The sequence below is a fragment of the Dromiciops gliroides genome, chromosome 2 (assembly GCF_019393635.1).
Source record: "Dromiciops gliroides isolate mDroGli1 chromosome 2, mDroGli1.pri, whole genome shotgun sequence".
Taxonomy (NCBI): domain Eukaryota; kingdom Metazoa; phylum Chordata; class Mammalia; order Microbiotheria; family Microbiotheriidae; genus Dromiciops; species Dromiciops gliroides.
Window position 1 is genome coordinate 384043992 of NC_057862.1, and position 121896 is coordinate 384165887.

Below are 121896 nucleotides of genomic sequence, written 5' to 3' on the forward strand. Positions count from 1 at the left end.
GAACTCACATACTCCTGAATCCAGGGCTGGTGCTTTATCCACTGCACCACCTAGCTGCCCCAAATTTTAACTATTTTTTTTTTTTTGGTGAGGCAATTGGGGTTAAGTGAGTTGTCCAGGGTCTCACAGCTAGGAAGTATCATGTGTCTGAGGCCAGATTTGAACTCAGGTTCTCCTGAATCCAGGGTCGGTGCTCTATCCACTGTGCTACCTAGCTGCCCCTGCCCAGGTTAAGGCTTGAGAGGACATAAAGGAATCTGAAAGGAGGAATTAAGAAGGGGAGTATTCCTAAAATGGGAGGATGATTCCTCTGAATGCATGGAGGCAAGAGATGGCAGTCCAGGTTGGCTGGAATGTAGAGGGCGTGGCAGAGAATAAAATTAAATAAAGTTTCAAAGGTAGCTTGGAGCCACACTATGGAAGATTTTATATTCTAAGCTAAGGAGTTTATCATAGGAACCATAAGGATTGACTGAAACATTTTGAACTGTGGAGCTGCATGGACAGACCTAGATAGGAAGAGGATTTTGGCAGCTGCTTAGAGCAATGGTGTCAAACTCAAATAGAGATGGGGGTATATTGACTCCTTACATAAGGATCCCTGTGGGCCACATAGTGACTTAGAAAACCACACATTTATTTATTTTTAATACATGAAAAACAGATACAAACTATATTTTAATCCAGTTTCTGCCACACTCAGGAGTGTTGTGGGTCCTGTGTGGCCACGGGGACATGCTTTTGACATCTCTGGTATATAGAGAATGGATTGGAAAGAAGAGAGACTAAAAAAACCTGGGAAAATAACTGTAATAACAGCAGATGATGTTTAGCTGATGATGAGTTCAAATCTGCCCTCAGACAGTTACTAGCTGTGTGTGACCCTGGGCTTGTCACTTATCCCAATTGCCTTCAAAAGAAATTGTTTTTCTTTTTTTTTTCTCTTTACCTATAAAATAAAAAGATTGAATTAGGTGAATTCTAAGCCCTTTTCCAGCTATAACATCCTATGAGTAATCCAATTTTCTTCCCTAGACACAGAAAAATTTCGGATGCCATTGAAATGGCCTATTTAAAAGCAGTCATATATTAAGTGAATTTATAAATGAATCATCCATTTCTAATATTTATTGCTCCATTCTGTGCTTCCCTATAGCCCCATTATTAAGCTATTTTAGGGAATGAACCCCATGTAATTGCTTTATAGGTAGGATTACTCATCAGCATCTCTCTTTCAGAATTCCTAATAACATTCATTTCAACAAGGCTGATAAAGACTGAAAGTCTGCCCTGTGCCTTAGCATTTTCTTGTAGAAATGGCCCAAGGTGATCTCTGAGTTTGTCTAGGCTGGACACTGCTTCTTTCTCCCATCTCTAAAAGGTGAGATTTTTGTCCTCAGCAACATTCTTTGCCAGGGAATATTTTTATAAAAGACTATGTTATCAAAGAACACCTTTACTCTCCTGTCACCTTGCTCAAGGCCAAACAACAATAATGGCAGTTCACATTTGTAGAGGGATTTGATGTTTACAAAGTATGTTCTCACACACACACAAAAATCTGTCAGAAAGGTAATAAATGCAAAGGAAAAAAAAAGAATTGGATTTTACACCATGATATTTGCTGTCCTTCATGGTTGAAATTCAGGATCCTAGACATTCTATTTGGGAAGAAGACATTAATGAAGCACTCACCATTGTAACTGTACACACATCAGGCCCCCAGGACGGCTTTGTTATGGGGTCATAGATTATATCTCAGGCAATAAGGATTAGGTAATTAATTAGTCATTAGTCCAGATGAATACTTTTCCATAAACCTCTTTACTCCAAAACAATTCAGTCCCAGTTCCCTAAACTCATAGGCATTGTCTAGATGAACTTCCAAATGTTTAAGTGCACTAGAAATTTCTTTCCAGGACAGGTTTTGAGTAGAATTGTAAGTAGCAAGATTTTCACTTGGGTCAAACAAGGTTTGACTAGAGAGAGGCTCATCTGCACTGGAGTTTTAGGAGAATAAGTAGCATTACCACTACCATCACAACTACAACGATGACGACCACCACCACTTCTCCCAAGCAGGGCAAGCAGCAAAAAATTAATATCTTTAAATGGCCTCTGAGGTCCTTTTGAGCTCTAGATTTGTGTTCCTATGGCTAAATCAACTGGATAATTCATGATTTGAAAATAATACAAGAAATAAGTAAAAACAAGTTCAGCTGAAAGAGAATTCTTTACTGTAGTGGCCCATGGGTTGATTTTATCAATTTATATAATATGTTGGCTTCCCATTTTAACTAATTATTAATTTCTAACTATTGCTAAGCTCAGTTGTTTCTATGCTACTGAAAGAGTAGAGTACATGAATTAAATTTCGGGGCCCTCTGTATTGTGATGCTCTAGGGAAAGCCCCAGCTGTTCAACCCTTGTTAAGGCTCCATTGTCCCCCATACAAAGAATTGACTTCCTCCTCACTGCTGCTTCTTAGAATCCTTGTTTCTTCAGAAGTAGCACAAGTCTCCCCTCCTCTGTGAAGTCTTTTCTGATTCACTGAGATGTTAGTTCTCTCTCTCTCTCTCTCTCTCCCCTAAAATAGCCTAATATTTACTTAACAGCATGTAGGTCTTCCAGTGGAATGTAAACTCATTAAGGAAGGGGCTTTTTTTTTGTTTTTCTCATTGTCTCTCCAGCACCTAGCCCAACACCTTGCAACATACCACAGACCAAGCACTTGATACTTTTTATCGAATCAAAGGATCCCAGTCTGGGAAATGGGGCCATGGAAAAATTAGCTTAGCTCTCTCTGGAGGTCTATGAAATTTCTCTTACTGTTCCCAGTTTGCCCAATAAAGCCTGTGAAGAATGAACAGGATCATTGATTCTGAGAAAGGCAGATAATCTTGGGTAGAATATAGAAAACTTAAACCATTCAAACCATTTCTTCTGAATAAGGAGGCACCTTCAAGCTAAGCAAACTCTCCAACTGATTTAGATTCCCAATCTTGATAGAAACTTAGGGGCCATCTGATAAAACTCATACCTGAACAGGAATCTCCTCTATGCTATTTCTGGCAAGTGTTCTCCAGTCTTTGCCTAAAAACCTCTTTTAGATAGTTCTGTTATTTTTCTTTCTATCAAGATGAAATGTTTCCTCTACCAATTGATCTAATGTCTATTCTCTAGACCCAAACAGAGAAGGACAATGTTTCTTATGCATCAAAGCCCTTCAAATAATGAGAAAATAATGACCCTCCCATCTCTCTTCTCCCAGTCTTCTCTTCCCTAGGTCCTACATCCTATCTTTGCATGTCATGGTATCTCACTAGTCCTCTCACTAAATCCTCTAGAAAACTCTTTTTTTTTTCATTTAAAAAGGACTATTCTCTGTATTTATGTACACATATGGAGATAAGCAGTATTTGTGTGGTGGGTAGAAACCAGGACTCGGGATCAGGATGATCTGGTTCAGGTTGTACCTCTGACACATACTAGTCTTGTGACCCTGGGCAAGCCACTTAAACTCTAAATCTTTACCTGCCCCGTGCACCTCCCCATTAACTCTTTAAGACCATAAGTTGCAGAACAGTGGCTGGTCTGCATCAGTAAATGAAATTTCCTTAAAATCATAAGTCACGGGGCAGCTAGGTGGCACAGTGGATAGAGCACCAGCCCTGGATTCAGGAGGTCCCGAGTTCAAATCTGGCTTCAGACACTTAACATGTACTAGCTGTGTGACCCTGGGCAAGTCACTTAACCCCAATTGCCTCACCAAAAAAAAAAAATCATAAGTCATAAATATCCCAGGATCATGGACTTTAGAGTTGATAGAGACCTCAGCATCCATCTAGTCACAATAATTTGGAAGGGATTTCTTTACTATCATACTTTTTTTGTAATTATGTAAAACATTTTCCTATTAGTCATTTTTATAAGACTTTAATTAAAAAAAGAAAGTGAAAAATAACATGCCTCAGTCTGTATTCAATCAATATCAGTTCTTTCTCTGGAGGTGGATAGTATGATTCATCATTAGTCCTTTAGGATTGTCTTGGATTATTGTATTGCTGAGAAAAGCTGTCATTCACAGTTCTTCATAAAAAATATTTCTGTAACTGTAGTATCACACTTTTAACAAGTGGTCAGCCAGTTTCTTGTTGAAGGCACCCAAAGGGAGAAAACCTAATATATTCTGAAGCAGCTAATTCCAATTTTGGACAGCTCCGATTCTTAGGAAATTTTTCTTGGCATCAAAGCTAAATTTGTCTTTTTTGTAACTTCCACACACAGCTTTTGGTTCTGCCCTCTGGGACCAAACAAAACTAACTTAATCCTTCTTCCACAAGACAACCAGTCAACTACTTGTGAAAGGAGAGGGATGGCCCTTGGAAACTGACAATTTTGATGACTGAAAGGGGTTACAACAAAAAATAGATGTGAGAAAGCAGTTACAGAGCTCACGTACTCACTCATATACTGGGTTCTGCGTTTCAGTGGCTCATTTGCATATGACAAGTTGGAAAATCTTGATGTCAGGACGGGGCAAAGCCTGAGTCAGTGTTCTGTGTCAGTTGTTCATCTGTATATTCAAGAAAGAAGAACTGTGGAGTTGATAATCGAGGAACTTTGAATCCCAGAATTGATTTATTAGTACTGGGTAAATTTTTTTCATGTTTATGATTCAGCAGAGATGAGATTTTGGTTCCTTCTCCTGAGCTGTAGTGATGCTATTCAAGGTAAAGATGCTTCTTTGAACCAGTCAGAGTACAGAGGGTCAGAGGAAATTGTCACTTATTGTTGAGGAAGTAGAGAAGAACCTGAATCCATCTGAGGGGGCTTAGCTGGAGAGGGTTATGACAAACCTAAGCTAAGGGTCTCTCTGCCCTTTCTAAAAGACCATATCAACATTGCAGCTGAGGCTATCAGTTAAGTCTGAACCTGGTAATGTTGAAGACAATAGCCATCATCCAGGAGTATGATTAAACTCAGAGGAACCAACAAAAAGCCTATCGTAGCAGAAGAGTAGCAAACAAGAGTGCAGTCCAATGGACCAACCTCATTCAGCTGAGATGCATCCCCCTGCCTAGTGCTGAACTAATTTCACATAGCTATGGAGCTGTCCAGTTTAGTAGTGGGTCCATTTGCCCAACACAACTTCTGTGCCCATCAGTGAACTTTGAAAGGACAGTTTCTGAGACAAAGCAAGGGTGTCAGGGGTCACCATTCCTGACTTGTGAGTTGTCTTGGCCATATGTGTTCCCCACATGTGTGCTTCATTACCCTATTAATATAAGTTGGCACCCACTATCCCTCATAGACACTGTGCACATTGATAGGAGAGGGTGTCCCATATATATGGATAAAATGTTATGTAGTTATTTCTGCTTTGCTTCCTGTTTAGTAAATGTTTTGATTAAGAGTTAATGGAGGGGGCAGCTAGATGGCGTAGTGGATAAAGCACTGGCCCTGGATTCAGGAGGACCTGAGTTCAAATTTGACCTCAGGCACTTGACACTTACTAGCTGGGTGACCCTGGGCAAGTCACTTAACCCTCATTGCCCTGCAAAAAAAAAAAAAAGAGTTAATGGAGGGGCAGCTCAGTGGCACAGTGGTTAGAGCACCAGCCCTGGATTCAGGAGTACCTGAGTTTAAATCCGGCCTCAGACACTTAACACTTACTAGCTGTGTGACCCTGGGCAAGTCACTTAACCCTAATTGCACTGCAAAAAAAAAGAAAAAAGAAAGAAAGAAGAAGAAAGAGTTAATGGAGAGGGAAGCTAGGTGGCATAGTGGATAAAGCACTGGCCCTGGATTCAGGAGGACCTGAGTTCAAATCCGGCCTCAGACACTTGACACTTATTAGCTGGGTAACTCTGGGCAAGTCACTTAACCCTTATTGCCTTGCCAAAAAAAAATTAATGGAGTCATCTTGGCTGGTTTGGTTATGAGAAATACATTGGTGAGGGCCCATGAGCTATATATAGCATTAGTATGAAAGTCACCATCAGAGTTAACTCCTACAATCCTAAGAGTAATGAGTTTATCCTCCCTTCTTCTTTGGAACCCCAACCTGTAAGAGTACATGCAATCTGGGGCAGCTAGGTGGTGCAGTGGATAGAGCACCGGCCCTGGATTCAGGAGGACCTGAGTTCAAATCCAGCCTCAGACACTTAACACTAGCTGTGTGACCCTGGGCAAGTCACTTAACCTCAACTGCCTCACACACACAAAAAAAAGAGTAGATGCAATCTGAGGGGAAATTTAACTTCAACAGGGGAATTCTGGCCAGGAATGATGGGAAATTCTCAAGAATGGAATTTCAAAGACACAAAAGGAAATAATTCCAGTCATGAGGAAAAATAGAAGTTGTCTAAGTAGACTGATATGGATGAATAGAAAACCCAAACAAAAATAGCATACAGTAAGGGAAGGAGTTCAGTCCACACCCAAACTTGAGATGCTATAAAAGCATCTATCATTCCCTTCCCTCTACATTCAGTATTTTCTTCTCCAGGACAAACATTTCCAGTTCCTTTCATTGTTCCTTCAATGGCATGGACTCAAGGACCATTACTATCCTGGGTACCTTGCTCTCTCCATTTTATTAATGTCCTTTTAAAACTGTGGCACCTCAAACTGAACACAATATTCCAGATGTGATCTGACCAGGGCAAAGTACAGAGGGACTATTATTTCCTTATTCCTGGAAATGACGCTTCTCAATGCAGCCCAAGATCACATTAAATTTTTTTGGCTGCCACACCACACTGATGACTCATATTGAGTTTGTAGTCCATTAAAACCTGTAGATATTTTTCAGAACAAGCCGTTCTCTAACCAGACCTTCCCCATCCTGTATTTGGAAGCTGAGTGTTTTGAACCCAAGAAGACTTCACATTTGTTTCTATTGAATTTCATTGCAGTAGATTCAACCCAATGCTTTGGCCCTTCAGGCTCATCTAGAATTCCATCTGTCTTCTTTTGACCAATAGGTCATCCCTCTCCACTCTACATCATCTGTCTATCTGATGAACAAAAAAAGGTTAAACAGCAAAGGCCCAAGCACGGATTCTTGGGGCACTCTACTGAAGATATCCTGCCAAGTTGCCATTGACTTATTACTGGCTACTTTTTAATGTGACTATTAGAATAATTCTGAATTCATTTCATTGTATTATTGCCTGACCCACATCTCTTTATCTTCTTCTAAAGAATAGTATGAGATCATGTATAATTGATATCCTATTTCTTGTCTTCTCAGTAGGTGGGGGAGGGGCTGGAGAGAGGGTGAGAATTTGGAACTCAAAATATTAAAAAATGAATGTTAAAAGCTAGGTGACTCAGTGGATTGAGTGGTGAATTCAAATCTGGCCTCAGACACTTACTAGCTGTGCGACCCTGGATGAGTCACTCAACCCTGTTTACCTCCGTTTCCTCATCTGTAAAATGAGCTAGAGAAACAAATGACAAATTAGTCCAGTATCTTTGCCAATAAAAACCCAAATAGGGTCACAAAGAGCCAGACATGATTGAAAAACAACAATAAAAAATTTTTTAAAAAAGAACGGTGGGGGCAGCTAGGTGGCACAGTGAATAAAGCACTAGTCCTGAATTGAGGAGGACCTGAGTTCAAATCCAACCTCAGACACTTGATAGTTACTAGCTGTGTGACCCTGGGCAAGTCACTTAACCCTCATTGCCCTGTCCCCCCCGCCCCCCCCCCCCCCCCAAAAAAACTGTGATTTACTTTAACACATACTTTGCTAAAGTCTAGGTCCACTATAATATAGCATTCTTATGATCTACTAATTTAATAAGCATATGAAAGAGGAAATAAGGTTAATCAGACATAATTTGTTCCTGATAAAGCCATGTTGGCTCTTTGAAATCAGTGCTTCACTTTTATAGTAATATATTAGTAACTTAGGACAAACTCCAAAAGACCTTTCAAAGCAAGCAGAAGATAAAAAAGTCTGTAATGTTTCTGTTTATAAGAGTTAGCATTTATATTTCACTTTAAAGTACGCAAAGCACTTTATGTATGTTAACTCACGGATCCTCACAGTAACCTTGGGAGGAAGGTGTTATTATTATGTCCATTTTATCGATGTGAAAATTTAGATAGTAGGTGACTTGCCCAGACTCACACAATTAGTAAACATCTGAGACAGGATTTGAACTCTAGTTTTGCTGACTCTGAGTTGCTCGCTCTATCCACTAGGTCAACTACCTGTTTAATCATTCCTAAAACAGTTGAACTTTTACCCTGAATCTTAATTTAGTGTCAGCACTCCTTTTAATATCCCTATGGCTTGTTGCCAAGGGCAAACATGCCATTTCCCACCTTAATGTGAGAACTCATTTCCTTAGCTATCTTTCCATAAGTCTTTGGCTGATAGGACCCAATGAAATAATGTATCGGAAAAGCCTTGCAAATCTGAAAATTCAATATAAATGCTAGCTGTTATTGTTGTTGTTATTCCAGAGTCCTCCCACTCCCTATCTCAAAAAACGTCATATTATATGGAGCTTACCTTTCAAATCCAGAAAATCCCATCTTTCTACAGAATTTCTCTGTTCTGTCTCTGCTCTATAGTCAAATTTGGTTAGTTCATTTTTCTGGTTCATAGGTTTTGGGGATGTCATTATGACAGGACATTTTGTACCCAATAAATATACTTTCCCTGAATTTTCATTACTTTTACAGCACCTTTCACCTTTTTCCAGATAATCAACTCTCTTATTTATTCACTCATTTATTTGGCAAGTATTTATCTGCATAGAATGTATAAAACCTTGTACTAGATGATTTGGGAAATACAAAGATGGATATAAGGTCCCTACACTCCAGAAGCCTACAGTCTTCCAAAGGGGAATGAGATACATATCCAAATAACTGTTTTTACAAGAGAAAAAGATATTTCCTTAAGAAAAATATAAATAAAACACTCTGGGGATTAGCTAAGGGAAAGACCATATCCAGTTGGCAGGATCAGCAAAGATTTTGTGGAGGAGGGAACATTGGAACTGGCCCTTGAAGGGTGGGTAGGGCTTGGACTGGTAGAGATGATTGGAATGTAGGAGGAGGAGAAAGAGAAGGAAGGGAAGGAGGAGTGAAGGAAGGAGGGGGAGAGGAAGAGGGAAGGAGGGGAGGAGTGAAGAAAGGGAAGAGGAGAGAGGAGAAGGAGAAGGGGGATGAGGAGAGAAGGGAAAGGAAGAAACATTCATGGTGGGGGAAACGAATGAGCAAAGGTGTGGAAGCAGAAAAGGACATCGTTGGGAAACAGCTTAAAACCAAAGGACCATTTTCACTGTTTTAAAAATAAAAAGCCGAAGCACTAGTTTGTCTAAGTCCTCCTAGAAGTGAATACACTAGCCCAGATATAGTCTGAGAAGCATGAGAGCAGAGGGACTATTGCCTCTTTTGTTCTGAGCACTAGGCCAAAGATCCCATTAGCATTTTTGTTAGTCTTGCTGCTGCCTCATTTTGAGCCTGGAGTCATTTGATACCCTCTGGCTTTTTTTCTCTAATGATCATCTGTTAAGCTCAGCTTCCTCCATCCTTACATATGCCTGGTTGTTGTTGTTGTTTTTTTAATAGGGACACATTTATAATGGGAAATAAGTTCTCATAAATGTCAACCAGGATCACAGAATTAACCACTATTTCCCCCTCACTTCAGTAAGTCTGCAATGTGGTCTAGACCAGAGGTGTCAAACATGCAGTCTAAGGAAGCATATGGCCCACAACACTCTTGAATATGGCTTGAACTAGAATAAAATGTAATTGGGAAACATTTAAGGAAATAAATAAAAATATAATAGAACATAAATAATATTAATATGTGGCTTTCTATGTCCATAACCTTCCCGCAGGGATCCCTTTCCATTTTAGTTTGATGCCACTGGTCCAGACCACACCCTCCTCCCCCTTGACTCCTAACTATCCCAAAATATTAAAGTTTATTCTTTCACTCCTCTCCTATGTTGGACCATGCAAGAATCAGCTGAGTGACCTGCCAAGTCCAATTGTGGCACTTGGTTTGCTGAGTGCATGCACAGTAAAACATTTTACCATGCAGCTCTTAGATAAACAGGAAACATCTCTGTAGTTGGAAGAATTTTGTAAGGCAATTCGTTCTGAAAGGGCCTTATCTGGTACCTGACTGATCCACACTCATTACCTGAGGATATTTCTATTACCTGGTCCAAAATGGACCTCCTATAGATTCTATACCCTTTCAGAAAAGGCAGCTGGTTGGCCTAGAATTCAATGATTTCATAGAGTCTGGCTAGAAAAAAAACAAGGCAATGAATCAGAAACGTAAAAGATGCTAAGAGGTTAACATATGAAGGTGATGTAGATGTAAGGGGCTAAAATTCTTGATAGTCTGTCTAAAAAATCTAATGAGTGGTCACCAATAAATTAGAAGCTTTAGCAAGAGTTTAGACTTTTAAGCATTTATTAAGGAGAATAAGAATTTGGTGAAGAGAGAGAGAAAGAGACCTAGATTCATCTATCTATCAAAGGGAGAGCTCATTTTAGCTCCACTCTCCACGAGAGTCCAAATGAAAGAGCACGAACCACACCTTCCTCAATCCCACAAGCCTCCTGTGAAAACTGGAAATGTCCTGTCCCCACACACACAGCTCCAAGCTAATTGGCTGATAGCTTTGATCGACAGTACCCATGAGCAAACGTCACTTCCTGATGCCAAGGACCTGACCACATGGCTTGCCCTCAGATGCCTTCTCCTCATGGTGGAACTTTCCTACAGTAGCTCTCCAGCAGGTGGCATCATTGCAATCGTTACATAGAGCATGTTCAAATCCCAGATATGCCACTTATTACATTCTTCTTTGAATTATAATTATCTGTGCACATGCTTTTTCTCCCATACTAGACCATAACCTTAGATAGGCAATGTGGTATAGTAGAGTCAGAGGAGCTGGAATAAAAGCTGGTTCTACCAACTAACTAATTAACTAATTAATTGACAGATATTTCTTGTTTATCCAAGAGCTAAAACATAAAGTATTTTACTGTGGACACACTCAGCAAACCAACTACCACAATTGGACTTGTCAGCTCACCCAGCCCATCTCATGGTCCAGCATGGGAGATGAGGGGAAGAATCCACTTTAATATTTTGGCAGACTTAAGAGTCAAGGGGTTAGGGATCTAGATCAGTAGTGCAACCTTGGGCAAGTTTCTCAGTCTCTCTTCTGGGCCTGTTTCCTCAATTTATGAAATAGGGCAGAGGCACTAAATTAGATGGCTTCTGACTTCACTTCAATTCCTGATGCTGTGATTACAGATATTTTGTTGGGTCATTCATGAGTATATCCAGAGAGTAAAAAGGATTTTCTTTGGAGAATTAAAAATATATATGTATTATTAGATAGTTCATAGTTGCTAAGTGTTACTTTCCTTATCAATCAGGACGTCAGCTCAAGGTTCAGATCTAAGCTAAGGAGAGAAGATAGTAACAAAGAAAGTTGGACTATCATTTGGAGTGAATAGGATCATGATAACTGATAATAGAGAGAAAGTAAAGCTACTCAATTCTTATTTTGCTTCTGTTTTTTTTCCCCTAAGGAGAATTATTTTGGGACTGGAGAGAACAGAATAAAATTGACTAATCTGGAATCACATGGATAAATAAGGTCCCCAGTTTCAAGTCCAAAACCTTGTATGGGCTCAGGTCCCAAGAACCCCAGCTTCTCAGGCTTGTCTGCTGGGCTGGAAGGCTGCAACATCCCACTTAGAATTCTGCCTGGTAGGGATTACCACCTGCATCAAAAGTGAGGACAGATGAAACAGAATAAGCAGAGACCTCATGCCCATTTCTCAGAGCCATGGGGTAAAAAGAGAAATCAGTAGTATATCCCATATTTCCTGTTCAGTTCATGGTTCCTTTGCTGTGGGTGGTATCATTCTCACCCTCTAGACACAACAGAAAAGAGCACACAGGAAAAAGAGAGTGAAATTGTCCTACTCTGGCAGTTTTAAAGATATGGCTTGTTCGTATTAGTCAATTGGGGGCTGCTAAGTGGTGCAATGGATGGAACACTGGCCCTGTTGTCAGGAGGACCTGAGTTCAAATTCAGCCCCAGATACTTGATAGCTGTGTGATCCTGGTCAAGTCACTTAATCCTGTTTGCCTCAGTTCCTCATATGTAAAATGAGCTGAAGAGGAAGTGACAAACCACTCCAATATCTTTTTTTTTTTGGTAAATAGTATTTTGTTTTTTCCAATTACATGTAAAGATAGTTTTCAACATTTATTTTTCATAAGATTTTAAGTTTCAAATTTGTTTTCTCCCTTCCTCCTTTCCAACCCCCCTCTTCAAGATGGTAAGAAATCTGATATAAGTTATGCATGTGCAATCATGGAAACAGATTTCCACATTAGTCATGTTGTGAAAGAAGAAACAGAACAAAAGGGAAAAGCCCCCCAAAACAAAAAAAGTTAAAGTAGTATGCCTCAATCTGCATTCGAACTCCATAGTTCTTTCTCTGGATGTGGAGAGCATTTTCCATCATGAGTCTTTTGTAATTGTCTTGAATCATTGTAATGCTGAGAAGAGCTAAATCTATCAAAGTGGTAGAGGAATGCAAGGATACAGGGTACCTCTATGTTAGGTTATCTGGATATGCTCCATGCAAGTCCTTCTCACAAAAGAGACAAAAGAAGCAATTAAGCAACATATTATACAGGGCAGCTAGGTGGCACAGTGGATAGAGCTCTGGGCCTCAAGTCAGGAACCCTCATCTTCCTGAATTCAAATATGGCCTCAGACACCTACTAGCTGTGTGACCCTGGGCAAGTCACTTAACCATGTTTGCCTCAGTTTCCTCATCTATAAAATGAGCTGGAGAAAGAAATGACAAACCAGTCCAGTATCTTTGCCAAGAAAACCCCAAATGGGGTCACAAAGTCACATAAGACTGAACAAAACCATCAACCAACATATTGACAGTCTGGCCATATATGCAATGTTCCATACCCACAGTCTCCTGCCTCTACAAAGAGATATATTTTCTAATCTCTTCTTTGCGACCTAACTTAGTCATTATAATTATTCAGTGTTTATTTTATTTTATATATATTTTTTGTGGTTGTCCTTTGTGAATTATAACTATCATCTATCTTTTAACCGTGAGAGCTGATAATGGTAATAAACTTTGGCTTATGCATGATCTGAATTCCTTTCAGATGGCTTGTGTGAAGGCATCCAATGCTGGGGCCTAGAGAGAAGAGACAAGAATGAAGAATAATCCCAGAAATCCAGTGTAACTAGTACTTGTGTTCAGTTCAGCAGCTCTCAGACTGGACTGTCCTCCCATTGAGAGAACCATGAATGAGAGCTATTGATTGAGCTAGTTCCAACATATTGTGACAAAATGGGACAGCCTAAATGGGTCTTTTTAGGGAGACTTTTCCTCAGCCTGGCTGTTTTCAGCTGCATGAAGCAATTTCCTATTGCTAGTATCCAGGGCTTCAAAAAGTAGCAGGGTTGGCTAAGACCAAATTCCAGAAATCTATAGCCTCTTCTGCTTTCTGCTGGATGTTGAGCTCCTTGAGGGGATGAGACCAGAGCTTATTACTTGTCTTTGTACATAGTGGGCCACAGGTTGCAGTACAACATACCCAGAGTTTGTTCATATACACAACTATTTCTACTATGATATGGTAGAAGCTTAACGTGCAGCTGATTTGGGGGCAGCTAGGTGGTGCAGTGGCTAGAATGTATGGCCTGACGTGAGAAAGACTCCTCTTTATGAGTTCAAATCTGGCCTTAGACACTTACTAGCTATGAGACTCTGGGTGAATCTCTTAACTCCATTTGCCTCAGTTTCCTCATCTGTAAAATGAGCTGGAGAAGGAAATGGTAAATCACTCCTGTACCTTTGCCAAGAAAACCCCAAATGAAGTCACAGAATCAGACATGATTTTTAAAAATCACTGTATAATGATTGCACCTATATAGCCTATATAAGATTGCTTACCATTTCAGGGAGGCGGGAACTGAGGGAGGCAGAAAATTTGGACTCAAAATTTTCAATCAAGCAAGCATTTTTTTTTTGGTGAAGCAATTGGGGTTAAGTGACTTGCCCAGGGTCACACAGCTAGTAAGTATCAAGTGTCTGAGACTGGATTTGAACTCAGGTCCTCTTGAATCCAGGGCCAGTGCTCTATCCACTGTGCCACCTAGCTGCCCCTTGGACTCAAAATTTTTAAGAATGAATGTTAAAAACTGTCCTTACATATAATTGGAAAAAATAAAATACTGTCTTAAAAAGGGAGAAAATTGCATATATGAGTATGTATGTGGGTACATACATGCACATGTGTTTTAGACACATGTAGTACATATGCAGGTACACATGCATGTTCGAGCATATAACATGAACATAAAATGTACAATGTACAAATGTGTACACATATACACAAGTACACACACAGATATATGAAATTGCTGCAGATTATATAGAAATCAATCTGCTCTCCAGGAGGTTAGACTTATGCTGGAAAGATAAGACACACTTCACCTTGATTTAAAAAAAAAAAAAAAGCTGTGATTTCAATGATGTGGGCACTCTTGTCTCTAAATCAGATTGTAATCCCTCGACAAGTAGTTCCTGAAGCCTGAGCTAATCCTTAAAAGACAATTATCATTCTTTCAGGGAGGCCCGAGGTGTGGCAGAGCTGACTAGTACTGTCTGGAGATGGATAAATTTTCAGGAATTTTGTGAGCCTGTTATTAAATACAGCTAGTAAGCAGCCCCATCAGCTTCTGCACCAGTAATGTTAGTGGTTGCTTTAAAAGAATTGCCATCAACAAGAGCAGAGTATTGTCAATACTTTATTGTCTACTTTAAATGATTGTGGCTTTAATAATGAACATTTTAAAGTGAATTTAATTGCACTTTCTTTTGAGGGTTTTAGTATAATTCTGGGAAGGAAGTCTGGAGTAGCTATGAGATTGTTAGAACATTTTCCTAAAAATCATCATTTGGCACTGTTAAATCATTGATTAAAATTATCACTTGACAATTCAATATATGAAATAAAATGTTAATCATTTAAAAGTATTTCTGGATAAAATTTATTCTATTTTGCACTAATCTAATAAAAATCTAATAAAATAATTTAACAAAAACTAAACAGCTAGAAAATATTGCTAAAGAACTTGAGATTATTAAAATTAAAAACCATATTAAAAACTTGAAAAATTAAAATTGGGATGGTGAAGGGTCACATATAGTTTACAAACTGCTATGGATATATGGCATATACATTCACATTACTATCTAAGTATTTTTCATTTCTTTCCTACTCTGGTGTGGCAAAGAGGTTAGCTGAAATTAATTTCTTGAAAGACATTGCTTTAGTGATTGATATTCTTGAAGAATTTTCTTTGCTTTCTTTCTTAACTTCACTGTAGTCAAGATCAAGTAACTTTCAGAAAGTACAAAAATTAATCAATCAAACATACCCTAAGAGCTTTGGAAAATGGAAAGATTTGTCCTGGAAAATATGAATCTCAAGTTGAAGATCTAAGTTAGACAAGCTTAATTTTAATTTCATTTAATAAAAATAATAATTTTTTCATTTAATAAAAATAATAATTTTGATGCTCTTTTTAGGAATGTTATTAGAAAATCTAATTCCACAATGAACTCATGTCTTTTATCAGACAGAAACAATGATGAAAAAAAATTATATTATTTTGATTTGTTAGAACCATCTATTCAGTGTTATGAAGCATCAGCTTTATCATGGATAGCTTTTAAAATTATATTATTTAAATAAAATTTCAAAACATGAAATTGATTTGAATAATTTTCAGCATTTGGTAGATAAAAATGTAGAATCCAGCAATGTTTTCTGCAAATATACAAAAATCTAAAAACACAGGCCTATTATCAGTAGTGCTGAAGTTGAAAGTGGTTTCAGTTTAATGAATATAATTTTTATGAAGGTCAAAATTACTTTAACAGTAAGTCACCTAACAGATTTAATGACAATGAATTTATTGGGAGAAGAGTTAGGAGATTGGGAGGTAACTTCATTTGTGAATCATGATTGGCTATAGGTACAAGAGTTTGGTAAAAATCAACTAAAGTATTCTGTATCATTTGCTTATACAGTATTTACAATGAAGCAGATTTAAATTATATTATTATTTTTAAATTGTGGGGTACATGTCCTTTATATAAGTAAAATTTACTATAAATATGTGTATAAAGATATAGATATAAAAGCAACTAGGCAGGGTGGTGAATAGAATGCTGGCTTGGAGTAGGGATGACTCATCTTTGTGAGTTCAAATCTGGCTTCAGATACTTATTAGCTGTGTGACCTTGGACAAGTCACCTAACCCTGTTTGCCTCAGTCCTCTCGTCTGTAAAATGAGCTGGAGAAGGAAATGGCAAATCACTCAATATCTTTGCTAAGAAAAACCCAAATGGGGTCATGAAAAGTTGGACACTACTCAAACAACTAATAACAACATTCACAGGGTTTCTGTGAGTATAAAATTAGTGTGTATGAGTACATTGTGAAAACTCTAAAGTACTCTACAAGTAGTTTTGTCATTAGACATCAGGTATTTTGCTTTCTGAAGAAAAAGACCAAACAACATTCTACTGTGGCTAGGTAAAACTCCAGGGCAATTTCTATGACCCTCATGTTAGCTGCCAGGGACTTGATAGAACCTGAAAGGAATTTACTCATACAGACCAAATTATGCAGTAGAACTAGGCAAGTTACTGCTATGAGGAGATAAAACCGTCAAAAAGAAAGACTTCTGAGGGACTCTGCTGTGCTGGCTGAGTGTAGCTGTAGGCCTGGTTAACAAAAGAACCAAAAGAGCTCCTAGGTATATGCAGTCTTGCAAAAGAGCAGACAAGACTACCTTTGAGGCAGAAGAGCCAAAAACAGCTTTTGAAGATGGCATGAGTTCAATCAAATCCAGCAGCAAATGGCAATAGCTGCTCATCAGAGAAGCAGCCCAGCAGCAAGGTGTCAAATCTTCTCAAATTATTCATGATCTTAATTTAGCAATATAGAGGGGGAGAATGGAGCTAGTGATCTTTGACTTCCACTCCTATAGCTATTCTCACATTGCTGACTTCCTTATGGATGGGAAAGATTACACATAGATTTAAAAATCTTTGATCTAAAATTTTAAAATATTTTTAAAATCTAAGAGCTAGAGGGGACCTCACAAGTGGACTTCCTAGACATTATCTAGTTACAAAAGAATCCCTTATTTAATAATGCCACTAAGTGATTGTCTACAAGTGACCACCCACTGCCCCCAGAGGCAGCTCTTTCCACTTTTGGTTAACTCTAATTGTTAGTGAATTTTCCTCTATTGAGGCTTAATTTGACTCTGCTTTCTGGGGTCCAGAATAGCAAGTTAAACCTCTCTTCCACATCCATGAGGACTACTACACGTACCCTTTAAATCTTCTCTTCTTCAGACTAAATACAAGCTCCTTCCATCTAAACAGGGGTGAGAATATGACTATTAGGTTACTTTAGATGTGTTCTTTATTCATCATTTTTCAAATCACAAGTTTTAAGATCACAAAAGGACAGAATTTGATCTTTGGGGAAGTCATGGTTTGTTTTTGTTTTTTTGTTTTTTGTTTTTTTTTTTTTAGTGAGGCAATTAGGGTTAAGTGACTTGCCTAGGGTCACACAGCTAGTAAGTGTTAAGTGTCTGAGGCCGAATTTGAACCCAGGTACTCCTGACTCCAGGGCCGGTGCTCTATCCACTGCGCCATCTAGCTGCCCCCAAGTCATGGTTTTTTAATAGTATTTTTCCCCTATAAAATGTTATCAGTTTTTGAAAGAACTATTTCCCTTGGCTATTAGTTAAAATAAAAGTCTCTTCAAGTTAGCAATTTAAGGATTCCATCTACCCTCTAAGAGCCTTCATAAAAATTAGAGATTACTTCTAAGCCGTTGGTATCACTTTTTTTGCCATTCTTTTGTAAACTAAAGCAAATGATTTCTTGAGGGAACTTAGATCTCTCTTTCCCCATAGGGGAAGACTAGAAAACCCAAAGGTCAGTTCTCCAGAGAATGCAAAGGACAGTTCTTGAGAAAATCCCCTTTTTCCTAAAAGGGAAGGAAACCAAAGAAAGACAATGCCTGTGGAATTAGAGGAAGGTTTTATTAAGAAGGGAAAAAAATAAAAATTTAGCATGCTGCATGGGTACTATTCAGTCTCTGCTAAATAGGACACCAAGTAATAGATTGTGTGGGTTTATGTATATTTGAAATAAAGGCAGGTAAGGAATTTTGGAGGGAAAAGTGGGCTTAGAAAGGAATGAGTCCCTGGGTCCCATTCCCACAGTGAGGGGGAGTGAGGAATTTCAGGGGTCAGTGATGTGGCCTTTCATACACAAATCAGAAGGCATCCTTGGTGATAAGCACTTCACAGTTCAGTGCTTAATTAGAAGATGTCTTGATAAGCAGATCTCTCAAAAAACAGGATAATTTTGAGAGCTCCATAACCAAAGTTAGGAGGGTCACTGAATATAAGGTTGTCTCCAAAAAAAGACCATAAACTGGGTATGTTCTTAGTCTCATAACCTGTAGTCTGGTGAGTCTTTGAAGATAAGAATGTCTCTTGAAGGTCCATAAACCACCACCACCAAAAGGCTCAGGATCTGCTTCAAAGCTGATATGAGCTTAATTGACTTCAGAATTACTAATTTTCTGCATGTCCACCTAGGTTTACTCTCAGTCACTGCAAAGGATTGTCAAGCAATTATGCTCCTTAGTCAATACAGTCAGTTCTCATACAGCTCTTCTTGTTTACCTGAATAATTAGGGAACTCAAGCAAGTCATGGTAGCCAGTGTACTCATTTACAAATGCACTATTTTGACAATCTAAATATCAGAAGAGTTTTTAACATTAATCCCAATAGGATTCTGGGGATAAGATTTTAGTATGTTCGATGAGCAGGAAATGCTTGTTTAAGTGGCTTTCTTCATGCCTCACAGCTTCAAATGTCACCGCCCTTGTCCTGAAGAATTCCTAGAAAGCACTCCGTTATGAGTTTCAAAACTTCAAGGGACATCCCACCAAAAATGGCTGCATGGTAATAGAAACCTCCCACATCTGTATGCTGCAAAGAGAAGCCACCTTTCATAAGTGAAATTATTCATATTCCTCTTATAATGCCATGAGTAGAGCAGAGTTATAGAGTCACTTACTGTTTCTGCCCCAAATTCATTCCGAAAGACTTGGTCTACATCCATACGGAAAAGAAAGTCATCTTTATACTGAATGTGATTCACAATATATTCCCAATAATCTTCATGCATATCATACTAATGTCTTGTCATCTCTTTCCATGAATTCCAAATACTTTGAACATAGGACAAGGACCTAGTTTTATCCAAGGCATCCTAGAAGAGTTATCTACCATGATATAAAATATAAAATTGTGGTTAACCAGGAAATACTGCTCTGAAGAGAAAATAAAGGGCTCCAAGTAGATGTCTAGATATCTGGATAACAGAAAACACATTTATTCTTTTTTTTTTTTTTTTTGCGGGGCAATGGGGGTTAAGTGACTTGCCCAGGGTCACACAGCCAGCAACTGTCAAGTGTCTGAGGCCGGATCTGAACTCAGGTACTCCTGAATCCAGGGCTGGCACTCTATCCACTGTGCCATCTAGCCGCCCCCCACATTTATTCTTATAGAAGCTAGGAGTTAGGGTGAAAATGATGCTATTGTATTTAACCATTTTATAGTATATTTCCATGGTAAATTTTCTTGGTGATACTATAAGAGTGGGAATCATGGAATACTATGCTCTCAGAGGGATTGTAACCTCCGGTGACCAAAAGGGCAATGGAAAGCTGTAATGTGAATGCAAGCAGGGTGTGTGGCTTATTATCAATGATGACTTGTACCTAAGACCGTTTATAAAAGATTTAAAGGATATGTTTGTCTAGAAAAAAAAAAGAAGTGGCCCAGGTGTGGAATGAAGAATAACAGATGGCACCTTGATTGTTGTGCCTTGGCACTAAAGATAGAAAGCTTAGGATGTATCCTCTATGGAGGATTCCTTTGGAATTTAAAGCTCTTCATAACCTAACTGCTTCCTACCTTTCCAGTTTTCTTATACTTTACACCCCCTTAGCTCATTCGATGATCAAGCTCCATTGGACTACTTGCAGTTCCTAGCCCACAGACCCTGGGCCCTTGAACTAGCTGTTCCTAATGCCTAGAACGCTCTCTCTTTGCATTTCTGCCTCTGAGAATCCCCAGCTTCCTTCATGATTTAACTCCAATACCACCTTCAGTGGGTGACCTTTTCCAGCTCCCTCTTGACCAGATACTAGAGATGCTAGAGCTCTGCTCTCTACTCCGAGGTTACTTTCCAATTACTCTGTGTGCATCATGTATGTTCCTAATTTTTTATATGTTGTGCAAGCTCCTTGAGGGCAGGGTCTGTTTTTCTTGTCTTTATATTTCTATTACTTAGTATAGTGCCAGGCACGTGGTTGAGTGCTTAATCACCAATAAACATTTATTAAAAACTTACCATGTGTTAAGCATGGGGATACAAATAAGAAAAAGAAAAGCCAGTTCCTACCCTGAAGGAAGACAATACAGAAAAGGGATCTGAAAAGTGGGGAGAGGGTGGCACCTGTGGATGGGCTGAGGGGGATGGCAATGGGGGTGCATGATGTTTCTGGAGCTGAAACTAAGCAAAGCAGCTGATGGTAAATGAAGTGAACTGGAGAAGTCTGAACCCTCTATAAAGGGAGGCCAGGGAGGATTTCATTGCTCTCCTCTCCAGTCTTCCAATCGGAGAATTATAATAAATAAGAAACAATAAATTCTTATTAATTGACTGATTAATGAAAGGACAAGAATCCCACAGGTAATGGGATTGGATGGGTTGCAATTAGTCTTGGTGCCCTTAGTAGTGTGGTTAATGATAATGAATCCACTGAATTATCTAAGTACCTACTATGTGAAGGGTTGTGTGCTAGATGAATTATGAGCAGCTGGGTGAGTTTTAGTAAATAGAGGTGCACTCTCCTTGATTTTTCTAAAATACCTGCAATGGATTCTGTCTTTATCTCTGCTCTTCTGAACACTTATCTTCCTCTGAGGCTCAGTTGAAGTACTGTCTCTTCCATGGGGCTTTCCCTCAGATTGTGTGAGGACCAGTTTTTCTGTGCCTCCACAAGAGGTATTAGTTTTCCCTAAAACACAACAAAGATGCTTGATTGATCCCTGTCTGTGGTGGGCCTGGAGTCAGGAAGACCTGAGTTCAGGTTTGGCCTCAGACACTTACTGGCTATGTGACCCCGTACAATTCACTTAACCTCTGTTTGCCTCAGTTTCCCCAACTATAAAATGGGGATAATCACAGTACCCACCTCTCAGTGTTATTTTAAGGATCAAATGGGATAATATATAATAATATTATGCCTTAAAATGGCCTATATATAAATGTGCTTATTTATAATTTAAAATACTTAGCACATTTCCTGCCACATAGTAGGCACTATATAAAAATTTATTCTTTTCCCACCCCCTTCCAGGGCATTTAAGAACATAAGAAGTCTCACCTAGGAACTTGGGGTGCCTCCTGCTGGCCACACAAGTCACCATATCCTTCCTCATTGATCACATAGAGATGAGGGAGGCTGCCTATGGAAACCAATGACATTGTATACTTTTGTGTGTCCTTACTGTGTTAAGACACAGTAGACCTCTGCCACTTATAAGGGAATGTAATATTGGGCAAATTCCATTTCTCTAGGCTTCCAGTTTTTTTTTTCATCTATAAAATTATAGCATCATATATTTAGAGCTGGAAGGGACCTTAACGGTTATTTAGTCCTACTTCCTCATTTTATAGATGAGGAAACTGAGGGACAGAGAAGTTAAGCTAGTAAGTGTCTGATGTGGGATACAAAATCAGTTCTTCCTGATTCCCAGTCCAGTGCTCTATGCACTGGGCCAACTCACTGCCTCAAAATGAGGGGATTGAACTAAATATTTTCTAAAGTCCTTTCAGCTCTAAATCTAGATGATTTCCCCACAATCCTTTGAGGCACATGGCAAAAATAAATGTATTCAACATCATCTGGAATGTGGTACTCACAATGAAAAGCAAAGATTCTCTACCCAAATGAAGAGTTTGTGGACAGAAAAACTTTTGAGTAGAGCCATGAGGCAGATTCTCAAAGGAGATATACCTCTCTACCTCTACCTCAATATAGGAGCTTTTCCCAGCCACATAAATATGTTACCCCAAAAAATGGGAAAGAGAAGTAGATACAAGGAGAAGGGGGAAACTTTTTTCTTTTACAATTGCCACTTAGTTTTCAACTCATGTATACTGTTATGGAATATTACTTTGAGTTCTGTTCAAGTTAGGGACAAAAATGGGACTGGGGTACAAGCAAGACGTAATTCTTCATTTTATCATCATGAGAAGCAGAGGGAGGGGAGAGACAGACAGAGACAGACACACACAGAGAAAGGGAAAGAGAGACACAGAGAGACAGAGACAGAGAGACACAGAATGAGAGAGAGAGAGAGCCAACCTCAGAATCATCAACAAGATCTTGATTTAACTCTGAGTTCTGAAACACCAGGCAAGTTGCTGAATGTCTCATTTTCCCAGGCAACTAAGACTGTAAGTCGCAGAGCAGGCACGGACTTGCATTATCATAGATTTAGAACTGGAAGAAACCTTAGAGGCCCTCATTTCACAGCTGATGAAAATGAGAAACAGGGATATTAAATGACTTGCCCAGAATTGCTAATGACTGTTGGAGGAAGGATAAAGGGAGTTTCCTTGCCAAGTGTCTTGTACCAGTAAAATCACAGGTTCAGTCCCATGTCACCCCACCCCCCCCATAAATTAATGGGCACATCTCTAATTTCTTAAAGTCCCTAAAATAGATATTTTAAAAATCAGTCATCAGAGAAAAAAATGCTTGGATTCATCACTATTTCTTAGTTATCTGTAAGAATGTTCCCTAATCATTACTAATATAGTTAGAAAAATCAATACCAGCAATAGAATCTTTTTTCCTTTGAAGAATGCATGAAAAATGATTTATAATATTGCTCAGGAAAATTATTATACTGTTTAAATATAATTAAAGGTTGTCTGGCACCCAGAATTTCACCTGACCTCCATAACTCTCCAGGAATGCTGGAGATGTCTACAAGGTATTTTGGATTCTCCCAGGTCATAGATCCACCCAAAGTATTCTTATTTTGGGTCCACCCAACCTTATGTTTTGGGTTCCCTTGTGTTTTGACTTCACCCAAATTTTATGGAATCTTTACAGTTATTCATATCTATCTCCATCTAACTCACTTTTGAGTCATCCTCTCGGCAAAATTGCTTAACTGTGTATGGTTCCTGTGCAGTCACTGTTGTCTAAACCCTATATAATGTAAACCTTTCAGAGCCTGGGGAGAAGGAGCCACACCTCCTTTCTGGCTTGCTCTTCTCTGCCAAATGACCTAATGCATTTCTTTCTTTCTTTTTTTTTTTTTTTGGGTGAGGCAATTGGGGTTAAGTGACTTGCCCAGGGTCACACAGCTAGTAAGTGTTAAGTGGATGAGTCCGGATTTGAACTCAAGTCCTCTTGAATCCAGGGCCGGTGCTCTATCCACTGCACCATCTAGCTGCCCCTCTAATGCATTTCTTGCTAAAACTACTTCAGATTTTGGGATCTGTTCTCACGAATAACAAGAGCATATCCCTTCTCTGGAAGGGAAAAAAGAGAGAGAGAAAGTAAATGAACCTAGGGTGAAATATGGCAAAACCTGCTTCCCCACTTCCTAAGGAGTCATTTAGGAACATTGAATGAACATTCTGCAGAATTTCTGCAGCTCATTCCAGGTAAATCAGAAATTAATTATTAAGAGTCAGCATTGAGAAGTGGATAGAGAGTTGGTCTTGACTTAGGAAGACTCCCATCTCTGACACACACTGGCTAGATAACCCTGGATAATCTACTTAACCCCTTAGTACTCTATCCAAATGTGTAGCTGCCCCCCTGGGGACTCAACCAACCAATTCCAGTTGGACAATGCTGCTATTTCCTCTTCCTCCCCCCAACCCCCCTCTTCTCCCTCTGTTCATGTGGGGAGTCCTACCCTTACATGTGGATGCTTTGTCCAAAGGAATATAAATTTTGACCTATCATACTTCACAAGGTATCTTGGGATTTGGGAGATGGATTTTTTTCTTCCCTACTTTTATGTTTTATCATCGTGTTGTGTTTTTTTAAAAATTGGGACAATTTACTCTTTTGTCTCATGAAGTTTTCATTTATGATTTCTTGAAATATAGCTCTGGAAAACCAGGCTTTGATAAAGTCCTTTGAGATTCAAATGGAGCTACTTGACTATGCCTTTAAACCCAAATCACTCTGGCTCTCACTGATTGGCCAATAATAGGTACCAACCCAAACCTCACTTTCTTATTGTTTGAGTTTTGATGGCTCAGAGTGAGTATAAATAGCAATTGTTTCTGTTCTGTCCAGAAACTCTGAGGCTCTTCCACTCCCAGAATGACCCTTCTCTGAAGGCAAACTAGACCAACTTTTGCCTCAGTTCTTACCTAGCCTTTAACTACTGAATGGGTGTTGCCTCAGACAAACTGAGATGTGGGAAAGATTTTAGTTTAGTTGTTCTGACCTATGTCTTGCCACTGAACTCTGGGTGACTCTAGAAGAGAGAGTGAAGCTGGTGACTTTGCACAGCTCTGCTTCACTAAAATCCAATCCACTTGCAAGTCAAGATATCATCTTCCTGATGTCATTGGTCCTCTTCAAACAACAACATCTCTGATACTGGCCAGGTGACCCTGGATAATCCACTTAACCCCTTAGTACTCTATCCATTTCTCTAAGACTCTTAAGTTGCAGAGAAGTTGCTGATCTGCATTGGTAGATGGAATTTATTTGCCAGGAAGTTCCCTACATTCATAAAATCACATGTTTGTACCAAACCCTGCCACAACATCAATTCTCAAAACCTGGGCTGGACTGTTCCTTGTCAAGTCAGCACATGCTCATATTGAACATTCTTTTCTTCTTTTATGGAGGGTCATCAGCCAACTCAACTTCTTCTATCACATCTTGGCAATCACAGCAGCTTTCTGGTTCCTTTTTAAGGAATATCTGCACATACTTGATGAAATGATCTGTCACCACTAGCATGTTGTTTAATCCCTTCCTGTCTCTCTCCAGTGCGAAAATCTATGCATACATGCTCCAAAGGTCACTGGTACTCCTCAAATGAAAAGCCCTAATTAATGGCACTTAGTACTATGTAATCAAGCACAAGTCTCACATTTCCCATATCTGCTGCCATCTTGTAGTTCTTTCTTGACCCAAATGTCCAAAATGATCCTGTAGCACTTTCATTGCTGAAGAACAGAAGGCTTTGGATACCACCCACCATTTTCTTGTATCTCTTGTTGGATCCGATATAGTTTTGATGTTATTTAGTCATTTCAGTCATGTCAGATGTTTTGTGACCCCATTTGGGGTTTTCTTGGCAAAGATACTTGAGCAGTTGACCATTTCCTGTTCAAACTCAATTTACACACGAGGAAACTGAGGCAAATGGGTGTGACTTGCCCAGCATCACATAGTAAGTGTCTGTGGCTGAATCTGCACTCAGGTCTTTCTGACCCCAGGCTCAGGACTCTATCTTTTGTACCACTGATATAGTTAAGAATATTAATAATAGGCCTAATATTAATAATGGGGCAGCTGGGTGGCACAGTGCATAGAACATGGATCTTGGAATCAGGAAAACTCATCTTCATGAATTCAAATACAGTCTCAAACACTTATTAGCTGTGTGAGCCTGGGCAAATCATTTAACCTTGTTTGCCTCAGTTTCCTCATCTGTAAAATGAACTGGAGAAGGAAATGGCAAACTCCTTCAGAAACTGCCAAGACAACTCTGAAAATGAATTCATGGAGAGTAAGACACAACTGAATAGCAATATTAATAATAGACCTACTAATGGGTCTATTCCATAACTATGACTTCTTCCCCTTCTCTCATCTCAACATCAGGGTGCCCCCTGAGGAATAAAGGTTTTGTCCCTGAAGGTCAATCCCCTATTCATGGTATGTATCCCGTTGTCATAGTCCTTCATGATGCAGGTGATCCTGTCACCAGTCATCCTTGGATGAATGATGTGTCATTTGAAACATTTTGGGGGTGCCTTTCCCTATCCTAAGATATTAGGGAACCTAGCTGCAGTTTCTAATATATTGATACTTATAAATTAAAGGCTACTGTACCAGTTTGGGGCATTAAGCATTTATTAAAGCATATTAAATGTTAGTAAAGAGAGAGCATATTGCAGAGAATTAGAATCCCTACATACCTAGTTAGAGAAAAGAGAGGGGGGCCACATGGCTGCCTCCTTCAGTGTCCCAGCCAAGAGAGGGTGTGAGTGAGTGTAAGATTCCTGCGGTCAGGAGGAGAGGCGACCCTTACACACACTGCTAAAAGCTAATTGGCTAACATCATTCAAATCTATTGGTTTACTGGACTTGAGGGTGGTCTATATTAAAGTGAGCAGTACATGCTGAGGTCAGAGTCCAGAGGTCAGACCCTCTGAGGGGAAAAGTCTTTCAGGTAGGTGTGGTTTTAATCTCTACTGTCTCTATTCAGAATCCAAATTGCAACTCTACTGACCCTGGGCTAGCTCTGAGAAACCAGGCAAGGCTCCCCAGTTAAGCCCTCAAGTTGGGGGCGGATCTCTAGGTCCCCCCATGCCCCATTATTTTTCTCACAATGGGAAAGCAGAATTAGTACAAAATTTACATCCAGTCATGGCAAACTCTCTGGTGGGAATTCCAGGCTCCCAGCTTCACTTTCATAGGTTTTGTTATTGTTGTGATCAGATTCTGCTAAAGGCTTGTCTCCCTGGGTATCACAAATTGTTCTTGCCCCATCCCTTGTCATCAGTATGGTTTTGGATACACAGCACCTTACAGGATAGAGCTACTGCATCTTCACTCACATTAATCCTACTTGTCCACTAACAAATGCTTAGTTTGTAGTTGCCTAGTACCACTACTTGTCTCTAGCTTATTGCATGCATTAGTGTTTGTTAAACTACATGGGTGTCTTGCTGTCCATCCAAACTTAAAATCAACACAGTATCCAAATGCATCAGAGACAGTCCTCTTCAAAGTTCAGAACTTGAATTTGTGGATTGGATAACGAGTATCATTGTCAGTGAATTCTCTGCTGGTAATGCAAGCAGTTTCTGGTGGCTATCAGTATCTTGATATAAAATTATTACCAGGTTAGCATTAGTGGGCAACACAAAGGATGTATTTGTATCTGCAAACCTTGGTACACATGTAAGGCAGCTGACCTCATGCTACTTGCCCCAGTGTTCTCCAAAGGGTGTCAGAGGGTAGATGTCAACATCTTTGTGTGTTTCTGTTTCCAGTTCTTCTTATAAATAAGAATAACTAGTATTTATATGGTGCTTTAAGGTTTGCAGAGTACCACACACATACACACACACACAGGGCATATATGGTATATATATATATGGTATATATATATATATATATATGTGGTATATATATATATGTGGTATATATATGTGGTATATATATATGTGGTATATATATATGTGGTATATATATATGTGGTATATATATATGTGGTATATATATATGTGGTATATATATATGTGGTATATATATATGTGGTATATATATATGTGGTATATATATATGTGGTATATATATGTGGTATATATATATGTGGTATATATATATGTGGTATATATATATGTGGTATATATATATGTGGTATATATATGTGGTATATATATATGTGGTATATATATATGTGGTATATATATATGTGGTATATATATATGTGGTATATATATATGTGGTATATATATGTGGTATATATATATGTGGTATATATATATGTGGTATATATATATGTGGTATATATATATATGTGGTATATATATATGTGGTATATATATGTGGTATATATATATGTGGTATATATATATGTGGTATATATATATGTGGTATATATATGTGGTATATATATATGTGGTATATATATGTGGTATATATATATGTGGTATATATATGTGGTATATATATATGTGGTATATATATATGTGGTATATATATGTGGTATATATATATGTGGTATATATATATGTGGTATATATATGTGGTATATATATATGTGGTATATATATGTGGTATATATATGTGGTATATATATATGTGGTATATATATGTGGTATATATATGTGGTATATATATATGTGGTATATATATATGTGGTATATATATGTGGTATATATATATGTGGTATATATATATGTGGTATATATATGTGGTATATATATATGTGGTATATATATATGTGGTATATATATATGTGGTATATATATATGTGGTATATATATGTGGTATATATATATATGTGGTATATATATATATGTGGTATATATATGTGGTATATATATATGTGGTATATATATATGTGGTATATATATATGTGGTATATATATATGTGGTATATATATATGTGGTATATATATATGTGGTATATATATGTGGTATATATATATGGTGTATATGGTATATATATTGTATATATGACATATATCTATATATCTCTATCTCTATATCAACTCATTTGATCCTCACAACAACTCTATAAGGTAGGTGCAATTATTATCCCAATTTTATGGATGAGGAAACAGAAACTGAGAGAAATTAAGTGACTTGCCCAGGGTCATATAGCTAGTTAAGTGTTTGAGGCAGGATTTAAATTTGGCTCTTCCTGATTCCATGTCCTGTGCTCTGCTACCTACCAAGCTACCCTTGTCCATATGTTGAAAAGTGATATAGATCATTGAAAGGTTTAGAAATTAAGACATATTTCTTCACAAATTTCTGGTAGCAGCCATGGAATCCTAAGCATTCATGCTCAAAAGACACGGGGGTTGTGGATAGAGCACCGGCCCTGGAGTCAGGAGTACCTGAGTTCAAATCCGGCCTCAGACACTTAACACTTACTAGCTGTGTGACCCTGGGCAAGTCACTTAACCCCAATTGCCTCACTAAAAAAAAAAAAAAAGAAAAAGAAAAAAAGACACGGGGGTGGTTACCACTGTTTACTGAAACACTATGCAACCTTTGTACTTGATAGATATTCTGCACACCTGTCCCTTCTCAAAGGACAGCTTTTGACCAGTGGCTTCTAGTTATAACCATGCTTCTACTTGACTAAATCTTTCCAAATCCAGTGAGATACACCAACATCTCCAAGAACTTCATCTCACTGGCCATGCAATGATACTACCAACCAGCAGTTGAAAAGTGACAAGGACCCCAGAAATCTCTTGAGGACATGTTGGTAGAATTCCGTTACATAGACAAAAGCTGTCTTTTCCTTATCTTCTACCATGGCGATCTAATATTATCAGAGGCGAAGGCATCCTCTATTCAAAGTTTAAATAAAACTAATTGTTGCCTCTTGCAGCTCATGCCAGCAAGCACAAGCAATACAAGCACAAACAAGCATGTGGAGCTAGTAGAAAATCAAGAGCACAACTAGAATATCTCTGACTCAAGAAGTCTTGATAATATGCCTGGCTAGTATGTGGCTTACCAACACTCTGCACCAGGACTGTGACCTGCACCCTAAAACCTCAGGCTGGCCCTAGAAATTCACATACAAGAATCAAGCAACATTTAGGTCCCTACCACTAGTCAGACAACCAGAAAAGTAAATTACCACAAAGAATTCCTGCTCTAACCTATCTGAAAAAAAAATCTGAGTATTCCTGGAAGAGGAAACTCAACAAGGCAGAATGCTGAATACCATAGGACAATAATCAGCAAGGATAAATTATAATTCTGATCTTTGTGGAACGTAGTATCTTTAATCTATATTATTTTGTTGTTTCAATAATTGGTGTTTGGTGTATGGTAAATATCTCTGGAATTAGATGGGTCTGTGTAAGGATGTTTATTCCACAAGAATATTTTCTATCTGATTGGCTGTCTTATTACATCAGCAAATTTCTACTGTTGACACCTAAGATGAAATGCTATCTACTAGAAAGCCTTTAAGTATTACTGCTTTCAGAAGACACACATCATTGGCTTGAAGTAAGCAAGGTATCATAGAGGTTAAGTAGAGATAACAGGTTAAGGTTTCAGAAAATTATTATCTGGAGAACAGAGACCATTTGTTGGGTGAGTCACATTATATAAAAGAAGGATGTCAGACCCTGGAAGAAATTTTCCAAGGCCAGGAAAGTAGTTAATGAGTGGCCGATGGAAAATATATAGATTGTTTAAAGGCAAAATGAAAGACATGGAGCACCTGCTTTTTTTTCCCCAAAGGAGTTAGTTGTTCTAGTAATGTACTTCTATTCTGGAGCAATGAGTTTCCTGTGGTTGGCTTCTTTGAAGAACACTGAACATCATGGCCCAAAGTAAATGGCACACAATGGATGAAGTGATAATGCTGAAGTATTGTTCACCATAACTAATTGTATGTAGTCACACACCTAAGGTAGTATAAGATAATTGCTTAAATGGATGGTACAGATAAGTTCTTCCAGGACCTCAGAAAAGGGCAGTCTCAGTTTGGGTTGAGGTAGTTAGGGAAGACTTTACTGAGGAAGTATTTTTACTAGGTTCTAAAGAATGAGTGGGATTTGTTAATAACAATAACATTTATATAGCACTTTAGAGTTTCAAAGCACTTTCCATACATTATCTCATTTGATCCTCTCAACAATGTAGGGAACAAGAGACACAAAGCACCAGTGCAGAAAAACACAAGAGATGCTAATAATCCAGTGGAAGGGGAATAGTTGGAGATAAGCTTGGAATGGTTGGTTGTAACCAGATCATGGAATATTTTGAATGCCATGCTAGGCAGCTTGTGTCTGTCTGTTGTCTGTCTTGCTGTCTTTCTCTTTCTTTTTTCTTTCTTTCTGTCTCTCTCTCTCTTTCTTTCCCTCCCTCCCTTCCTTCCTTCTTTCCTTTCTTTTTGATAGAGAATGAGGAAACATTGAAAGCTTTAGAAGGATGTGTATGTGTGTGTGTGTGTGTGTGTGTGTGTGTGTGTGTGTGTGCGCGCGCGCTAACATAATCAAAGTTATGCTTCAGAGAAACTATTCTGGCAATGATTATAAGGAAAGAAAAAAGCATTTATTCAGCACCAACTGTGCACCAGGTTTGCAAATAAAACTCCAAATGGGATAAAAAAAAGAGTTGGATACAATTGAAACAACCAAACAACAATAAAAAATTTGTCAGGCATTGTGCTAAGCACATTATAAATATTATCTCATTTGGTCCTCACAACAACCCTGTGAGGTAGGTACTGTTATTATATTTTACAGAAGAGGAAACTGAATCAGACAGAAGTTAAGTGACTTGCCCAGGGTCACACAGCTAGTAGGTGTTGAGGCTGGATTAGAACTTTGGTCTTCTTGACTCATGGCCCACTGAGTTACCTAGCTACCTAAGATGGAAAGTTTGACTGAAGCCAGTCAACCGCTCCAAACCCTCCCCCACTACTACATCACAACTCTGTCCTAGGCTCTTTTAGGAGTATCACTTAGTTTTTGGTTTACTTCCCACCTACTTTTCCTTTTCCTTTTCCAGACTCTGCTGTTAATTCAGCTGCCTCCAAGACTCAAGGTCACAGCCATGGTTAAGCAACAATGTAATTAGATTTGATAGGAACATAATTAAATATAAAGCAAAAGACATAGATTACAGAATGTGGCATTTCACTCAGTCTAATGGCCCAATTCCAGGGCAGGAAAAAACCCCATCCAGGTTGGCATTCATTTCCTAACCCAATGTAGGCTCCCTATCCATTGTCTGTATCACAGGATCATAGGAAATCATTAGGTAAATGAATAGAAAAAGAGAATTGCAAATCAAGCCAAGAGTCTCTTATGTACACTTTATTTTTTTAAAGTATATTTTAATTCAACACAATTGTACCAATAGAGCTGTGCTTGTTTGGGTCCCCTTCTGAATTTCTTTACTTACTCTTCTGTGTATTTTAAAAACATTATTTGAACATTATTTGAATATTATTATTATTAAAACATCTTTCTTCTTTTTTGGGCATCACTATAACTACCCTCCTATTTCCCATAAGATATTCCCCCCCCAACCCTGCCAAAACAAATGAACAAGTAGGCACACAAATAAATAATGAATAAACATATAAATACATGAATAGATGCAAAAAATAGATTGATGAATGAACAAATAAATTTTAAAAAGTTCTCCCCTGTACCAAATAAGCATGGTCAGGAAAAACAAATCCACACATTGTCTATTTCTGAAAATTGCATATCTTGTTCTGTATATCTAGTCCATCACTTTCCTGTCAAAAGCATGATTCCTCATTTGTCTGCAAGTCATAATTAGTCACTGCATTGATCAGAATTCTTAAGTCTGTCAATGTTGCTTTCCTTTATAATACTGTAGTCATTGTATAAATAAGTTCTGATCATTGAAATAAGCTTCCTAAGCTTATTTATTTATTTATTTATTTATTCATTCATTCATTCATTCATTTACTTATTTATTTATTTATTTCATAAGCTTCAGTTCATAAGGTTTTTCCAGGTTTATCTTTTCACAGACACAGACACACAATGGAGCAGCATTACTCCATCACATTTCTGTATCAAATTTGTTCAGCTGTTCTACATTTGATGGACATTGACTTCGTTTTTAGTTCTTTGCTACAACAAACAATTGCTGCTATAAATATTTTTGTATAAGTGTGTGGCACAATAGCTAAAGTGCTGTGCCTGGAGTCAGGGAGACAAATGGTCCTGAAACACTTACTAGCTATGTGACCCATGGCAAGTTACTTAACTCTATTTGCCTCCATCTCCTCAGCTACAAGAGAAGAAAATGGCAGACAACTTCAGTATCTTTGCCAAGAAAATCTGCAAATGGGGTCACAATAACAATGAGAACTAGTAGTGGTATCACTGGATCAAATGGTAGGCACAGTTTAGCAACTTTTTGGTTATAGTTTCAAATTGCTTTACAGAATGACTGTATCAATTCACAGTTCTACCAATAGTGCATTAGTATCTTATTGAGTAAATTTGGTAAATATTTTCCCTATTTTAGTAAACAATTTTTGGAATATTGAAGTTATTTTTTTAATGTTTGTAAGAATTCATTGTAAATCCATATGGTCTTGGGCTTTTTTCCATTAAGAGTTCATTTATAGGGACAGCTAGGTGGCACAGTGGATAGAGCACTGGCCCTGGAGTCAGGAGTACCTGAGTTCAAATCCGACCTCAGACACTTATTACTTACTAGCTGTGTGACCCTGGGCAAGTCACTTAACCCCAATTGCCTCACTAAAATTAAAAAAAAAAAGAGTTCATTTATGACTTTTTCAATTTCCTTTTCTGAGTCTGGGCCATTTAAATCACCATTTCATGTTCTATTAAGCCGAGTATTTTACATTTTTTAAAGTATTCATCTATTTCATTAATGTGTTGTTTATATATAATTGTGAAAAGTGTTTCCTAAGAATTTTCCTTATTTCCTCTTCATTTGTTATAAATTCTTTTGGCATTTTGATATTGTTAATTTGATTTTCTTCTCTTTTTAAATAAGATTAGCCAATGGTTTGTTTTTTAATTAGAATTTGGGGGGAGGGTGGAGGAAACTACTATCTAATTTTGTTAATTAATCAAATGTATTTTTGTTTTATCTTTTCTTTGATTTTTAAAGAATTTTTGTTTTTGTGTTTAGTTGGTTGGTGTTTTATCACTTTTTTCTAGTTGGGTTTTTTTTTTTTTAGTTCACTGATTTCTCCCACACACACCCCTTTTGTTGATAAAAATGTGTCAAGATACACATTTTTTTCCTAAGGACTATTTAAGCTGTATTCCAAAAGTTTTGGGATGCTGTCTCATTGTAATTTTCTTTGACCCATCAATTCTTTGGGATTAAATTATTTAGTCTCCATTAAAGTTTGAATCTTTTCTGCAAAGTCCTTTTATTGATAATATTTTTTAAATCACATTTTGTCAGTAAAAGATGTGTTTAACATTTCTTCTCTTCTGCTTTTGTTTATAAGGTTTTTATGCTCTAGTATATGATAATTTTTAAAGGTGCCATGCATAACTGAAATATTTATAATAGAAATTTATTATAGAAATATCATACTCCTTTCATTTATTCAGTAATCAGAATATCATATCACTCTCTTCCATCTACATCACATCTAATTCTTCTAAAAATATCATCAAGGTCATTAACTTCTTTCTTATCTTTTTGTTAGATTTGTCTAGATCTAAAAGAGGTATAATGATGTTGTTAATATTACTATAGTTTTTGGTATCTACTTCTCACTTTAATTCAATGAACTTTTCTTAAGTGCTAAGGTATGCCCCTTAGTATGTGTCTATTAAATACTGATATTATTTTATTACCTGTGATGCATTTAAACAGAATATAATTTTTCTTCTTATGTCTTTTAACCAATTTTTTTCTATTGTCTTGCCAGACCATGATTGTTAACTACTGCTTTTTAAAATTTGTCTCAGGTATTCTAAATTCTGCTCTAGCCCTTCATTTTTAATTGTTTGTAAATGTTAATGTTTCAAGTGTGTTTCTTAGAAACAACATATTGTAGTACTCTGCTATTTAATCCAGTCTGCAATGCTTTTCTATTTTATGAGTGAATTCAAACTCATTTATGTTCATGATTTTTAATTGCATACTTCTGTCCATCATATACTATTTTACTTTATTCTCTCTATGCCCCCTGCATCAGTCTTACAAATAAGGATGTGGTGGTGAAAGAAAGTAATCTCTCATTGAAGTGGTCTGTTCCTACTTCTTTACCTCTTCTCTTCACTGAGCCCATATTCCAATTATTGGTCTTTATACTTTTGTGAAAGAAAAATTCAGTATTCTTCATTTTAGGCAGACTCCTGAGACAAAGTTATCACTTAAATTCTACTTTTTAAAAAATTTTTTATGCAGGGCAATGAGGATTAAGTGACTTGCCCAGGGTCACACAGCTAGTAAGTGTCAAGTGTCTGAGGTCAGATTTGAACTCAGGTCCTCCTGAACCCAGGGCCGGTGTTTTATCCACTGTACCATCTAGCTGCCTCAATTCTATTAATTCTAAGAATCTATGATGAGAAAAAAAATTTTAAAGGGAAATTTCCCCATGCCTTTATAAATCTCTATCATGAGCCATTTTTGTTCAAAATTTATAGGATTCCCATATAAAGACATTTCACAATAACATAAAATGTAGTTACAGAGGTCAGGTGAAAATTCAGTTGACACTTTTGATTCATCACTTTTGATTATTAGTCACATAACTTTTGGTGCATCTTAGATCATTTTTCTAAAACTATTCAATAACTCTTTAATTAAGCATCTAAGGATTTTTTTTTCTACCTGTAATCAAACATGAATACAAGATATATTTCTATTAATTGAATTAATCAAAGATATCTTCCTTTTCTTAGTGAGATCACGACTTTAATCAGTTCAAGAAGGAGCACCTCCTGGGTTTGACAGACCTTTCCCCTTAGAAACTGATTGGGTCTTTTACAATGATATAAAAAGATTTAAGAGCAGAACATTGTTTTAGAATGTATGGTTAAAGAAAGACTGATAAGGATTTTTCATTCAGAATAGATCAAGTCTTTAGCTAAAGCACCATCCTAATATTATTTTGTATATGTGACCTTAAGAGGGAACAGCATCAGCCTCAGTTTGCTTTCATACTTCATTTCTCTCCTTTTAATCTTCCCATTATGATCAACCTTCTGAAATTGATGTTTGTTTTGCTTGCAGTGATTGCCTCTCTAATCCTGTCCTCTTTTCACACCCCCATTCTTTCTTCCTATCCCACCTGTTTCCCTGTTGAGGTTAACATCTTTCTACACCAAACTCATTTTCATGTTTACATGGTAGTAGAAGTCTCCCACATTAAAGGAGATATATGCTACAGAGAATGGGTACCTCTAATAATTGAAATCATTGGCATTTGTGTGTGTGTGTGTGTGTGTGTGTGTCTGTTGACTTCTCCTTTGTCCTCTTCAGATAAAAGTGAGGTTTATGAGATACCTAATCCCCCAACCCTTTCCTTCATATTTGTATAGGGGAAAGGGAAGGGGGGATGAGCTTACTAGGTGCCAGGTACCGTGCTAAGCACTTTACAAGTATTTTCTCTTTTTGTCCTCACAACAATCCCATGAGGTAGGTACTGTTATCATCCCCATTTTATGGTTGAGGAAATGGAGGTTCAGTGACTTGCCCAAGGTTATGCTGCTAGAAAGTGTCTGGGGCTAAATTTACCATCAAATTTCCTGACTTTAGGCCTACTGCTCTCTCCACTGTGCCATCTAGTGGTCCTAAATAAATATAGTCGCTTTTTGTAGTTATACCTTCTTGTATAAGAAATATCAAGTTCCTCCCCCTTCTTGTTATTGTTCAGTTCTAGACTGGACGGAAGAACTTACTGATGTTTCTCTTCAGTCTTTCTTGGTCGTTGATCTTTTGTGTGACCGTTAGATGTATCTATATAGGTGAGCTAATTTCTCCTATGACCTTCGTGTCTCCATCTTAGCCAGAAGTCTTAAATGCTCCTTTTTAACAAGTAAGTATAGTCAAGCAAAAGAAATCAACATTGTCCTTCTCTAAAACTGTCTCATTTTATATCCCTTGTCTATCATCTCTCTGCTAAGATGAGGGAGGCATATTTCATCATTACTTTTAAAATCATGTTTAGTCCCTGAGTGGATCTCACCTCTATTCTTCCATCACTCAGCTAAGTATCTGAATAACAACCCTCTTACTAAGTGGGGACCTGAGTGGCAAATGAAAGACTAAGTATGGTGTAGTGAAAACAATGATGGATTTAGAATCAAAGGACCTATGTTTATTTAATCTTGGCTCTACTATTTGTTTCTTGTATAACCTTGGGCGACTCAATTCCCCTCTCTGAGCCTTAATTTCTTACTTTGTAAGATGAGAAAGTTGGAATAGAAAGTTTCTAAGTTTCCTTTCAGTTCTAAATCTGTGGTCATCTATTTACTTCTTCCTTCCTTCAGGGTTATGTGACTTGCCCCGGGTCACACAGCTAGTAAGTGTCTGAGGCTGGATTTGAACTTGGGTTCTCTTGATTCCTGGACCTGTGCTTTATCCACTGCATCACCTAGCTGCCCCATGGTCATCTGTTTTCTTTTCTTTTTCTTTTTTTTTTTTTTTGCTGGGCAATGAGGGTTAAGTGACTTGCCCAGGGTCACACAGCTAGTAAGTGTCAAGTGTCTGAGGCCAGATTTGAACTCAGGTACTCTTGAGTCCAGGGCCGGTGCTTTATCCACTGTGCCATCTAGCTGCCCCCGGTCATCTGTTTTCTTAAAGCCCAAAGTATCTTCCCATTTCTCCAAATAGATATAAAACTATCATTTCTCTGTATCTAATTACCATAGAATTGTTCTTTATTGATCGTTAGAATGACAAGGTTCAAGGTTACAAACAGGAAAAGGCTTGGGAAGTATGCTTTTTGGGGAGAGTGTGGCTTTTTCTTAGTTTTTTTCTAAAATGTTAACAATTTTAAAATAACTCCCCTTCTTACTTATTGGCTAGAATGATAAACTTTCCAATTCAGAAATTTAAGAGTTTAATCCACCTCCCAGATGCCTTCGTAAAAACTACACACTTCTTTAAATAAGGTCGTGTAACCTGTTTTGCCAAGATATTTTGACAGCTTTAATATCAGAATAGTCTTTTAATGAATTATCCCAGCAATATTCTGGGGATAATATTTTAGTGGGTTTGTTGAGAAAAAAGTACTTGTTCAGGTGGCTTTCTTCTCGCCATACAGCCTCAATGCCATTTGTCTTATCCTGAAGCATTCCCTTGTCACAAGCTTGGGTGAGTTTCAAAACCTGAAGGGGTGTCCCACCAAAAATGGCTGCATGGTAATAGAAATCTCCCATGTTAAAGGGGATGAATGCTGTAGAGGCAGGCTGCCTCTCATAATTGAAATCACTGGCACTCTTTTTATAAAACCATGCATGGAGCTGGGCCACAGACTCACCCAGGGTCTCCACACCAAAGTAATTTTCAAACACCTGATCCACGTCCATGCAGAAGAGGAAGTCAACTTCATGCTGAATATGACTTACAATGTGCTCCCCGATGATCTTCATGCGCATCATACTAAGGTCTTGCCACCTTTCCCTCCCCTGAACTCCAAATACTTTGAATGTATGAAGAGGAGTCACCTCTATCCAAAGCAACTTGGAGGAGTTATCCACCATGATGTAAAAAATTGACTTGTGACCAGCCATGAAGTACTTCTCTGCAGAGGAAAGGAATTTCTCCAAGTAGTTATCAAGATACCTGGGTAGCAAATGGGAAAAGCAGTTATTTCAATAGAAGTTAAAGGTTAGTATAAAATGATGCTGATTTAATTGTCTACCATGTAGTAAGAACTTCTCTGAGTTGACTTTTAGTTGCAGTGATGGATTAAATTAGCAAAAATCTTTCCTTATGACTCATACTATGGGTCTGCTAAACAATGTGTAACTATGGAGCAAAGTTCTTCTTCCATATCACAGATATGATCCTTCTATGAACCATGCAGGGCTCAGATATTACCTAGATCTCATTATTATTATATTCTACATGCAATCCATCAATAAATACTAAGCACCTTCTCTGTTCCTGGCACTATGCTAAGCCCTAGGGAAACAAAGACTTTTGAAATAAATGAGCTATTCCTTGCTGTCATGGAGCTTACTTTCTATTGGGGGAAGACATGTACATTTAAAAGTATATAGAGAAGGGGCAGCTAGGTGGCACAGTGGATAAAGCACTGGCTCTAGATTCAGGAGGACCTGAGTTCAAATCCGGCCTCAGACACTTGACACTTACTAGCTGTGTGACCCTGGGCAAGTGACTTAACCCCCATTGCCCTGCAAAAAAAAACCACCCCCCCCCAAAAAAAAATAGAAGGGGCAGCTAGGTGGTGCAGTGGATAAAGCACTGGCTCTGGATTCAGGAGTACCTGAGTTCAAATCCAGCCTCAGATACTTGACACTTACTAGTTGTGTGACCCTGGGCAAGTCACTTAACCACCATTGCCCCGTGCAAAAATAAATAAATAAATAAACAAACAAATAAATAAATAGAAGATAGTTAAAAATAAGATGATAACCAGGTACAAGTACACATAAAGAAGGCGGCAAGAGATTCAACTGTACTTGTAAAGAGGACAGCACAAAAACAAAAGATCTGGAATATTGAGGGAAATGATGAAAACAAGGATAAAGGGGGAATAGCACTTATAGACCTCTAAACAATACTATAAAGTAATTATATTTTAAACCATCCAGAATTGGTTAAATTATAGAGAGGCAGATCAATGGAATAGACTAAATAAGGGAAAGCCTGAGACAATATAACTCAATAATCTAGTGTTTGATAAAGTGGAAAATATAAATTACCTAACAAAAAATTGCCTATTTGGGAAAAAAGACTGCTGAGACAACTGGGAAGCAGTCTGGCAGAAAATAGATTTAGACTATATTAGACCTTATACCACATTCTATAATACATATATGACCATAATATTAAAGATCATTTTATATAAAATTAAAAGAGAAGTAGATTATATACTTGTCATAAACTATGGATATGAGATACATTCTTAAGCAAATAAGAGATAGAGGTAACTACAAAAGATAAAACAGATTAGATGAAATAAAAATGCTTCTGTATAGATAAAATTAATGTACACAGGATGAGAAAGTAAGTTGTCAAATGGTAAAAAGGTTTTTGTATCATATTTCTCTGATAAAGGTTTGGTGTTAAAGATATATAAGTAATTATATATATAAATAGTCATTCTCTTATAAATAACTAGTCAAAGGATATGAACAGATTTCAAAAGAATTACAAAGCAATCTCAGACATATAAAACAATACTCCAAATCACTAATAATAAGAGAAATGCACATCAAAACAATCTTCAGGTTTTACCTCATACCTTGAAAATTGGCAAAGATGACAAAAAATGGCAATAGTCAATGTTAGAAAGATTGTGAAATGATAGGCACACTAATGCGTTGTCGGTGAAACCGGGAATTGGTACAACCATTTTGGAAAGAAATTTAGAATTATACATATAAAGTGACTAAAATGTTTATATCCTTTGACTCAGAGACTCCATTATTGTAATTAAACCCCCAAAGAAGCCATTAATAAAAAAGTCCCCATATACATCAAAATATTTATAGCAACACTTTTTGTGATAGAAGGAATTGGAAACAAAGTAGATGCACATTAATTGGAGGATGGCTAAACAAATTGTGGTACATAAATGAAATGGGATATTATGGTCCTGTAAGAAATGATGAATGTGATAAAGAAATACTCTCCTTAGTCAAAGAAACATGGAAGATCTACTTGAATTAATGCATGGTGAAGTAAGCGGGGCCAAGAAAACATTGTTCACATTGACTACAACAATGTAAATGGAAAGAACAACCATAGAAACACATAAGAATCAAAAGGGAATATAATAAAATTATAAAGTTCAAGAATGATTCGAATGCAGAGATATGAGAAGATATTCCCAACCTACCCATTCATGGATATGGGAGGTCTACAGGTGTTCCACATTACATATGTTTTCAATATATTGATTGGTTGTGCTGATTTTCCCTCTTCTTGTTCTTTTCTTATTGACTTTAGAAATACTATTTGTTATTTGGAATGGCTCTCTGGATGGAGAAAAGGGAAGGATAATGGAGAAAGCTATGATGGTATAAAAAACAAAAGCCATCCATCAATTAAAAAAAAGGGGGGGAGGGGCAGCTAGATGGCACAGTGGATAGAACACTAGCCCTGGATTCAGGAGGACCTGAGTTCAAATGTGGCCTCAGACACTTAACACTTACTAGCTTAACCCCAATTGCCTCACCACACACACAAAAAAAAATTAAATAAAATTTTAAAAAGAGGGTGGGATGTCAGAGGTAGAAGATACAATATAGAGAGAATAGTTCAAACCAGAGGTGGAGGTGAGTTCTACCTGTAATGGACCTCTCGGTTTTGTCCAAAATGTGTTGTCTGCTTTTGGGATATCATCTATATTTCCTTTTCACAGTAACTTTCAATAGTGCCCATGTTTCTTGGATCTGAAAAGTGACCCTTCACCTTATCTTACTGGAATCTAGTACTTCATGTCATTTCCTGTCATGTGTGACCATACCCTGTTTTTTGAACATTCCTTTATGTTTTGTCATGTCCCATTAGAATGTATGCTCCTTGAAGGCAGGGATTATGTTTTGCCTTTCTATTCCCAGAGCTTTTGACTGTGCCTGGTACATGATAAGCACTTAATAATGGCTCCATCCACTCACCCATCTATCTATCTATCTATCTATCTATCTATCTATCTATCTATCTATCTATCTATCTATCTATCTATCTATCTATCTATCTATCTATCTCTTCTGTTTGTGAAAACTTGTACCTGCCTAGAGATTTTATAATAGCTAGCATTTATATAGTACTTTAAGGTTTACAAAGTGATTTGAAAATATTACCTCATTTTATCTTCACAACAACCCTGAGAAGTAGGAACCATTATTATACTATTTTACAGATGAAAAAACAAAGATAGACAGAGGGCAAGTGACTTGGCCTGGGTCACACAGCTAATAAGCGTCTAAGAGGATTTAGACTGTTCTTCCTGACTCCAAGACTAGCACTCTATCTACTGTGGCATCTAGCTTTTGCCTGCCTTACTCGGAGTCATTTTTCTGTTAAGCTATACTGGGTCCTCAAAGGGCACAGTGTCTATACTGAACTGGCAGTTCAGCTGGGCTTGCCACATCTTGCCTGGAAGGGTCAGTTCATGGCTGGATTGGTTCAAGATCAAGCGGGCCACTTAGCGAACAGCAGAATAATTACACTATACCAATACTCTGCCCTGTAGTGAGCTTCATATGGACCCTACCAAAACAGAAAGTACAAGGTGCCCCTACTGTTCCAGAACTGTATGTTGCCTTAGACACACGTGCTCCTCACATGTGCTTTATTGGCTTCTGTGTAAATTTGTTGGAAAGTGTGCTCAGGTTTTTTTGGGGGGAGGGAAAAGCTTTGTAATCACTGCTTTCATTGTACCATTTGAATAAATATTTTTTGCTAAAAATTTCAGTCAACTAGCTGATTGTTAAAAGGATCTCATTGGTAGGGGGTTGTGAGCTACAGTGTTAGGTAGTCACTCACAGAATTACTTGTAGAACATGTACTAGTGTCTTTCCTTCTGGGAACCCTACCTGCCAATGATGCTGTAAGTTAAGGAAGTGATCCCAGAGGAGCTGCTATAGATATATGGAAAGGATAGCTACTGTAATAGGATAACAATAATGGCTCACAGTTATATAGTGCTTCATTTGTGAAGCACTTAAATTTTTTAGCTTTCTTATCAGGTGGTCTTTATCTCCATTTTAGAAACAAGGAATTCAGTCTCAGAGAGGTTATATGATTTATCCTAGGGTCACATATCTAATACATATTGAAAACAGGATTTTCCTGACTGCAAAACCAATGGTCAATTCACTGTGTCAGGCTGCCTCTCATTAAAATTTTTGGAACAGATCATGGACTTAATTGATCCTGAGAAACTCCCTTTCCCAATATAGATCAGCACCTGTCCTTCAATTTAGATTTTTTTCTTTTTTCTTTTCTTTTCTTTTTTTTAAGGATCAGGCCAGTTTATCGAGGGTCCTGAGGACATGGGGAAGGAGAGGAGACAAGCAGATGCTCCCACATGAGGACCTCCAGATGAGTCACCCCTCTCCTTGGGGCCCAGCTTGGGGGGAGACACAGAGACAGACACAAACGGGAGAGACAGAGAGATCCCAAACCCACCGAGGACCTAGGGGGGCATTCCCAGGCTGGGCAGAAGCCTATTACTTGTGGGAAGGCTGGGAGAGGGGAAGGGCATTGGGGTGTGAACCAGTCCACGCTCTACACGAAGGACAAACTAGATTAATTCATTCTAAGGGGGTGGGGAGACAGACTCTAGACTGGTCCATGGGGGGAGGGGGAATGAAGTGAAAGCCTTATTGGATTGGCTCTGTTCATTCAGAACAGTCCACCTTGGGGTTAGAGGGGGTGCAGCAGGGTCAGTCCACCTTGCATGAAGGGCGTGTTAAGGAGCACAGCCCACAGCAGCTGAGGGTGGAAGGGGTGGGCAGGCAGGGGCACCAGGTTCAGGTCCTTCTCTGGGGTCCTTGGGTTGGGTGGGTGGGGCTTCCTGGGGAGTAAAAAAGGCAGGGTTGCAGAGCCTGCTGGATGTGCTCCAGGGCTTTCTCAGGACAGGAAACTGCCCGGGGCCAGGGGCACTGAAGCCTTCCCAAGGCTGCCCCAGCTCTCAATTCCCCTACCCCGGCCCGATGTCCCTGTCCTTAGCGCTGGGGCTCTCCCCTCATGCTGTGGGGTCTCAGGGGCCCCAACTTCCATCTCTGGGGTCCCACCAGACCAGGAGCCCCCTCTCCCCTCTTGGTCCCACTCAGGCCAGGAGGCTGTCCAGGACAGGGCTGCTCAGTCCATTCCTCCGTGTAGCTTCAGGTGGCGGGAGAGGTTGCTAAGTGTGATGAAGCCCTTGTCGCAGACATGGCAGGGGAAGGGCCTTTCGGGCCCATGCAGCAGCCTGTGTCGCTTGAGGTAGCACTCATGGCGGAAGAACTTGCCACACTCCAGGCACGGGAAGGGCTTCTCCCCGGTGTGGACCAGCACATGCCTCTCCAGCTCCCGCGGGAAACGGAAGAGCTTCTCGCACTTAGAGCAGCTGAACACCTTCTTGCCGGCAGCTGCTGCAGCCAGAGCGGCAGAGGTGCGGCGGGAGCCGGCCCGGGGGTGGGGCGGGGGAAGGCCCAGCCCCGTGGCTCCCGTGGTGGTGCTTCTCCAGGGCCGCCACCGCCCCATAGACCGCCCCGCACACTCCACAGACGCAGGAAGCTGGGTCCGAGTGGGCGTCCAGGTGGGTAGTCAGGGCAGCCGCTGAGGCAAAGAAGGTTCCGCAGTCGCGCTGGTACAGGGTCTCCTCGGAGGCCTCGCCCAGCTCAGCGGCCACGGGGAATGAGGCCTCCAGGTCTGGATCAGGGGGGGGGCCCATCCTGGGACTCCTCCACAGGTAACTCCTGGCACACCTCTATGGGCATTCCCTCAGGTATGTCCACAGGTACCTCTGGGGGCACTTCCAGAGGGAACTCCCGGGGCTCCTTAGAGAACTCCTGGGGCTCCTCAGAACCCCTGGAGACCCTCAGAGAACTCCTGGGGCTCCTCAGAAAACTCCTGGTTTTTTTGGTGAGCTACTATTTTTTAAAATAATATTTTATTCCCCCCCCCCTTCCCGCCCTATTATATGTAAAAACCAACTTGGAGGGGTGGCTAGGTGGCGCAATGAATAGAGCACTGACTCTGGATTCAGGAGGACCTGAGTTCAAAGCCGGCCTCACACCCTTCACACTTACTAGCTGTGTGACTTTGGGCAAGCCACTTAACCCCAATTGCCTCACCAAAAAAAAAAATCACCTCTAGCAAAAAAACAAAAACAAAAACCAACTTAGATTCTGAAAGTGTTGCCTGGGTACTGAAAAGTTAAGTGCCTTGCCTAGAGTCACACAACCAGAGTACATCAAAGGCAGGACTTAATCCCAGGTTTTCTCAACCTTGAGGCCAGTGCCCTATCCACCCTACTACCCTGCATCTCCAAATTAAATTAAGTGTAATACTTTTTTTTTTTTTTTTGCAGGGCAGTGGGGGTTAAGTGACTTACCCAGGGTCACACAGCTAGTGTTAAGTGTTTGAGGCTGCATTTGAACTCAGGTACTCCTGAATCCAGGGCCAGTGCTTTATCCACTGTGCCACCTAGCTGCCCCTGTAATACATTTTTAAAAGATAAAGCATTCAATAATATTGGGGTCACTGTATTCTATCCTTGTCCAACCATACCAGGAGAATGGTGTTCAGTTCTGGGATTCACATTTTAGAAAGTACAGTGATGAACTGGAGAGTATCCAAAGAAGGATGATGACTAGGATGGTAAAGGACCTCAAGGCCATTCCATATGGGGATCATTTGAAAAAAATGGAGTCATTTAGCCTGGAGGAGCCTTTGAAGGAACATAGTAACTGCTTTCAAGTAGAAGAGGTACTTGTCTTGATACACTCAGCAAAGCTGAGAGCAATGGGGTAAAACTGCCAAGAGACAAACCTAGGTTTGATGTAAAACAAAAACAACAAATAAAACTTCCCAATAATCAGAGGGATCCAAAAGTGCAATGGGAGACCTTAAGAGACAAATGCACTCTGAGCTACTTCTCATCCATTTTGATGGGCCAAGGATAAGGTTCAAAGTGGATAAATTCTCTCCCTTAGAGACTTCAGTCCTTATCAATGCAATTCCTCAGGAATAACCAGGTACTAGGTTTTTCCAAGGAGAGGGGTGTTGAAGAAAGGAGCTTCCAACCACTTTTTTGGATCCTTTGAGTTAAACTTGAAAATGGCAGCCTTCGGGGGCAGCTAGGTGGTGAAGTAGATAAAGCACCAGCCCTGAATTCGGGAGGACCCGAGTTCAAATGTGACCTCAGATACTTGACACTAGCTGTGTGACCTGGGGCAAGTCACATAACCCTCATTGCCCCATAAAAAGAAGAAAAAAAAGAAAATGGCAGCCTTCCATTTCTACTGATGCCATCTTTTCAGCATCATAGGATAGATAGGCCTAAATCTCCTTGAGGAAAGGGACTTACCTTCCTGAATTGCTATGAATAACAAGTATTATTAATGTTTCATTGAATATGAATACTTTGGTTAGCTTTACTAGATTAATGGGCAGTCCCTCCTCCCATGTGCGTTTCTAAAATGAGAAAGTAGAAATAAAGGGTAGTTACTGGGTACACCTACCTTCCAAGAGCAAACACCACCAAACCCACAGTGATATTCTTCTTTTCATAATAATCTTCTAAGACTGACTTATGGTACGTTCCTTCCCATACAATAGGAGCAAACCAATCAGTCACTGTTTTAACATGTGGGCGTCTTCTGTTGGATAAAAGAACAAAGCAAATTGAACAAATTTCTCTTTTACTAAGACAACACCAGATGTTATTCAGGTAAATGAGCAAGATGAAGAATGGCATGGGATTATGTGTCCTGAGTCCAACTTTCAGGTTTCCTTAGGAATATAAAATCTTGGCATCTCTCAGAGCACGTAAGCCAGGGGTTGACGATCTTTGGCATGAAGGCAGTGAATGGCATCCAAAGCAATTGTTGTTAGCATCTTACTACTATTTATTATTCAGCAGTTCTTAACCTGGGGTCTGTGATGAAATAATGGGATTTAGCAGATACTCAAAGACCCACCTGGAGATTAATCTATACTGATTGAATCAAGTGAGAGTGATTGACTGCTGATTAAGCCTACTTCAAGTTAATTGGATTGTAATCACACCTGGCTATCCCTTAAGAAGGTATTGTTCTCAGAAACTAGACTGTGAACTCAACTTGAGAACACCTTCAAAGCCAATGGATTTGGATGACACCAACCAATCACCTTGAAGCAGTGTGTAAGGACTGCCTCTGTTCCAGATCTATAAAAAAGCTTCCACAAACAGCTTGCTTAGGAATTCCTGATTAAAATAGGCTGGTGGAGGAGGACTTCAGGAAGAACCCAACCAAGCTGGAACTCTAGGCTAGGTAGGACTTCTTTTTCATAACCTTCTGAACTCTTTGTAAATATCTCTATGTTCTAATAAATGTTTAATGCCCAAAGACTGGTACTGAAGCCTTTTAATTATTGGCGACCACAATTTAGATTTTAAACATCACAGGTTCATGAAATTTACTTTTTGTATTTGGAAAACCATTTTAATTTAATTACTTTTTTTGGATAAACCTATGGACTTGTTATGCATTTAAAAACATTATTCTCAAAAAGGGTGCATAGGCTTCACCAGACTGTCAAAAGTTAAGAAACCTCTTCTTGGTCTTTTCCCCATTCCTTCTGCTTCTCTGTTTTGCTTTTTTCCCCTCTCCTGTCTTTCCTCTGATCTAGTTTTGACTATCTCCCCTGCCTATGGTATGAGCCTGACAGTGGCCCCCTTGTGCAACTCTTAGTCTGGTGGGTATACCTTAAGACTTAAGAACCTTGCTCTGTGTTATGGTGGAAGAGGAAGTGATCATAAGATTTAGAATTAGTAATCATGTAGTCTAGGGGGCAACTAGGTGGTGCAGCGGATAGAGCACCAGCCCTGGATTCAGGAAGACCTGAGTTCAAATCCAGCCTCAGACACTTGACACTTACTAGCTGTGTGACCCTGAGCAAGTCACTTAACCCTCATTGCCCTGCAAAAACAAAAAACAAACAAACAAACAAACAAAAATCATGTAGTCTAACCTCCTCTTTTTATGGGTGGAGGAAGTTAAGGCCTGAAAAGATGACTTTCCCAAAGTCATTTGCAATTAAGGCCTCAAATTCTAAATCAAGTGCTATTTTAACTACATTATGGCTCTCTCATTAGCATGAAAAGTAATGTACTTATATCAACATTGCACCAAAGGCAACAGAAGCAACTCTCAAAGACTAGAAATGGCAGAGGAGGTGCTGATCTTCATTGTGGGAGGCAGTTTTTTCCTCTGGGAGTTCCCTATACTAGTAAAATCACAGGTCCAGTTTCTAATCCTAACTCTAGCATTATTTCTATCCCCATCCTTGTACCTATTGCCAAAAATAATCTGAGGAAAAAGTGGAAAGGAAAACCTAATCAATTTCAGTCCTATCACTGAAAAGAAATTATTGATATCTTTTGTTTTTATATCCCTTTCATATATCCTTTTCCTCCTGAGAGCTATCTTTTATAACAAAGAATAAAAAAGAAATAAGGAGAAGAAAAAGGCAGTTCTGTAAAATTAACTAATCCATCTACTAAGACTGATTATATATGCAATGTTTCACACCTGAAGGCCCCTATCTCTGCCAACAAAGGAGGGAGGTGAATTTTTTTCCTTGTTCTTTGGGGCCAAGTTTGGTCAGTATATTTACACAGCTTACCCCATCAGTTTTGACTGTGACAGGTGTTTCCAGGGAATTACATTGTTTTCCAGGAAAACAGGGGATCCATCACCTTTATCAACAGTCCCAGGCCCCAATGGATACATCAGGAAATAGCATCCCTCTGACACCTCTTTAACTGGAACATCTCTCTTTGGAACAGTTTCATTAGTCTGTCTCTCTCTCTCTGTCTCTCTGTCTCTCTCTGTCTCTCTGTCTCTCTCTCTGTCTCTCTCGATAATTACAGGATTCTTCTGCTTTAATACTCATTTATCAGAAAAAGAAAGAGAACCCCAGCACCCATCAGAAATGTTCATGTTCCTACAAGAAGGGGGTGGTGATGAAAACAGTTGCCGAGTTTTAGTAGTAAGTGGGCAGGTGACAGCAGACTTTTGAGACTCTTTTTCCTTTCGTTTCTGAATTTCAAGAAATTAGAGCTGGAAGGTACCATAGCTACTATCTAATTCAACCTCTCATTTTATAGGGAGGAAGCTGAAGGTCATACAGGTATTAAGTAGCAAAACCAGGATTTGAATCCATGTCATTGCATCATAGCTTTAGGGCTAGGAATGACTTTAGATGTCACCCAGGCAATTCTCTCATTTTAAAGACAAGGAAACAAAGGGTTGGAGAGAAGTGATTTGTTCAAGATTGCACAGCAGGTAAATGGTAAAGCCTTGATTCAAGCCCTTGTCCTCTAATTTGACACAATGTTCTTTCTCCTACATTGTATCACCTCACCCACTCCTTGCCTGAGCAAGGAGCATTTGCTCATGTTAGGCATCTTCCAGGTTTGCTTCCTATTGGGTTTATGCCCTGAGGAGGCCAAAGACAGATAGGAAAGTAAATATATTTACTATTCTTTGTGGTAACCAAGAATTAGAAACAGAATGGGAGTCTGGGGGGCAGCTAGGTGACACAGTGGATAAAGCACCAGCCCTGGATTCAGAAGGACCTGAGTTCAAATCTGGCCTCAGACACTTGACGCTTACTAGCTGTGTGACCCTGGGCAAGTCACTTAACCCTCATTGCCCTGCCAAAAAAAGTCACGAGTCATAATGGGAGTCTAGAAATTGGGAAATGGCCAAAAAACCTGGTATAGATGAATATAATTGAATATTATCATTGCATAGTAAAAAAAAACAAAAGAAAGAAAAATATGAGGAATTCAGAGAAACATTGAAAATTTGCATAAGCTGGTACAGAGTAAAAGAAAATTAATTCAAAGGAATATTAAAAATAAACAAAACAATGTAAATTAAAATTTCACTAAAATATAGCTATACTCTGAGTAACTGAAAAACATAGATGCTAAAAATACAGAACAAAACATATTGCCCTCCTCTTAGCAATGAGGTGAGAGCCTACTGGGGCATAAAGCTGCATACATTGTCAGTCATGATTGGGAGTGAGATTGCATTGGAATCATTCTCTGGGGGCATCCACGAAAGAATATGAACAAGAATCACACTAAGAAAGCATGCATAGCTCATATAAACTCCAAGAACTTATCCCAACTCCTACTCTCATGGACAAGTCTTGGAGCCAGAAAAAGATTACATCTTCCTCTTAGTGTTCTAGGGGTACCCCTGACTTGCTGGGGCTAATATTCTAATATCACTGTCTTAAGCCCCTACCAGTGTTCTTTCCTCTACCCCATGATTATCAGTTAAGAATCATTACAGTAAGCCAGCCTTAAAGAACTTTTAGAAGGAAGAATTTGCCACGGTAAAACAGTTAATACAAGACATTCCTCACACCAGAAGTCTGTGACACACTCTCTCACAAATACATACAGAGTCTAGGGGAAAGAAATTGGACTCAGGCTTAGAGGGAATGTGCACCAAAGCTGTAACTCCCAGCCCTGAATAGCTATTTTCTTTAGGGCCAGTTTGCTATATTCTGGGGCAAGTTTGGTCAGTATATTTACACAGCTTAACCCCATCAGTTTTGATTGTGTCCAGGGAATTATATTGTTTTCCAGGAAAACAGGGGATCCATCACCTTTATCGACCGTTTCTCCCACTTCGGGGTGCTCAAGAAGTTACCCTTAGGCATGTTGTAGTTTATCTGTTGGCTCTTTATTTTTTTTGGTTTTGGTAGGGCAGTGGGGGTTAAGTGACTTGCCTAAGGTCACACAGCTAGTAAGTGTCAAGTGTCTGAGGTCAGATTTGAACTCAGGTCCTCCTGAATCCAAGGCTGGTGTTTTATCCACTATGCCACCTAGCTGCTCCTCTGCTGGCTCTTTATAAAACCATGAATCTATACCCATTCTGTCTCTGGCTCCCAATACAGACACTTTGGTTAGCTGATTTGGGGATACCTTTAGGACACTAATAGGAAGATGGGAGTCTGACATCCTCTGTACCCTTCAAAGTTCTCCTTTGGCCAAAGGTGAGGGAGTGGGAAGGAGACCTGGACCAAGGATGAATTGATCCAGGCTTTCTCCTTCCCCCTCAATCTGGTGGTTCTGCCTCAGGGATTTTACTAGACTGTCCAACTTGGTCCTACCCCTGGAATGACTACCTTCTCAACTCACTTAATAATTTATAGAAGAATGCTAGGGCATGACCAAGTTTCTTCAACCTACCTGAACTCTCCTGCCTGTGCAATGTCACTCCAATTCCAAATATTTTGGTTTTTAGTCTAAAGCCTATGATTTATTGATTGGCTGATAATTTTCACCTGGTTAAAGTTTCAGGGTATCTTATCACTTACTTTAAGGTGTTTTGATTAAGTAAACCAATCAATACAGGCTACCCATGGATGGTCATGATGGTGGATATACCTCTCTCAGAGATCACAGATCCATCTAAGTATTGAATGAATATTTGCCCTTCCTATTTTTACTATGTTTTTGTGATGATCATATGAGATCATAAGCTCATAGATCAGGGTGTATAAAGGATTTTCTAGATCATTTAGTCCAACCCTTGCATTTTGTAAGTGAGGCAACTGAAGGCCAGAGCAGTTAAATAACTAGGACAGGGTAACACAAATAATAAGTGGAAGAGTCAAAATTTGGACTGATGTCCTCTGACTCCAAGCTCTGGGCTATTTCTACGGAAAAAGTCAGTGTTCTCTCCACTGCATCCTGGGTGGTATTTCCAGTATTTCACAGACAGGGATACCAAGAAGCAGTCTATATGATGTCTATAAAGCACTTTTTAAAGAATGATGTACATGGCAACTATTATTACATTATTACCTGGCTCTCTGTAACCTGCACCCATTTCCTCTTTTTTTTAATTTATTTTTTTTTAATTTTTTTTTATTTTTACTTTTTTTTGTGGGGCAATGGGGATCAAGTGACTTGCCCAGGGCCACACAGCCAGCAAGTGTCAAATGTCCGAGGCCGGAACTGAACCCAAGCCCTCCTGAATCCAGGGCCGGCACCCCATCCACTGCGCCACCTAGCCGCCCCCACCCATTTCCTCTTGAATGTTTGCTGGTAAATTAGGTCAATTCAATTCCTTTGCCATAATCAGATTTAATTCAAGATTTATTTACATGCCTGCCATGTAAAAGGCATTGTGCCCTGATTAGCCCCACCCCAAGACAGAGCCCTCCTTTTTACACTGCATCTCAGGAACACACAAGGCAGCTAGGTGGCACAGTAGATAGAACACCAGGCCTGGAACTCAGGAAGACCTGAGTTCAAATGTGGCCTTAGACACTTATTAGCTGCATGATGCTGGTCGAATCATTTAATCCTGTTTGCTTCAGTTTAATCATTTGTAAAATGAGCTGGAAAATGAAATGGCAAAGTGCTCTGGTATCTTTGCCAAGAAAAACCCAAATGGAGTTACAAAGAGTCGGGTATGAATGAAAACACTGAACAATAACTCAGGAACACAGGACAGGCTGGCATAAGCCATTAGCAGTTGATCCACGGAGTGGTGAACAAACCTCTCTAGATAAACATCCCTTTACTTTATGTAGGGCAGAGGTTTTGTTCTTACCTGGGTTTAAACCAGTCTGACAGCTGAAGCTCCCGGGGTTGTTGAGGTGTTTTCAGCTGATCCACCCTGAGTACAAATGGAAAAGTAAAGTTGGGTATGGGACCATTGGCTATCATTTGGTTACATTACATTTTTAAATGTCTGTGGGATCAAGCAATTCATTGTGAGACATCACATGCAGTTTCAATTTAAATCACTGTACTGGGCAGTGGAAATACAAAGATAAATGAGGCATGGATCCTAGACCCATGGGTACTTCCCACCTTGTAGGAACTCTGACACAAATGCCAAGTGTAATATAAAAGAGAACATGGGTATAAGAGAGATAAAACTTGAATGTTTTGTGAAGCTTATGGAAGGAAGAAAGAGTTATAGGGGTTCAGGGAAGACTTCATGGAGGAGGTAGCATTAGACTTGGGTCTTGAAAGATGGGTAAGATTTCCTTAAGCAGGAAAGTTAACCACTCCAAGTCTGTTTTCTCTTCTGTAGAATAAGGACAGTTGGACTGGAAATTATCTCGAAGGTACGAAATGCTTTTGATGGAAGGGAGGGAAAGCTAGGTCAAGGGAATGAAACGAACCAAAGTCATGATGGTTACAGGCTCATAGAGCTAGAAGGAACTTTAGACTGTCTAGCTTAACCTCTTCATTTACTTTTACAGATGAGGAAACTGAGACCCAGAGAAGGTTAAAAGACTTGCTCAATGACTCAAACCCAAGTTCTCTGACTTTGAACAGTAAGTAGTCTTTTTATATCACCACACTGTACAAGAGAAAATAGTACATAGCCAAGTTTCGATGGACTATTATTGTAGACACAGAGGGAACAGAGAGGGACTAGTGTGGATAATTTGTGTTCGGATTAGAAAGGTAGGCTGCTTCTAGACTGTAGGATGCCTTGAATGTTAAGTTAAGGCTAAGTCAAAAGGGGAATCAGATTGGAAGCCAGGAGGCTAACTAGCATCTCTCCTATACCCAATCCCAAATGGACCAGCTGCTAGGAGCATTTTGCTTTGACCAGGGTCTAGTATGCTTCCATTTTGGATGTCCTGGTAGTGAGCAATGGGCTATACCCTATCCACTTAGGATCATAGGTGTTAGCTTGGGAAGGAACCTTAGAGATCATATTATAGAGTAAACTGAGACCTAGAGAATTTACATAAAGTTTTATATAGTTATATTAGTTACATATATAATACATATACATTTATACATATATATTTATATAAAGATAGGTAAGAGGCAAAGCCAATTCTTTAAGATGATTCTAAACCTAGTTCTTTCCCAATAGGAAGATGGGAAATCTAACATACTCTGGACCATTCCTCATGGAAAAGAGACTGATTCTGTTATTGTTCTGTAGTTTCAGTCATGTCCTACTCTTTGTAACTCCATTTGGGGTTTTCTTGGCAAAGATATTGTAGTAATTTGCCATTTTCTTCTCTATCTCATTTTACAGATAAGAAAACTGAGGCAAACAGGGTTAAGTGACTTTCCCAGGATCACAGAGCTAGTGTCTGAAGCCGAATTTGAACTCAGGTTGTCCTGAGTCCAGGCCCAGTGCTCTATCCACTATTAAATTTGTGCCTAGTTGAATCCATCTGCCTTGAATCCCAAGAGCCAATCCTTGCTCTTTCTAAATTGTTAAGCATTTCCTGCACCATATTCTCTGCCTCTTGTTTCTCTGAGTCCCTTAAGGCTTTTGATTCTCTATTAAATCTGCACAATTATTTAAAGGGTTGTCATATGGAAAAGGACTTAGACTACTTCTGCTTAGCTCTGCAGGGGAGAACTAGGAGCACTGTGGGAAAATTTCAAGGAGACAGAGGAAAAATCCCCTGGGACTGAGAGTTGTCCAAAAATAGCCCAAGCTTCCTCAGGAAGTGCTAAGTTTTTCATCTCTTGAGAGCATCAAATAAATGCTAATTATTCATTTGAGAGGGATGGTGTAAAAAATATTACTGTTCAGGTATGGGTTGGGCCAGATGACCTCTGAGATTCCTTATAGCTCTGAGATTTTGCAAGTCTCTGATCGCTCCTTAAGACTTTCACTGGGATTTCATGGGCAGGACCCACTTAACCTCCAACTTATAGAATCTTCTTTCTTGAGTAGAACCCTTGAACTCATTACCAGCCAGTCTATTTGCCATGGCTGAATCTAGATGCCCCTTCTGAAACTGGGAGGCCAGGGTCACTCTCTGCCAGGGCAACTTCAGCCTGCTGCCTCCTGGAGGCCCATGATACCAGTAGAGCAATCAACCTCCATCATGTAGCCCAGCAACAGTAAACTCAACTACAGCTGGTACTAAGATTCACACACTCATAGACTCTTATAGCCTGGGAAGCAGCTCCAGGGATCATGCTGTTCAGCCTTGTCGTTTTAGTTATCCCTTCCACATTGCGACTTTCCCCATTGAGGTTTTGATATATCTTGGTCAGAATAAGAAATTAAATGGGGACTTTGGGTTTTTTTGTGGGAGCTGCAGATGACACAGGAAAACAACACAGAAAAAGTTTAGAAACTCAAAAATGCATAAAAATATATGTATAGTATTGTATATTATATCAATATAGCTCAACATATTTTATCTTTTAATACCATAATAATCCAGACCTTCTCTGGGACAAAAGGAGGGCCAACATGTTTTATGTAGATTTTCCAGATTGGGAGGGTGGCAGTGGTATTGTTCCTCTTACTTCCCCCCCCCCCCAATGTGGAAGGGATAACCGAATACATAAGGAAATTGAAATCTAAAGAGATTGTGACTTGCTCAAAGTCACAAATTTAGTGAGTGACAGAACCAGGACTTGAATCCAGCTCTCTTGTCTCCCAGGTAATTGACCCTGCTACTTCTATGAGCACAGGCATAGAAAACACCATTGTCATTGCTGTGCTGCACACATGTGAATTTAGATGTAAAATATGATGATTGACTCGGCTGTCAGGGGTTTCCACAATTGCTTCATAACAATTTCTAAAGGGGAAATTTAAAAAAATAATAAATATTTGTATTTAAAGTTTTGAATTCCAAATTTTATCCCTCCTTCCCACCCTCCCACCTCCCTCACTGAGGTAGTAAGCAATCAGATATAGGCTATACATGTGGAATTATGTCAAATGTTACCATATTGGTCATTTTGTATAAGAAAACTTGAATAAGGAGAAATTTTAAAAATTCAATTAGTTTTTTTTGGGGGGGGGCGGTTGGTGAGGCAATTGGGGTTAAGTGACTTGCGCAGGGTCACACAGCTAGTAAGTGTTAAGTGTCTGAGGTCGGATTTGAACTCATGTCCCTCCTGATTCCAGGGCCGGTGCTCTATCCACTGCACCACCTAGCTGCCCCTCAATTAGTCTTAAATTGCCAGAGACCACCTTTGAGGTACAAGCAAAACAGAAACTTGCTCATCATCCTTAAAAAGATGAGACTAATACATGAAAATTTCCTTTACTCGGATCCAGCTTCTGTGGGCAAGAAGCTTTAGCTATGCCTTAGCATAGGGTATCACATTCATGCTGGCAAAACTCCCCCTGTGACTCCCAACTGGATTAAAATGTAATTGGGGGGGGCAGCTAGATGGCGCAGTGGATAGAGCACCGGCCCTGGATTCAGGAGTACCTGAATTCAAATCCGACCTCAGACACTTAACACTTACTAGCTGTGTGATCCTGGGCAAGTCACTTAACCCCCATTGCCTCACCCCCCCCCCCAAAAAAAAAGAAGAGACCGGTTACTTACCTCAACAAAGTAGCTGTGACAGCTATCTAAAAATGTTTTAGCAACAACAAAAGCTAATAAAAAGAAGACAATATGAAAAGTTTCCTGCCCCCCCACCCCTCTCCTGAGAGTCTGAGGAAGAGTTAAAAAGTTTTATACTTGAGACAGTTGTAGCTGCTTCCTATTTAAATCCAACATTTGTACATTGCTGTCTTCTCCCTCTCCAATTCATTCTCCACACAGATGCCAAAATAATTTTTTTCTCCCCCATCATTCCTCTGTTCAAGGATCTTCTGTGTCTCCCTATTACCTCTAGAATGAAATAGAAACTTCTTAGCTGATCCTTTAAAACCCTTTACAATCTAGCTCCAACCTACCTTTCCATCTTTACTAAACATTACTCTCCTTCACACTTAAATTCCAACCAAACTCAGCATCCCCTTTCTTGTGCTGTGATTTTGAATAGGTTCCTCCCCATGCCTAGAATGCATTCTCTCTTCATGATTATTCCTTAGAATTTCTAGCTTCTTCCAAGGCTCAGTTCAGTTGTCACCACCTATGGGAAGCCTTATTGCATGCTCCTCCTGCCCCAGTTTCTTTTTTTTTCTTTTCTTTTTTAAAGGATTGTAAGGAATATTTTTATTTATAGTTTTGGGTTCCAGTTTTTATCCCTCTTTCCCTCCCTTCCCTCTCCCCTCCCTGAGGTGACAATCAGATATAGGTTATACATGTATGATTATGTAAAACATTACCATATTTGTCATTTTATACAAGAAAACTTGATTTAAAAAAATGAAAGAAAGTGAAAAATAGCATGCTTCAGTTTGTTCCATCAATATGAGTTCTTTCTTTGGAGGTGGATGGTATGTTTCATCAGTAGTCTTTTGGGATTGTCTTGGATCATTGTATTGTTGAGAATAGTCAAGTCATTCACAGTTCTTCATCAAACAATACTGCTATCTCTGTACACAATGTTCTCTTGGTTCTGCTCACTTTACTATACATCATTTCATACATACCTTTCCAGGCCTTTCTGAAGTTATCCTGCTTGTTATTTCTTATAGCACAATAATATCCTATCACCATCATATACCACAGTTTGTTTAGCCATTCCCCAATTGATGGACATTCCTTTGATTTCCAGTTCTCAGCCACCACAAAAAAGCTGCTATAAACATTTTTGTACAAATGGGTCTTTTTTCTCTTTTGGGGGATGTCTTTAGGATATAAACCAGTAGTGATTATTGCTGGATCAAAGGGTATGCATAGTTCTATAGCCCTTTGGGCATACTTCCAAATTGCTCTCCAGAATAGTTGGATCTTTTCACAACTCCACCAACAGTGGATTTAGATTCCTTTAGTTTCAATGCTCTTTCCATCCTCCTCAAAATATCTGCTACTCTTAGCTGGGAGTTGCAGCTTGAAAGGGAATCAGAGAGACTTATGTGTCACTCTGGAACATTGTCTTCTAATTATATGTCTCTGCACATACAGAGTAGAAATCCCACATTAGAACCAGAAAATATGAGACCAAGGAAGCCCAAATAGTGCTGTGGCCACTCAGCTGCTATGCATACCCATAATTAGCATAATTAGCATTTATTTGATGCTCTCAAGAGATGAAAAACTTAGCACTTCCTGAGGAATGGCTGCCCCAGCCATTTTCTTATTGTCTTTGTATCTTCAGTTCCTAGCATGTGTGCCTAGTGCAAAAGTAGACACTTTAAAATATTTGTTGGATGAGATGCTACTTAGAGCTCTTTAGCACCAGAGATGGGGCAAGGATATTGGAAAGATGGAAAGCTCTATTCATTTATCCTGAGTTGCTGTCCATTTAAAAAAATATACTATGACACTTTGATTGAATTCAGCCATCAAAGGTAAAGCAAAATTGCATTCATTAGTATTTCATTATTACCTATAGATAAGTTCCGGAATGATGAACCCCAAAGTAAGAAAACACAGCAGGAAGAGAAGGATTTTATCTTTGGAGATCATTGTTCTCTCCTGGGAGGAAAAAAAAAATGAACAGAGGAAGAGTAGATTACAATGAACTTATAGTGAGATACAGTCCAGCTTGCCTCCCCACCTCCTAAAAGAAGGAACTATTTATGACTATGGAGTAATGGAATATTCTTGTGAGATGAGCTCATCCCAGATAATCCAGAAGCTCCCCATTAGTTCAGACTTCTCTCTTCCTTCTCCCCTACCCCCACCAGTCCAGGGCATACTCAGAACCGTATTTCTCCTATTACATTATAGAGGGTCAACTGCCAGCTTGACAAAGTCTCTGCAGGTTGATTGTGTCCTCGGTGCCTAAGTACTTTCTTTCAGGAATGGCCTAATTAGCTTCATGATTTGTCCATTCTTGGAACTGCTTCTTCCCCCAGTCTCTAAAAAGCAGTGATTTTATCTTCATCAGGATTCTTTCTGTTGGGAAGCACCTTAAAGTGTCCTAGTTTCTGTCCTGATATTTCTGCCCTTCACAGGACCAAGCCACAGAAATATCTGGGCTTTTATAGCAGATCCAAAAGGGGAAAGATTCATATTTAAAACTGTGATTCTCTTTAGCCTTCTATAGTGAGGATGGAAGATCCCAGGTGATCCATTTAGGGAGAAATTAGGGCTGGATTCAATGTTGTGGTCAAGGCTCTGAGCCTTTGGGGGACCTTTGTCATAGGACCTCCTAAAAATTACATTTCAAGAATGCTGATACAAGGAGCACAAAAATATAGAGGAAGCAGAAAAAGGGCTGTTGCTGTGGCAACATAGTTGGGGTGTGTCTTCCACAACTGCTGGGAATGCCTTTTACCATGAAGTCAGCCAATCCTAGGGCAGCTAGGTGGCACAGTTACTAGAGATCATCTTCCCAAGTTTAAATCTGACCTCAGACACTTAGTAGCTAGGTGACCCTGAACAAGTCACTTCATCCTGTTTGCCTCAGTTTCCTCATCTGTAAAATGAGCTGGAGAAGGAAATGGCAAACCACTCCAGTATCTTTGCCAAGAAAACCCCAAATTGGGTCCCAAAGAGTTGGACACAACTGAACAATGACAATAACAGAAAATCTTGCCAATTAACAAAAATGAGCAGTAACAGGAATTCCCTGATGCTGATGATCTCATCTTGATCTGCCCCCTGGTACTATGAGCATCAGCTGATGGGTATGCATAGCAGCTGAGTGGCCACAGCACTATTTGGGCTTCCTTGGTCTCATATTTTCTGGTTCTAATGTGGGATTTCTACTCTGTCTGTGCAGAGACATATAATTAGAAGACAATGTTCCAGAGTGACACATAAGTCTCTCTGATTCCCTTTCAAGCTGCAACTCCCAGCTAAGAGTAGCAGCAATTTACTTCTCAGAATGGTGCTGTTCCTGGCTTTTATTAATCTTCAAATAGGGCTACATTTAGCTTTAGTTATTTTACTCAATGCAAAGGAGTGTGGTTCTGTATTAGCAATGCACCCCACCCTTCACCCCAATCTCTGAACTTCCAGACAGGATATATGCATAGAAAAGTTGTTCTCAAACTGTGGAATACCTGAGAGTCCCTTGGGCTCTTTAAGAGGGTCTGCAAGGTCAAAATTATTTTTGTAATTAAGATATTTTCATTTCAAATAAGATAAATATTAGTTGATATAACCCATATAAACAAAGCTTTGGTGGGGTGGATGGTCCTCAATAATTTTGAATAGTATTAAAAGGTTCTGAGGTCAAAACATTTGAGAACTGCTGGTATGGTATAGATTTAGAGATGGAAATGGCCTTAGTGTTAATCTAGTCTAATTCCCTTATTTTTCAGAGAAGGAAACTCGCACTCACGAAGGCAGAAAGCATCAGAGACAGAAAATTTGCCCCCAGGTCCTCTGACTACAGAGCCATTGCTCTCCCCACTAGGCCAAACTGCTGCCTTCTTCCTACTTACTCCATGTCGGTGCTCTAGTGGTAAGGCAAATGGGAGTAAATGCCCTTTTGGGGACGAAGTATTACTGATCAGTTTAAGTGCTGGTGTTTCCAACTGTAAGCATACTAAGGTATCTTACCCCTAGAAGTTTGATTTATAAGAAATGTGTCAGAAGCTAGATGAACCTTTGTAAGGAAGTTTATTCCAGAAGGATATTCCCTGGCACCTGATTGGTCAAAATGTTTTTCATCAGTAAGTTTCTATTGTTGACTTCCAAGATGGAATGCTACAGACTAGAATTTCTTCAGAAGATACTTCTGATTGGCCATGGAGGGCAACTGGAGATAAGAGGTACAGAAATACAACATCTCTAAAAACAAATATTATTACAGTGTCACATGTCCAGTGGACGATGCCAATTGTGCCGGTACTAAACAATGATAAGACGACACTTTATGAAGACAAAAAGTGCAGAATGAATAAGGTATATTAGCAGTGTCTATATCCAGTGCCCAGAGGCAGTCAATCTTTTTCTTTTGTTGGGAGAAAGGTCTTCAAATACTTGACCTTGCCCAGACTTACCAATAATTGATGTTCAGTGATGCAGACACCTAAAGAATCTCTTTTCAAGAGGCATTTAGTCAAGTGCTTTTATTTTGGGGTTTCTATTTTCCTTAGATCTTTTATTTTACCTGAGTCCCTCTTGGAGGCCCAGTTGAACTCATGGGGAATACATTCCTATCAATTTGAGCAATCCAAGAGTGGTCTGTTCTTCTTTGAGAGATGGTGAGTTTCTTGTTGCTAGAGGTATTCAAGTGACAGCGGTTAACCACTTGTCTCTTATCCTTCCTATGGGGATTAGAGTATATGTACAATTTCTGAGGTCCCCTTTGATTTGTAGTTTTGATGTAGTTTCTGGGAGAAATGTGCTATTCCAATGGTCAGTAATCATGTTCTTTTGGCTGAAACATGTAGCCCATCTGGAAATTGTTCTCAGGAAACATTTGCTAGAAGCTATGTCTGATTGCCTGCAATGGTCTCTGATTCTGAAAAAGCTTTAAGGAAATGTAGTTTATGCCAGATTACTCAACATAGGATAACAAACTTACCTCTTTTGTTGGCAGTGACCAATAAATTATGGTCTTGGCAACATATCGATTTTTCAGGACCGTACCAGGGAAATAACTTGATTGTGTCAGATTCCTCAAAAATGGTTTGAATTAGTTTCAATTCTATCTTAAATCTCTGTTGCAAGAATCACAGTTTAGTGCTCTTATTTTTTCTTGCTTTTCTTTAAAAAAAAAAAACAACCTATGAATTTAACAAAACATCAATGAATACAAACATCCCCACATGCAGAGAACAGAAAAACATGATCATTCCTCTGGTGTTATGATTGGTCATTACATTCTTCAGATTTTGTAAGTTTCTCATTTAAAATTTTTTTCTTTTTTTACTATGAACCTAAGAAATATCAATAAATAAGGTTTCCATATACAAAGGACTATGTGTTTTCAATCCTCTTTTGTCAGATAAGAATGAGGTTCATGAGATAATAATTATGTAAATATGCTATGTAAATGCTAGTTATTATTGTTGTTGTTGTTGTTGTTTTTATATAAGAGGCTCACTTCCCTCACTGTTTACTCCATGTTTGTATATCATCTCACACTTGGATTATTGCAATAGCCTGCTTGTGGGTCTGCCTGCCTCAAGTAACTCCTCCCTCCAATTCAACCTTCATTTTGCCACCACAAAACACAATGGTCCCTGTCCAAAAAGAATTATATTCTTTTGGAGATGTTTGGTCATCATAATTTTGGAGCATTCATTTTAGATTGTTTTGTTGCTCTTGTTATTTGCACTTACATAGTTGTCATTAATGTATATTGTTTTTCTCGTTTGACATGTTTTGTTTTGAATCAGTTCATATACATCTTTCCAAGCTTCTCTGCATCCATCATATTCCTCATTTCCTATGACAATGTAATAGTCTATCATATTCATATACCACAATTTTAGCCATTCTTCAACCAATATCCTTTTTTTGTGAAGTTCTTTGCTACTATAAAAAGTACTTCTATAGAGATTTGGATGTACATGGGGCCTTTCTTTTTGTTATTGACCTCCTTTCTATGCAATATCTGGTTCAAAAACCATTACCATTTTAATGACTTTTTCTATCTTCTCATTTGACTAGATCTGACCCACATTTCTCCATCTAGACCACAGGGATAAGAGTAGACTGTCAAATGTTTTGCTGAAATTTAGGTGTGTTTTATCTCTAGAAGTCCTTTGATATATATCTATAGCATTCCTCTGATATATCCATCTGGTGGCCTTATCAAAAAAGGAAATGAGGTTAGTCTAGCATGACCTGTTACTGATGAAGCCAATGTGGATTGGCTGTTAGCAATCACCACTCTCTATCCTAAATGCTCACAAACCATCCCTAGATCTTATCCACTATGTTATATTCTTTTTTTTTACTATCTTGATGTGAGGAAATTAATACTTTATAATAGTTTCATTTTCTCTTCCAGTACACTCAAATTTGCTACTGAAGGCTGATGGAAAGCAGCTCATAGTATTACTTAGAAATAATTACTTAATTCTGTATCCAAGGAATTAGCCTTATCTCTGGACACCTGGCTCTTCCCTTCATTTATTTGTGGCAACCTGAGAATCACCTCTGCTCTAACTGTTAAGAGAACAATGTTCTGTGATCTGTATGGGACATATACAGCTCTTAGGGGTGTATGGAAGGTAGAAAGGGACTAGACTGGTCCAGGGAGTTCCTATTCAAAGGAGACCCTTAGGGGATTTGAAGTAGCAAGTGAGAACCCCCTAGTTCATGGGATCATTGAATAAATAAATGGTGTTGTTCTAATATTAAAAAACACTGTAGGAAAAAATACCAGTAGGAGGGGAGAGAAGACTTATGATTACTGCTGTTTTGGGAAATCCCAGTGTGAAAATTCTCTCTAGTGGTTCATATTAGCAACGCATCTGGGGTGTGTGTGTTTGTTTGTGTGTGTGTGTACACTCAGAGAGTTATGTGGGTACTGAGAGATTAAATGCCTATAATGATACAGTTAGGTAGCACAGTGGGTAGAGCACCAAATCTGGAACCAGGAAGGCTAGAATTCAAAAAGAGCCTCAGACTCTTACTAGCTGTGTGACCCTGGGCAAGTCACTTAATGCTGTTTGCCTCAGTTTCCTCATCTGTGAAGGAAAGGAAGAAGGAAATGGCAAACTACTCCAGTATCTCTACCAAGAAAACCCCAAATGGGGTCACAAAGAGTCGTACACAACTGAAATGACAGAACAACAATGATACAGCTAGAAGTTGGACCTGCATTTCATTCTTCCTGACTGACCTTTTACCCACTATGCCACACTGCTTTTCTAGGAAAGTTAATTGGTAAAATAATGTTTCTCCACCTAATACCATTCCAACCTCATAGATGAGATCAGAGATACAACAAGCTGGACAGGAAAGCTAGACTTTCATACTGATTTTACAAATAAGTGGATACTATGACCTTACTTAGCCTTTCTGGACCCTCTTTTTCATCATTTGTAAAAACAAAGCTGTTGGAGTAGGTTCTCTTTGAGTTTCCTTCTAAGTTAGCACAAAGCCCATCAGCATCCTGTCTACAGTTCATTAATCCTTTTTTTCATCTCTTTTTAGAACAGTTTTTCTCAAACTGTGCCAGAAGGAACCATGGAACACCCCATGTTTTTTTAAATGAACCCAATGTTGTTTGTTAGTAATAATACTTTTAGAGGATTTTTATTACAGGAACCCTGCCAAAGTTTTGTTTAAACTGAAGGGTTCTCCTAAAAGAGATCAAAGAAAGGAAGAGGACCTTTACATACAAAAATATTTACAGCAGCTCTTTCTGTGGTGGAATTGGAAGCTGGGAGGAAGAACTATAAATTGGGTAATAGTTGAACACGTTATGGTATATGAGTATGGCAGAATACTATTATTTTGTAAGGAATGATTAAGGGGTGGGTTTCAGAAAAACCTGGAAAAACTTATATGAACTGATGCAAAGTGAAGTGAGCAAAACTAGGAAGCTGAAATAACAAAGAAAGATCATGTAGAGGGAGAAGAGAAGATTCAAAGACAGACCTTTGGAGGACAACCATGGTTAATGGGGCTTCACCTGGATGAAGATCTAGCAAAGGAGTATTCAAGAGAAGAGAATGATGAATAGTGTTAAAGACTACAGAGTAGTCTAGAAAGATGATGATTCAAAAAAGGCTATTATATTTGGCATTGTTGATGAATTGTGATCTTCACCCCCTGAACACTGCAGGAAAGAGTACAAAGGAAAGAAGGTGACTGTTTCAGTCTGGCAGTTTTTAAAGATGCAATCTGTTCCAACTACACAGCCAACCGAAGAAGCCTACTCCCTCCCGAAGAAAAGGGGAACATAGGATAGGAAGGGAAGCCCTCCCAAGAACAGAATGTACAAAGCATGCCCTATTTTTTGATCCTGCTCTGTGATTCAATCCATGTGGGGAATACTGAGAATTCAAATGCTCCAATAAGACAAATTAGCAACTCCTTATAACAATGTCTTAGAGAGTATCATGAGGCCCTGAGAGGTTCAGTGACTTCCTATGATCACTGACATGTAGGATTTCTCAAGATATTGGTTTATAAAAGATATTCCTTTTACCCAAGCTTCTTGATAATCTGGAAAACTTTACTTCTGGAGGGCATCAAGCGAACCCTTGTCTCTGATGGATCCTACTTTTCCTTTATGCAATCTATATAATCCACATGACTCCTGCTCTTAATCCTATGATATTGTGATTCTAACAGCAAAGAGTTGCTCCTCAGTACATGTGGCTCATGGCTGTCCTAGTCCTTCTTCCTTTTGGGAAGGTCTGTGGTCTTTAAGTCCAAGAGAAGCAGGGTGGTTCCTTCTCTTTTCCTACCTTCTTTTATGACTAACTTCTTTTTCTCTCTCTCTTGAAAAGGATCTCTTTCTGTGTTTCCACCTGATAACAGTCCTTAACAGCATGCAGTTCCCTGTATAGACTACAAGGAACATATACAGCCCTGTACATGAAGCTATGCATCTACGTACTTCTGTGTCTCCCATTGGCTGTGTGCTTGTATATATTTTCACTGCCTATACTTCTTTTTCTTATAGTTGCTCCGTGTCTAGTTTCACTGGCACAAATATTTATCCCCTGTATCCTCCTTTAAAAGCCAAGAACAAGGGCTAGCTAATTAACATCTGATCAATTCAATAATGCCCACTACTGCTGCCCAAACAAAAGCCATAGTGGTGGAACAATAAAAACCCAGGAAAAAGAAAATTCATACCTTGTCTAGATAGTTTGCATCTTGTTCAGGATACAGTCTTGGGGAAAGGGCTTACCTACCTTGTTTGGGTGCATTATTATCCCCATGTGATAAATATGGAAGCTAAGGCTCTAAAAAATAAAGTAGCTTATCTGAGGTCACCCACTCAATTAGTGGTGCAGATCTGAGCCCAGATCTCTTAACTGTGAGCAGCTAGGAGGCACAGTGGCTAGAGTACTAGGACTTGAATCAGGAAGGTTCATCCTCCTGAGTTCAAATCTGGCCTCAGACTCTAGCTGTGAGACCTTGGGCAAGTCACTTAACCCTGCCTCAGTTCCTCATCTATAAAAATGAGCTGGAGAAGGAAATGGCAAACCAGTATCTTTGCCAAGAAAACCCCAAATGGGATCATGAAGAGTCAGACATGACTAAAACAACTAAAAAACAATAGCAATAATGATAACAAAGTCTTTTTTTTTTTTTGGTGAGACAATTGGGGTTAAGCGACTTGCCCAGGGTGACACAGCTAGTAAGTGTCTGAGGCTGGATTTGAACTCAGGTCCTCCTGACTCCAGGGCCAGTGCTATATCCATTGCACCACCTAGCTGCCCTGATAACAAACTCTTAACTTTAGGTCTAGTACTTTTGACACTGTATCACACTGCTTCTGACAAGGAAGGAAGGAAGGAAGGAAGGAAGGAAGGAAGGAAGGAAGGAAGGAAGGAAGGAAGGAAGGAAGGAAGGAAGGAAGGAAGGAAGGAAGGAAGGAAGGAAGGAAGGAAGGAAGGAAGGAAGGAAGGAAGGAAGGAAGGAAGGAAGGAAGGAAGGAAGGAAGGAAGGAAGGAAGGAAGGAAGGAAGGAAGGAAGGAAGGAAGGAAGGAAGGAAGGAAGGAAGGAAGGAAGGAATTCCTCTGCTTTTGCTTGACTCTCAGCTCACAGATTCCATGTACAACTTTTAAGAAATATTCTCAAGCATGTTCACCAAATTAATCATATGGCAAAGGGTTGCAGACTGGGTCCAAGCTCCACCGTGATCTTTGGGTCCAAACATATATTTATCAGACTCTTCATCTATTGTAATGTCAATGGAGTAGGACCAGCAGTGGCAATCACCTTGTGGGGAAAGTGTCGGCTGAATTCAATGGAGGCCCTGAGCTTATTGAGTAAGATATTTAATGATTTGACTAGATGACTTTTAAAGGTCCCTTCCAGTTTTAAATCAATGATGGTCCAGATATTTTATTTACAAGAAATGCTACTGGAGCAAGATCAATCATTGTAAAGAAATTTAATCCAGAGGATGGTTCTTTGATACTTGATCAAGCAAAACACTTTTCCATCAGTAATTTGCTCTTGTTGATGTCTGAAGAAAAGTGCTTTTGTCTAGAACTCCTATAAGCATCAGATTCCCTGAGAAGACAGCCCTGATTGGCTTAGGTTTTTTTGAATATTAAGAGGAGATAGCATGCCTTTAGAGAAGTGACATCAGTGAGAGAGGCTTCGGAGATATTAAGAGCCTTCCTATTGTCCTAGTACTAAAACACAGTGGTAAGGTGAAATTCGGTAGAAAGACCAAGAGTGCTGTTATATAAGATCCTTGAGCAAGACCCATATCCGGTGACTCTCCTCAATCTGACATTGTTTTGTGTACCTCCTTAAGCTTTGCAAAGTACTTTAAATACATCATCCTGTTTTATTCTCAAAACAGTCCCTGAGGCATCTTAGTGCATATATTATTGCCCTCATTTTACAAGTGAGGAAATTGGGGCTTAGAATGTGGTGTCCATGGGACAGCTAGGTGGTGCCGTAGATAAAGCACCAGCACCTGGATTCAGGAGGACCTGAGTTCAAATTTGGTTTCAGACACTTGACACTCACTAGCTGTGTGACCCTGGGCAAGTCACTTAACCCTCATTGCCCCACAAAACAACAACAAAAGAATGTGTTGTCCTTGCCTAAAGAGCAGAGATGAGATTCAAACCTAGGTTGTATGGCTACAGAACTGGTCTTTCTGTTACCCTATGCTGATTCTTAAAAATAAACAAACAGGAAAAAAAGCCATTATGGAGTATAGAAATATAGGTTTTTAGTCCTGTTGGAGTGAAGGCCTTTAATATGACCTTGTTCTTGCATATCAACAACTGACTGTTACTTATACTACTGTAGAAGTCCAAAAATTACTTGTAGAAGGTCTGGCAGATATATTGCTTTTGGGGGGGGGGAGGTGGGCAGTGAGGGTTAAGTGACTTGCCCAGGGTCACACAGCTAGTTAAGTATCAAGTATCCGAGGCCAGATGCGAACTCAGATCTTCCTGAATCCAGGGCCGGTGCTTTATTCACTGCGCCACCTATCTGCCTTTGGCAGATATATTTCAGAAATTGTTTCTGCATACTAGGTATCTGAGCAGGAAAAAAAAGTGAAATTTGAATATTTAGTCTTCTTAGCTTCCAAGTCAATATTGTTGTCAGGCCCCACCTAGACTAGCACTAATACATTATAGTAATTAGGGAAACTCTACACAGAGAGAAAGGCTATCCTTAACTAGGGCACTAGAAGCAGGCTCCAATTGGGGAGGAGAGCAGGTCTAATCCAAAAAGCTTACCTGGGCCAGTTACCAGGGGGTTAGCAAAAGGCCAAGAACCCAGGGAATGCAGTACAATAGAGCATTCATGTTCAAGAGAGGGAAGAGGACTTCAACAATGGTTTACTACTGCCTTTGGTGAGAGGAAAACACAGTAGAAATTGAGTAGCCCCTAGAAGATGTGAAGGTCTTGTTTTGGTTTTGAAGCAGGCACATAATGCATTACTTGTATTTCATTTCAGGCAAGAGTACTGAGAAATGTATAGATGCAGAACCTGATGAAAGGACTGAGCCAGTGGGAGGTAGAGCAGCAGGCCTCTGTCAATCAACATGCAGATACATTAAGTGCAGTCAAGGGCAGAAAGCACAAGCTGTTTCTGGGAAAAGAGTTAAGATTTGGGCAGATTGAATCAGACCAAGTATCAATAACCTGAAACTTCATTTCAGTTTCTTAATCTCTAAAGGATTACAGAATATCTGATAAACACCTCAAACTCTTTTCTGGCTCACACCAGTCAGGCCATGCTTTCCTCACCCCTAATTTCACTCCTCACTCTTGGAACTTCACATCTTCACTAGCACCCTTGTCCTTGTCCCACCCTTTTCCAGATCTCTGTTTTGTATTGGGTTCCCTCCTTAGAATGAAACCTTCAACTCAAGTAGTATTTATTAAGGGGCAGCTAGGTGGCGCAGTGGATAGAGCATTGGCCCTGAATTCAGGAGTACCTGAGTTCAAATCTGGCCGCAGACACTTGACACTTACTAGCTGTGTGACCCTGGGCAAGTCACTTAACCCCCATTGCCCCGCAAAAAAAAAATAATAATAAAAAAGAAGTATTTATTAAGTATGTGCTAAGTGCTGGGAATGCAAATGTGAGCAGAAATAAAGGCAGTCCTTGTCCTCAAGGATTTACATTCCTAAAGGGAGAAGACAACATAGAAAATAGAGCTGAAAAGCTGGAGATGGTGGGGAGGGCAGTTAGTTGAAGTTACCTTGTGAAGGGACATGGTAGAAAAAATCCTTTGGAGATGAGTCAGCAGCGCAGCCTAGAAAGAAATGAAGAAGTGGTTGGCCTGGGCCTCCTCTGTAAAACAGATTGTCTTATTTGCTAGATTTGTTTCCCTAATCCTTAGCACAGTGTCTCACAGATAGTAAGCACTTCCTCATTGTGTTCTTTCTCCTCCATCCCCACACCCATGTATCTGTTGTTGTTTAGTTGATTAATCTTGTCTGACTCTTCTTATGCCTTTGGAGTTTTCTTGACAAAGATACTGGAGTGGTTTGTCATTTCCTTCTCCTGCTAATTTTACAGATGAGGAAGCTGATGCAAGCAGGGTTAGGTGACTTGTCCAGGGTCACACAATTTGTTAGCGTCTCAGGTCGGATTTGAACTCAGGTCTTTCTTCCTTAGATATGGTGCTCTATTCCCTGCACCACCTAGTTGCCCTATGTATCTATGCATCAATAGATCACTGTATGTATGTATGTTTATATATGTATCTACCTGACTGTCTCTCCAACTTGAATTTTGTATCTGTATGTAACCAGTGACTACCAGATAATGCTGAAATACCAATTGCCATCTACTCCAAAATGATTTCATTTGAATAACAGAACTATACAAAAATTGAGGAAGAAGTCCTAGCCATTAGCACAGGAGTAAAAAAGTCCCACATTTCCCTCTTCAGTCCAGATTTGTCGTCATCATGAAAAGGGCAGTTAGGTAACTCAGTGAATAGAGTGCCAAGACTGGAGTCAGGAAGGCCTGAGTTAAAAAAAAAAAAAAAAGGCTTAGACAATAGCTGTATGACCTTGGCAAGTCACTTAACCCTGTTTGCCTCAGCTTCCACATCTGTAAAATGAGCTGGAGAAGGAAATGGCAACCACTCCAGCATCTCTGACAAAAAAACACACCCAAATGGGATCACAGAGAATCAGACATAACTGAACAACAAAAGCCATCGTCAATTTCTCTTTTCTAGGGAGAAGGAGGCTGTGTAATGGACAGAACAATGGATTTGGAATTAGAGGACCAGGATTCAGATCTTTCCTCTGCTTCTTCTGGCCTGATGTCCTTGGGCAAAGTTGCCAAGGAGAAGGCTTGGTGGGAGGATAGAGGACACATGATTGCTGTCTTCAGACACTTGAAGGGCTCACATATGGAGAACTTAAGTTACAGAGGCCAATTTGAGCTTGATGTAAAGAAACTTCCTAACAATTAGAGTGGTCCCAAAGTGGGATGGGCTGCCTTTGGAGATAGTGGGTTTCTCTTTCCTGAATATCTACAATGGAAAACTGAATGCCTATTGGTCCAAGATATTGTAGGAGGAAATCTGTATACCAGAATGGGCTGAAGTATAGATAGCCTATGAAGCACCTTCTAACCGAGATTGTAATTCTGTGGGGTCACTTACCTTTTCTGGAGCTTAGCTTTCTTATTTATAAAACAAAAGTGGTAGACTTGTTGATCCCTGAAATCCCTTCCAGCTTTAAATCTTGGAATGCAACCAGAGTTGTAACTAGGGTTGCAGGACTGGGACTTTGTGCCAAGTAGCCAAATGAAGAAGACCAGTGGCAGCTTTAGTAATTCTCTTGCAGTGCAGAAGCAATAGAATTTAGCATCTAGTAGGCAAGAATAATTACTTAAACTGGGAAGAACAAATATAATAGGATGGCTCTTCTCTCACCCTATTGGTCTCCCCCCCTTCCCCAGGGTATACTTGAGTCCTTGTCTCCCCATGCACAGAACAATGTTTTTTCCGCCAGTTTCTCAACTGAAGGTACAACTTGTACTATTTGCCCCAGGATCAGTTTGTGGCTGTTGTACATAATGTAGAAATTCCTAATCATAGTTCTGTATGTAGCACAGTGGCTCATATCATCAAAGACATGCATGGCTGGAAAAGGAAGTAGTTTAGTCATTTAATGAGAGTGAAAGATAACAGAAATTCAGCCCAAGTACTACAGTGGTATTATTCACAAACTAGAAAAAGAACCAGAGGAAGGTCTCATTGCATGGATGCTCTGTGGAGAATTTATGAAAATGAATGGAACATAGTAAAAAAATATGAATATGAAGAATTTAGGAAAACTTGGAAGAAAATTGGTCAACAAAAATTTAAGTGCTTACAACGTGCCGAGTACTGTGCACTTTGTATCTGGGGACACCAAGAAAAGCAAAACCATGGTCCCTGCCCTCAAGGAGAACGAACATAATTCTACAGGGATGAGACAATTTAGCAATAACTAAGCATATATACCAGATTAAATGGAAGACCTATATGAACTGATGCACAACAAAGTGAGCAGAGCCAAGAGAACAATTAACACAATGACCTTATAATGTAAAGAAAACAATATTGAAAGGTATTAGAAATTTTATTTATAATTGTGCTTTTGGAGGACTGACAGTGATGAAAAGGCATTTGTTAGGTGCTTTCACTGCGGTAAGCACTGAGAATACAAAAGCGAGGCTACTCTTGCTCTTAAAGAGTTGTCACAATAAATATAGGTCATCTCTTTCATTAAAAATCCATTTCCGGGGCAGCTAGGTGGCGCAGTGGATAAAGCGCCGGCCCTGGACTCAGGAGTTCCTGAGTTCAAATCCGGCCTCAGACACTTGACACTTACTAGCTGTGTGACCTTGGGCAAGTCACTTAACCCCAATTGCCCTGCAAAAAACAAACAAAAAAAAAGTCCATTTCCCCTTCTCCTCTCCTCTCCCCCAAGAAGATTATACATAGTTTTTCTGGGTAAATTATTTTTGATTGTAGGTCTATATCTTTTGCCTTTTGAAATACCATATTCTAAACACCCTATGCCTTTATAATGACAGTGACCAAATCTCACATGATCCTGACTATGATTCCTCAGTACTTAAATTCTTTCTGGTTATTGTGGAATTTTTTTTTCTTTGACCTGGTAGCTTTGGACTTTGGCTACGTTGTTCCCAAGAGTTTTGATTTGGGGATTTCTTTCAGATTTTAGGTGGATTCTTTCTATTTTCACTTGGCCCTGTGGTTCTAATAGATCTCAGCTATTTTCTTTCATGGTTTCTTGAAATCTAATATCCAGGCTCTTTTGGAGGTTCTGGTGTTCCAGAAATAGTGATTTTAAAAATTATCTCCTCTTGACCTATTTTCCATTCAGTTGTTTTTGAAATGAGATACCTTTCATTTTCTTCATTTTCTCAGTCTTCTGACTTTTGTTTTAATATTTCTTATTGTCTTATACAGTCATTAACTTTAGGTGGATGCGTTCTCATTTTCACAGGGTCTGTTATTTGGGAAAGGTTTTATTCCTCTTATACTGAGCTATTAATTTTTCTTCTAAGAGTTTCCTCCAGATTTCTCATTTCTTTTCCAGTTCTTTCCTCTTGAGCTTTTATTTCATTTATAGTATCATTTAAAATCCTTCTTTTAAAAAAAAATCTCTTGCTCCATTTCCCCCAGTAATTCTATTTGACATTATAGCAAACTGTTTTCCTTTGAAGCTTTCCTTGTTAATGTTTCCAAGTTTTACTCCTTTCCTGGAGCTATGTCTTACACATCTTAGTTCCATAATTGCTCTTCATCATCAATATTTTTAAAAACTCATTCTTTTAAGCCTTATTTCCTCTATGGAGACTTTGCATAAGAGCCAGACTCTTTGAACTTTTAGAGGGAGTATTATACCTTTGTATGGTATTGATCTCTGTTATCTAGGCTTCAGTGACTACATTCGCCAGGTATTAAATGCTGTTACTTCAAGTGTTGCAGGGTGTGGCTCAGGTTAGGGAGCTGCAAACTTTTAGTTACCCTAGAAATGATTTGATCTAGGGTGTGTTTTAATTACTGCCCTGTGATTTGTTTTGCAGGCTCTGGACCCTGATTTGGGTCTGGGCAATATAATTGCAGTCTCACACTTACTTGTGGACTGTGTATTGTATCCTAGACAATACAACTGAAGTTTTGTACTCATTTGTAGGCTGAATCCACAGACCTGGTCTGGCATTAGAGCGACAGAGCCATTGACCTTGTCCACAAGCCCTGCCCTGATAATTTTTCCCTAAGATAAGTCTAAGAACCTATACTGGGGTCATAGAAACAAATCTATAGACAGGCTCACTCTTTTGGCATGTGTGAGCTGAATCCACCAATTAATCCACCAGTGGGGCAGTAACAGAGCTGCAGACCCAGCCCAGGCTTGTGCCCACTGATCCTTCTTTCAGGGGCAGAGTGACAAGGCTATAGAATGACTCCTGTTTACTTGCCTATAAGCTAGATTCACAATATTGAGGTGGAAACATTACCCATTTTGAGCTATCCTTGGATTCCTACTCACTACTGGCTCTAGTATTCTTCCTCGGTTTTTCTTGAATATGAGAGACCTAGGATAGACTACTTTTTGCTGTGCCAGTGCATTGAAATATATTAAAAAATACATATATCTGGAAGGGAGGCAGAAAGCTGGGAAACAATTTTTGAGGCCAGTGCTTCTGATAAAGGCCTCATCTCTAAAATATATAGGGAATTAAATCAAATTTATAAGAATCCAAGTCATTCCCCAATTGAGAAATGGTCAAAGGATATGAACAGGCAGTTTTCTGATGAAGAAACCAAAGCTATCTATTCCCATATGAAAAAATGCTCTAAATCTCTAATGATTAGAGAGATGCAAATTAAAACAACTCTGAGGTACCACCTGACACCTATCAGATTGGCTAAAATGACAAAAAAGGAAGATAATAAATGTTGGAGAGGCTGTTGGAACACTAATGCATTGTTGGTGGAGCTGTGAGCTGATCCAACCATTCTGGAGAGCAATTTGGAATTATGCCCAAAGGGCGATAAAGCTGTGCATACCCTTTGACCCAGCAATCCCACTTTTAGGTCTTTTTCCCAAAGAAATCATGGAAGGGGGAAAGGGACCCACATGTACAAAAATATTTATAGCTGCTCTTTACGTGGTAGCAAGGAATTGGAAGTTGAGGGGGTGCCCATCAATTGGGGAATGGCTGGACAAGTTGTGGTATATGAATACAATGGAATACTATTGTGCTGTAAGAAATGATGAGCAGGAAGAGTTCAGAGAAACCTGGAGGGTCTTGCGTGAGCTGATGATGAGTGAGATGAGCAAAACCAGAAGAACATTGTACACAGTATCATCAACATTGAGTGTTGACCTACTGTGATGGACTATATTCTTCTCACCAATGCAATGGTACAGAAGAGTTCCAGGGAACTCATGATAGAAGAGGATCTCCAAATCCAAGAAAAAAAAAGAAAGAAAGAACTGTGGAGTATAGATGCTGATTGAACTATATTATTTCTTTTATTTTGGGTGCTGTTGTTTTTTTTTTTCTATTTTGAGGTTTTGCATCACTGCTCTGATTCTTTCTCTTGTAACAGGATTAATGCAGAAATAGGATTAATGTTATTATGTGTATATATATGTGTGTGTATATATATATCTATATGTATATGTATAGAGATATATAGATATAACCTATATCAGATTACCTGCTGTCTAGGGGAGGGGGGAGGGAGGGGAGGGAGGGAGAAAAATCTGAAATTGTAAAGCATGTATAAACAAAAGTTGAAAACTATCTTTACATGTAACGGAAAAAATAAAATATCTCATAAAAAAATACATATATCAAATGTTTTATAAATTCAGAGTCATTTAACTTTGGTAACAATTTATAATCTTACTATTCTGTATTTTTTAAAAGGAAGAAAAATTTTACAGAAAATAATGTTCAGTAAAATATGAATTAGTTCAATCAGAACTATTGATGAAAATGGGATCATTTCAAAAGCTTCTGAGAAATCATACAATCTACAGATCTGCTCTGAGATAAAATATAGATTATACCTATCTGTCTGTGTCTGTCAAGCTATCCAACCATGTATCTGTCTATCTCTGTCCATCCATTCATCCATGCATGCATCCATGCATCCCTCTATCTATCTATCTATCATCTATCTTTCCTATTTTGGAGACTTAGTCCTCACTAAAGGAAATGCATTACAAACATAACCGAATGTTCATTACATAGGAGATAAGTAAAGCCACTATAAAATATAAGAGAGTGCTTAGCCTCTACTACAATCTCTATTTTTATGACAATAGTGACTTGTGATCCTCAGAGACAAAAGAAAAAAGCATGCTTAAGAAAATGCATACTAGGTGCCAAAATATCTAAATGACTTAAAATCTAAATTCCCATCTTAACAATCCATAGTGAAGAGCATCCTTCACTCTCTGAAGAAACTTTAGTATGACATCTTATCCCCATTATAATAACTTTCACTAAACCCTGTCAAATTCATCACATATTCTCTCTGTCTCTTTCCATCTCTGTCTCTCTAATGTAACAAATCTTGGGAGAAAAAGGGAAAAGTCTTTTCCTCATTGTATTTTTCTGGCTTTTTTTTGCCGTCCTACCTACTTTTTTTTCTGAACTCAAAGTCTAGTTCTAATGAGATAGCTTGGAGAAACTTCATCACAGAAAACCAGATTCTTTTAAAATTGACTCTCATTAGAAACTGAAAAAGATTAATTTTAAGTAGACATATATACAAAGGCGAGAAAAATGAACATTTTGGCTGACATTCACTTATCTATTCAAACCCCCAAACAGGTTTAATGCAAAATGAACTTTTTGTATCCCTGTCAATACATGCCAAGTCTTCACATTCTCTCTTCTGGAGTTGGGGATTGGGGAGGGGGGGGAGAAGGAGGGAGTGTGATAGGGAGGGACGTCAAACTTCTAGTTTCTTTGAACATTTCAATTTGGCCATGAGAAGGCTCCCTATTTTAAATAAACTTTTTAAAGAGGGGAATTAAATTTTTTCTCTAAGGTTTTTTTGCAAATGGTTTGCGTTTGCTGCTTGCAGTTTCTCCCTCTTCCTGCCTGCCTCTTCAGAACATACCTGCTCGTTCATGTGGGGAGAGGAGAGGATTTAGCATTCCTTGTTTCATTTCTGTGGTTTCATTTTAACTTTTATATTGCACTAAAATGTTTATATTGCATATATAACTTTTATTATAAATAAAATGTATACCATACATTCATAATATAACAAACTATAAAAAATAATGTATTATAAATACATAATGTATAACATTAACTTTTATCTACCTTTTCTATGCAATGAACTAAGTTATGAGGCATCTTAGGGCTTGTGGCTAGACATCTTAGTACTGGGCATCCTTTACTTCTGGCTTCTTCCCTTTCCCAGACCCAGTTATTATTATTTCAGTATCCTACAGCTGCCACTGATTGTGCTGGGTTCTTTTTGGAATGCTGAGTAAAGAGGTGACCATAGGGTTTTTGCTGTCAAATGCTAAGGAAGGATACAAAATCAATCATGGCCTCTCAGCAGACCCACTGGCTGACAATTTTACAGCTCTCCTGGTACCTTTGTTGCTGAATCCCATGAAGGGTACCCTTACCCCTTCCACATCTCAACTTTCCCCATCGTGGTTTTGATTTATTGTGGGTCAGCATAAGAAATTAAATGGGAATGAATTTAGAGTTTTATACATAAATATATACATAAAGTCCTGCAGATGACCCCAAAAAAGTTTAGAAACTCAGAAATGCATAAAATACATGTATATTATTGTAGAATAACAACAAATTTTATCTTCCAGTACCTTAATAATTCAGACTTCTTCTCTGGTACAAAAGGAAGGCCAAAAAATTTGACATGGATTTTCCAGATTGTAGGGGTGCCACACTCTCATAACCCCTGCAGTGTGAAAGGGATAAGTGTCCTTCTATGAAGTACTTTGCATGACATGAGGGAGAGTCTTGTTAAGTTTAAGAGGCTTCCTGCAGGGTTTTTTAAAAAAAATAAATTTGTAGTACTAATTCCCATCAGAGATGGCAGCATATTTGCTCTTTTCATGTTCCTAGTACAAATTCTTCATGAGTCACATACAAGGTGAAAACAACGATCATCTAATCAGATACGACAAGGATCTGGGCAAAATAAAAATCAAAATTATTAAAATTATTTAAGATAAGGATTTACTTTGGCCTATCTTCTTGCTGCGTCACCCTTGTTAACAATGACCTTCCCACTAAGTTCATCCTGTGACCTGAGAACAAAGTTGTGCTGGTAAATGTTTGACAACTGGTTCTCCTACCAAAAAAATGTGCTTCTGACAAACTTATAAGTTTACTTTGCCTTACTAACATTTTCTCCTTCACTTTTTTGTCTATACAATTGTCAAAGCAATAAATTGGGGCAGCTAGGTGGCACAGTGGATAAAGCACCAGCCCTGGATTCAGGAGGACCTGAGTTCAAATCTGGCCTCAGACACTTGACACTTTCTAGCTGTGTGACCCTGGGCAAGTCACTTAACCCTCATTGCCCCACAAAACAAAAACAAAAACAATAAATCAAGCCCTGACTTAAAAGATTTGCTAATTTCTGAGGTATAAATGATCACACTAAAAATTTAACACACCAGTTCTACTAGGAGATGGTTCTAGCATACCCTTATTTGAGATATTAACTAAGGATAGTATGAAGCCATCACGAAGAACAAAACATTTTCGCTCATCCAGTGATAGTGCTCCCTCCTGACCTAATTGTTTTTTTGTTTTTGTTTTTGTTTTTTTGGTGAGGCAATTAGGGTTAACTTACTTGCCCAGGGTCACACAGCTAGTAAGTGTCAAGTGTGTGAGTCCGGATTTGAACTCAAGTCCTCCTAAATCCAGAGCCAGTGCTCTATCCACTGTGCCACCTAGCTGCCCCTCCCTCCTGACTTATTTTTTTTTAAGATCTTTTTTTTTTTTTTAAACAGGGCAATGAGGGTTAAGTGACTTGCCCAGGGTCACACAGCTAGTGTCAAGTGTCTGAGGCTGGATTTGAACTCAGGTACTCCTGAATCCAAGGCCAGTGCTTTATCCACTGAGCCACCTAGATGCCCCTCCCTCCTGACTTATTAAGGGAGAGGGGGGAGACAGGGAGATGGAGAGAATGAGGGGGAAAGGGAGAGAAAGGTTCATACTTAAATAGGCTTTTGTTGCCAAAATTAATGTGTCATTTATTTAAAAACAAAAAAAAAACTTCTTAAAAAATGGAAATGAAAACTTCTAACCTTTTAAAAATCTAAATGAAGAGTTCCAGTGGATTTGGACCAATTTGTTAAAAACACAATCCCTTCTGATTTGTTTGCTAGAATAGAGGATTAGTAGTAAAAATTGAATTGTCAAATTCCAATAAAAACCTTTGTACAGTTGACATACGATATTTAAAAGGGAATGTTAAGATGTAGTAAGTGCAGTAAATAATTCACTTTCATTTGACTGCACTTATCCTAAGAAGATATCTTTTTCAGTGATGATAAGTACTAAAACCAAGTATCAAATTTCTTAGAACCAGAACTTTGTATTTTTGTATCACAAAGTAATAAGCGACTAGGTGATATAATGGATAGAGTGCCAGGAGTGGAGACAGGAAGACTCCTCTTCCTGAGTTCAAATTTGGCCTCAGACATTTACCAACTGTTGTGACCCTGGACAAGTCACTTGATTTTCATTGGTTCAGTTTCTTCATCTGTAAAATGACTTAGAGAAGGAACTAGAACATCACTCCAGTACTTTTGCCAAGAAGACCCCTAAAGGGATCACAAAGAATTGGTCGTGACTTAAAAAGACCTGAACAACAGAAAACAACAAGGTTTTCAAAAATCATGAAGCATTTTCAATCACAGTATTCTCACCAGAAGTATTAATGATAATATTAAGAGCAAAAAGAGTTTTGTACCATTGAGACGAAGTAGTTAGTCATTTATTTCATTGTCATCTCATCCTTTGTCATTAATACTTTTGTACATGAATTGATATACATATATCTATATCTATATCTATATCTATATCTATATCTATCTATCTATATCTATATCTATCTATCTATCTATCTATCTATACATATATAGTGGCACATGCTTGAAATGTTTTATTGATTGGGGATTCACAACCAAAAAGGTTTAGAGATCACTGGTACAGATTATGGCTATTTCCATTGTGAGTTAGCTCTCTTCATGCAGATATAGGAATATTAGAGATTTTAGCCCAAGGCATTGAGTAAAATATAAAGACTGGGATTCCAATCCTTAATCTGTTCATCCTACTTTTAGCCCACTAGTACCTTAAGATCCATGATCTTTTGGAAAGGGGAGAGGGACCCACATGTACAAAAATATTTATAGCTGCTCTTTACGTGGTAGCAAGGAATTGGAAGTTGAGGGGGTGCCCATCAATTGGGGAATGGCTGGACAAGTTGTGGTATATGAATACAATGGAATACTATTGTGCTATAAGAAATGATGAGCAGGAGGAGTTCAGAGAAACCTGGAGGGTCTTGCGTGAACTGATGATGAGTGAGATGAGCAGAACCAGAAGAACATTGTACACAGTATCATCAACATTGAGTGTTGATCTACTGTGATGGACTATATTCTTCTCACCAATGCAATGGTACAGAAGAGTTCCAGGGAACTCATGATAGAAGAGGATCTCCAAATCTAAGGGGAAAAAAAAGAACTGTGCAGTATAGATGCTGAATGAACCATACTATTTCTTTTGGTTTTGGTGCTGTTTTGAGGTTTTTCCTCATTACTCTGATTTTTCTCTTATAACGTGACTAATGCAGAAATAGGATTAATGTTATTATGTGTGTGTGTGTATATATATATATATATATATATATATATATATATATATATATATATATATATATATATAAAACCTATATCAGATTACCTGCTGTCTAGGGGAGGGGGGAGGGAGGGAGAAAAATCTGAAATTGGAAAGCTTGTATAAACAAAAGTTGAGAACTATCTTTACATGTAACGGGGAAAAAAAGACCCATGATCTTTGAATAGGGAAATTAATAACACATCAAAGAGACACATTAACCGCACAATCTCAAGACTATAAAATGGAAGGGCTAAGCTATGGGTTGCATTATTGCTGTCCTGCAATATCTGTAGATATCAGTGCTTATGTGGCTATGCTGACAGTTAACCTGCACAAGATGCCAAGTCCCTCTTCTGGAAGCACCTTAGGGAACCAGTAGGAACTTTGTTCTTTGCTTGTAGTAATCAACTAAGAACCAGTTGCCTATACTTCTATCCTTCACTAAACTTTGCTAAGATACTTAAGTTATATATTGGAATATCTTTTCATATCCCCAGGGTGGCTGTAGACAACTACCTAACCATTGACTTGGAAAGCATTTGTTATTGAATGTTGTGGATAGAGGACATTGATTCCCTTTTCAGCTTCTAGAAATTAATCACCTTTCTTTTATCTAATCCTAAAATAATAGACTTAAAGCTAGAAGGTACTTTACAGACCATCTGGTCTACCACCTCCTCATTTTTACATAAGGAACCTCAGGGTTCCACCCAATTCATACTTAGGTTGTGTTCCATGGAGGAAGAGCATCTATCTTGAGTTCAAGATATAGTGTGTGGTAGTAACATCTAATATTATAGCTCCCATTGGTGTGTTTCCCATTAACAATCAGCCAATATTGAGGGCAGCTAGGTGGTGCAGTGGATAAAGCACCAGCCCTGGATTCAGGAGTACCTGAGTTCACATCTGGCCTCAGACACTTGACACTTACTAGCTATGTGACCCTGGGCAAGTCACTTAACCCCCATTTCCCTGCAAAAACAAACAAACAAACAAAACAAAAAACAATCAGCCAATAAACACATGTAATAAAGGAGTGGAAGTGTGGGCCCCACTTGTGTAGTGAGACTCCATGTATTGTAAGGAGCCTGTCTTTGTGTGTGGCTCCAAGGGAGACAGAATAGCCATCTCTAACTTCCTTTCTCCACACCCTTCTCCAAGAGAGACTTTCATTCCTTTCAGTAGGTGAAGGAGGAGGTTGAGGCTAGAGGCCATTCTCTCCTCTTCTCAGAGAGGGGGTACTGGGCTAGAAGTATATCTCTCTTTTCCCTTAAATAGTTTTCATCTAAGGGATATGATGGGGTTCCATCCAAACTTTTAGTTTGGATGCTTTGATTGCTTTGACATTTGGAGGGAGAAGCTTAGATCCCAAGCTCTATATCCAACATGACCCCTTTTCCACCAATTCCATAATGAATAGACATAGTAGGGAGCAAAGAAACTCATTTAACCAAATCATAGCAAAACAGAAACCATAGAAGGTATACATAAGAGTATACCAGACAATGCAGAAGACAGAATGAAGGAGATCTCCCATTGGGAGGGAGGTAACAGCTCAATCAAGAGAAAGGGTCCTGGATTTCACCCAAGGGGAAATTCTGCAAAGTCCCTATAACAGCAAGCTGGGAATAGAGACATGGTAGAAACTGCCCACTCCTCTTCTACCTTCCCAATCTTTTCTTGGAGCAACCTGAAGTGGGGTTGGTCTCTTCTATTTTCTCTCTCAAAGATGGAAGCCAAGAGCACCCAAATGACAAATCTTAAAGGGATACTTGCTGAGAACTGAAGCTTCCTTCCAATAGTTCCACCTGCCTCTCATGCAGGATAGAGACTTTATCTCCACCAGAGTGTCTCATACCAGTGGACGGGGGTTATGTACAATTAGCTCAAAGCAAAGGCATTTACAAAGATGACATAGTAACAACAGTAACTATACCGCCTTCCCTGCTCCACCCTGCAATAAACCGGGGATGCACTTACACAAATACACACTGTCTATGGGAAGAGTGTCACAAACTTGGAGTACAGCAATAGGAGGCATATATATGGCCAAGGATCTCAGTTTTGGAAATGCAAGGCATTTATATCCTTTCCTTGTGGAGTGCTCCAATCCCTATTGCTAGGGCTAATTGTCTCTTCAGCCTATTGCCAGTGCTCTTTTCTGCTGCAAGAATTCCTGCTTCTGGCAGTTGCTTCCTATCTCAAGGGACTGTATCTGTGTCTGTCTGAAGTGTGTGCCTCCCTTTCCTTAATTGTGCCTCAGACTCTTTGGCACTGACTGACTCACTGATGGATAAGGTGTCACCTTATGGTCAAATGGCTCTGTTTCTAGAAGTCATGATCAATGTAGGGGAGAAGAACTAGGTTCTTCCTTGATTTCTGGCTTTCTCCCCAGCTCACCCAAACTGCCAACTACCTCCAGGGCTTAACTATTTAAATCTCTGAAGCAGCATGACCAATTTTTGCTCATCCAATGATATTGCTCCCTTCTTGCTTCTTGAGTTAGGAGACCAAGAGAGAGAAAGTGAGAGAGAGAGAAGGAGGAAATTGGGAGGAGAGAGGAACTCTTCTTCCCCCCACCCCTATATATAGATTAGGAAAACAAGGCCCAGAGAAATGAGGTTTCTTGCCCAGAGTCACAGAGTTGGTGCAGGTCTGGCATGTGAGTATCTTTTGTCCCAAAGACAGCTCCTCCTCCTGATGTCCCCATTTCTATCCATGGCACTGCCATTCTCTCAGTCACTTAGGCTTAAAACCTTGAAGCTATTCTGGATTCTTCCCTTCGCCTATTCCTACTGCCTTTTCCCATTTCCCTCACTCCTTTCTGCCCCAAATCCAGTTAGGTTGTCCTTTAGATTCTTCTGCAATATTTCTAGCATTCTTTCCTTTCTCTTCTCCTACTTCTACCATCTTAGGGCCTTCGTCCCCTCTTAACTGGTTTTCTTGTCTCTAATCTCTATTTGTCTTCCTAAAATACATAGGTCACTAGCCATAACACTTCAGTTATTCAGAACTTCATAATGATAAAACTTAATATCAACAACAAAAGAAAAATGACAAATGTTGGAGAAGATGCAGGAAAACAGGTACATTAATGCACTCTTGTTGGAACTGTGAATTGGTACAAGCATTCTGAAAGCAATTTGAAATTACAGCCCAAAGGTGACTAAACTGTGTATAATACCCTAAAGAAGTCAAAGAAAGAAGAAAAGAACACATGTACAAAAGTATTTATATTGGATTTTTTGTGTTGGTTAAAAACTATAAACTAAGGAAGAACCCATTAACTGGGGAATGGCTCAAAAAATTATGGAATTTGAAGAAAATTAAATACTATTATTCCATAAGAAATTATGGAGAGGACTATTTCAGAGAAACCTAGGACATTTTGTATAAACTAAAGCAAAGAAAAATGAGCTGAGCCATCACAAAAATAATTTGTACACTAACAGCATTATAAAGATAAATAATTTTGAAAGACCTAAGAATTCTGATCATGATTCCAACAAAAAACCATGATTCCAAAGACAGTGATGAAATATAGTACCCACCTCTTGGCAGAGAGGTGATAGACTCAGCATACAGACTCAGACAGTTTCAGAGACACGATCAATGGGGAAATTAATTTTGCTTGACTGTATTTGTTATAAGGATTTTTTTTCCTTTTTATGGGGGAAGTGAGAAGAAAACAAATAGTTGTGAAAAACTAATTAAAAATAAAAATATAACCAATAAAAAGGAAAAGAATATTATTTTTACAAGCATAGGATAGGGAAAACCTGACTTGATAGTTCATGGGAAAGACTGAATGAATATTCACTTAGAAGTCTAATTGATTCTCATTAAATAGGTTTTTTTGTTTTGTTTTGTTTTGTTTTTGTTTTTTGCAGGGCAATGGGGTTTAAGTGACTTGCCCAGGGTCACACAGCTAGTAAGTGTCTGAGGCTGGGTTTGAACTCAGGTCCTCCTGAATCCAAGGCTAGTGCCTTATCCATTGCGCCACCTAGCTGCCCCATTAAATAGGTTTTTAACCCTGAGTACTAAAGGGATCAGTTATTTTAGCTACTGGCCTATAGTTCTCTTTATTTTATTTTATTTTTTAAGGTATTGGGACTATATTACATAAAATGAATCTCGCAGAATCTTTAATTCTCAGTTTTTGAGAATTAGGGTAGTATATCTGTTAATTGCTCTTTAAATGTTTGATAGAATTCACCTTTAAATCTGGACCAGGGCTTTGTTCCTGTACTGCCCCCCTCCCTTCCAAATCCCTGTTTGACTCCCACATGATGTATCGTAAGAGTTAGGGCTAAAGAAGATTCTTTTGTTTTTAAACATATGTCCTCTGATAGTCCTTTCAACTCTTAAGAATCTGAGTCCTTAAATGACTACAAATTCATCTGCCATGAACGGACAATTAACCATTGTAAACGTAGATAATGTCATGTCATATCCAAATCAAGCATTCTCCTGACATATGGCAGAGTTATATAAACCTAGGGTTGTATTTTAAACAATCACAGGAAATCAAACCATGACCTCAGTCATCCTCATTAAAGTATTCTTGTTTTAGTTTTCATAATATATAAGTAATGCTTTAAAAAAAACACCATCGGGGCAGCTAGATGGTGCAGTGGTAAAGCACCGGCCCTGGATTCAGGAGTATGTGAGTTCAAATCCGGCCTCAGACACTTGACACTTACTAGCTGTGTGACCCTGGGCAAGTCACTTAACCCCAATTGTTTCACCAAAAAAAACAAAACAAAACCCACCATCTTTTTCACTCCCAATAACGCTGCACACCACACACACACATGCACACATGCATGTGTGCCCCCACTTCCCATAGAACCCTCTTAGAAGGACAGTTAAGAAAACCTGTTACCATGTTGATATTGTCTGACTGTACCTACAGTACAACTGGCTTTCTACCAAGAAGATATTGGGGGGCAGCTAGGTGGCGCAGTGGATAAAGCACTGGCCCTGGATTCAGGAGGACCTGAGTTCAAATCCAGCCTGATACACTTGACACTTACTAGCTTTGTGACCCTGGGCATATCATTGTGAGACTTAAAATTGGATACTAGAACATTGACCTCCCCTTTTAACTGTTTCCCTTATTTATCTCCCAGACTAGTAAATGGAAGAAGCTTCTGATCTCTAGTTAGAGCTTTTATTGTTTGGAAATTACAAGGTGATGTTGATTAGAGGGATAGGAAAGTAGAAATACAAAACAAATAGTCTTAAGTCTAAGCTTAGTCTATATTCTGTATAAAACTCACCAAAAGCCCAAGGCCACCTTTGAGGGGGGAGAGCCGCTTCAAGCATGTGCTGCTATGGAGAGCCAGGGCGAGTCCAACCTTTAAGCTCGCACCCTGGAAGTAGAGTGCTTAGCAGCCAGACTGGCGTGCGTAGCCCATGCACAGCCATCAGTCTCCTCCCTGAAAGGGTGGTCCTTCAAAAACTGGCGTACTTTTTTACCACATCACTTAACTCTCACGGACCTGAAAAAAAAGATATTGGCTTTATTTAACTAAAACATGCATATCATCATTTACTTAGAATGTATCTTCTCATATTTTATCACGGCAAATGTGTTTCTCAATGATTAACAACTGCTTGTTAAATTGACTGGTCCCCTTTAGACAAAGTCAGTATGCATTTCTATCTAGTTACCTTAGATTTATTTGTCATCCTGCATCATCCAAGTTAGAAAGTTTGCTATTTCACAGAACAAAAAGAATGTATGCATGTGCTGTTTAAGAAGATGATTTGGGGTTTTTTGGTTGGTTTTTTTTTGGCTAGGTTTTTGCCTTTTAAATATTCTTAATTGCTTCCTTCCTTAGGAACTGGTCAGAAGAATGTACTCTGTAATCCACAAATTTGATGGTACAATCATAAATCAAAGATTATTTTTAATCACATTATTGTTCTTTGGTTGCCAACCCATCTTGATTAATTTAGCATGTGAATTGTCTCCCAGATGGTAGTCCCAACAGTATTCTGGTGATAAGATTTTGGTAGGTTTGTTTAAAAAGAAGTACTTATTTATGTGACTTTCATCATGTCCCTCAATTTCAATTTCATTCTCTTTGTCCTGAACCATCCCTTTGCTGCATTCCTGGGTAAGGTTTAGAATTCTCTGGTGTGTGCCCCCAAACACTGCAATAATATAATAGAAATCCCCTTGGTCAAAGGGGATGTATGCTGCTGAATCAGGCTGCCTCTCATAATTGAAATCATTTAAATTTTCTGAATACCACTTGGGCTGGCTCTGAGCAGCCAACTCTCCTGAGTCTTCAATCCAAATTCATTCTTAAAGATTTGATATACATCCATGCAGAAAAGGAAGTCAACTGCATCTTGAATGTGACTTATGATATATTCCCCAAGGATCTTCATCCTTAGCATATTATCATCCCATCTCTGCCCCCTGTTGATTTCAAAGACTTTGAATATTCAAAGAGGACCTAACAAAATTGGATAAATCCTCATGGAGTTATCTGTCATGATATAAAATATAACTTTCTGGTTCACCATAAAATATTTATCAGCAGATTTAGTGAATTTCTCCAAGGATTTATATCTATACCTGTAAGAAATAAGTGAGAAATAGGCAATTTTATCTTTACAAACGTTATGCTCATTTTACATATGAGGAAACTGAGGTGAAAAATATAAAATGATTGACCCCAAATTATACAGCTAATAAATATCAAAATCAGTAATCAAACCCAGGCCCCATCTGATTTCAAGTTGGGTGCTCTTTCCATTGCCCATCACAGTGTTAGTGGCCATGGAAAAGGGGAAATCTTGTGTGCTTACACCTTCTTACATTACTACCAATGATGGATTAAATAAATGTTTAAGGTTACTGATGGGTAGTTTGGTAGTCTTTCTTAAGTCTGGAGGTAGAGGAACTCTCCCCAATTTTTCTAGTATGAGAAGATGGAAGGAAAAAGCACTCATTCCCTGTATCTATCTTCCAAAGGCAAACACAATTAAGCCCACAGTGATATTTTGTTCTTTGTAATGTTGCTCTAGGTGTTTTGTCTTATAAGTGCCTTCCCACACAATCGGAGCATACCAATCTGTCACAGTTAGAACATCTAGGCATCCCCTGTTTGAAAAAAACACCACCACCACAACCACCACCACCACGCAGAAAAAAAAGCAAAGTGAACAAAAGCACTTTTACATAGATCAGGGCTGATAATAGTGACTAAAGTATGATTTGAAATTATACTACTGCTCCCTCCCAAATCCCCATCGAAATGGAAGCTTGAGTGTCTTCCCATTTCCCAGAGATAATAAGGCTATAACAGTTACCCCCATGGCCTCTTCAGGAAAGGCCTCAGGAGACACCAGATGTATCATTCCTCATATATCAGGGCTATTTGAAACCATAACTGTGGTTAAAGGAAGCATATGCCTCCTCTAGTTACATCTTTACACATTAACTTTTTGGAGGCCTAGATCGAAACTGGTTCACCTTCCATTACAAAAATTCATGTAGGCATTGGGAATATACTGGGGAAAAGAGGATGGAAAGAGCATTGAGGTCTTTATTTTTGTCACCTCCCTCAGACACCTGAGACTCCTAAATTCTCTGCTATTTTCATTAAGTGTTTTTTCCTTTCTTTTTAAAAAAGTATATTTTATTTATTTTAATTTTTTTAAATGTTGAGTTCCAAGCTTTCTCCCTCTCTCCAGCCTGTCCCCAACCCATTGAGAAGGCAAGTCATATGATACCAAGCATACATGTGAAGTCATACAAAATATATTTCCACATTAGCCATGTTGTGGGGGGAAAACCAAGAAAAATAAAGTGAAAAAAGTATGCTTCAATCTAAGTGCTTCCCTGCCCCCCTCCCCCGCAAAGTAAACCTTTTCATTGTTTCTACTAAGGCTGTCCGGAGAGCCAGGCTTTATCAGAGAGGCTATGTGAGGTAACAGAATTAATGTTACATTTAGGGTTAGGGACAACCTAGTTGAAATCCTGGCTATACTACTTGCTACCTAAATAACCCAAGGTGAGTCAGTCACTTAACCTCTCCGGGTCTCAGTTTCCTCATTTGGTTAACTGTAATTGCTTCCAATTGGAAATTCTCTGAGTCTCACTCTGCCACAAACTTGCTGTGCAGCTTCAGTTGTCTTCATCTCTCTGGGCCTTCATTTCTTTGTCTGTAAATTCATGGGCATAGGCTAATTGATTGCTAAGGTCCCTTCCAGCTTTAAAACTCCATAAGTCTAAAAATCACCCCTTAATTTATCTTTCTGGTAACTTTGAAATTTTTTTTTTCATACAATTTGCTTAAAATCAGGAATGGTTGTATATACATTAGGCAGGAATTCATGGTTAAAATAGAATTTCCAGGGGGCAGCTAGATGGCGCAGTAGATAGAGCACCGGCCCTGTAGTCAGGAGTACCTGAGTTCAAATCCGGCCTCAGACACTTAATACTTACTAGCTGTGTGACCCTGGGCAAGTCACTTAACCCCAATTGCCTCACTAAAAAAAAAATTTTATTTTAAAATAGAATTTCCATTTAATAGCCCAGATTTCCTCTGAATTCACTAGTTCTGCCTTATTTGTATCCCTTTCATTGTTCTCCAACAGAGAAAATATAAGGATAGAAATATCTGCTAGTGGAAGATACAAAGAGGCCATGGCTAGGTAGACAGGCCAGAGAAGAAGCACAGAACTTGATATCAAAAGACCTGAAGTTGCACACTGCTTACTAGCTGTGTGTCCTTGAGCAAGTCACTAACCTTCTCTGAGTGCCTATTTTCTCAATTATAAAATTACAATCCAGACTTGGGGTTGCTTTTTTTTTTCCTTTTATTTTCTTTTTAATATGTAAAAGTGTTTGAAAAACAAGAGGCTTAAAAAAATAAAATCCAATTTCTTTCCCCCAACATCTGGAATCTTCCCCAGGTTGGTGATATGGAACAAACCTATCATTTCATCTTGAGCTTCGCCCCTCTATTAATTTCTGTAAGGCAGAGATTTTGTTCTTACTCAGAATTAAACCAGTCTAACAGGTAGGCTTCTTTTGAGTGGTGGAAGTGTTCTTTTGTTGCATCCTTCCTGAAAGTAAAGAGAGTGAGACAAGATATATTTACTCTAGTTTAAAATGCTTCCGTGTATATTGGCTCCTGTGGGAGACTAATAAACCAGGGTAGGTAAGGATGGGAGGGTTATGAATGAGGTAAAGTCCTAAAATAGTCCGCTGAGCGCAGCAAAGGCAGATTAGGGAAACTTAGTTAAATCTATGGTATTTCACAATTAAGACTCAGTCTCTGAGTGAGCACTGTTGTCATGATGGGGATGCCCATGTGTGGGTGTGCTTTAACAGTCTGTTGAGTGGCTAAGCCAGGGGCCTTGCTTAGTATCTGGTTAACCACTCTTCTAGATGCCTACTTGGAGTTGAAGTATATGTGTATATGTATAGCATATATTATAGTCATATATTTAAAAAACATTAGATATATGTGTATGTATATATACATACATAAAATATATCTGTGAGGGCCTAAATTTGATATACAGAGCGTTATTTGGCTGACTCGCCTTAATACTGGGGTCCCGGAAACATGAGGGACCTTTTAGGTTCACCCTCTCCTCTGAACTGACCTTTTTAGATATTTCTCCCAGGCCAACAAGAAGGGAGCCTTTAAGCTTTAGTTCACAAAAGGATCAGATTTTATTACTTGGGAATTAATTAAACAACAAAGGTGAAACTAATAAAAATCAAAGATAAGGAAATAGGAACATAGAAATACAGAGAAATGCTCTTAACTCTAAGCTTAACCTATTTGATACCCAGATCGTTTCCAATTAAGCTGGTTCACAGGAATTTAGGGTTTTCCATAATTAACTCACCAAACCTGAAAGTTTACAGTTTCTCACGCCACCAGAGACAGCTAACATGCACCGCCACGACAAGGGCCAAGCACAAAAAAGGCCGAGTCCCGGAAGCAGGCTGGCGTTCCGGAAGCACCTTCAGTCTTTCCTTCCCCAAAAGGGGAGGTCCTTCAAAAGCTGCCTAGTATACGTAATAATTTTACCACATATCTAAAATAATATTTATTTCTTAATGTAATTAATATAACACAACAATATAATATTCTAAGTGTTATATAGCATAAATATTATAACAACCAATATAAATATAATAATGTACTTCTATATAGCATGTCTCCTACTCACTTAGCCTCTTATCACCCAGTCATCATGTCTTCCTCATCACTCTCCAACCAGACCCAAGCCCCAACCCATAAGGAGAGAGATTTATGAAACAAAGGATTTTACCAATAATGCATCTGTAATTTATGTTCTTCATCACTTTAAAGAAATGGAAAATAGAGTCATACTAATTTTTTTCTGATTTGGAAGAAGTCTTTTACAATAACTTTTTTTTTTTTTTTGCAGGGCAATGAGGGTTAAGTGACTTGCCCAGGGTCACACACTTAATTAAGTGTCAAGTGTCTGAGGCCAAATTTGAACTCAGGTCCTCCTGACTCCAGGGCCAGTGTTCTATCCATTGCACTACCTAGTTGCCCAGAAGTCTTTTACTAAAATTAAGTTTAATAGGGAATAAGTCTTGATTCTTAGCTGCTCAGGAGTTCTCATCATCCTTTGAGACACATAAAAAAAGAGAAATTTGCTTAATATCCTCTTGGTGATGTCACTTTTCAATGACACCCAAATACCTATTCAGATCCAAAGCTGGTATCATGCATATACCTTTAAGGCATCAACCTCGTGTGATTGGTTCTTTGAAACACCCATAATCCACCTTGTTTCTCCAGCTATACTGCACTGTTTTATAGAAGAGGAAGGTAATGTAAAACAGATCATTGTTAAAAAGATACTCAATTCTCAGGGGTGGCTAGGTGGTGCAGTAGATAGAGCACCAGCCCTGGAGTCAGGAGTACCTGAGTTCAAATCCGGCCTCAGGCACTTAACACTTACTAGCTGTGTGACCCTGGGCAAGTCACTTAACCCCAGTTGCCTCACTAAAAGGAAAAAAAAAAAAGATACTCAATTCTCAATATGCTCAAAGTATTTGGTGAAAAATGAGGAGACTCAGAGAACATGAGGCTAATTTTCTAGTAGAGTCTATTTCTATAATCTACCAGGTCTTCTTGGTACACTATAGTGTGGATGGGACTATTTCTACAATCTACCAGGTCTTCTTGGTACACTATAGTGTGGATGTGACATTGGAACATTTCTTAGATCCCTTACAGTTCTAAAATCCTATGAGCCCAATTAAGCAGTATAGTTTAGTGGAAAGAACAAAGGACTTGGAGTCAGAAAGTAATTCATTTCCATCAACAAGGTTTTAAATGTGAGGGTGAAGGAACACTGAAAAAAAATTTAGCAGGAAAATAGTGTGGTCAGGATTAGTTTGATAGTTGCATAAAATATGAACTGCTAAAGGGAGAAACTGGAGGTTGGGAGTTAAAGGGCTATTACAATAGTTTAAGCAAGATGGGTATCAGCTAGGTTTAGTGATTGTGTGAATGGAGAAGAGAGGCCTGATTCAAGAAATGTAGTGGAAATAGGAATGTCAAAACTTGGATATCAGGAATAAGGAAGAGAAAAGAGAAAAAGAAGATGTTGAACTGGGGTGACTGAGAGGACAATAGTGATATCACCAGATACAGGGAAGAAGGGAGTAAGGAAAGATTTAGGAGGAGAGATCAGTTCCATTTTAGACATGTTGAATTTGAGGTGCTAAACATCACATTAAGGTGGAGACATCCAGAAGATAGCTGAAGATACAGGACTAGAATTTAGGAGAGATATTAGGTTTTGATAGATGAGACTTTGGAGTTTCCTGAATAGAGAGTGATAATGGAACTAGGGATTGAATGAATTTACCAAGGGAGAGAATGTGGGACAAGAAGTGAAGAAGGCAGAGGGGAGAGCCTTAGAAGACACCCATACTGAAGGGGAAGAAGAGTGTTGGACTAGAGAAAGACACTGAGAGGGAATGATCAGATGGAAAGGGAACCACAACAAAGCAAAGTAATAGAAACCAAAGAGGAGATGGTATCTAGGAAGAAAGAGCTGTGAACCATGTCAAAAAATGCAAAAGGGCAACTTTGGGGCAGCTAGATGGCACAGTTGATAGAACACCGGCCGTGGAGTCAGGGGGACCTGAGTTCAAATTTGGCCTTAGATACTTACTAGCTATGTGACTCTGAGCAAGTCACTTAACCCTGATTGCCTCAAAAAAAAAAGCAACCTTGCAGAGAGAGAAGTTCCAATGCCATCCATGGTGAAATCAGAAATCAGATTCAAAGGAGGTTAGGAAGTGAAGACAGCAGGGATCAACGACTATTTTTGAAGACCTAGTTTCGAATCCTGATGCAATTCCTTGCCATCTATACCAGCTTGATTATGTCTCTTTGCCTCTATTTTTCCTAATTTCTAAAATGATGATAGTAATACTTCTCTACCTTCCAGCATTTAGCACAATGCCTGGTACATAGTGGTCACTTAACAAATGCTTGTTGACTGACCATTGTGTGTAAAGTATTTTGTAAAACTTAGAGTTCTTTAGAAATGAGAACCATAAGAACTCTTACTTTGAATTCAAAGTAATCAAGGTGCTGGAGGCTTGTTTTCACACTGGCACCCACACATTAATCAGTATTCTAGGCATGTCATATCTGGCCCATTCTACTGTAGGGGGGGTCTGTGGCTCTGTTTTGCTTTTGTCCATATGGACATATGGGTTATGTGTGTCTACGTGGATCTGTGTAGATGTGGCTCATAGTGAGCTCTCAAAGGGAGAATAGACATCTCTAGTGTCTCCTGTCTCCACTTTCCTCCAAGGGAGACTTTTATTCCTGCCAGGAAGAAAAGCAGGAGGTTGAGGCCAGAGACTGGCCACTCTGCAATCCTTGGAGAAGGGGGTACTGGTCTAGAATTATATCTATCTGCTCCCTTAAATAGTAATAGTCTAGGAGAAGTAAGTTTTAGGCTCAAACTCTACTGCTGGTTCCTATTTCTTAATGGGAAAGGATTGCCCCAAGCTATATCCAAGGCTTGACTTCCTTCCTACCAAATGCCAGTTACACAACGAATACATTCAGCAAACAGAAAGATAAACTCAACAAATAGCAAACAGAAATTAGAGAAAATACACAGAGGAGAATATATACCAGATAATATAGGATGAAGGAACTATCCCACTGGGAAGGAGATAATTCAGCTCAATTAAGAGAGTACCAGATCTCATCCAAGGGGAAATTCCCTGAAGTCTCTAGTATAGCAAACTGGTGATAGAAACACATTAGAGATGGGGCAGCTAGGTGGTACAATGGATAGAGTACCAGCCCTGGATTCAGGAGGACCTGAGTTCAAATCTGACCTCAGACACTTGACACTTACTAGCTGTGTGACCCTTGGCAAATCACTTAACCCCAATTGCCTCAGAAAGAAAGAAAGAAAGAAAGAAAGAAAGAAAGAAAGAAAGAAAGAAAGAAAGAAAGAAAGAAAGAAAGAAAGAAAGAAAGAAAGAAAGAAAGAAATTAGAGATTTCCAGCTCCTCTCCTTGTCAGGTTCTTTCCAGAACTTTTCTCTCCCTTTAGTGACCTGAAGAGAGGTTGGAATGGCACATTCTCTTATGAGGCTGGAAGATGGAAGAGCTTGGATCCCTCTTCTCTCTAGCTCTCACCAACTCCACCCACTCTCATGCAGGCAAGCAGCATTGAGAAATCAATCTCCACCAGTGAAAAGAGAGTCCCATTCAACTGGCCCTTTGAGTCAATGGTTACACTATCAATAACTTTAATGGAGAGACCCAGAAGGTACACTTGCCAAATTTTGGATGTTACTAATAATGGCTGGCTATGAGCCATAAAATTTTAGTGTCACTTAAGAGTTTAAGTTGAGAGCTACCCAAAAGGTAATTGAGAGATACATGGTAGAGGCAGACATTATAAACAAGGAATTACTAAGAAGTACAGTAAAAGATGTCATAAAAAATTTATTAGCCAAGGGGGGGCAGCTAGGTGGTGCAGTGGATAAAGCACTGGCCTTGGATTCAGGAGGACCTGAGTTCAAATCCAGCCTCAGACACTTGACACTAGCTGTGTGACCCTGAGCAAGTCACTTAACCCTCATTGTCCAGCCCCCCCAAGAAAAATTATTAACCAAAAGGAAGATGGACTTATCACTTGACAATAATAAGGGATAAACAAATAATAGCTTATGCACTCCATTGGTATTCTTGTGATGTCAAGAGAAAGCAAGGAAACCCTCAACATATTGAGTAGACCCATACTGAAGAATTTATGGAAAATCGTAGATGAGTTGCACCAGAGAAATTAACAAGATGAAAAGTGAACAGAGGCAAAAATAACTTATATATGTCCCAAACCAAATTTAATTATTTGTAGAAGGTAGATCTTCCTTAGCAGCTCTAAGAATTTTAGTGGACAGAAAGCTCTAAATGAATCAACAGTATGATCTAGTAGTTTGAAAAAACCTAATGTAATCTTGGGCTGAAATAATAGAAGCAGAGTGTCCATGATAAGGGAGGTGATAGTCCCATGATCCTTTCTCCCTATCTACAATGTTGTTCTCCAGTTATGGGAAGTTTTAAAAAGAATAGTTAACAAAATTGAGGTGATTTGGAGGAGGGCAAGTTCATCTAGAAAGGGATGAAGGGCCTGGAAATTATATCATGCAAGAATTAACTGAAACAACAAAGAATGTTTATCTTGGAGAAAAAAGGACTTAAGAGGGGGCCTAATGGTTATCTTTAAATACCTATTCCAAAGTGCAGAATTTGAATCAGTGGGTTACAGTTTTAGGGAGGCAGGTTTCTGTTCCATATGAAGAACTGGAGAAGCAAGAGATGAAGAGTATTCACAAGAGACGTGATGTAATGAAAAGAGTTCTGAGATTGGAGTTAGAAGACTTCGGTTGAAACCCTGTTATTCATTGGCTTTATGATCTTGGCAATTTACATTTAATCTCTGGGACTTAGAGTGGTCATATGTACATAAAATAAAGGAATTGGATGTTAAGATGATTTCTAAGGTCCCATCCAGATATGAAGTTCATAAACTATTAATACTTTGATTTTAAATTTCCTGCATCTTCCTTTCTCCATCCTCAGTGAAAGATTTGGAAACAGTAAAAGTCTTCTTTCTGCCCTCCCTCACCCCCTTGTTCCTTCTAGCTGGGTGACCTTGGCCAAGAACTTTAACCTCTCAGCCTCAGTTTTCTTCTCTATTAAATGAAAAAAAAGTCTAATTCCTGCCTCACAAATGAGATAACGTGTTGAAAGTGCAAAGTCCCATGCAAATGTGAGCTGTTATTGTGAAATAATTGTGCCTTAATTTACCTTTTTTGATTAGCTGAAATTTTTGTACTTAATTTTCTTAAATTCTCAGAGAGAGAAAGAGAGAGAGAGAGCGAGCGAGAGCGAGCGAGCTTGGTGAACTTGAGTACGTTTTACCTCTGAATGTGTGACTTCTTAGAGCTAAGATTATACGTTGCAGTGATGATGCCAATATATTGGTAGAGGGAGTTTCCTCACTTAGGAGTTTCCTATACCAATCAAATCATAGATCTAGTCCCTCTCATGTTAATACATACATGCATTATATATATATATGTATGTATGTATGTATACACGCATACATATGTAAATATATTTATGTATGAGTATATCTGTATGTATTATATATGGATATGTATTTGTACATATATGTATGTGTATATGAATGTATACACATTAAGTGGGAAATAAGCTGCCCGGTAGAAATTTTGAATTTTCTATCCTTCCACTCACCAGGATCTTGTCATCCTCTTCCATCTTCAACTCCATCTCCTTTGCTCCTCTTTAAGGCAAGGGCCAGGGATAGAAATAAACATCCTCTTGTAGCAAATTAATTTAATTTTGTCCCTTAAACAGATCCTGAAGTCCTGTCTTCCTGATAAAACAGGCATCCAGGCATAAAGTCAAATACGTCAACTTTCTCACTGTCTGTGCCTGATCCTCATCAGACCATCCTTTTATATATAAGAGCTTTTGGGGGGGGGGGAATAAAATAAAAACTTACAGAGAGCTCCCCCCCACACATCTGGAATATTCTCCATGCTACTGCCAGCTGTGCACCTCAAAATGAAATAGGCCAGGAGGATATCTACTTGATGTACCAGCAAAGATTTGATTCTTACTTGGAATGGAACCAGGGTGATGAGTAAGGCTTTTTGTATTGAAGAATTTGTTTGACTTTCTTCTTCCTGAGTACAAACAGAAGGTAAAGCTAGTGAAGCAGAAGGCATTTGCTGCAATTGGAAATGATTCTATCCTTTGGCTCAAAGATTACCTCTACAATACTGTTAGCAAATGAAGCTACTCACCCAGGAATAGGAGACTTGGATTCCTGTTGTCTACCCCATCCATTATCTTACCATTTGAATGTGGTCAAATAATTCAAGGCCTCTAAGCTATAGTTTGCCTGTCTCCAAAATGGAGATAATAATTCCTCTTTTCTCTCCCCCATCTACCTCCTAGGGTTGTTTTGAGGATCAGAAGCTAATGGTGAGTGGACTTTGGTTTAAGAGGCAGAACTTCTATGAAGGTAAAGTAGAGGGGATCATGGTTGTGTCTCTCAGAATGCCCATGTATAGGGGCAAATGCCACCCAAGTCTGATAAGTAACTAAGTTTCAATATTTCCACAAAGCCATTCTTCTAGGAATCCATTGCCATTTGTAGCCCTATCTTTCCCTTCACCAAATACCAAACACCTTGTTTCATGATGAGTCTTCATCCATCTTCCTGGGAGGGCAACATGACCATCTGCTCTCCAATCTACAATTGTTCCCATTGTTGTCCTTACTGGGGCCCTATGGTGTTTCTCATGTTCACCTAACCTGGAGCCATTGGCTGAATTGTTGTCTCTGAATACCAAAGGATCATAGGCTTAGAGATGGAAGGGATCTTAGAGGTCATTAAGTCCACCCCTCATTCTACATATGAGGAAACTGGGACACAGGAAACTGGAAAGTGACTTGCCTAAGGTCATAGAGGGAGTAGGTAGCAGTGCCAGGATTTGAACCCAGGTCCTCTGATTCCAAATCCTAAATTCTTGCTACTGTAATACACTGCCACCATTATAATTGCCTCACTGATCTGCCACCAAAGTTAGCCCTAATGTAGAACATATAAGAGATCTTCAAATAAACAAACAAAAATCCCACTTACCAAGAGGCATAGTTCCATGCTGACGTATGTGGCTCTGTGCTTTTGAACAATAACAACAAAAAATAGAAAGTTCATGTCATTTTTAAATTTGGAAGAAACCTCTTAATAATTACTGAAATAAAAAATAGTAGTTGAGTGGGACTCATATTTTAGCAGACTAAGAAACTTGTTCAGTATCATCATAGAGGTGGGATACCCAAGTTGTACATTGATGGTCTCCCCTCCGATCATGCTAAGGTGCCAATATCTTGTGAGGACAGGCCATTCTTATACCATAATATAGTAGCTGAGGGTCATAGATAGGTTTGGAAAGGAGCTGAGTGCATAGGGTGGTAGAATATGGGACTTAGAATATTAGAACTGAGAGGGATCTTAAAAACAGGAATGTAAGAACCAGATGGGACCTCAGGGATCTTTCATTTTATTGACAGGGAACCTAGAGTTGAGGAGTAAATGACTTGCCCAAGTTGCCTAAGTAAGTATATTAAGTGAGATAGATAGAATTTAAGCCCACATGGAGCATTGAGCAAATCCAGGGTCTTCCCCACATTTGCCAGCCACAGTCAGGTGACAAACATTTATTAAGCACCAACTATGTGCCAGGCACTATCTGAAGTGCTGAAGAGACATAGAGAAGAAAAACAGTCCCTGTTCTCCAAGGGTTCACAGTTTAAAAGGAGGAGGGGGCAGCTATGTACAAACAATCCATATACAAAATAAATGCGAGATAATCACCAGAGGGAAGACACTAGGATTAATAGGGATCAGGAAAGACTACATGTGAAAGGTGGGATTTTAGCACAGTGTACTCTTTCAGAGATAAGGTGGGTCACTAGAGGAAATATTTAAATTAATTTCTCACTGACCTGAGGGCCTGAAACAAAGATGGAGGAGACAGAGAAAGGGATCGCTTTGCTTTTCATTGAGACAGTCTCAGCAAGTTAATATGGTCCTCAGCACTATCATGCTTTGATGCTTAAGTGTGAACAATATGGGACTGATATATGTATAACCATCACTTTTTTTTTTTTTTAGTGAGGCAGTGGGGGTTAAGTGATTTGCCCCGGGTCACACAGCTAGTAAGTATCAAGTGTCTGAGGCCAGATTTGAACTCAGGTACTCCTGAATCCAGGGCCGGTGCTTTATCCACTGCGCCACCTAGCCGCCCCCAAACCATCACTTTTAAAAGACAGAAATAGTAATTTGATCTTTTTCAAATTAGTTATAAGAGATCAAATAATGTCCCCATTCATCAAGCCGTCACAGTTGCCTGTAAAAATGTCCCCAAAACACTAACATTGTAGTTAATATGATGAGTGGGAATAGACTGATTTTTCCTCTGTAGAACATTCTTTTTTTCCTAAGAGGAAAACAAAAAGGAGATTCAAAACCATACAATATTTTGAGAACAGTTTTAAAAATGCTTTCCTATCGCCTTATAATAATTTCTCTCTCCATATATATATATATATATATATATATATATATATATATATATATATATATATATATATATATATATTTTGTGTGTGTGTGTATAGACATTTACAATTGACTTTCCTCACAAAAACCTTCTGAGATATCTAATGACAGTCTTGTTCTTCTCATCTTACAAAGTGTAAGCTGATGGTCATAGAGGGCAAGTGAGTTTCTCATGGCCACACATATCAAATGTCTGAGCTGGGATTCAAGCCTGGGCCCTATGACTTCAGGTGCCATAGTTTTTTGTTGAGTGTTTGAACCTGTGGGGTCAGGTTGTGGGAATGATACAATTGTCTTCCTTGATGTCATTCTCAAAGAAGATGCTGCTCAAATCCCTGATTGTAGTATATACTATACACATCGTTGAGAGAAAAGGTTTGGTCAAGGTCAGGATTAGGAGAGAGATTTGACCTGTTTATCCTGAACCTAGTTCAAATGCCACCTCTTCGAGGAATCTTTCCCTGACTGTCCCAGTCAGAATGGTTGCAGTAATTCACAGTTCCACCTGATGTATAATAGGGTGTCCAACTTCCTGTAGTCCCTCGAACATCTACTGCTTTCACTTTATATCACCTTTGCCTATTTAATGGCTGTGAAGTAAGACCTCAAAGGTGTTTTAATTCTCTTATTAGTGGTAATTTGGAGCACTTCTGCATATAGTTACTAGGAAGATGTTTCTTTTTTTTTTTTTTGAGAATTGTCTATTCATATCCTTTGCTCATCTATTTATTGGGGAAATGGCTTTTGGTCTTAAAAATTTGTGTCAGGGGGCAGCTAGGTGGAGTAGTGGATAAAACACTAGCCCTGGATTCAGGAGGATCTGAGTTCAAATCCAGCCTCAGACACTTGACACTTACTAGCTGTGTGACCTTGGTCAAGTCACTTAACCCCCATTGCCTCACCAAAAAAAAAAAAGTGTGTTGCTCATACTTAATTTGGGGGGCAGCTAGGTGGCACAGTGGATAGAGCACCAACCCTGGATTCAGGAGGATCTGAGTTTAAATCCAACCTTAGACACTTGACACTTACTAGCTGTATGACCCTGGGCAAGTCACTTAAACCTCATTGCCCCACCCCCCCAAAAAAATTTGTGTCAGTTCCCTATTTACCACGGAAATCTTTTTATTCTATTTATTGATTAATCAAAAACATTTATTAAGCAATTAATGCGTCCTGGACACTATGCTAAACACTGGACATATAAAAAAGGTAAAAAAACAACAACACACACACAAAAAAATTCAGTCTTCAAGGTGCTCATATTCTAATGAGGAAGGCAACATGTAAATAATTAAGAAGAGATATCCATACATACAAACAAGATATACACTAGTGAGTTTATGGGAAGTAATCTGAGAGAGGAAGTCACCAGCTGTGTTTGAGTTAAGACTTGAAGGAAGCCAGAGAAACTAAGAGGCAAAAGCATAAGCAGCCTCCATAAAAAGACCCAAACTAGGGAATCAGACTGAGCCAGACACATAACTGGCTCTCCAACACTCCTACTCACTGTATTTTGCCAACTGATCTGGAAGGTTTTCCTATCCTAAATCTCAGCTCCTTCAGCCAGTTTTCCCCACCATGTTTCGAGAATTTGGATTTCAGCTTCTTGGTCACATCCTGGTACCAACCTGAGTCAGTTTGGGAAATGGGATTGCTCACTTTCCAGTATGGATCCTGCCCAATCTATCTCACAGCAGAGATTTCTCTCTCCCTGCTCCAGAGTTTGCCTAAGTATCAACAGGTGTATTATTATTATTATTATTATTATTATTATTATTATTATTATTTTGTGGGGCAATGGGGGTTAAGTGACTTGCCCAGGGTCACACAGCTAGTAAGTGTCTGATGCCGGATTTGAACTTAGGTCCTCCTGAATCCAGGGCTGGTGCTTTATCCACTGCACCATCTAGCTGTCCCGGTGTCATATTCTTTTCATCCCCATGGTAGGCTCCATGGTAGGCTAGCATAGGGACTTGAATAGAACAGGAGCTTATCATTAATTTAGTTTGTTTATTGAATCCTGTCTCTAGTTTACTGAAAACAGCAACTTGCTCCTCAAGATGTTACTGCCTCTTATTTGCTTATAAATCTTATATGCTCATAGATCTCTTTAAACATTACCTTTGTTTTGGCCTTGATTACTTTCCTCACACTGATATGGTTGGAAGCTAGGACTGTTCCCAAAGCTGTTTCATGTTTTGTCCACTTTAGATACTTGATTTAATAAATGTATCCACAATAAGGTGTATTCCCACTGAGGTGTTTGATGTGTAGGAAACATATCCATATAGAGAAAGATTTTTATAAGGAAATATATTCTGGAACAGTATTTCCTGGAATCTGATTGGCCACAATTCATTGCATCACTAAGTTTCTATTCTTGATTTCCAAAATAGAATGTTGTACATTAGAACATCTTTTATATAATGTGTATAAAAATTTTTTAAAAATATGTATAAAATTAAGGGATAAGATTGGATAACATAAAACCCCTTCCAATTTGAAATATTATAACCCCATGATCCTATAACCTGATTGGTTTAGAGGTGAATGACTTTTCTTGGAGGTTAATGGGCAATCACAGGCCAATTCTGTAAACTGTCAGAGGAGCAGGGACCAATGAGGAAAGAAAGGGAGAATAATGATGGTAAGGCCACTTTGCTGAGCAGGTCACATTCCATAAATGGGGTGTGACAGGAAACAGAAAAAAATAATTTTTTTCTGAGGCCAAAGAAATAGGGTTTTATATGACCCGTGGAAAAAATATATAGATTGTGTCAACGCCAAAATAAAGTCTTATGGTATGTGCCTTTCAGCAAAGGAGTTAGCTATGATGATGATCTCCGTATAAGCAATAGCTTATATGAAAGGCATTCATTCATATCAAGAAATAGGCCAAGAAAGAATAGGATGACATTGATTGATTCTACTGACACCAGTAGTTCAGTGTAACAATATGTATGCAGTTGAGTGATTCTTAGCCCTGTCACTGAAAGATCTGTTCATTAAAGTTGACCCAGTGAGATTATTAACAATGCTAAATTTCTTTGGGTTATTTTTTTAAACATAATTTAAAGCATTGTGTAGTGGAGAGAACAATGGTTTGGGAGTTGAGACCTGGGTTCAAACCCCAGATCTCTTATTTATTAGGTATATGAACTTAAGGAATGTATTTAAGTAATGAATGGACAGTTTCAGAGAAACCTGGTAAGACTTGTTTGAACTGATGGAGAAAGAAATGAGCAGAACCAGAAGAACAATTCATACAGAAACAACATCATAATGATAAAAATTTTAGAAAAACTTAAAAACTGATCAATGCAATGATCAACCACAGTTCCAGAGACTTGTGGTGAAACATATTACCCATCTCCTAAAAGAGAGGGGATTGTTTCAGGGTGATGACTGAAACATGGACATTGGCAGATTTGTTTTGCATTATTATGCATATTTGTTACAAAGATTTTGCTTTTCTTTCTTTTTCTTTTACATTTTTTCTTTTCTTTTTCAATTGGGAGGATAAGATAGGAGGGAGATAAATTTTGTTTTTTGTTCATTGAAAAACAAAAAAAATTTTGAAACATAGAGCAGATAAAGCACTGGCCCTGGATGGATAAAGCACCTGCCCTGGATCCAGGAGGATCTATGTTCAAATACGACACTTGACACTTACTAGCTGTGTGACCCTGGACAAGTCACTTAACCCTCATTGCCCTGCAAAAAAAACCCCCAAAACAAAAACCAAACAAAAACCCTAAAAATTCAAAAACAAAAACATAGAGCAATGGATAACTCTAGCCTTCACTTTCCTCTTCTATAAATATTGAATGGCTTAAAATGTCCCTTCTAGCTAGAAAATTCCAATATTCTATAAATCACAATGTTTAAGAAAATGAATTATTAATGAAGATTGAGTGAAAGACCTTTGCTTTGGTCTCTCTTTTGCACTTATCTCACTGTCCCTTTAACTCTATGTAATGTAAACTTACAAAGATTGGGGGTGTGTGAAGTGGAGCAGGCTACCTTTTTCAGCTCCTCACCCCACCCTGCCAGACTACACAATAAATTCCTATCTAAATTTTTTTTTCAGTTCTGGGTTTGTTCTCTGCTGACACTATCAGAGGTATCACCATTCTACCTAGGCTCTCAACCCAAGTATCATCCTGGACTCCTCACTCTCATCCTACCCCCATACCCAATTTGTTGCCAAGTCCTATATTTTCAACCTCTCTCTCTCTCTCTCTCTCTCTCTCTCTCTCTCTCTCTCTCTCTCTCTATATATATATATATATATATATATATATATTTACACACACACATATATATACACACATACATATATATGTACAAGTGTATATGTACACATACACATATGTGTATGTATGTATGCATGTATATATGCTTGAATTTTTTTGTGAAGGCAAACTAGGTCATCTTTTCCTTCAATTCTTACCTAGTCTTTAATACTAAATGGGTGTTGACTTGGACAAAGTGAGACCTGGGAAAAACCTTAGTTTAAAAAGGCCAAGGTCTCCCACTGCATCTGGGGCCATCACTAGTCATCCTGACCTATATCTTGCCACTGGACTCCGATGACCCTAGAGGATAGAGTGAGGCTGATGACTTTTCACAATGTTGCCTTGCTTAAATCCAATTCACTTGCAAGTCAAGACATCACCCTTCGGATCTCATTGGTCCTCTTCAAAAGTAAAGAACAAACAACAATATATATGTCCGCTTCTCTCCTTTGACAGGAGGCCTCAAAAACATTCTTTTTCTAAGTTTTGTCATATTTCGCTTATAGAATATGACCTGCCCAGCAAATTGCCATTATTATTTTCCCTTTCTTTCATCATTGGTCGCTGACCCACTGACAGTTTACAAAATTGGCCTGTGATTTCCCATTAACCTCCAAGAAAACTCATTCACCTCTAAACTAATCAGATCATAGGATCATAAGGTCATACTATTTTGAGTTGGAAGGGACCTTAGATCATCCAGTCCCACCCCTAATTGTATATGGATTTTCTGAAAGATGTTCTAATGCACAATGTTCTATCTTTTATGTCAAAAGTAGAAAGCTTCTGGTTGATGTCCCTGCCACTGGTCTTTCTCCACTCTAGTCAATTCTCTGCTTACGACCATGTAACTCCCCTACTCTATAAACTCCAGTGACTCTCTATTACTTACAGGATCAAATATAAAAAAATTTATTTCACTTTTAAAGCCTTCACAAACTGGCCCTTTCCTACCTTTCCAGTCTCATACTTTACATTATACTGTTGTTCTTTGGGTTTTTTTGGGTTTTTTGGTGAGGCAATTGGGGTTAAGTGACTTGCCCAGGGTCTTACAGCTACTAAGTGTCAAGTGTCTGAGGCCGGATTTGAACTCAGGTCCTCCTGACTCCAGGGCCAGTGCTCTATCCACTGCACCCCCTAGCTGCTCCTTACATTATACTCTTGCACGTATTCTGTGATCCAATGGCACTGGCCTCTTTGCTGTTGCTTGAACAAGACACTCTGTTTCTCAACTCCAGGTATTTTCTTTGGCTGTCTCCCATGCTTGGAATTCTCTCCCTCCTCATCTCTGCCTTCTGGCTTCCTTTGGTTCCTTTAAGTCTCAGCCAAAATCTCATCTCCTCCAGGAAGGTAGGATTCCCTTTAATGCTAATGCTTTCCCTCTGAGATTATGTCCACTTAATTCTATATATAGCTTATTTGTACATAGGTGGGTTTTTTTTTTTTGCATGTTGTCTCCCTCATTAGAATATGATCTTCTTAAGAGCAGGGACTGTTTGCTTTCCTTTTTATATCCTATCCTTAGCATAGTATCTGGCCCTAGCAGGCACTTAATAATTAATAATTCCATGTTGACATGACTTCAAAGCAAGAACATTTTTCATCCCTGGTCCTTAGCAAGTGCCTACCACAAAGGGGGCAACTAGGTGGCACAGTGGATAAAGCACTGGCCCTGGATTCAGGAGGACCTGAGTTCAAATCCAGCCTCAGACACTTGACACTTGACACTTACTAGCTGTGTAACCCTGGGCAAGTCACTTAACCCTCATTGTCCCTCCCCCTCCCCCCCCCAAAAAGGGCCTGCCACATAATAAGCACTTGAAAAATGTTTGTTGTTGCCTCTATATAAAAATTTTTGTAATCAGTGAAGAAAAGAAGCTGTATTTTCAATTTATGTCTTCATTGTGGATAGTCACAGTAAGTAGAACCCAGGTTGAAGAAAAAACCACTATGTCAAATATATGTAAGAATCTAACATCATAGGGAATAGGGGCTGCCCCAGGGTTACATTTGAATAGGAAGCTGCTGGTAAGCAAACTCCTGCCAGCAATGGACATTGGTACCTCTCTATTACTTATAGCCTTAGTGAATTGCATAGAGCATTGGGAGGTGAAGTGAGATTCATTGAGAAATTAATTGGCTGGAGTCTAACATGGCCTGTAAGTATTAGAGGAAGGACTTGAACACAAGTTTTCTTGGCTTCAAGGATAGCTCTCCATTTACTATACCACTTACTAATTAGCTTTGAATTAATAGAAATCTTAGCAGTGAGGACTTCCCCCACACACACACACATTTAATTTTAATTTTATTTTACTCAATTACATGTAAACAGAAATTTCTAACATTTGTTTTTTTAATTGAGTTTCATATTCTTTCCTTTCTCCCTCCCCTCTATCCTCCTCAAGAAAGCAAGCGATTTGATATAGATTCTGCATGTGCAGTCATACAAAACATATTTCCATATTAGCCATGTTGCAAAAGAAAATGCAGATCAAAACAACCAAGAATGCTTCAACATGCATTCAGACTCCATGAGTTCTTTCTCAGGAGTTGGACAGCATTTTTAACCCTAAATCCTTTGTAATTGTTTTAGATCATTGTATTGCTAAGAATAGCTAAGTCATTCACAATTGATCATCATACAGTATTGCTGTTACTGTGTACACTGTTCTGGTTCTGCTTATTTCACTTTGCATCATTTTTGTCATTTCTTTTGTTGTTATTTAGTCATTTTCAGTTGTGTCTGACTCTTGATCCCCTTTTGGGGTGTTTTTTTTTTTTTTGCCAAAGATACTAAAGTGGTTTGACATTTTCCTTCTCCAGCTCATTTTGCAGATAAGGAAACTGAGGCAAACAGGGTGAAGTGCCTTGCCCAGGGTCACACAGCTAGTATCTGAGGCCAGATTTGAACACACGAAGATGTGTCTTCTTGACTTCAGTTACTGTGCTAGGCATGTTTCAATGATCATATTTGATATTCACAACTCTGGGAGATTAGGAAGAAGTCACTAGAAGTAATGGCAGAATCATAGAGGTTGATTTTTTTAAATGAGATTAAAAATTCTTTAAACAATGAGATTGAAAAACCTATTTGTGAGCATGATCGTGATTCAAAAGGCTAACATCACCATCTGCATTTGCTTTCATATCAAATTACATTAAATGCACATCTTTATTGAATGCATGCCCTTTTTAACCCGATTATCCTTCCTCCAGCCCTTGATTTGCCATGGTCTCTGGCTCATCCACACTGCTCTACAGTCCTTCCCATCCATCCCTTCGGCATTAATGGTAGCAGTCAGCTATAAAGCCATTGCAGTTACTGACTCTTTTTAGCAGGGGGTTCTTCACCTGAGATTTGTGTAATTGTTTTGTTTTTAAAAAATATTGTGATAACAGTATTTCAATATAATTTGTTTCACCAGACTATCAAAGGGGTCAGTCACTCCTACCCCAACCATCACCCCCCCCCGTATGCCCCCCCACACAAGTAAGAACACTGGCTGTAGAAGAAGCCCAGGGAAAGAGACTTATAGTTTCTTACTCAGTTCCTTCTAATCTCTGTCTCTCTTGTCCCCCATGCCCTCTTCACAGGATTATGGGACCATAGACTTTAGAATTGGAAGAGACCTAATCCAACTCCTTTATATTGCAGATAAGGAAACTGAGTCCTGCAAAGCAGATACCAAAGTGAAGGATCCAGGTATACTCAACGGACAAATTAGTCCATACATTATTTTACAGTACAAATAGTTATAGAGAAAACAAGAGCCTTCTCTGATCAGTCAATTATTCAACAAGCATTTTAAAAAAAGTTCCTTCTATATACTGGCCATGTAAATCCCTATCTTCCCCTGCTTTCCTTTTCCAGTGTCTCTTCTGGAACCATATATTTTGAGATTTCCCTTCATCCTGGATCTCTTCCTGTCCTATCCCTCCCATCTTCTGGTGTTCACAGAAACAGACACCACATCACATCACAAAGACACCAAGCCTGTGCCTTCTCTCACATCATCTGACACACAGAACCAGGAGGAAAAGTTGGCAGACTTTTTTTTTTTTGGTGAGGCAATTGGGGTTAAATGACTTGCCCAGAGTCACACAGGTAGTAATTGTTAAGTGTCTGAAGTCAGATTTGAACTCAGGTCTTCCTGAATCCAGGGCTGGTGCTCTATCCACTGTGCCACCTAGCTGCCCCTAGACTTTTCTTCCTGTGGCCACTTTTAGACCTGTTCTCATCAATTAGCAAGCAACTCCTTTCCTTTAAAGTCCACTCAATTGTTTTCAGATCCTTCTTATGTTCATCTCCTACCTACAGGTCACTCTCCTTCCTCCTCAATAAGTTCAATGCCTAGTTCACAGTTGTCTTCTCTACCTGAAATCTTGACTCCTTTGGACATCCTGGTCTCCCAGTGTCTTAACCTCATCAAGTCCCATGAGTTCTGTCTCCATCTATCTCAAATATGGGAATGATTTTGCCTTTCTTTGTATCCCCAGAGCTTATCAAGTGCTTAATAAATACTTGATGACTGACTGTGCACAGAAGTGGTCTTTTTTTTTTTCTTTCTTAGCTCTACTCCATGCTCTTCTCCAGCTGTTTGTCCCTAGCACCAGAATTCCTATTTACAGATCTGTTGTTGTTGTGCCATTTTTTCAGTCATGTCTGACACTTCATGACCCTATTTGGGGTTTTCTTGACAAAGATACTGGAGTGATTTTCCATTTCCTTTTCTAGCTCATTTTGCAAATGAGGAAATGGAGGCAAGCAGGGTTAAGTCTCTTGCCCAGGGTCACACAGCTACTAAGTGTCTGAGGCCAGATTTGAACTCAAGAAAATTAGTCTTTCTGATTCCAAGACAGACACTCTATCCCCTGTGCCACCTAGCTTCCCATTTTTTAATCTACTCAATAACATATACAACTAGATGGAAATAAATAGCATAGTAGAGTAGAAGGAGAATTGGGTTTAAAATCAGAGGACCCAAGTTCAAGTCCCAGCTCTGCTATTTCCTATCTATGTGACCTTCAGAAAATCATGTAACTTCTTGGGGCCTTGGTTCCTCAAGTATAAACGTTCAGGGAATGATACTAGATATCTTTTTTTTGTGTGTGTGTGAGGCAATTGGGGTTAGGTGACTTGCCCAGGGTCACACAGCGAGTGTTTTAATGTCTGAGACTGGATTTGAACTCAGGTACTCCTGACTCCAGGGCCAGCTCTCTATCCACTGCGCCACCTAGCTGCCCCTACTAGATGTCTTTTGAAGTTCCTTCTAGCTCTAAATTTATGAATACTCAGAAGCATATTTGCATCTTGTGGAATAGGGTTTTAGCCCAGCCTACCATTGCTATAATGTGGTTCTCTTATAAGACTTCCCATGACAGAGCAGTGGTATCTCTTGGTCTTCTGCATACCTTCCACATGAGGGTCACAATGAAAACACTATGATCAGAAATGAGCACAGTCCTCAAATGATCCCACACAACCATTAGAACTTTGAGGAAATTGTTTCTAACTTGGTTTCCTTTCATCTCTGTTATTAATGTTTCCTCGTTAACCCACAAAAGACATATAGCATATTTGTGCATGTCCAAATCATCTAAGATGTGGAAGAAGGCAGGGACCTTTGTAACTTTCCCTACAGGTGAATGGGAGCAGTCTCTATTGCCTGTGTCTTTATATCTACCTGACAGGCACAGTTTCTTTCTCTTTCTACTGGCATCCAGGCAGTGAAAATCTGTTCACACAGAGCATAAACACCATGCAGTAATCTGGGTGTCTGGGTTAAGTCCATTCCTCCAATCCCAATGCTTGTAGGCCCTGTGGCCCCCAAAATTGGTTCTGAGGTTTTGGTCTGTTTCATTTGTCCTTTTCAGGTCTAGGCACAGGCAATAGAGTGTTTGGACCCAGGATCTTGAGCTATGGCAACCTTGAAGATGAGATCCTATGAGGAACACAGTTGGTGGGGACTTGAGCTAATGACAGATACTAGATATCCTTAATCCACTTAAAGTACTAGAGAACCCTGGAGGAAGGGTGAAATGTAACATACCTGGCCACCAGGCAGTGAAGGCTAGAGTAGTCACTGTTATATATATGAAATTTTTTTGTGCCATCACTTTCATCAGAAGATTCAAAATTATAGAAAAAATTTTAAAACCCTAATAATACACATTAGCTGTTGAAAAAATATTTTAGGGGCAAGTTAAAGTTTAAAATATTTTGGAAGAGCTACATATTGAGGAAATATCTAGTCCAATACATTCTACTATACAGATTTTTAAAAATCAAGCAACTGTATTGATATATTCATTGTACTCTTTGGACTGCTAAGAAAGCTTGACAAGTTCAATATTTGTAGACAATCTTTTCTTGTAGCACTAGCTGTATTTAGCGGATAAGATTTTAACGGGTTTGTTGAAAAGGAAATATTTGTTTAGGTGGCTTTCTTATTGCCTGACTGCTTTAATATCACTGTCTTTGTCATGGATAATTCCCTTGAAGCACTTCTGGGTGAAGTTCAGACCTTGAGGGGTGTGCTATCAAAGATGGCTGAACGCTAATAGAAATCTCCAATGCCAAAAGGAATAAGCACAGGTCATTCAAACAGCCTTTGTACTGTCATGAATGGAGCTGAGCCATAGATTCACCTAGGGTTTCCACACCAAATTCACTTTCAAAACTTGATCCATATTTCAATATATAGAAAGACAGTGAGGTGGCACAAATGATAGAGTGTTCCTCTTGTTAAAAAAACAAAACAGGAGTTTGACTCCAGTTTCAGACTTTTATTAGCTGCATGACCCCAGGGCTTAAGCAAGTCACTTGTTTTCTCCTTAGGTAAAACTGGGATCAAAATATGCAAAACTCAAGCTTCAAATAAGTGCATACTATTATTGTTGTCATTATTTTTAGTAGTGGTGGTGGTGGTAGTAGTAGCAGCAGCAGTTGTTGCTGTTGTTGTCAGAGATATAAGTAAAAGGCCACCAGCTCTCCTGGCCCCAAGAGGTCTGGCTCCAAAAGTCAAATTTACATTGGAATTTATAGGAATTGAAAGGAATTTTCTAAACCCAAATCAAATAGTAGAGTGGGACCAGGGAGTAATCTAAGAGCCAGAATCAAAGGAGTTTACAAGACAGAGAAATGTATAAGGACTGCTCCGTCTGGGTTCTGGGTATACATCTTAAAAAGAGGAAACAGCCAAGAATTAAAAGAGAGTAGATGGCCTCAGTAGCTGAGGGCTATTACAATACTTCTGGTCTGGCTGGTCTTGCAGATGGCAGCTGAGGACCTACAGAGTTACTACCTGTTACCTGTTACTACAGTTAGTAGCAGGTGTTATCACTTGACCTGTTAGCAGGAGAATAACAAAGAGCCTTAGTTTAACAGTGAGATAGAGAGAGGCTTGCAGCCACATTTGGAGTTTTGAGTTGCCCTGGCTACTTACATTTGTTCCTTATTCATGGGTCCTCTTCCACATGTGTTCCTTGCCATAGATAGATCCCTTTCCCTCATGTATTCCCAGGTCATAAATGCTGCCCTTACAGGTTTCTTCTCCCAGTACTGTAGAAATCTGTGAAGTGGGGCAGCTAGGTGGTACAGTAGATAGAGCACCGACCCTGGAGTCAGGAGGACCTGAGTTCAAATCCTGCCTCAGACACTTAACACTTACTAGCTGTGTGACCCTGGGCAAGTCACTTAACCCCAATTGCCTCACAAAAAAAAAAAAAAAGGAAAGAAATGTGTGAAGTCCTGTATCCCTTGTGTGTATGGGTAAATCTTCTCCCATCGTTTAGTTCAATTACATTCCTTTTTTTCTTCTTACTAGAAAACCTCTGTTTGATCTGTTCAAAGACACCCTAGGAAGGATTGTGAGCTGTGGGTTTGAATGAATGCTAAATGCTTTGATTATAGGGTCACTTTCGGGGGCTCCCTACAGTGGCCTATGGTTATTGAACAAAAGAGTTAACTAAACTGGTTCTCTGTTTGAAGACCCAAGGTCTTGCCAAATAAAACAATTATGGTTTACCCTTATTAGAATTGTTTTCTGTGTGTCACCGGGGCAAAATGGGACTAATGGAGTTCATGTTGGCATTTTCCAAATACACCTGTCTAATTCCCATTTTGATTGGAAGGTTGATAAAACCAATTAGCCCTGGCATGAGTTCATCATGGTCTGGATTCTCATATATTCACCAATGTGCACCAGGCAAGACTTGAGAAACTCAAACACATAATAAAATGACAACAGCACTGAGCCTTTCAATTTCTGATGGAAACTTGATAAAAAGTACACTTCTATCAAAGACATAGGAAAAAGAAGGTATGAGAGCTCTGCCCATGTAGGTCCTCATGGGAGTAATTTCTTTGATTTCACATATAGTGTTTTCTGCCTCAATACTTTGGGAGCTTAGAGGCACATTCACAGACAAGATAACCTGAAATAGCATAGTCTAATTCTTGCTTTTCTCATAGGTCATGGAGTCAATGTCTCTCAAGAGGTTGTACTATGTGGTAGATAATTTGCCTCAGGTTCATATCCCAGCTCTGACAAATATAGGCTATGTGACTCTAGGTAAGTCATTGAACCTCTCAGTATCTCCAGGCAACTCTCTAAAATTATAATTACAGGGAAGGTGCTAATCTGCTAGGTGGCACAGTGGATGGAATGCTGGACTTGGAGTCAAGATGACTTGAGTTCGAATCCAGCCTTAGACACTTAGCTGTGTAACCCCAGGCAAGCCACTTGACCTCTCATCCTCAGTTTCTTCATCTATAAAATGGGGCATAATAATGATGCCTGCCTCCCAAGGTTGTTATGATGATAAAATGAGATAATACCTGCCAAGCTTTTTGCAAATATTAAAACATTTTACATAATCACCATTGCTATTATCCCCATCATCATTATTATCTGGATCAGTAGAGGAAGTTCCTCACTTTTAACACCCTACACTGGTGAAATCACAGGTCTGGTGAAAAAAATATTATTTTTCATCAACAGCTCTGCCCTCCTTCCTTACAACCTGAACAGCTTGGGTCAGTTTCCCACCTCACCCCACTTTCTTCTGGCTAATGACACATACAGATAGGCATGATTCTCCCTTCTTCCCTAGGGATCCTCAAGCTCTCATTAACACAAGATAGGAGGAGTTTCTTTTGTCCTGTTACCGAAACTTTGACTCAAAGGAAGATAACACCAACCAATGTTTACTTGCCTCCTACACCATGTAAAGCATTTTTCTGATGACTAGGAAAATACAAAGTCTTGTGGAACTTACAGCCTAGGAAGAAAATAAGCAACTGACATGATTAGCTTTAATGGTTTAGCTATTATATGACAGGTAAATTATTAGAAAGACACAAAGTGCTAGATGAGGGTTGAGGGGGAAGGTTGTTCAGTTGGTTAGCTCAGAAGAGGCTTTAAAGAATCACAGAATCTTAGAGTTAGATGATTCCTCAAAAGTCATCAAGGCTTCTTGTACCTGACAGGAATGTCCTCTCCAGCATGGGGACAAGTGGTCATTTGGTCTCTTTCTGCTTTGAAACAGAGTAAAGAGGAAATAACTATCACCTGAGGCAGCCAGTTAGCCTTTGAGATAGTGTGACAGGGATTGTCTGAGAAACCACTAATTAAGTACAGCTGCCAATCATTCAATGAATGATAAGGGGAAAAGATAGGGGAAAATCCGTAGTCTATTATGCTCAGAATACAGATATCAACAAACAACAACAACAACAGCAAGCAAAAAAAATAGTGTGCTCTGTAAGGGCTAAAATTCTAGCTATACTGTCTAAAATATCTAATGAGTGGTCGCCAATAAATTATAAGCTTTAGCAAGAGTTAGACTTTTAAGCATTTATTAAGGAGAATAAGAATTTGGTAAAGAGAGAGAGAAAGGCCTAGATTCATCTATCTATTAAAGGGAGAGCGCATTTATAGCTCCCTTCTCCACCAGAGTCCTCAGGAAAGAGAGTGAGCCAGCGAGCCAGCCTCCCCCTGTTTCTTCCCACAAGCCAACGTCACTTCCTGACGTCCAAGAAAAACCACATGGTCCTGCCCTCAGAGGCCTTCTCCTCATGTTGGAGCTTTCCTACAGTAAGTCTCTAGCAGGTGGCGTCATTCCAATCGTTATAGCTCCAACCATTCATTAAGTTTAAACTACATTATTTAGGTCTTGATTACATAAGCAGGATGAAGTGTATGGGTGTTATGGAAAACCGGTACTTTTGGTGTGAGGGCTGCTGAGCCCTTTTCAGGGTTGCTTATTCATCTTCAGTGTTCACCTGCCACCCAACTCTCACCTGTGGCTCCAAGACGCTGTAGCATCTGTAGTGGCCACACCATGCTAAGCCATTTTGGCAGATGTGTTAAACAAGGCTGAGAGTAACTGATGGTCCTCAGACCCATTTAAACCCATTCCCCTGGCAGAATGGGTGGGGGTGAACAATTTGTTCCAATGCCCATGAAGGCAGCAGAAACATGCATTATGGAATGCTTAGAACTTGGTTCTAAGATGCCAAGGTGATCTACTTCATTCCAAGCAATCACCAGTCATCTTGACTTTTGTCTTGCCACTGGACTTTAATGACTCTTGAAGAAAGAGGGAGGCCCACAATTTCATACAACACTACTTCACTTAAGTCCAATTTATGTGTGAGTTGAAAGACATCATCCATACTATTTTCCCATCTTTATCAATGTCAAAGTCTGGTGGCAATGAGCAAGTGAGGAAGCAACAGGTATGGATATATGGGAAGCTATAGTCATGACATTGTACAGAGGTATAGCCCAGGGTATAGCTTCATTTTCTCACTGGACTGAAGCAGCAGTGGGATTTGGCAGCTCCCTAGGTGTCTCAACAGCCTTTCTTTCTTTTTTTAAAAAAGTAATAAACAGGGGACGGCTAGGTGGCGCAGTGGATAAAGCACCAGCCCTGGATTCAGGAGGACCTGAGTTTAAATCCAGCCTCAGACACTTGACACTTACTAGCTGTGTGACCCTGGGCAAGTCACTTAACCCTCATTGCCCCACAAAGAAGAAAAAAGTAATAAACATTTTTATTTATAGTTTTGGGTTCCAATTTTTATCCCTCCTTCCCTCCCTCACCTGCCCCCTCCCAGAATCAGTAAGCAATCAGATTTAGGTTATACATGTATGATTATGTAAAACATTACCATATTAGTCATTTTGTATAAAAAAACTTGAATAAAAGAAAATGAAAAATAGCATGCTTTAGTTCCTTTGGGATTGTCTTGGATCATTGTACTATTGAGAATAGTTAAGTCTTTCACAGTTCTTCATCAAATAATATTGCTGTCTCTGTTCACAATGTTCTGTTGGTTCTGCTCTCTTTACTATATACATCATACAAGTCTTTCCAGACCTTTCTGAAAACATCCTGCTTGTCATTTCTTATAGCACAATAATATTCAATCACCATCATATACCACAGCTTGTTTAGCCATTCCCCAATTGATGAGCATTCCTTTGATTTCCAATTCTTAGCCACCACAAGCTACTATAAATATTTTTTGTACAAATAGGTCTTTTTCTCTTTTTGGAGATGTCTTTGGAATATAAACCTAGCAGTGGTATTGCTGGGTCAAAGGGTATGCACAGTTCCATAGCCCTTTGGCCATGGTCCCAAATTCTCAGAAGCCTTTCTCAATTTTTTCATTTCTGCTTTATTTTCTTTTAAAAATATTTAGTATTTTATTTTTCCCTGATTGCATGTAAAAACAATTTTAAACTTTCATTTTTAAAACTCTGAGTCCCAAATTTACTCCCTTCCTCACTCCTTGTCCCTCCCCTACATTGAAAAGGCAAGCAATTTGATATACATCATACATGTGTAGCCATGCAAAAAATTTCCTTATTAATAAAGTTTTTTTAAAGTATGCTTCTACCCTTTGACGCAGTAATACCACTACTAGGTCTGTATCCCAAAGAGATCATAGAAAAGGGGAAAGGACCCACATGTACAAAAATATTCATAGCAGGGGCAGCTAGGTGGCGCAGTGGATAGAGTACCAGCCCTGGAGTCAGGAGGACCTGAGTCCAAATCCAGCCTCAGACACTTGACACTAGCTGTATGACCCTGGGCAAGTCACTTAACTCCAATTGCCTCACCAAAACAAAAACAAAAACAAAAACAAACAAACAAACAAATATATTCATAGCAGCTCTCTTTGTGGTGGCAAAGAATTTGAAATCGAAGGAATGCCCATCAATAGGGGAGTGGCTGAACAAGTTGTGGTATATTAATGTAATGGAATACTATTGTGCTGTAAGAAATGATGATCAGGCAGATTTCAGAAAAACCTGGAAAGATTTAAGTGGATTGATGCTGAATAAAGTGAGCAGAACCAGGAAAACATTGTACACAGGAACAGCAACATTGTGTGATGATCAATTGTGATAGACTTAGCTCTTCTCAAACGTGCAATGATCCAAGACAGTTCTAAAGAACTCATGATGGAAAATTTTCTCCACATCCAAAAAAAAAAAAAAGACCTCTGGATTCTGAATGCAGATTGAACCATACTGTTTCTACTTTTTGGCTGTTTTTTTTTCCTTTTTTGAGTTTTTTTCCTTGTGTTCTGATTCTTCTTTCACAATATGATTAATGCAGAAATAGGTTTAATGTGATTGTACATATATAACCTATATCAGATTGCTTTCTGTCTTGGGGAGGAGGGAGGGAAGAGAGGGAGGGAGAAAATTTTGAAACTAAAAATCTTATGAAAACAAATGTTGAAAACTGTCTTTACATGTAACTGGAAAATAATAAAATACTTTTATGATTAAAAAAATTAAAAAAAATTAAAAACTATGCTTCAACCTGTATTCAGACACCATCAATTCTTTCTCTGGGGATAGATAGTATTTTTCATCATAAGTCCTTCAGAGTTGTCTTGGATCATTGTATTGCTGAGAGTACCCAAGTCATTCACAGCTGATCATCCCACAACAATGTTGTTACTTTGTACAGAGTACGTTTCACTTTACATCATGAGCACCTTTTTTTAAAGGATTGCACTGCTCACCTCTTGGTATGAAGAAGGGGCTAGAAAAGGTACCCTAACAATTGTTTGCTTCACTAAACCTAACACTGGCCTGCTTACTGTGAGGATCCTACCCCTGTGGTCAAACACAAAATAATGCACAAAACCTTTTGTGAAGATGATTCCACTCACCACTGGTATATGGGATGTGTGCATGCTTATGAATGATGCAAAATCCAATAGACCTCTTGGTGCAAGAAAACTCAGCAGCTATCACATCCAAATAGCAGCCCTGAATGAAATAAGGCTGACAAATGAAGGCCAGCTTACCAAATCTGGAGCTGAATATACATTTTTCTGGAGTGGTCACAGTGATAGGGAGCCCCATGAAGCTAGCATATGTTTCACAATCTTGTTCCTCAATCTTTAAGACAGAGTTTAACTCCATCAAAAGTAAAGTGCAAACAAAGCTTAGAATGATGCAGGATTCTTGGCCCAGTAAAAAGGCTGATGAAATTCAGTTTTTCATAATAATCTAACTTTTCACTAATAATACAAAGTGCTTTTATGATGACCTGAAGGTTTTTTTATGGGCCAAAGACCTATAATGAATCTCAACTACTCAGCATTGATGGAGACACATTGATCAATGATAAGAATGTGATCCTGGAGAGATGGGCTTAACACTTCTATAGTTTTCTTAACAGACCATCATCATCTAACACCGAAGTCATTGACTGTATACCTTAGGTTGAAGTCAGTCCCTCTGTAGCCAAACTTCCAACTGAAGAAGAGCCTTTGAATGCCATTAGGCTCCTGTTATGTGGCAAAACAGCTGGTGCTGATTCTGTTTCAGCTGAGATTTATAAATCAGGGGGTCCACTACTCATACAAAAGCTGACTGAAAGTTTCTGGGTTATAGGGCAAGACAAGGTTATCCCCCACGAGTTCAAAGATGTCTCCATTGTCCATCTCTATAAAGAAAAGGAAAACAGGTTGTCCTGTGAAAATCATGGGGAGAGGGGTCTCTTTCTTAGTCATCGCTGGCAAGATTCTTGCCAGAGTCCTCTTTAATAGACTGATCTTTCACCTGGAAGATGGTCATTAGAATTGAAGTATAGAGAGTAGGGAGAGATGATTTAGATAAACCTTTATTAATTGTCTTAATAGAGTTGAATTATCCAAATTTCCTCTTCACCCTATAATAAAGGGGTTTCAATTATCAGTTCTGAGGACTAGAAACCAATGACCTTGCCTTACAATGCAGATATGCATCATTAGAAGAGGAGCTCTTGTGGTGATTCCAGAAGCAAAAGGAGGTGGGGCTTTCTGATTATCAAAAGCCTTAGACACATATTTAGGGATAATTGTCAAAGCCAATTGTTGGGCAACCTGTTTTTCGATTTTAGGGCAGAAATTTCGATTCTCAAAAGTGCCCTAAATTCTCAAAAATTCTGTACAAATGTACCAACAAGTCATTGAGTAATGGGATTTTTTTTTTTATAGTAATGTAAGTTCTCACAGGGTGTTGAAATCAAAGGAACATTCTTGAGATCAAGGAAATTAATCCTGTTCATACATTTTCAGGAAGATTTTTAAACTTTTAAAAGTTAGTTTGGATTCCTTAAAAGGAATCTCATCCCAATTAGCTAGGAGACAAGTCAGGGGTGTCTACAGAAGAAATGAACTGGCTAGATCCTACACTTTGAAGTGAAAATTTATGTCAGGAATATTTGAACCAGAATCTGAGGGACCCAAAAGAAGAATGATTTCGGAATAACATTTTTCTACCAAATCAGAATCACTAAAACCAATTCACTGAAACTAAATTACAGGCCTAATTTAAATTAAGCCAATTCACTAAAATCTATTCATTGGACCCCCTCAAAATAAGTTTTTATGTCAGTCCAAGCTTTGTTGTTGGTGGCAGCACCAATGCTACACAATAGATAAATGAGACAATAAAAGGAAAGAATGAGATCACTAGATGATTTCTGTCCTATCCTCAATATAACACTGAGATATAAACCAGAGGTACATTCTTACCAGGGTCACTTAACCAGTGACCAAACCACAGCACTGGACCCTACCTAGGTCAAATCAGAACCAGAACCAGAAAAGAAAGGGGATCTCTGAGTAACTCACTGCCATGCTTTTTATACAAGACCACAACCACTGAACTAGGACCACTTAATCAATGGTCAGAAACACTGTGTCAGACCCTAACCCAGGTTGAACCAAAGACAATGGCCAATAACACACAGAGGCAAATCTCTTGTGTATGTGCCTGCAAAAAAAAAAAAAAGATGAAAAAAAAAAGGCATAAGGTATTGAGGCAAATAGCATACAAAGTTTGGGGTGGGGAGGAAATGCCTTGTCCTACCTATTAAAAGCTTGAATTTAAAAAATAAAAAAATAGGGGCAGCTAGGTGGCACAGTAGATAGAGCACCGGCCCTGGAATCAGGAGTACCTGAGTTCAAATCCGGCCTCAGACGCTTGACACTTACTAGCTGTGTAACCCTGGGCAAGTCACTTAACCCCAATTGCCTCACCAAAAAAACAAAAACAAAAACAAATAAAAAGCTAGAGTTTCTCAGTCCAACCCCTGCTTTAGAATCACAGAGGATTGCTTTTCAGAATGTCTGGGTGGCTACCAAACTAAGTACCCCAGAAGTATCAATAGACATTGTTCAAATGAGAGAAATAAACCCCCCAAACATAAAAATACGCAGGACACACATAGAGGACAAAGTGACCTCCTTTTCAGTGATTTCTCCCCCCTCCCCACTTCTTGGACAGTGTTTTTTATGGCCTGGCTGAGTTTTCCCCCTTCAAAATTTCCCCAGGGTAAACATACATTTGTGCACCCTGGAGGACTTCTGCAGGGGAAATCCTGGGCTTTCCAACCTCACTGCTTATCCCTTCATGGTTCACCAAATTTGTTATGTGAAAATATCTCCTCTGAGTTCATGTTGTGGGTAACTACTGCCAAATATATACTCACCACAATGGAGAAGTTATGGAGGTAAAAACCTAGATTTTACTGTTATGCTCAAGAATAGGTTCAGGCCTCAGAGAAGATCTGAATAATTATGAGGATTCTAACAAGGCTTCTTATGGACAAAAGTATGTTAGAGGGACAGAGAAATAATTTATTTACATATTGCAATCTTGTGCATTCCTCTTAGGCCATAAAAGTTAAAGAGAAGACAAATCCATAATCTCATGTTTGCTTCAATGTCATAAAAGTTGAACAAACTTGGTTAAACAGAGTCATAATGTCATATATCTACTAAGGAAACAAACCTCATCAAACAAATGCTGTAGGTAAACTAAGGTTATACATTAAACTATATTTAGAGAATTCACAAATAGATTAATCAAGCAAGAGGATTTATATGTCACCAAAGAGTTAGGAAAAACTGAAATTCTTCCTTTGACTTCTTGTTTTTTATTTTATTTTATTTTTTGGTGAGGCGATTGGGGTTAAGTGACTTTCCCAGGGTCACACAGCTAGTAAGTGTTAAGTGTCTGAGGTCAGATTTGAACTCAGGTACTCCTGAATCCAGGGCCGGTGCTCTATCCACTGTGTCATCTAGCTGCCCCAACTTCTTGTTTTTTATTATGATTTATGATTTATATTTTTCAGAAAACTTTAAAATTATTATACTGTTTAAATCCAACTTTATGTGCTTAGAGATTGTTTGAATCCAGAATGTTGCCCTGACCTCAGTAACTCTCCAGGAATGCTGAAGATGACAATGAGGAATTGTGGGTTCCTCCACGTTCTGGATCCACCCAAGAATGTTTTAGGTCCCCTCACGCAGGTCTTGTTTTGGGTCCACCCAATCTTGTGTTTTGGGTTCCCCTTGTATTTTTGCTTCACACCAATTTTGTTGAATGTTTATTTATGTTTACTCATATCCATTTCAATCTACCTTGCTTTCAAGCTGTTCTCTTAGCCACTGAATGGCTCAGACAAATTGAGACCCAGGAAAGCCCTTAATTTAGAAAGGTCAAGGTCATCCATCTGCATCCTGGGCTATCACCAGTCATCTTGACATTTTGTCTCATCGCTGGACTTCTATGGGTCTGGAGGAGAGAGTGAGGATGCCAACTTTGCCCAGCTCTGTCTCACTTATTTCTAATTCACTTGCAAATCAAGACATCACCCTCATGATGTCATTGATCCTCTCTGAGAATGAAGGATGAACAATACCAACCTTTCTGCCCTCTGGGCAAAATTGTCTAACTGTGCATGTGTGGTTAGTGAATAGGCCTAGCTTTGTCTAAATCCTATAAAATGTAAATCTTCCAGAGCCCTGATGAGGGCGAGCCATACTACCTTTCTTGCTTGCTCTCTACCAAATGACCTAATGTATTTTTTTCTAAAACTATTTCAGATTTTCGAGTTTGTTCTTGTGAACAAAATATCTAATGAATGTTTAAGGCTCTGAGTAAATTTTCTTATCCCATGGGACAGATTTTGGTCAGGTGAGGTTAATATTAACCAAAATTTGCAAGAGGAATGACTCCAAGGCCTGAGTCCCAAATAATAAAAGTAAATTTAAAATTCCCATAACAGAAGTTTCTCCTTACCTGATGCCTTAATGTTCCCCTCTGCAACATCTACCCACTGCTTCTAGTTTTGCTTTTTGGGGCCAAGTCCAATAAGCTTAATTTCTCTTGCATGTGACAATCCTTCAAATAATTCATATCTGTCTCCTGTAAGTTTTATTTTGGAGAAGATTCTTTAGAGGCAATTAGGTGGCACAGTAATTTGAAGTCAGGAAGACCTGAATTGAAATCCTGCCTAGGGCACTTACTAACTTGGCAAATCACTTAACTTCTCTTGGCCTCAGTTTCTTCATCTGTAAAATGGAGAAAACAATTAATACCAGCCACCTCAGAAGTTTCTAGTGAGGAAAAAGTGAGATCAAATTTGCACAGCATTTTGGGAATCACGAAGTACTACATAAATGCTAAACTATTATAATTATTCTCTCCTCCAGACTAAAGTCCTCCTTCAAATGACCTTCCTATAGCATAATCCTGGTGCCCTTAACAATCCTGTTGTCTTTCTCTGCATCCTCTCTAGCTTATTAATGTCCTTTTTAAAATGAGGCTCCCACAATTGAGCCCAGTTGCCAAGAGAACAACAGAACAACCACTTCCCTATTCCTGGAAACTCTACCTCTCAGCATAGCCTAAAATTCATTGACTGCAATATCACACCATGGACTCCTATTGAATTTACCATCCACTAAAATACCCAGAATCCTTTTCAGAGAGTGTCATCTCTCCAATGCATCCCCATCTGGGCTTTGTGAAGATGACTTTTTGGAACCTTAACAATGAAGACATTCTCATTAAATTTTACCTTGTTAGATTCAGTCCAAAAGTCTAACTTGTTGGTATCTTTTTTTGGAGTTTGACTATCATCCAAAATATTACTCATGCTTCTGCATCTTCTATCATTGTCAAATTTGGCAAGGAAACCATGTATACCTTTACTTTTAAAGAGGTTGCCTAGCACAGGGTCAAAAACAGATGCCTAGGGCAAGACGTTAGAGACCTTTTTACAGTTTGGCGTTGAACTATTAATGACTACTCTTTGAGTTAGGTCTTTCAACCTATTCCAAATCCACCTAGTTTCATCTTTTAGGGGCAGCTCCATGGATAGAGTGCTCGACCTAGAGTCAAGAAGACCTGAGTTCAAATCCAGCCTCAGACACTTTTGAGCTGTGTGACCCTGGGGAAGTCACTTAACTTCTCTTTGCCTTAATCCATTGGAGAAAGAAATGGCAAACCACTCCAGTATCTTTGCCAAGAAAACCCCATGGAAAGTAAGGTACAGGGGATCATGAAGACTTGGACATGACTGAACAATAATAAGCCTTATTTTTCCATCCCATCTATAAGAATAGAATGAGAAATTTTGTCAGATGTTTTGCTAAAATATAAGCAAAGGATATCTATAGCATTGCCCCAATTTACTAGTCACACAAGGAAATGAATTTAGCAGTGTGTTATGATGGGGAAAAAATTGGATTTGGAATTAGGGAACCTGGGCTCCAATCCCAGCTCAACCAGTTACCATCTCTATGTGTTACTTAACCTCTCTGGGCAGATGTTTCCTTGGCCATAAAAGATAGGGTTGGGCTAAAAGACTTCTAAAGTCCTTTCCAACTCCAAATATATGACCCTATGACCTGTTCCTCATAAAGTTCTCCAGGCTGTTTATAAGTTTTGTTTTTCTTGCTTTCTCAATGGGAGGAGGAGAAAGTGGGAGGGAAAGACTTTGGATACCAAAATAATAAATTGAATTTCTAAAAATTACATTTCAAAAAATAAAGTATTAAATCTGACACAGTAAAAAAATAAAAATAAGCAGACTGTTTGTCATCTAATGTTCTAGTCATTCAATAACAACCCTTTT

At 39.0% G+C, this 121896-nt stretch overlaps 1 protein-coding gene and 2 pseudogenes across 1 annotated transcript; all 3 read right to left on the minus strand.

The window, feature by feature from the left end:
• Positions 1–18940: 18940 nt before the first annotated feature.
• Positions 18941–19559, minus strand: LOC122738936 (annotated as a pseudogene).
• Positions 19560–37818: 18259 nt separating this feature from the next.
• Positions 37819–76188, minus strand: LOC122738937 (N-acetyllactosaminide alpha-1,3-galactosyltransferase-like). The gene is made up of 4 exons (XM_043980811.1): positions 76163–76188; positions 52192–52257; positions 46084–46221; positions 37819–38500 (listed from the first exon to the last, which is right to left on the minus strand). The coding sequence occupies exons 1-4, from the start codon at positions 76186–76188 to the stop codon at positions 37819–37821; spliced, it is 912 nt and encodes a 303-aa protein (XP_043836746.1).
• A 9138-nt stretch (positions 76189–85326) lies between these two features.
• On the minus strand, positions 85327–112796 carry LOC122738938 (annotated as a pseudogene).
• Between the last annotated feature and the right edge of the window lie 9100 nt (positions 112797–121896).

Coding starts and splice junctions, on each gene's coding strand:
- LOC122738937 (XM_043980811.1), bottom strand. CDS start 76,188: ATGGGGAAAGTTGAGATGTGGAAGGG. Junction 52,258..76,162: donor AAAGTTGAGATGTGGAAGGG/GTAAGGGTACCC, acceptor ATTTGTACTCAG/GGTGGATCAGCTGAAAACAC. Junction 38,501..46,083: donor GTGGTGTTTGCTCTTGGAAG/GTAGGTGTACCC, acceptor TTTGCTACCCAG/GTATCTTGATAACTACTTGG.